The sequence below is a fragment of the Salvelinus sp. IW2-2015 genome, linkage group LG26 (genome assembly GCF_002910315.2).
Source record: "Salvelinus sp. IW2-2015 linkage group LG26, ASM291031v2, whole genome shotgun sequence".
Classification (NCBI taxonomy): Eukaryota; Metazoa; Chordata; class Actinopteri; order Salmoniformes; family Salmonidae; genus Salvelinus; species Salvelinus sp. IW2-2015.
Window position 1 is genome coordinate 31,101,338 of NC_036866.1, and position 136,818 is coordinate 31,238,155.

The 136,818-nt window shown below is 43.0% G+C and overlaps 2 protein-coding genes across 4 annotated transcripts in view; both read right to left on the reverse strand.

The window, feature by feature from the left end:
* Positions 1-12,559, reverse strand: part of LOC111952636 (CD44 antigen) — a 36,954-nt gene extending 24,395 nt beyond the window's left edge. Inside the window, exon 1 of the mRNA XM_023971530.2 lies at positions 12,244-12,559. Within this exon, the coding sequence (XP_023827298.1) occupies positions 12,244-12,310 (67 nt within the window). The 5' untranslated portion in view covers positions 12,311-12,559. The remainder of the gene's footprint in view (positions 1-12,243) is intronic.
* A 39,679-nt stretch (positions 12,560-52,238) lies between these two features.
* On the reverse strand, positions 52,239-119,005 carry LOC111952503 (pyruvate dehydrogenase protein X component, mitochondrial). 3 transcript variants are annotated; one of them, XM_023971233.2, is made up of 11 exons: positions 118,848-119,005; positions 110,145-110,228; positions 99,031-99,131; positions 90,659-90,837; positions 89,349-89,447; positions 76,407-76,578; positions 72,656-72,803; positions 67,734-67,792; positions 61,396-61,554; positions 58,331-58,395; positions 52,239-53,183 (listed from the first exon to the last, which is right to left on the reverse strand). In XM_023971233.2, the coding sequence occupies exons 1-11, from the start codon at positions 118,981-118,983 to the stop codon at positions 53,138-53,140; spliced, it is 1,248 nt and encodes a 415-aa protein (XP_023827001.1). In that variant the 5' UTR covers positions 118,984-119,005; the 3' UTR covers positions 52,239-53,137. The 3 variants fall into 3 exon arrangements, with proteins under 3 accessions (XP_023827001.1, XP_023826999.1, XP_023827000.1); XM_023971231.2 differs by having other exon boundaries at positions 52,239-53,244; XM_023971232.2 differs by lacking the exon at positions 118,848-119,005 and adding an exon at positions 112,761-112,781 and having other exon boundaries at positions 52,239-53,244.
* Positions 119,006-136,818: the final 17,813 nt, after the last annotated feature.

Here is a 136,818-nt window from a genome sequence, read left to right on the forward strand (position 1 = left end):
AAAGAGGGTGGTACGCTCAGCCGAACACACCATTGGGTGCACACTGCCTGCCTTCCAAGACACCTACAACACCCGTTGCTGCAGGAAGGCCAAGAAGATCATCAGTGCTAGCATAATTGCAAAAGGGTTTTGTAATCATAAATTAGCCTTTTAAAATGATAAACTTGGATTAGCTAACACAACGTGCCATTGGAACACAGGAATGATGGTTGCTGATAACTATGTAGATATTCCATAAAAAATTTGCAGTTTCCAGCTACAATAATAATTTCCAACATTAACAATGTCTACACTGTATTTCTGATTACTTTTATGTTATTTTAATGGTCAAAAAAATGTGTTTTTCTTTAAAAAACAAGGAAATGTCTAAGTGACCCCAAACTTTTGAACGGTATTGTATATATATTTTATAGCAGGCTATCATGATAATTTTGTCTGACATGCCCAAAATACAGAGCTGTTGATAAAATGTGACACTTCGCAGTGACCGGAGTTTGACAAGTGACTACAGTTTGCATTGAATTGTGGCTCATACTGTATCTACCCCAGAAGTGATCAAAATTCTTCACTCGTTCCCTCGAGCTAAATCGAGGGCCGAGGGGGCAACGTTTGTGAATTGGACCTCCACTTAAGATGACAATCAAACTGCATCCGGTTTCGACAGGGATTCCCTGGGGAAAGCACGAGGGCTGAGGGGGTTGAAATAACTTGTTTGGATTGCAGCCTTGGCCACTTTAATAGCTGGTTTTGAAATGTAGGCCTGAATTTGTCACAGGTCAGGTTTTCTCCCTTGATGGTACTACCTGAGGTTGTCACTGGAGAACACCCTTGGGTTACATCTAGTATCCAGGTGACCCTGATTGGGCTTATTGGGATCACCTGCTGGATGGCTATTTAGGATCCTCTGTGGACAGGGCCAGTTGCTCAGGTCTCATGTTTTGTTCAGTGTTCTCGTGTGCCCTTGCTTTGTTGTTTTGCTTTGAAGACCTTAAGTAAATATTCTGGATTTACCATTACCTCTGCCTGCTGTGGTTCTCTCACCTGGGTCCGAGTTCGTACTAGCACTAATGTCACAGAATTTGTCCATGAACTCAAGATAACACAGAAAAATAAACATCAGCTGAATTGATGTTGTTAAATTACTGACAAATTACTATACCAGAGAAAAATCGTCTCAGTAACCAGGTTTCCATCCGACCTTTGTATGCAACCAAAGTACATGTAGAATATTTTTTTTTTTACTACAGGCCTGATGGAAACTGTACATTTCTGGTAAACTTTACAAAATACGCTAGATAAGGTGGGATATTTTTGTGTCTGTAAAATTAATTATGTGAGAAATGGTGGTGGAAACACCTTTATAAACAAATGTTGATATAATAGCCTTCATATCGAAGTAAACTTATTTAAGTAAACTTATTATTAACGCGTTTATTTGTTTTGTGGTCCTCCCACTATGACTCGGGAAAGCATGCAGTTTATTAGGAGAAAGTATTGGTGAAAATGCATGGTGATGAGCTTGATGCTTATGTCACGTCTACTACCGCTCCCCCTCTCTGGCGCTAATTGTTGCCAGTTTACTCATTATTACGTACACCTGCCACCATCGTTACGTGCACCTGTGCCTCATGAGACTCACCTGGACTCCATCACCTTCCTGATTACCTCCCCTATATCTGTCACTCTTTGGTTCTTTTCCCAGGTGTTATTGATTCTATTCCTGTGTTATATGTCAGTACGCTACTTGTGGTTCTTGTTTTGTTCCATGTTTAATTTATTATTAAATTCACTCCCTGTGCTTGCTTCCCGACTCCTAGTGTACCCGTTACAGAATAACGCCTCACCAAAGGGAAGCAACAGGGATTTATTTTTACTGGTGACGTCGGGTCCAAGGAAGGCTGCTGAAGCAACCGGGGATGCCTCAGCTAGCTCGTCAGGTTTCCATGCCTCAGCTGTTTCGATAGGTTCTCAAGCCTCGATTGGCTCGTCAGGCTTCCATTGCCGAAGCTACTGGGGATGCCTTAGCTAGCTCGTCAGGCTTCCATGCCTCAGCTCACTAAACAGGTTCTCAAGCCTCGGTTGGCTCATCAGGCTCCCAGGCCTCAGCCGGCTCGTCAGGCTCCCAGGCCTCATCCGGCTCATTAGGCTCTCAGGTCTCAGCCGGCTTGTCAGTCTCCCGCGCCTCATCTGGTTCGACAGGTTCCCCCGCCTCAGCTGGCTCGACAGGTTCCCCCGCCTCAGCTGGCTCGACAGGTTCCCCCGCTTCAGCTGGCTCGACAGGTTCCCCCGCCTCAGCTGGCTCGACAGGTTCCCCCGCCTCAGCTGGCTCGACAGGTTCCCGCGCCTCAGCTGGCTCGACAGGTTCCTGCGACCTTCAGCTGTGGCTTGATCCGCGTGTCAGGGAGGGGGTACTGTCATATCTACTCCCGCTCCCCCTCTCTGGCGCTCGTTGTCACCAGTTTACTTATTATTACCATAACCCCACCGCCACCATGGGGCACTCTTTTCACAACATTGACATCAGCAAACCGCTTGCCCACACGACGTCTGCCATCTGCCCGGTACAGTTGAAACCAGGATTCATCCGTGAAGAGCACACTTCTCCAGCGGCCATCGAAGGTGACCATTTGCCCAATGAAGTCGGTTACGTCGTCGAACTGCAGTCAGGTCAAGGCAAGGGCGACGAGTATGCAGTTGAGAATCCCTGAGACGGTTTCTGACAGCTTGTGCAAACCCACAGTTTTATCAGCTGTCTGGGTGGATGGTCTCAGACAATTCCGCAGGTGAAGAAGCCGGATGTAGAGGTCCTGGGCTAGCATGGTTACACATGGTCTGCGGTTGTGAGGCCGGTTGGAAGTACTGTCAAATTCTCCAAAACGACATTGGAGGAGGCTCATGGTAGGGAATTCCATTCTCTGGCAACAGCTCATTCCTGCAGTCAGGATGCCAATTGCACACTTCCTTTAAAACATCTGTGGCATTGTGTTATGTGACAAAAATTCACATTTTAGAGTGGCCTTTTATTGTCCCCAGAACAAGGTGCACCTGTGTAATGATCATGCTGTTGAATCAGCTTCTTGATATGCCACACCTGTCAATTGGATGGATTATCTTGGCAAAGGAAAAATGCTCACTAACAGGGCTGTAAACAAAATTGTGCACAAAATTTGAGAGAAATAAGCTTCTTGTGCTAATGGAAAAAAGAATTGGGACCAACATTTACATGCGTTTATATTTTGTTCAGTAAATTATGATATCTTACATTTAGTATGGTTACATGAGACAGATGGCTAATTAAGGCAACAAAAAAAAAAGTAGGGTGGTTGGTCGGAGTGGATAGGTGAGCGTATAATAGTTGGCTTAGATCTTCTACCTGTCTGACTGCAGTTTGCTTTGCCACCCACAGCACAGAGTTGTGGAGAGTCAATGCACTCACAGCAGTTCCCTTATCAACCCGGTACGTTCTCAATAGGGGGTGCTGTTTACACTTTGTAGGAATTTCGTTCCCAAATTAAACTGCCTCGTACTCAATTCTTGCTCGTACAATATGCATATTATTATTACTATTGGATAGAAAACACTCTCTAGTTTCTAAAACCGTTTGAATTATATCTGTGAGTTAAACAGAACTCGAGTTGGAGCAATTTTCCTGTGAGAAGTGAGAAGTCTGAAATCGAGGTCTCTGTTCCAGGGTCGTTTATAAATTCCCTTGAAGCTATGGGCTACATGCACTGCATGACGCCTTCCCCTAGATGTCAGTAAGCGGTGAGACTTTTGAATGGAGTGGATAGCACCATCTGGGGAGTATAAATCCTCTTGAACGAAAGACCAACCTTTTCGACGCGGGCCTGACGCAGCAGGACACCAGCATGCGTACTGAAAAGCTTTCGGTTAGCATTCTATATCTCCGGCTCTGATTCAATTAGTTTTTGTCTTAAAAACTTCATAAGGTAGTTAATTTAAACCGACTCTTATAGCAGTTTATATCAGTTTATTGAGATTTTCTGGAGTTTCTTTGTCAGGCGTTATCGCAATTGGCACCTCTCCGTACATCGCTGGGCGTTAGCAGCTAATTCTACAGGAGTAGAGGACATCTTTCAAACCAAAAGACGATTGTTCTGGACAAAGGACCACTTGCCCAAGATTCTGATGGAAGCTCATCAAAAGGTAAGAAGCTATTTATGATGTTAATTCGTATTTCTTGAAGAATGTAAAATTATTAGTCCCCATTAATTTCGGCATGGTCTCGCTGTAACGCACGCTGTATGTCGAGTAACGTTCATTTAAAAATCTAACACACGTTGCAGAACTAATGCATCTTTCATTGCTGTCCAACCTGTATTTTTTATTCAAGTTTACGATTAGTTACGATTAGATTAGGTGCCTCCCAGATGGCGCCGCCAGATTGCCTGAAATGTTGCCTACAATCACATTGTTAAACCACGATTTGTGCCACTAAATATGCACATTTTCGAACAAATCCTATATGCATTGTGTAATATGATGTTACAGGACGTCATCTGATGAAGTATATAAGGTTAGTCAAAAATATAATCTTTTGCTGTTTGTAGGATCGCTAACCTGCTGCTGGTAAACGGCTTGTGTTTCTGGCTATTGTGGTAAGAATATAATGCTATGTAACGGCGTTCCTCCTCTTCATCCGAAGAGGAGGAGCAGGATCGAACCAAAGCAGCGTTTCTTGTAGACATAATATTTATTAAACAAAACGAAAAAAAACACAAAACACTTACACAAACTACAAAACAACAAACGAAGTAGACAAACTAACGTAAGAACTTACATGTAACGGAAACGCTCACGAACAGAAAATGACTACACAAAACGACGAACGAACAAAACAGTCCGTATGGTGCAAACAAAACACAACACAGAGACACACCCACCTAATATACGCGGTAACATCAAAATAAGGGACAGCTCCGGGACAAGGTAGCTCAGGACAGATAGTAGGTCAGGATAGAGAGGTAGCTCAGGATAGAGAGTAGCTCAGCGATAGAGAGGTAGCTCAGGATAGAGAGGTAGCTCAGGGATAGAGGCAACTCCGGACTGAAGGCAGCTCCGGACAGAGAGACAGCTCCGACTGAGGGCAGTTCTGGATACATGCAGCTCTGGGCTGAGGGACAGCTCATGTTGGCTGAGCGCTCTGGACGCTCATGGCTAGCTGACGCTCTGGACGCTCATGGCTAGCTGACGGCTCTGGACGCTCATGGCTGCTGACGCTCTGACGCTCATGCTCGCTGACGGCTCTGGACGCTCATGGCTCGCTGACGGCTCTGGACGCTCATGGCTCCGCTGACGCCTCTGGACGCTCATGCTCGCTGACGGCTCTGGCTGCTCATGCTGGCGACACGGCTCTAGACGCTCATGGCTGGCTGACGGCTCTGGACGCTCATGGCCGCTGACGGCTCTAGACGCTCATTGCTCGCTGACGGCTCTGGACGCTCAGGCTCACTGGCGGCTCTGGCAGATCCAGCTGAGTTGGCGGCTCTGGCAGATCCTGTCTGGTTGGCGGCTCTGGCAGATCCTGTCTGGTTGGCGGCTCTGGCAGATCCTGTCTGGTTGCGGCTCTGGCAGATCCTGTCTGGTTGGCAGATCCTGTCTGTTGGCGCTCTGCATCCTGTCTGGTTGCGGCTCTGGCAGATCCTGTCTGACGAATGCTCTAGCGGCTCCTGACTGACTATCGGCTCTGACGGCTCGGGACAGACGCGCGGTCTAATGGCTCGGACTGACGATGGCTCAGATGGCTGGGGACGATGGCTCAGATGCGCTGGGGAGACGGATGCTCAGATGGCGCTGGGAGACGGATGGCTCAGATGGCGCTGGGAGACGGATGGCTCAGATGGCGCTGGGGAGACGGAATGCTCAGATGGCGCTGGGGAGACGGATGGTCAGATGGCGCTGGGGAGACGGATGGCTCTGGCCGGATAAGGAGCACTGTAGACCTGGTGCGTGGTCCGGAACTGGAGGCACGGGCTAAGGACACGCACCTTCATGCTAGTGCGGGGAGCAGGGACAGGCACACTGGACTCTCAAAGCGTACTATTTGCCTGTGCGTGTACCGGCACGGTGGCACCGGGCTGAGGCACGCACATCAGGACGAGTACGGAGAAGGAACAGTGTGTACAGGGCTCTGGAGACGCACAGGTGGCTTAGTGCGTGGTGCCGGAACTGAGCACTGGGCTGGAGACACCGCACCATAGGAGAGTGCGGGAGGAGGAACAGGGCTCTGAAAACGCACTGGAAGCCTGGTGCGTGGTGTAGGCACTGGTGTACTAGGCTGGGCGAGGAGGTAGCGCCGGAAATACCGGACCGTGCAGGCGTACTGCTCCCTTGAGCATTGACCTGCCCAACCTTACCTGGTTGAATGCTCCCGTCGCCCGCCAGTGGGGAGTGGAATAACCCGCACCGGGCTATGTAGGCGAACGGACACCATGCGTAAGGCTGGTCCATGTATGCCGGCCCGAGAAGACGCACTGGAGACCAGACGCGTTGAGCCGGCCTCATGACACCTGGCTCAATGCCCAATCTAGCCCTACCAGTGCGGGGAGGTGGAATAACCCGCACCGGGCTATGCACACGTACAGGAGACACCGTGCCTCTACTGCGAACACGGTGTCTGCCCGTACTCCCGCTCTCCACGGTTAGCCTTGGAAGTACTACCTAGGATAGGATAAAGTAATCCTTCTGACCCCCCCCCCCCCCTTAAAAATTTAGATGCACTATTGTAAAGTGGCTGTTCCACTGGAGTCATAAGGTGAATGCACCAATTTGTAAGTCGCTCTGGATAAGAGCGTCTGCTAAATGACTTAAATGTAATGTAAATGTAAGTGGCGCAGGTCTCCTACCTCCCTTGGCCCACTACCTCTTAGCCCCCCCAATAAATTTTTGGGTTTCTTCTCTGGCTTCCAGCCACGTCTCCTTGCTGCCTCCTCATACCACCGCTGTTGGGCTCTCGCTGCCTCCATCTCCTCACGAGCGCGGGCATATTCCCCAATGTGCGCCCAGTGTCCTTTTCCCTCCAATACTTCCTCCCAAGTCCACGAGTCCTGTATACTTGGCCACTGCTCGAAATTACGCTGCTTGGTTCTGGTGTGGTGGGTGGTTCTGTAACGGGTGTCTAGATCTTCCTCCTCCTCAGACGAGGAGAGGAGAGAAAGATCGGAGGACCAAAATGCAGCGGGTTGTGAATACATAATGATTTATTAAAGCAAACGACAAACACGAAAACAAACACTTGGAAGGATTACAAAATAACAAAAACGAACGTAGACTGACCTAAACCATGAAACTTACATAACACGAAGAACGTAGGAACAGGTACAGACTATAAACAAACGAACGAACAAACGCTACAGTCCCGTGGTGCGCAGACACAGACACGGAAGACAATCACCCAAAACAAACAGTGTGAACAGCCAACCTATATATGGTTCTCAATCAGAGGAAAACGTCAAACACCTGTCCCTGATTGAGAACCATATAAGGCTAATTACAAGTGACCTAAACATAGAAACACAAAACATAGAATGCCCACCCCAACTCACGCCCTGACCAACTAAACACATACAAAAATAACATAAAACAGGTCAGGAACGTGACAGCTATATTGTGTTTCGCTGTAAAACACTTAAAAAATCTGAAATATTGCTGGATTCACAAGATGTTGGTCTTTCAATTGCTGTACGCTGTGTATTTTCAGAAAAGTTTTATGATGAGTATTTAGGTATTTGACGTTGTCTCTGTAATTATTCTGGCTGCTTCGGCACTATTTCAGATTGCAGCTGCAATGTAGAACTGTGATTTATACCTGAAATATGCACATTTTCTACAAAAACATATGCTATACAATAAATATGTTATCAGACTGTCATCTGATGAAGTTGTTTCTTGGTTAGTGGCTATTTATATCTTTATTTGGTCGAAATTGTGATAGCTACCTATGCAGAAAAAATGGTGGAAAAAAAGTTGTGTCTTTTGCTATCGTGGTTAGCTAATAGATTTACATATTGTGTCTTCCCTGTAAAACATTTTAAAAAATCAAAATGATGCTGGATTCACAAGATGTGTATCTTTCATCTGGTGTCTTGGACTTGTGATTTAATGATATTTAGATGCTAGTATTTACTTGTGACGCTATGCTAGGCTATGCTAGTCAGCTTTTTTACTGATGGGGGTGCTCCCGGATCCGGGATTGGGACCAATTAGAAGTTAACTGATGATGTATCACATTTAGAAAGTAAACACATGTTTAGGGCATCAGTTTAGCTGCCTGGCCCAGCCCTTTGGTGTACACTAGAGTCCTAGCAGAGGCAGGAAGTTGAACAGGAAGTTACTTTACCATTAGTGACGGTTGGGCACAGAGACACATGCACACACTCACAACCACAAACCCCTCCCCAACCACACAAACATACCCACACACACCACAATGTCTCTAAACTTGAGAAAAACAACCCCTGGCATCACAGACCTGCCCAGAGTGGATCAAAGTGAACACAGCGTTTGAACGACTGAAAAGAGAGGGAACCCATGATTCAGAGGTGTTACCATTAGCATGCAGGGAGAGTGGCCATGTGCTGCTTTGTCACTCCAAGATCCTGCTATTCCAAGGCAGTGACTCTAGAAAAGCTGCTATTGTCAGTTAATGGAGTTGAAAGGGCCAGAGACCACAGAGGGTCTGGATATACAGAGGCTGCTAGCTAGGAGAAAAGGGAGCTTTTAGCGCATGCCAGAACCTCCAGGTGCTCTGACTGGAAGAGAAAGGCTCCTCTCTCTCCTACTGCTATACACAGTATATTACACCACACACTCTAGTAAACACTGTACACTGGCAACCACCACCACACACATTAGTCAATTTGCAGTTTGTGCTCTCCTAGCTGTCTTATCAGACTTGAAAGCCAAACAGCTCTTTCCCACCTGTCTGAATTTCTCTGATGCATCTCTCTCTCTCAAATATCAAATATGTCAGTACTGTATATATACATTTTTTAAGGACATACCAAATAAATGCAAAAATATTCCCATATATAGTAGGTACAGTTTAAACCATTCTCACACCTATCTTTTTAAATGGATCAGATTATTCAAACTCCTGATGGTAAAGTTTAAACACTGACTAATGCTCAGGCACTATTTAAAAGAAAGAAAAATATTTACAATAAAGAAGCTTATTCAGATTCAGAAGGGTTCTATGCAGAACCCTTTTTGCCTTCCAAATAATCATTCTGGCCTCCCAAAGAATATCAAAGAACCCAGTCTTACAAAAAAAAACGGTTCTTAGGATGACAAAGATTCTAGGTAGAACCCTTTGCCTTACAAAGAACCCTCGTCTTCCAAAAAGGGTTCTTTCAAAGAAAATGGTTCCTTCCGCAAAGAATCCTGTTGGAACCCTTTTTCTAAGAGTGTACATTTCTCACAAACTCTGGCAACATCAGTGTGACATTGATCTTGTGTACCATGTTCTTTCTGTTAATCTCTCTCTCAGTAGAAGACGGTGCTGTCAGCATGTATGTTGTGGCTAGCCCTCACTCTGCTGGTCACAAGATCCACAGAGCCAATAGACCAGTGGTACAGGAGAAACATGAGATCCCCCTCACACAAAACTCACCAAAGCAAAGTCACCTGAAGGACTCTCTTTTTCTCTCCCTCTCCTCAACCTTTCTCCGACCCTCCCTTATTCCGCCTTTCTTCTTCTCTTACTTTTTTGAAGGCTTGGCATGAAGAGGTTCTGCTTCTCAAATCTCAGTGACCGTTCATTTTCACCATTATGTCTTTCAAAGACTTTCAGCTCCCACCTCTTACATCCAAATTGAGAAAACATTTGAGTTATTACATGATTACCGACTCGCAGTGAAAGCTCACAGAAATGCCATAGAAAAATACACTTAGCTACAGCCGCTGTATTGGTACCAATTACAAAATGTAGTCTGGTTGGAGATTTGGGGGGGTGGGGTTAGAGATGGCTGGGCTTGCCTCATGCATTAAGGATCTGTATACATTACAGAGAGAGGCCTTTGGAGAAGCTTTGCCTGGGCTACAAAGACTGCAGTGTATATGATCAGGGAAGAGAATGTAGGGCCGGGGGTACAGCCTTGCTACCAGCGAGCCTGAGACTCACAGAGAGACTTTACAGCGTAATTAATTGGTTTAACAACGTTCTGGGAGATACAGTAGGGCTGAAATACAGTTCAAATGCAGATCAGCTTCTGACTGAGAGAAGGGGGCCACCAAAAGCACTGGAGAGGGGGATGAGGCTGAAACTCAATGAAAAAGGAAGAGAAGCAATTGCTGAATTTAGTGATGGCCAGGCTGTGACACCTACGGGTGGTTGGTTGGTAGAGAAAGCTAGAGGAGGGTAGTACAAGGGTCAAGCACGTGTCCATGCAGATCAGATGGCAGGTGACAGTACACCCAGCTTGCATGGGCACAAGCCCTCTTTGTGAGGCCCTAGTCCTGGTCCACAGGGGCCTCTCACCGACCCTCAACTTGAAATGTGACACCCACAGGTACGGGAGGGGCAGTTACGCCAGGGGAGCCAATACATGCACACAGACTGGGGGCCGGCTGGCCTCGATGGTGTGTGTGTGCGTGTGTGTCCAGCCTGGACGGACACAGCCTGATCTGGCCCTGTGCATTCCTTTAGCCAGGATCTGATCTTACAGGGCTTGTCTAACATGCTCTGAGGAGCGGAGTAAAGCTGGCCACTAGCCAAGTCACCCTGAGCAAACAACCTAGCGATGAGAACAGCCATCATAATATTTCTATAACATGGACATGCATGGATGTTGCATGAATGTTTTTTTGTGTGTGTTTGCGAGTGAGTGTGTCTAAAGCAGAACATTATTTTAAAAAAGTGGATCCAATAGGAGGCGTCATTAACCAGAATGGGTAGGAGAGCAAAACATTTTCTGAAGGTCACATTTCAAGGTACCTCCTATTGCCTTGGACATTTACAGAACCACATGTGGACTGGATCCAAGTAATGCGAGAGCCATTGTAAAAAGCTTCCATTAATAGGATCTTGGTTTACATGGATGTCTGGACGAAACACATGTCCATGAGTCCTGCTGTTAATGATGTGCTTTAGGAGGAAAGACTGCAGCCCATTTAGGGTTCAAAGACAAGGCCAGGGTAGGACGAGCTGTAACCACCCCAGGACTGCATTCGCCAGACACCCAATTACTGTTAACACACACGCGCGTGCGCGCGCACACACACACACACACACACACACGCACATATAGACACGCACACACAGCTATCAGTTTCTTACAACACCTAAGCTTAAACCATTGGGCAAACAAATATACAGTAGGAACACATGGGGGAAATGTGAGCACACACCCCTTTGTTTCTAAACCTTTAAACACATACAACACACACACACAAACTACCTTATACCTGCTCTCTTGTTTGTCTTTAAACCGTTCATATTAATAGCTGTATAATGGCACAGAGCCAGAGAGGAGGCACAGTGATACCCCTCCCCTCCCCCCACCCAGCCAAGTCAAAGAGAGCGAGACTAASCCAGACCTGTTTGATTCAGCACCAACTTCCCCTCCTCAAAAAGATGCCCCTTTGACATACATCCAATCAAGATCCCTCACTGAAAGCATGAGGGAGCGAAAGCCAAAGAAAATTTAAGAGAAAGAGAGGCAGAGGAATTTATGATTTTTTTCCTTTGAATTAGAAAATTAGCATTAAAGCACATCGACATATCCCTAAGCTGTGGTCAGACAATGAGTAGAGCTCTTTCGTACCCTCACATTGAATGAAGAGCAGATAGATGCTTTCTGAAGGCTACAGTGGCAATACAATACCAAGATAACTGTCTGAAAGCATGAGAAAAGAGCAGCTGCCCGGAATGGGCTCATCGTTTTCCCTAACACACTCTCCGGTAAGTGTGTGTCTGAGTGTGTGTGTGTGAMAGAGCACAAGCACTGTCTCCTTTGTGTCTGTGCTGTCATGAGTCTCAGACTGCCAGACGTAAGCTAGTGTAGCCTAGCGCACATTGCTTTACCAGCGTCTACACATCCATTTGGCACTGCCCCAGCCTATCGTTCTCTCTCCTTACACACAAATATACACACTATACATGCTCATCAACTGTCTAGCCATAAAATCCACCAACAAAGGAGAGTGTTTCCAGGCTGAAACCAGAGGAAAAAAGCCCCAGACAAAGAGGCATCCGCTGAGCAGAGAGAGATCCAGTGCCCTCACCTTGAGCCGGTTCCGACCTGGAGGAGGCCAGTAATCCAAAGGTGACCCCCAAGAGCAAAGTCCACATCCTGGGCTTAGCGTCTGGCGATGGCTGGGTGAGTGACTGGAGGAGGAGGAGGAGGTATGTATGGTCTCTCCAGTGGTCCTGTCTTCTCTGTGCCAGGAGTGAGGGGTGGTGTGTGTGTGTGAGAGAGAGAGCGATAAAAAGAGAGAGAGGTTGTTTTGGGTGTCTGGTAGCTATTGGAGCTGAGACAGACTTTGGCCAACTTTTTTATATTCTGTGTGTGAGAGAGGGTTTCAGAGCTTAGTGACACACAGGCAGAAGGGGGAAGAGGGTGGTGCCGGTGTGTACACACCCTTCTGCTTCTCCCTCTCTTGCTTCCTCCCCCCCTCCTTCCCTACCTTGTGCAGCCTCTCTCTTTTTCTCTCTCACACTCTCTTTTCTCCTTCCTGTCACTGTTTGTTTTTTTATTTTTTATTAGCTCGGAAGGTGCCCCTCTCTTGTGTTTTGCTGACTATCCCCTCTCCTTCTCTCCCTCTTCTAGCTTTCTTAAATTCTGTCTCTGACAGCAACAGTTTCTGAGTGCATCTGGTCTTTTGTTCACTCCTTGCTCTGCTTTCATTTAATCTCATTTTTCTCCAGTAAACCTCTCTCACTCGCTCTCCCCCTCTTTCTCCCCCTTCTCTTCCCAATCTCAACAACTGCCATGATACAGTGACACTATGTCATCCGATGACATAGTGTCACTTACCATGGGCTTTTTCTCAAGACCTTCCCTATCCTAGTCTCTTTTCCATTGTAACTAATAGGTCAAACGACTAGATGGATTTCGGCCATATTCATATTATAGATCAGTGGCCAATGAGAAGTCAAGGTGAGCCTATATGAAACAGAACCATGAACTGACTGGACATACACTGCCTTCAGAAATTATTCATACCCTGTGACTTATTTCACATTTTGTTGTGTTACAGTCTCAATTCAAAATGGATGAAAAAAATAATAATCTTGCCCATCTACACAATACCCCATAATGACAAAGTGAAAACATGTTTTTAGAAAAATGTTCAAATTTATTGAAAATGAAATACAGAAATATCTCATTTAAATAAGTATTCACACCGCTGAGTCAATACTTTGTAAAAACACCTTTGGCAGCGATTACATCTTTGAGTCGTCTTGGGTATGTCTGTATCAGCTTTGCACATCTGGATTTGTGGATTTTCTCCCATATTTTCTCAAGCTCTGTTAAGTTAGATGGGGAGCGACGGTGAACAGCAATATTCCAGTCTTTGCACAGATTTTCAATTTGATTCAAGTCCGGGCTTTGCCTGGGCCACTCAAGGACTTTCACATTGTTGTTCTGAAGCCATTCTTTCATAGCTTTGGCTGTATGCTTGGAGTCATTGTTCTGTTGGTTGTTTGCACTCTGAAGCAGGTTGTCATCAAGGATTTGCCTGTATTTGGTTCCCTTCATTGTTCCTTCTATCCTTACCAGTCTCCCAGGCCTTGCCACTGAAAAGCCTCCCCATAGCATGATCCTGCCAACACCATGCTTCAAGGTATGATGGGTGATGGGTGATTAGACGGGTGATGAGCGTGGCTGGTTTTCTCCAGACATAGCGCTATGCATTCAAGCCAAAGAGTAAAATGTTTGTCTCACAGACCACAGAATYWTTTTGCCTTATGCGCTCAGTCTTTCACATGCTTTTTTTTGCAAACTCCAAACGTGCTGTTACGTGCCTTTTTCTCWGGAGTGGGTTCCGTCTGGCCACTCTCCCAAAAGCTCAGATTGGTGAAGTGCTGTAGAAACTGTTGTCCTTCTGTCAGGTTCTCCAATCTCAGCCAATGAACWCTGTAGTTCTGTCAGAGTGATCATTGGGTTCTTGGTCACCTCCCTGACCAAGATCCTTCTTGCTCGGTTTCTCAGTTTGGTTGGACGGCCAGCTCTAGGCAGAGTCTGGGTAGTTCCATATTTTTTACATTTCCCAATGATGGAGACCACTGCGCTCTTGTAAACATTCAACACTCTAGAAATAGTTTTATAACCTTCACTATTCTATTTCGGAGATCTTCCTCATTGTATAGTTTCTGCTCTGACTTTCACTCTCAACTGTGGGGCCTTATATAGACAGGTGTGTTTCTTTCTAAATCAAGTTTCTCCTTTCTCTTCACTATTATTCTACAATGTACAATAGTAAACATAAAGAAAAACCCTTGAATGAGTCCAAACTTTTCACTGGTACTGTATATATGGAGACTGTTTAGTGCCAAAAATAAGTTAAATACATTTAAACAATTCAAAACAATTCCTGATATTTCTTATATCTCGCTGTCACGATCCTCTTCCTGGAAATGACTGGACCAAAGCGCAGCGTGGTACGTGTTCATGATATTTTATTAAATCAGAACACTTGAACAAAAATAACAAAGAGAAAAACGAACAGTTCTGTAAGGTAACTAAACTATACAGAAAACAACTACCCACAAAACACAGGTGGGAAAAGGATGCCTAAGTATGATTCCCAATCAGAGACAACGATAGACAGCTGCCTCTGATTGAGAACCACACCCGGCCAAACACAAAGAAATAGAAAACATAGAAATAAAGAACCTAGAATGCCCACCCTAGTCACACCCTGGCCTAACCAAAATAGAGAATAAAAGCCTCTCTATGGTCAGGGTGTGACACTCTCAGATATAGGACAGACACTTCAGAACAAGCTTCCTTCCGATTTTTTGAGAGACTATCTGTTGCTCCATGTAGTGAATCAGTTATTCAATGTGTTTGTATGGGCTAATAGCAGTGGCTAAGGCCACCCATGTAATTTTCATCAAATACTTTTATTTTTTTGGATACTTCAAGGTGTCTTAAAATTCCAACTCAAATAGCAAAAGGATCCTTGGTATAACTTTCTTAAAACAATTCCATATAGCTGTTAGACTGTTATGGGAAAACTATATCCTCCTGATTCTTGCTTACAGGAAAAACTCAAACAGGAAGCACCAGCGACACGCTCAAAACGGAAGTGGTCAGATGAAGTGGATGCTAAACTACAGGACTGCAAAATATTCCGGGATTAATCAGATAACATTCAGGAGTTTACCACAACAGTCACCAGCTTTATTAATAAATGCATTGACAACTTCGTCTCCACAGTGACCATACAACATATCAACCAGAAAACATGGATTACAGGCAACATCCGCACTGAGATATAGGCTAGAGTTACCGCTTTCAAGGAGCGGGACACGAATCCAGACGCTTATAAGAAATCCCGCTACAACCTCTGATGAGCCATAAAACACGCAAAGTGTCAATACAAGACCCTCAATACAGTTCTAAAGCTGCACCATTGAGAGTATATTGACTGACTGCACCACCACTTGGTATGGCAACTGCTTGGCACCGGACCGCAAGTTGCTAGAAAGGGTAGTGTTTACGGCCCAGTACACCACTGGGGCCAAGCTCCCTGCCGTCAAGGATCTCTATACCAGGCAGTGTTAGAGGAAAGCCCTAAAAATGGTCAAAAACGCCAGCCATGCAAGTCACAGACTGTTCTCTCTGCTACCGCATGGAAAGCATTACCGATGCACAAAGTCTGGAACCAACAAGACCCTGAACAGCTTCTACCCCCAAGCCGTAAGACCACTAAATAGTTAATCAAATAGCTACCTGGATTATCTGCATTGACCGATGTCATGACTGTCCTGGGAGGATCTCAATGAATCAGCTTGGCAATTGCTGACAATAACCAGACAGCTCACACCCGGTCGTAAATTTAAGCAGGGGAAAACTCTCTCTCTACCGTTTAGTATCAACCAAAGGAATAACTTTGTCTAGAGAGACTTTTTCCCACCCAAACTCTAATGTCCAAAAAGTGATAATGGAACAATATTTCTAACACAACAATGTGGGAAGTGGTCACTAATGTCATATTGTTTTTCATTTTGTGATGTTATTAAAAATTGTATGGACCAAATACTGTAACTTGGAAAGGATACCCCCTTTATCTGTCAAGTTTTCATCCAATATGTTGTGAATACAATATGAACAATTAGGAACATATTTTTATTAAGATATGAATGTGATTTTAGGAGGGATAAGAAAATCTAACTCCTATAAACTGTGCATAAGTAAGTAGCCATGCCCAAAGTGAGGTCGGACAGCGTGTCAGACAGACAGAGACATCCCTTTTGGCCTGAGTGCATAAAAAGCCTTGGTAACGAAAATAACATTAGAACAGAAAGGCATGGAGCGGTAGCTTCATGTTGGAAATGGTTGAAATATTGAACGTCAACACGAGGTGAAGAAATAAACTCACCTTCCTTTAGACCAGAAAGACGACGAGCTGCAGCTCAAGTCCATCGTGGTCCGAATCCTGAATACCAACACGAGGAGGAAGCGGTGTGAGGCTCACCTCAGACAATCACTGGTACAACTGATTAGCTGTCTTAAGTCAGATATRGAGAAAAGTGAATCTAAGTGAGACTATCCTACTACGCTCATCACCAATGGGAACCGTCGACATGGCCGGTTATCTTCCAGAGTGAACAACAGTAGAGGATGGGAAAGGAGAGACCACTTTCAGACAATCAGGACCGAGATGACGAAGGCACATGTAAATACATMCATGATTTTTTATTACAAACGGGCAGCGGTTTGTGTGCAAAGGGAGAATAGTTATAGAAAGTGTCCCTTTTTCTTTCTCTCTCTCTCTACCCCCCCCCCCACTAGAAAACACTCTCTAGTTTCTAAAACCGTTTGAATTATTTCTCTGAGTGAAACAGAACTCATTCTGCAGCTCACTTCCTGTCAAGAAGTGAGATTTCTGAAATTGAGGTCTCTGTTCCAGGGTCGGTTTATAAATTCCCTTATAAGCTATGGGGCTACATGCACTGCATACGCCTTCCCCTAGATGTCAGTAAGCGGTGAGACTTTGAATGGAGCGGATAGCACCATCTGGGGGAGTATAAAACCTCTTGGATCGGAAGTACCGACCTTTTCGACGAGGCGCCTGACGCAGGAGGGAGACCGGCATGGCGTCTTCAAAAGCTTTCGGTTTAGCAGTTCTATATCTCCGGCTCTGATTTAATTTGTTTTTTGTCTTAAAAACTTCATAAGGTAGTTAATTTAAACCGACTTATAGCAYTTTATTGCGATTTTCTGGAGTTTCTTTGTCAGGCGTTATCACGAGTTGYGCACCTCTCCGGTACATCGGCGTTAGCAGCTAATTTCTACAGGAGTAGAGGACATCTTTCAACCGAAAGACGATTGTTCTGGACAAAGGACCACTTGCCCAAGATTCTGATGGAAGATCATCCAAAAGTAAGAGCTATTTATGATGATAATTCGTATATCTGTGGAAAGATGTAAAATGATTAGTCCGCCATTGATTTAGGCATGGTCTCGCTGTAACGCACGCTGAATGTCGAGTAACGTTAATTTWAAAAATCTAACACAGCGGTTGCATTAAGAACTAATGTGTCTTTCATTTGCTGTCCAACCTGTATTTTTTTGTCAAGTTTACGATTAGTTATCGATTAGATTAGGTGCCTCTCCAAGATGGCGCCGGCCAGATTGCCTGAAATGTTGCTACTAATCACATTGTATAACCACGATTTGTGCTGCTAAATATGCACATTTTCGAACAAAACCTATATGCATTGTGTAATATGATGTTACAGGACTGTCATCTGATGAAGTATATCAAGGTTAGTCAAAAATTATATATCTTTTGCTGGATTGTTACGATCGCTAACCTTTGCTGCTGGTAAACGGCTTGTGTTTCCGGCTATTGTGGTAAGCTAATATAATGCTAAATTGTGTTTTCGCTGTAAAACACTTAAAAAATCTGAAATATTGGCTGGATTCACAAGATGTTGGTCTTTCATTTGCTGTACGCTGTGTATTTTTCAGAAATGTTTTATGATGAATATTTCGGTATTTGACGTTGGTCTCTGTAATTATTCTGGCTGCTTCGGCACTATTTCAGATTGCAGCTGCAATGTAGAACTGTGATTTATACCTGAAATATGCACATTTTTCTAACAAAACATATGCTATACAATAAATATGTTATCAGACTGTCATCTGATGAAGTTGTTTCTTGGTTAGTGGCTATTTATATCTTTATTTGGTCGAATTTGTGATAGCTACCTATGCAGGAAAAAAATGGTGGGAAAAAAAAGTTGTGTCTTTTGCTATCGTGGTTAGCTAATAGATTTACATATTGTGTCTTCCCTGTAAAACATTTYAAAAATCAGAAATYATGGCTGGATTCACAAGATGTGTATCTTTCATCTGGTGTCTTGGACTTGTGATTTAATGATATTTAGATGCTAGTATTTACTTGTGACGCTATGCTAGGGTATGCTAGTCAGCTTTTTTACTGTGGGGGGTGCTCCCGGATCCGGGATTGGGACCAATTAGAAGTTAAAACAAACAAAAACAACCTGTTTTTACTTTGTCATTGTGTTTAGACTGCTGAGGATTTTTTWAATTCAATCCATTTTAGAATAAGGTGTAACAAAATGTGGAAAAAGTCATTCATAAACAACAGGCGTAGACTCACAGTGAAATGCTTATTCACATCGACTCGGTACTGGTACCTTGTGTGTATATAGCCAAGTTGTCACGACTCCTACCGAAGGTGGRTCCTCTTCCTGTTCGGGTGGCGCTCGGTGGTCGTTGTCACCGGCCTACTAGCTGCCACCGATCCCTTTTCCCTTTTCTGTTGGTTTTGTCTGATTTGTTTCACCTGTTTCTTGTTTAGATTTTGAGTTGGGCTATTTAAGCCGYTAGGCCCGCCTGCTCTTTGTGCAGGCTTGATTATTTTGTTTAGTTACCTGTTTTGGGCATTTGTTTGATTACGCCCAGTTTCGTGGAGAGTACAACTTTTCCCTGTGCGCAATAAAGCGCTATTCTGAACTTTCTGCCTCCTGCACCTGACTCCGCACCCACTACGCCTAGTGTGTTACACAAGTTATCGTTATTCATTGTTTATTTATTCCTCGTGTTATTCTTTTTTTGAATATATTTTTCTCTCTGCATTGTTGGGAAGGGCCCGTAAATAAGCATTTCACTGTGAGTCTACGCCTGTTGTTTACGAATCATGTGACAAATAACATTTGATTTGAACACACACACACACACACACTTTAAACCCCCTATTATCCTTTGAGACCCTTCTTTAAAAGTCACTGATGTCTCTTCTTCTAGCCATGGTAGCCAAAATAATGGTCAACTAGGCATTTTTATACATGACCCTAAACATGATGGAATGTTTTAATTGCTTAATTCACTTAGGAACCACACCAGTGTGGAAGAACCTGTTTAAAATATATTTAAAGTGTTTTGTATATTTTGGCAGCTACCTTTAGATGGCATCTATGTGAAGATTAGGCAAGCTGTTAATAATGTTATCAACCACACCGTTTCTATTTCCATGAGGGTGATATCATCACTATGACATTCATATTGAGCTTCTAACTTAAAATACACTGGTCCTTTCAGGTCTAAAGGAAAAAACTCAGACAAAATGTTTCTACATTTCCATGTACTTACAACAGGTCAACAATATGAATGCTGTATTATAGTTGTCCTGTTTTCTGCTCCTTTACCAAACATGCATAAAGAATGTTGTAATGGCCCACCGTGAAAACACAATGCTGGCAAGGAGTTAAGGCCAGCACAAAGGCACCCAATTGATTCTATTTGGCCCTTTCACTGGACAATCGATGTCGAATAATGTCGAATAAGATTTCAGAGCGGCCATTTTGGACAGTAATTTTCCAGATACTAATTTCAAGTAACCCATGGCACCTTACTTGCTTGGCTACCCAAACTCCTTGCTCTGGCCAAATGCTATGCCACACCCATGGACATTAGTTTCTTCTCTGCAGTAAGTCTCGATCTGAGTATGAGTCTCGAACTGAGTACCTTCCCGACAATTTCTGCAATGAAAATACGTTCTAGACCTTTTGATTGGTCCCAGAAACTGATGGGTTGAGCCAAAGCCAGAACACGTGGGTAAAGCAACATTTTGAAAATGTGTCATTGGCTTTGATACTCTGATTGGTTGGAGATGATCCAATCGCTGATGACTTTGTTTTGTACAACACCCCTCATTTTGACATTACCACYAACAACTTCAATGATTGCAGTCTCAGACTGAAGTATGTAGTGACAGTATAGAGCAGCGGAAGAATCCAGTTTGTGTTTTCAGGCAAGCACCTTTCAGGATAAACTAAACATGTGTATCTAAAGTAGTCTATGTAAAACACCTTGAATATGTGATTCTACATTAATATGATGTACTGTATATTGTATGCAACAAGCCAATATAATGCACACATCTTGTATCTGTATATAGCTATAAGTAAATCTACAGTATATTATCTATATGAGGTGAGACATAAAGCACCTTTGCGAGAGCAAAGGTGAGACATAAAGCACTGTGTCCAGTTCATTAACCACAGGAGAGATATAGAGAGCATTGTTATAGTTTATCTTTATCACGCCTATGAAAGATGATGGTAAAGATAACCACTGCTGTATAAATCCTACCATCGGCGATGATCTATCATCTCGATGACAGCTCTAGAGATTTGGACTTGTGACTGTGACAGGTGACAGTGTGGGAGTGTTATGAATAGCAAGTTGCCATCTAGGTYTTTGCTGTGTAAAAAGCCACATTTATCTCACACTAACAGGAAAACAGTCAGGTTTGTGTAACACATAAAGCAATGATATTGCAATAAAACACTGTGGATATCAGCTCATGTCCTTTTGATTCATTTGTGTGTCCTATCCTATGTATTGTGACTGAAATAATCTGTATCCCAACAACACAGTAAGGCAAACATACAGTAAACTCCCCTAAAGTATTATGATGCATGGCATAGTCTCCACTCTCCTGTGGCTCTCCCCGAGCCATTCATTAAACAGCTGTTAGACCTGTTGCTAGTGCTGACACTGCTGCTAGCTCCTGAAACACAGCCAGCTGTAAATGAAGGAAACACCTAGTGTGGGGCTAAACAGCCACGTTCATCATCCCTCCCAACCCAGGAGTTTATTAGGAAATACCTAACGCTGTAAATAAACACAATGTGAGTTGAATTGCTGGAATTGGTAACAATGTAGAAAACACTGGGAACAATGAAGTCCCCACAGGTCACTGTCAGAGAACCTGTCCACTTCCTATTCCTCAACCTGCCTTAGCCCCGTTAATGGAACGCAGTAATGTACAGGGATTTATAACCAGATATGAGATGAAGACAGCTGGTTTCACAAGAGGCCAGTGAGTCAAGAGGACCAGAGGATCTGTGGATAAGTGGAAGGCAAAATACTTACTGCTGATAAGACAGAATTAGCTTGAATTGACTTGAGGCATGAATGTGAACTAGACTGCCCTTCAGGCTGTGGATTGTATTTTACAGCAAAATCCTTTTGTAATCTTGTGTATTACACAAGAAGATGAGAGAGTGAATCATGTGTGAATAATGATGGGATCAACCTGAGTGAGGCATACTGGGCTGTAGGAACTAGAGGACAAAGCATTAACCACAGTGACTAAAGGCCTTCCTTCCCACACTGTAAGTCGGATTCAGTCTTTTACGATTATTACATGTCACATTGTGTGATGTTACCAAATTATATTCTTAATATCAACATGGCCAGATGGTATGATTCGCTTCAGTTCTGTCGTCACATTCTGCGATTGTCTTGTGAGGCTACGTCAGCCGATGTAGGGTATGTCAACTGCAGCGGTGTATTTGGTCTGTGCATGTTCCAGCACCAGAAGCGTAAGCCTCCCTCTATGCTTATGCACAAGTGAAGTGAGTTTTGAAAAACTGAAAGTATGCAAATAGTTTTCACATACAAATGTGATATGTCTTAACTCAGAATGAAATAGGCTTCCCAAAAATAACATGGTCGTCGCGGTAGAACGTTTATTTTCAGGTAGCCTGATTTCAGATTTGTCCATGTAAACAAGATTATGGAAATCGTTCTTTTTGCAAAGCATGTAATGTTTTAAATCAAACTACTATATTAATCTGACCATTCACAATGATCTTATTATTATGGGTATACTGTGAGAGAAAAAGTATGTATTTACCTCATTTGTTGAATATTATTAGTTAACAATTATATGCTTAACAATAGTAAATACATTTCCATTCTAACAATGCTGGGCTTCTGAGAAAGGATGGTTCCTCTCTTCGTTTTCTGTATTATTGGGCTCTCAACAATCAGCTACGGGTGGTCCTTGACCAGCTCCATTATTGCAAAAATGTATCGATATTAAAGGTTGATTGTTTGAAGAAATTGAAAGTCTCTTCTCCCTTACTTGATTAGAATTTCCACAACAATACTCAGTGCTGGTTGTGTTCCTATTGGTCAGTCACCGGGATCGACTCGTAACACCAGCCACACTACACGATAAAAGATCAACATTTCTGACACTGGCAAAACTTTTTCCAAGCCTATGACCCCACGTAGTGGTATTTAATCGGCAAACCTAGACCGTCACACTGAACGAGCCAAGATGTCTGACAATGGTTTACGACCTAAGAATTTGTCAACGACATATTGTCTGGGACTATAAGGGCACAAGAGGAGACCCAGATGCAGACACGGGAGGCAGATGGTTCGAGTCTCTGATATTTATTATAATCTAAGGGGCAGGCAAGAGAATGGTCGTGGACAGGCAAAAGATCATAAACAAGGTCAGAGTCCAGGAAGTAAAGAGTGGCAGGCAGGCTCGAGGTCAGGGCAGGCAGTATGGTCAGGCAGGTGGGTTCAGATTCAAGGCAGGCAAGGGTCAAAACCGGGAAGACTAGCAAAAGAGAGATAAGAAAAAGCAGGAGCACAGAAAAACCACACTGGTTGACTTGACAAGACGAACTGGCAACAGACAAAGAGGGAACACTGGAATAAATACCCAGGGATTAATGGGGAAAACGGGTGACACCTGGAGGTGGGCGGAGACAATCAAAGACAGGTGAAACGGATCAGGACGTGACAGGGATGCAAATCGTGGCATGAGAAGGCTAAAATCATACAGTCTGTGCGGCCCTTTAAGAATCCTCCCTGTCTGAATCATACTTTACCTCACACTTCCTCAACGTGTCGCTTACTGTTCAGTCATTGGCATGGCAACATATATTTTTGTTTTCTCCTCTGTGGTGATAACAGGGTACAAAGCAAAGGCGAATACCGAGACTCCCACATAAAACACAAATGTGTGTTCCCATCAAAACAGCTGGAGGTAATGAAAGTGCACTTACACACATTGAATGACTCTTACGTCTGAGGTTAACACATAATTACGAAGATTAAATCTAGAATCTGTATAAACTATCATGTAATGTTGAATATGTCTCAGAGAGAGAGAGAGAAAGAGAGTGTCCTTTTGAGTTTCCCTCCAGAGAACAATGGCTGTCTCGTTTCTSTCTGTGGGAGGCAACAGTGACCCACACTGCAAAGACGGTCCTTAAGGGGGGCGCTGGACCATTTCTGTTGTATTTGCTTTTGTCGACTAATGTCTTTTTAAGCACTTAGGCACACAGCGACTGGTATGGCCAAATGTAGCACAGACCAAAACCAAAATGGTGCAGCTCAATGGAATGTTCCAGTTGCTCAAACACCAAACCATTTCACCTGTGCTTACCTGTTTACCTTAGTCAAACTCAGGAAAAGGACCCAGGGACTTGCTCTAGAGTGAACATGGCCTTTGACTGAGGGTATCATATTTCTCTGAAAGGGGTCAATTTTGGAGTCTGGGATTAAGATATGGATCAAATTTCCTTTCTTGTACGAACCCTTAAGGAAGAATGAGAGACACGTTGACAGACAGCCAGTCAATAGGACTAGTAAGAGAGAGAGGAGAGGAGGGGGAGAGAGAGAGAAACAAAGACAGACAAAGAAGAATGTTCTGAGCAGTTTGAGCATTCTCAAAATTTGTACCAAACGCCCAACAAATCAAACGTGGTTCTGTCCAGGCTCTCCAGATGACATTATTTTTATTTTTAAATAACGTTCCCAAGGTAAACTGACTATTTCTCAGGTCCTACAGATTAGGATAGAAAACACTAAAAAGTTTCCAAAACTGTCAAAATATTGTCTGTGAGTATAACAAAACTGATTCTGCAGGCGAAAACCTGAGAAAATCTAACCCGGAAGTGATTTTTWWWTTTTTTTTWATCTGTGTTCCCTGGCCCGTCTTTCTTCCATTTAAAAGGGTATCAACCAGATTCCTTTCCCAATGGCTTCCTCAGGCTGTGACCAGGCTTTAGACATAGTTTCAGGCTTTTATTTTGAAAAATTAGTGAGATTTTTCAAAAGTAGTCAGGTGTCCTCAGACTAGTTCCTGCGCGTGAGAGGGTAGCTCTCCGTTTTCTTTTTCTCTCTTATTGAGTAGGTTACGGTCCGGTTTAAATATTATCGATTATGTTTGTTAAAAACAACCTGAGGATTGATTATAAAAAATATTTGACATGTTTCTACGACCATTACGGATACTTTTTGGAATTTTCGTCGAACGGAACGAGGCTTTGGTTTTCTGAACATAACGCGCAACCCAGATGGCATTTTTTGTTATAAAAGTAATATTTATCGAACAAAAAGAACATTTGTTGTGTAACTGGGAGTCTCGTGAGTGCAAACATCCGAAGATTATCAAAGGTAGCGATTAATTTTATTGCTTTTCTGACTTCTGTGACCATGCAATTTGGGGCTAGCTGTTCTAGCATTGATTTATACACTCACAAAAGCTTGGATTTCTTTTCTTGTAAAGCATATTTTCAAAATCTGACACGATAGGTGGATTAACAACAAGCTAAGCTGTGTTTTGGTATATTTCACTTGTGATTGCATGATTATAAATATTTTTGTAATATTTTGTGCCCTGCAATTCAGTGGTTGTTTAGGAAAATGATCCCATAAAAGGGATCCGTAGCGCAGAGAAGTTAACTGGTGTGTGGCAGGCAAGCCTAATCCCAAAATTACAGATATACAACCAGTAAGAGTTTCCTCTGCTCTCATGTGTTTACTCAATATGGCACACGTACACAGACACACACACAGCCAGACCCGTGGTCGGTTCTGCTTGTGGTGACGGCCTGGCTGACTAATATCACTTCCTCAGCATTCCTCCACACGACGTGCCTTTTTGCCTGGGAGCAGCCCATTGAGAAGAATGTGGCTAGACGTGATCACAAGATGTCCATATATGTACAGAGTGACGAGAAAGCTGGTTCCACTAATCATTAAAGTATGAGGGCAAAGACTCTAGTGAAGATGAACTGTAAGTTGGTTGGACTAGTGGACTATACCTCTGTCACACTGTCAGTAGTGGATAGGCAGTTGATATTACCCCTAGCGCTGAATAAAACAGGCTGCTCAGTACCAGGATATTCATTAAACATGTATCAGTTAATGAATTGTTGGGAAATGAAGGATGATATAGCAAGCCTCAATGAGCTCAACTCTTGAAGATACCATGAAGAGCTCTGATTCTGTGATGTCTAAAAACTGTGAAAGCTATAGCTGTCAAACATTGTGCTATCCTTATCATCTGATCTGTCTTTTATCTTTCTGGTAAAGACGTGAGCTCTAAGGACGTTAGTGAAGAAATGGAACCATGGTGGTTGCAGTGGTGCAGTTTCCTGTGGGGTTTGGTAACATTTCTCTGCAACCACCAAAACACAGAATGTGTGTGTGTGTGTGTGTGTGTGTGTGTGTGTGGTTGTGTGTGTGTGTGTGTGTGTGTGTGTGTGTGTGTGTGTGTGTGTGTGTGTGTGTGTGTACCTCTGTGTGTGTTAAGAGGATCGGACGGGTCAGCCCTACCTCACCCCTGCTCAGTTGACGCAGCAGCGTCAGAGCCTGAATGAACCAGCCAGTCTCGGCTGGGCCAGGCATCATGGGAGCATGACTGGGCTGCTTCAAAAGGACTGGCTTTGCTCTACAATAACAGAGTGAGCGAGGGGCTTGGTTGGTGTTTGGGTGACGAGATGCTTCAGGCAGCCAGGTGTTTGGATAGTGACGGTGTGAGAGTCTACTGTATGGCCAGCAGGAATTCCCATGTGTCATTCACCTCTGGGTCATACAAGATTTAGTCAGAGGAAAACAAAGAGAACCTCATTCTGTTACACCCCTATTTGATGTATATACAGTACCAGTCAAAAGTTTGGACACACCTACCCATTCCAGGGTTTTTCTTTGTTTTTTACTATTTTCTACATTGTAGAATAATAGTGAAGACATCAAAACTATAAAATAACACATGGAATCATGTAGTAACCAAAAAAGTGGTAAACAAATCAAAATATATTTTATATTTTTCAAAGTAGCCCCCCTTTGCCTTGATGACAGCTTTGCACACTCTTGGCATTCTCTCAACCAGCTTCATGAGGTAGTCACCTGGAATGCTTTTCTAACAGTCTTGAAGGAGTTCCCACATATGCTGAGCACTTGTTGGCTGCTTTTTCTTCACTCTGCGGTCCAACTCATCCCAAACCATCTCAATTGTGTTGAGGTCAGATGGTTGTGGAGGCCAGGTCTTCTGATGCAGCACTCCATCACGCTCCTTCTTGGTCAAATAGCCCGTACACAGCCTGGAGGTGTGTTTTGGATCATTGTCTTGTTGAATGAGTATGTGTGTCCAAACTTTGACTGGTACTGCAGGTGAACCAATCTGATCAATATTTGGGGACAATGTGCGTTCGTCTGTGCCACATGCAGTCATTCTCATAACTAGGGTTAAATAGAATCTACACAGAATTTTTGTAGTTGAAACGGGTTTTCCCTTACAGTAAGTCATGACCTGAAAGCACACAGGTGCAGTAATATTGCGCATAAATGCCACTACGCATCTGGTGCCACCAAGCCAGAACCCCTCTCATCCAGTACCAATGAAACATTGAAATTGTATGCTTGTTCAAAGAAATTACTAAGAAGGTACACACAAATATAGAAAGATCAGAATGAAGTAAAGGGAAAGAGTTGTAATATTTTTTTCCCAGCGTACAGTTTCAGTACATCCCCGTTAGAACGAGTGATTCAATAGAAGGGAGCAGAAGTAGTGAGGGGATAAGGGGAGGGCAGAGGAAATCCTGTCGACAATGGTTAAATAAACTTGAGCGTGAGACATTGTGGATGGGACTGGGCCTTTTACCAAGTCTGGTGATCATTCACAAAGCCTGCTCACCCAGAGAAGAGAGAGAGTGTGTGTGTGTGTGTGTGTGTGTGTGTGGACGTGTGGACGTGTGGACGTGTGGACGTGTGGACGTGTGGACGTGTGGACGTGTGGACGTGTTTAACTATAACAAACAAAAATTTGACCAACTGGGCAAATGTTTGTATCCCCACAAGGTCAAATTCTATTTCTAGGGAGTTTATGGTTAAGGCGAGTCTTAGTTTTAGGATTATGAACTATGGTTAGGGTTAGTGTTAGGTTTTTGGGAAAATAGGATTTTGAATGGGACTGAATTGTGTGTCCCCACAAGGTTAGTACTAGACTGTGTGTGTGTGTGTGACAGAGCAAGCTGGCCACAAGATGTCTAAGCAAACAATATTTACAAAATATAAAGTACCAGTCAAAGGTTAGGACACACCTACTCATTGATGGGTTTTTCTTTATTTTTACTATTTTCTACATTGTTTAATAATAATGAAGACATCAAAACTATGAAATAACACAAATGGAATCATGTAGAAACCAAAACCATGTTAAACAAATCAAAATATATTTTATGTTTGAAATTGTTCAAAGTTGCTATCCTTTGCATTGATGACAGCTTTGCACACTCACTTCAACCCATTCACAGTGTGTTTGCACACACGCTTGGTGTATGGAGCGAATTTGGTGCCAACAAAAACTTGATTTGAATTTTATAATTTTGAAAGGTATTAGGATATTAAATGTAATATTTTTGAATGGTTAATGCACAAATTCAATCATTGAATTAATATATTGAACATTTATGTCATGATTTGAAACTAAATTGAATTGCATTGTTAAATTGAAAATTGCATTGTTTTAAATGTTAATTTCAATGTAATTCAATATTTATAAATTCACTTTGAATATGGTATATATGTTCCTAGTCCGTCATTGAAAATAAATTCAGATGCAAAACCAGAGACAACATCCCGGTACTTTGCCAGGCAGGAAAGATAGAGTAGAACAGATAGAACCGAACGCTCTCTGTGGTAAACAGAAGCTTCTGGCGGTTTCTGAAGCCAATGTGGCATGTTTAATTTATTTTCTTGTCATGATTTTGGCTCTAGTGTTTGTACCACTTGGCTATAAGCTATTATGACCCCATTCCTGAAAGCTAAGACTCTCTGGAGCATGGATGATCACAGGCCGCATTAGAAGGGAGTGTCACAAAAGCCGCAATTTGGCCCCCATGAGAATAGTTGAATAGCCCTTCATAGCCCTTCAAAGGATAGTCTTTCCGATCTCRATTTAATCTTTCTCTTGTGACTGACTGGGTTCGAACCAGGTCTCCTGCATGTCACAAGACTGTGTTAGGCCACTTAGATAAAGCCCATAGAGATTAGTTCAGGAAGCGAACACACGTCTTCAAGTCTCTTGCAAGATTCATCAAACCACCTCGGTTACATTTCACCCCTCTTTGACCTCATACTCAGKGATCACGGCACCAATATAACTGACTGGGTTCAAAATCAGGCCTACTGCACAACAACAACACTTTCTGTGGCAATCAGAAGGACCTGTGCWCCCTATTTAATGAGTACAACAGAGGTGGTTATCCATCCATGTGATAAATAGCCTCGTAATTACCAGACTGATTACCGCGCGTAGCGGTAGACTATGTGATGAGCAACCTTGGCTGAGAGATGAAGACATGTTYGTTTGACTGATGGGGTTCTAACCCAGGTCTCCTGTTCCKCAGACAATGCAACTTTTCAGGTCTCAGACAAGTTACTCATCACACGAGTGTGGTCACTTGACCTCGTCCTTAAAGATACCCACTGAAGTCACAGGACCAATGCCTAGGCTTTACCCTAACTGAATTAAACTAATGGACAGCAATACTTCTACTGCTATTTTGCTCACATCTACGATACCTGTAGTTAAATATTTATACAATACATACATATAACCTCTCAACCTCTCTTTCGTGTWGTCTGAGATTCCCAAAGATTTGAAAGCAGCTGCGGTCATCCCCCTCTTRAAAGGAGGGGACACTCTTGACCCAAACTGCTACAGACCTACAGTGGGGAGAACAAGTATMTGACACACTGCCGATTTTGCAGGTTTTCCTACTTACAAAGCATGTAGAGGTCTGTAATTTTTATCATAGGTACACTTCAACTGTGAGAAACGGAATCTAAAACAAAAATCCAGAAAATCACATTGTATGATTTTTAAGTAATTGGTGAGAATTGTTTTTTTCTAAGGGATGGATCAGCTTAATATTGTGGAAAGAATGTTGCTCATCACTGTAATTGTCTGCATCATTTCCAATCCCCCATATATTTTTTGGGTAAATATATATATCCATACACGCATGCATACATATACACATACCGATATAGACATACATACTTTTTTTAAAGAATATACCTTTATTATTATTCCCCGCAAACCCTACCACCGATCCCCCAATTGGAGTAAACTAATAAACACTTCGGCTTTTACCTTCAATTTATACATCTTATACACATTTTACAGACACAGTCTACTTTCCAATAGTTCTCTCTTGTTTGTTCTTAGTCCTTCCTCTATTTCTGATGTCCATCCAGTTTGATTTCTATTTGTAACTGTGCTATTTCACAAAAGTTCCAACCTATATACATTTTACAGATCCTGTAGTTTTACATTGTTGATCTTGTTATTAGTCCCACCCTTCAGCTCCATTCAACCCCCCCATCTATCTCTCAACATCATCCATTTCGGATTTCTATTTGCCATATATTTTTCAACTGTGCTGTGATGCTCACAAAATAATTGAACCTTTCTATTCTCATAGCTTCTACAGATTGTAAATAAAAAATAAACATATTTGCTAAAATAATTATTATATTATTTATTGATTGACTATGGCTTTTCATATCACCCAGTATTGCTAGCTGTAGCGTTAGTTCTAGGCAAATGTTGCAATTCTTCAGCCATTCCTGGACCTGTGACCAAAAACGAGCTACATATGGACAATACCAAAATAAAATGATCTAATGACCTGCCTCCTCACAGCAGAATCTGCAGAGCTGGGAAGATTGTATCCCCCATAATATAACATTCTATTGGGTTGCAAGAATTTTGTATAATAATTTAAATGAAAAATTCGAAGTTTTTAATCCGGCGTTATATTGCGTATCAATTCATAAACCATGTGCCATGGAATGGGTACATCGATAATCCTCTCCCAACTATTTTGCAATTTATATGCACAGCTGTCAGTTTTTTGGTCCTTAAATGAAATTGGTATATGTTTTTATTTACCACACTTTTCTTTAACCATTTATGTTCTTAAATACAGGGCTGACATACAAGTTCCTTACTTTTTTCCCCTTGTACTTGCCTCTTCCATTTTTGTGGTAATGCTGCAATTAATTGGTTTGTATTTTGGGTAGAGCAGACCTTTCCATATGTCTGTGTTAGCTGCATGTGTGACATAACTCCACCAGTCCTATTTATGATATCATTCACAAAAATTATACTTTTTTAATTTTATTATATATATTTTTTATCAATTAGTATATTTGAATTTAACCACAATATTTGTTTATTATTTGTCTTCTTTTCAGGTGGATTAAACAGAAATGCAAAACAACTTTCTAAGGCTTGTTTAAAAAATAAGATATTTTGGAGATATTTCCTTTTCAAACAACCGAAAGTGAGCAGGTGTAATCTGAATAAAGGGGAAAAGGCCCTTCTTGAACATAGGYTGAGACATTCGTACCAATTTACTAAAGAACCAGTTTGGATTTAAGTATAACTTTTGTATGACTGATYCCTTTAGTGAGAGGTCTAATGCTTTAATTTTTAATAATTTCTGCCCTCCGAATTCATATTCGTTATATAAATAGGTCCTTTTAATTMTATCTGGCTTGCCGTTCCAAATWWAATTTAATATTTTTTGTTCATATAATTTAAAAAGCAGGTCCATGTACCATGATATTTGCATTGCTACTAAGTAAACCTCCAATTGGTCCCTACTATTCCACCCGCTAAAAGTCCTCCTCATCCCTCCTCAATGCCCGGCAGACCACCCCGACCCCCTGTATCCCATAGCCCTGAACCGACTAGGATCCATCCTRTGAAAAGAGCACACAGTGCCATTTACCGAATTGAAGTAGATCAAATGCATTTCCATCACCCTCACCTCGATTTGTATTATATATAGATGTGGATCATCCTCTATTGTCCCTAACATCTTTTACTCCTTCGCAACAGTTGTGGGATACACACATACACCCACACACACTCAACCCTTACCCACCACACAACCATAAGCTCACATTCTCAACAATTGCACCATTCCAGAGCCCAACTCAAGATKGGTCTTGATTTACAAATGCACTTACAGTTGCAGCTGCATGAGAAGGCCTGCAAGACCGCGCAAAAAATGGGCAGAAATTGAGAGATTTTATGAACCATTGTCACATCCTAGATGATGGAGGTCAAATGTACACCTTTTCCCTGAAACACCCACAATACGGTCACCCGTATTGACCATATTCCCAAGCATCTCCATGCAGTCAGACTTTGATTTTGTGCCACCAGGGTCACAATAATATACCCCCTCTCTGAATGTCCGAGTGTGACCCCCTCCCCATGGGTTACTGCAGCTAGTGTTGCCAGCACTGCCACTGCCTGGGTGGGGGCACCCCAACGGAATCCCCACCGGCTAGGTACAAGGTCGTCAAGGTTCTCATTAGCAGCTTTGAGAATTTCCTTGTGTAGTATGCTCTCCCTTTAGGGGGCTTTGGCATTGCAGGACCAACCCTGCCAAGCAGGCTCAGAATCTTGAGGGGACAGTGCTGCTCTTGGTCTCTGACCTAATTTTGGTTGCATACAGACCGCTTACAGCAGGCACATAAAACAGTTAGGGACTTCTCCTTAGTATCTGGGTCATTCAGGTGGGTGCCTAGGGTATAGGGTCATGGACCGTACCATTTAAATAGGATCATAAATAAATAATTAGATATCATTTATTTAAAAAATGTAGTTCCCCATGATAGGACAATAAATAAATTAAATGTATAATTTATTTTAAAACTGTTCCACCATGATAGGACAATAAATAAATAAGACTTAATTCATTATAAAAGTATATCCATCATCTGAACAACATTGAAAACCCTCTCATACCCCAGCTCACAGCAGTACTGTCACGCTCGCTATCCTCAAACTCCCTGTCCTAAAACAACCAAGGCACAGTGTGCATGTCGTTCCACATTTTTTAATCGGAGTGAAAAATMTAACCAACAAAACAAACAGGTAAACAGCAAAGACCGTGACGCAACCGAGGTGCACACAAACACACACYGAAAAATAATAATTACCCACACATTAGGTGGGAAAAAAAGGCTGCCTAAGTTTGATTCTCAATCAGAGACAACGATAGACAGCTGTCCCTGATTGAGAACTATACCAGGCCAAAACATAGAAATACAGAAACCTAGAAAACAAAACATAGAATGCCCACCCAACATCACACCCTGACCTAACCAAATAGAGAAATAAAACGGCTCTCTAAGGTCAGGGCGTGACAAATACATTGGTTCTGGGATATGCAACTATTTCATTACTCACTCACTCAACTTTCCCAAACATAACAAATAAAATAAAAAATAAACACACACTACTGTATTATTGACTGTATGTTTGTTTTACTCCATGTSTAACTKTGTGTTGTTGTATGTGTCYAACTGCTTTGCTTTATCTTGGCCAGGTCGCAATTGTAAATGAGAACTTGTTCTCAYCTTGCCTACCTGGTTAAATAAAGGTGAAATAAAATTAAATAAATAAATATATTCGTAATTTCKTCAAGTGCTGGATTTTCACCTACAGCTGCCAATCCACCATTCACTCTGATCTTAACTCCAACCTTCTGATATCCACAAATTAACCCATCTTTCCCAGTGTAATGCCATGCTATTTCCTTTTGTAATACAACATTTTACTGTGATGTCTTACGAGGATCCAGAACCTCCCAATTTGTAACATTTGAACTTATATTGCCCTAAAAATAAATACTTTATGCAAGAGTATAATGATATTTACCATTGACTGATTGTGTTTCTTCAGATCCCCTAAGAATACAGTTTGCAGGTCCATCTGAACCCTGATTATATGACATAACCATTCCRGGACCTGACTCCAAAAGCAAGCCACCATTGGACCAAACCAGAAAATAAGTTATATTGAATCTACGGAGTCTGCACAAGGCTGACTGTTCAATGCCCCATATATTGAGCATTCTTTTTGTGGCAAATATTTTATATAATAGCTTAAATGGAAACAAACTGATTGATGTGTTAATTGTTGTTTTATATTTCAATTCATATTCAGTTCAGTTCATAGACCAGATTGAGACATCAAAAACTTGTTCCCAGATGACTTGAATTTTATACGATATGGTATTGCTGTCAAACCTTTTTGACTTTAAAGGTGCACTTTGCAGAAAACGCCATTTCCTGGTTGCTAAAATTAGAATAGTTAATAATTTCAGTTTATTTGGGCTCCCGAGTGGCGTCACTGTAAATAAGAATTTTTTCTTAACTGACATGCCTAGTTAAATAAAGTGTTACACCCTGATCTGTTTCACCTGTCCTCGTTATTGTCTCCACCCCCTCCAGGTGTTGCTTGTTTTCCCCAGTGTATTTATCCCCGTGTTTCCTGTGTCTCTGTGCCAGTTCATCTTGTATGTCCAAGCCTACCAGTGGTTTTCCCATTTTCCTGCTTTTCCTTTTCTCCTTTTGCTAGTCCTCCCAGATCTCAACAGAGATCTTCTGTTGAATCTGACAATTAATCTTGATGGTTGTAAAGTCATCTCAAATAAAACTGTGAAGGACCTCGGCGTTACTCTGGAACATGATCTCTCTTTTGACGAACATATCAAGACTGTTGCAAGGACAGCTTTTTTCCATCTACGTAACATTGCAAAAATCTGAAATTTTCTGTCCAAAAATGATGCAGAAAAATTTATCCATGCTTTTGTTACTTCTAGGTTAGACTACTGCAATGCTCTACTTTCCGGCTACCCGGATAAAGCACTAAATAAACTTCAGTTAGTGCTAAATACGGCTGCTAGAATCCTGACTAGAAACAAAACATTTGATTTGATCATATTACTCCAGTGCTAGCCTCCCTACACTGGCTTCCTGTCAACTTATTTGCCCACTCCAGAGCTCTCCCCGAGAGGCACGAGACAAGGGCGGACACCCTCTCCCTTCCCGAGGGAGCCGGGTGAACGGTGGCCAGGTATAGGTCCAGCTCTAATAGGAACCCCTGGCACCGTGCTGCCGTCTCATCATACTCCCTGGGAAGGGCTATACGCATCCCACTGGGACCGGATACAGGAGGGACGGGTAGAGGAAACCCCGGGTGTGCTGGTTGAGGCGCTGGAGAGACTCCCTGTCTRTCCCAGCGGTCCATGGTCAACGCGATCCATCGTGGCGCCGAGATGTTGCAGCATCGCCYAGTGTTCTCGGAAGCGTTCCTCAACCCCTCGGACCGGGGTACCTGCTCCTGCTGACTCCATGGGTGGTGTGGAATTCTGTCAGGTTGTGCGCTACTGGTATAGAAGTCAGGGGTAGGAGAGCAGAGAGTTGTGGTCAGGCGCACACTTTATTTGGCAGAAGCAACAACAGACGGACYCAACTGCGTCAAAAAACCTCCAGCCAATGGCAAAAGTGAAAAGCGCGACAACAGTCACAATAACAACAATTAACAATTAAACATACTTCGGGTTAAACACGGTACCCGGGGAAAAACCAGCCTGGCATGTCACACAAAACACGTACCAAAACAATTCCACACAAAGACATGGGGGGGGAACAGAGGGAATATATATGTAGTGTGATTAGGGAATGTAAACCAGGTGTGCGGGGAAACAAGACAAAACAAATGAACAATGAAAAGTGGAGCGGCGATGGCTAGAAGACCGGTGACGTCGACCGCCGAATGCCGCCCGAACAAGGAGAGGAGCCAACTTCGGCGGAAGTRGTGACAACAACATACCTTGCAAGCTGAAGGTCAGGCAAAATAGAACAATAAGGGGGTATGGAAATACAGATAACCCGCGATGGGCCAAACCAAAATATACAAAACTTTAAAAATCACGTGTATGTACAATATAGACATGAAAAAATGTTTGTACATCAAAAACTAACATTAGCTATGCAGCTGTAATTAAATAAAAAAAACACACTGAATTATTATTATTATTATCAAATTATTAACATCCCCTCTTGACCTGGCCTATTTGAATTGGTCCTTGTGTGCAACTTGGTGCATAATCTAGGGGAACAACATCACACTGCTACACATGGAGAGAGGAATATCTTGCTGAATGCGGCAACAGTGGCTTTATGCCACAGCTGAGCTTTCACAGGTGTGCCCCATAAGCACTGACAACCCTCCCAACTCTGCCCACCTCTCCTACTCCACCCACCAATCTCCTGCAGGAAATAAGCGCAGCAAACCCCAGTAGACAGAGCATGGAGGGGCAGTCACACCCCCACCCATAAAAACAGGGACCTCCCATGTCCCCGAAACAAAACCATAATGTTTTAATACACACAAGCAATAGACAATACAAATATACTTGCACACTCCCTGGACATCCAACTACACTGGTCCACCACTTAACTCAACGCACACCTCCACCTCCAGCTGGATGCAAATTAAGAAAAGGAGAGGAAGAGAGAGACCAAGCAGAGGAGACCAAATTGTCATTGAACATACAGTATTAAACAGGACGGCTAAGGAGAGGGCAGACGGGACAAAGCATCCACCAAAACATTGTCCGCCCCCTTAATGCCGAATCTCGAGGGGAAAAGCTTGAAGGTACAGACACATTTACATTTACATTTAAGTCATTTAGCAGACGCTCTTATCCAGAGCGACTTACAAATTGGTGCATTCACCTTATGATATCCAGTGGAACAACCACTTTACAATAGTGCATCTAACTCTTTTAAGGGGGAGGGGGGGGGTTAGAAGGATTACTTTATCCTATCCTAGGTATTCCTTAAAGAGGTGGGGTTTCAGACACCACCGCATCAACCTCTGTTTCAGACACTGCATAGTAAGGCTTCAACAAGTTCACATGACAGAGCTGTGTAGCCTTTTTCCTTTGTGGATTTGCAACCACATAGTTCAACTCCGAAACCTGACGTACCACTGTATATGGCCCACAAAATTTTGGCTGAAACGGAGAATCAACAATAGGTAACAGAGCGAGGGCTTGGTCACCAGGACTGAACTGGCGGTGCTCAGCTGTCTTGTCAAACAGTCGCTTCATCTTACACTGATAAGATGTTAACTTTTCTTTACCCATCTCCCCAGCTGCATACATGCGTCACCTGAAGTCATTTACAGATGACAGATTCTTAGGGGCCTCTGTAGTACGCCAGCCATCTCGTAAAACAGCTAGTGGACCACGTACAGTGTGTCCAAAAACTAGGTTGTTAGGGCTAAATCCTGTGCTTTCCTGTAAAACCTCTCCAGCTGCAAGCATCAACCAAGGCAACCCCTCCTCCCAGTCTCGGTCCAACTCAGTGCAGTAAGCATGCAACAACAACTTCAAGGTCTGATGGAACTGCTCCAGGGCTCCCTGACTCTGTGCATGATATGCGGTTGCAAGATTGTGTCTAATGCGAAGTTTGCGTAACACCTGTGAAAACATGTGAGAAGTGAAGTTGGAACCTTGATCACTTTGAATAATTGAGTGTATTCCAAAAGTCAATGCCCTAACAACGGACTTGGTTATGGTACGGAGAGGATAAGCAGCGCGATAATGGGTCACATCACCGTCAACAAGTAAATACTACAGGCTTTGGAACGAGGCAATGGGCCAACACAATCAATAATCAGATGCTCAAAGGGTTGACTTACAACTGGTATTGGGWACAAAGGTGCTGGKTTTAAAGTCTGGTTAGGCTTCCCAGTCAACTGGCAAGTATGGCAAAGTTTGATAAATCCTGAGACATATCTTTTCAGCCGAGACCAAAAGAAATTACGCCTAATACGGTCATAGGTCTTCTGAGCACCCAAATGAACAGCAATATCCCCATGAGAGGACTGAAAAACAAAATCACAGAAGGTATATGGTACCACAATTTTAATGACAGGGTCARCCAAAAAATGGTCACCCATGAGGRAGCAATTTCKTCACCAAAATGTGATCCTGTAAGTAGCATCCCTGTACTACACTTGGAACATCATCWGCTGGGAGGACCTGCTCAAACAACCCTTTCAGAGTAGGGTCAGCCCGCTGTTCTGCTAACACTTCACTAGGGGAAACAGACAAAGGAAGGTCAGGCATAAAAGTTACAGAATAGTCRGRCACCTCYCTGGCCTCTACACCAGACTCAGRGTGGCTCATTGCACGAGTCGCAGCACAAGCAGTAAACACTTTGGAGAAACTCTGAGCACTTTCATCTGGCACCTCTGAGATGGGCCAACGGCATGGAAACTATGGGAGGTGGTAATCCATCTCGCCAGACCCACACACTGGCAAGGTCATTTCKTAGAATCACCACCACTCCTTCYACAGGCAATGAGGGACGCACTCRTATGATGTCCTCACCTTGTACCAGATCTGTGGAGTTCACAAGTTTGTGTAAAGGGASAGARGAAATATACAAACCTAWCCTTCGGAGCAAGACACGGTGTCCTGTATCCGTCTCTGGAGAAAAAGGGAGCACTGACTGCAGAATGAAAGACTGAAGGACCAGTGTCTCGCAGGACTTTAACTGGGACCCTCTCTTGGTTACCTATCAGCGATACGTAACCATCTAAAGAATGGTGAATAGATGGATYCACTGTCAATCATACCCAATGGTTCTTTTAACWGGWRCTGAGGTGGAACAATTGAATCCCTTACCTTAAAAGCAGGTGCCYCTAATGCCYTAGGCTTTACGTGCGTATTAACCCCAGAAGGCCTAGCTTTAACTCTAAGGACAGGGTATTCATTTTTCCAATGACCTTTACCATGSCAGTAATTGCAGATTTTGCCATGATCTGATTTCACATCGGAACCACAGTCAACTCCTTGAGARAAGATCAGGCCCAGTAGGAAATAATTTGTCCCAAAACTCTCCCTGCGACCATAATTGCAAAGACAGGGTTCSCCAAAGTAATCTTTATGCGTCAGCACATGCGTCAGCACAACACGGCAGCTGCACAACTGCTCGTAGGTTGTACCATCCAACYAAATGAACCATCGGTTAAACTGGGTGTGCAAATCCCGTGTGAACTCAACATAAGTCTGTCAGCTTTTTTCCAGGTTCTAAACCGCTGGTGAWATGCTTCAGGAACTAACTCATAGGTGTGCAACACAGCAGCTTCAACTTTGCCATAGTTTTGGCTGTCAGCAACGTTAAGAGCCAAATAGGCCTCTTGTGCTTTCCCATTTAGCACACATTGCAACATCAACGTACGGTCGGTGTCAGGCCAATTCCTGGAAACTGCTACCCTTTCAAACAGTAAAAAAAATCTCAGGTTGCTTTTCACTGAATTTCGGCAGGAGCCTCAAGTTTCCAGCTARGTCYAAGGAAAGCTGAGCACGACCTCTGGAGAAATCATCATAACTGTCATTAAGAGACATGTCAGGTAGCTTACCAAATCTAAAACGGACTTGTTGCAGCGTCAGTTTGACACACTCRGTTTCTTGTTTAAGCCTTTCAACCTCCAAGGTGTGTTGCTGTTTCAGCCTATCATGCTCTAGTTGTAGCAAGATTTCCTTTTGCTGTTCAAAAGATAAGACAGGATTACGGGCATTTGCTGTGGACCGAAATGTAGCCAAACCAGGAGAAAACTACACCATTAGAATGCTGGATTCGATCAAGTTGYCCTTTAGTATGGACTTAACCGTCTAGTCAGACGTTTAACATCAATCTCAATGTTTCGCAATTCGTAACAATTGGTCTTTAATATAGCAGTCCAGAAGCTCCTCCCTCGGGACTCAATGTTAGCCATAGTCAAACAGTCAACCAYTTATGGATGAATAACAACCTGCTCTCACCCCAATTGAGTACACCAAACCAGACAAAACAGAAGCACAGTGTCAACCACAAAAGAAAAAAAAAAGAAAAAACTAATGGAGCTTCCCCAATACCTATTACTAGCTCAACCCTTTAGTTCTACACGTGACATGCTGGTAGAAATGAGGTAAGATGGGTTTCAGTTTTCCTGCATTAAAATCACCAGCCACTAGGAGCGCCACCACTGGATGAGAATTTTTCGTTTGCTTATGGGCTTATACAGCTCATTGTGTGCGGTCTTAGTGCRAGCATCGGTTTGTGGAGGTTGACAGCTACGAAAAATATAGACCTCTTCTGAATGCCTGGACCTGTTAAGACATGAATGTATGGTTCACTGCTTTGATGAAGCTCAGTGGGTGGGGGACAGGGAGGGGTAAGGCGGAGGGAGAGAGAGAGATGGTATGAGACAGAGTCTTTGATGGACCCCCTCCACAGCCGCTCCCTTGGTTCTGTCGAATCAGACTTTTGGCCAAATCTAATCTATGGGCCGATGGTTGTCATAGGTGGAATCAAACCTACTGTACATGCATGCAACAGCTGCTGCCTCCCCTGCATCCATATATACTATGCAGTAGCCTGCACACTGGAGGGGATATGAGACCATTAATATGTAATTCATGGATTCAATTTTCAATTGGCAAAGATGAGGAAGGAGATTATCTTGGCTGGTGTGGATATAGGAGGATTTAGGGTAATAGCATATTTCATCCTGTGTAAAAAGCAAAGCTATACCACATAGAACGTCTTGCACATATCCTGTATACATAAAAGATCATATGGMACGGCACTGTCAAAAACAATAGCTGAACACAAAATATTGAGCTGGCTTTTCAGGGTTGTGTGTGAGATGGGGACAATGGGAACAGAATAGCTGGCATTCTGTAACAACAGGATTATTTTCCTTATATTGTAGCGAGGTGGTTATAACTCCAGCTGAAATGTTCAGAGGTGTTTGTCCTTTTCTCTTTCTTTAGCACACCTTCCATCACCGTGGTAACTAGGAGACAGTGGCTGGGTGTGTGTGYAAATGGGTGGAAGAACAGTGGGCACACTGTAGAAAGCAGCTGTGTGGTGCCAATTGCCTGTGTGCTCCCTGCACTCCCGCTTGTCTCTCCCCTCAACACAGAATGCACACATCTTTCCCTGCTACCAAAGCAACGGCTCCAGCCAACCTCAAAGGAAGAACAAAATGTTCTCTCACCACAGTCATTGTAGTGTGGTTGTATGCAGTGTGAGCGATGGAACCAGAKCTGTCACCYGTGAAATAGTGGGAGGGACCCTGGGTTTTGCATTGGTGTTGCCTTTTAGGAGGGGACTCTTAATTGGGTCCTGGTAATTGTAACCAGTATAYTTTTAGTGGATTTCATGTTTCATTTGTGTGTTKTTTTCTCCTTTGAAACACATGGAATACCATAGCCTTTCTGAATATAGCTAGTGTCTGAATTTCCTGTGCCTACAGTAGATAGATATTTACCTCAAATCTGAAAATCCACAGTGGAAGCTAGCCAGGGGCTAATCAGAAGCTAGCCAGAAAGCTAANTGGACCTGTTAAGACATGAATGTATGGTTCACTGCTTTGATGAAGCTCAGTGGGTGGGGGACAGGGAGGGGTAAGGCGGAGGGAGAGAGAGAGATAGAGTTGGAGTGGTAGAGCCGAGGGAGAGAGAGGGGCGTGGGGCGGTGTGGAGTGGTGGAGTTCATCCCTCTGTCTGTCTCCCTCTCTCTCTCCCAATGTTGAATGAAGACCAACCCCCCCCCAACTTCCACTACCTAAGGAAGTTTATTTTTCCCCCACATCACAATGAGCAGCAGGCTGTCTGCCTGGCCTGCATGTTCCCCATTGGGTCTGTAATCAAACATCTCCATTATGTTAGATCCATTTAACTAACCAAAGCTCCAAAACTCTCATTGTTACATGCACGCACGCACATATGTGCACACACCCATCATAAGTCGGATCTGAAGGACATCTGGACACTAGTTTAATAGCCAAACCATCACACCATGACAGTATTGGCCCTCTTCTGTCTCCATGGCAACTGTCCGTGGTATTACTGATGTCACGTGACTCGCCATGCTATGTGTTGGTAAGTCTGACCTCCAGCCCTACACCCCAGACACTACACCATGCTCTCTTTCCTTAAGATTCAGCCCTCATTTCATCAAAACCATATATCTTCTAAAACAGCCAATCGGACGTGCTCCTCTACAGCGAGCGGTGCCTGACTCCAGACGTTCTGGAGTATGCTCCATGTAGCTGTATGCTCCATGTAGCTCAGTTGGTAGAGCATGGTGCTTGCAATGCCAGGGTTGTGGGTTTGATTCCCATGGGGGTACCAGTATGAACATGTATGCACTCACTACTGTAAGTTGCTCTGGATAAGAGCATCTACAACAATGTAATGACAGAGACAGGCAGCCTCTCCTCAGGGAAGGAAATGTCACTGTGGCAGGAGGCTGACAACATGTCAAAATCCTTTGGTCATAACTACCCAGCTAGCACATAATGTTCTAAGAGCCATATGTTTCTTATAGCATGGTTGTCTTATGGTTATTTTGCATCCAACCTTACAACTACTTTCTGGGAATGGGGCAGGATGTTTACTTGGCTTTGGAACATTCTCAGCACATTTAGTAACTTTACAAAAAAGCATTGTTTTCTAGGTTACTTTAACAGAATGTTTCCTACATGTTCAAACGTGGTTACATTTATTTTCAATTTTGGTAATGTTCTAGGAAAATTCTCCAACTGGTTTGGCATTGGGAATGTTATGAAATAGTTCAGAGAATGTAAAGAAACAACGTTATTTTGTGGGAATTTCAATACTCCAGCGTTTTCTACAGGTTTTTTCTATAGGTTTCCTCATGCTTCTATTTAATAGCATGTTCTCAGAACATTCAGAGACATCATTCCTAGTGGGAATTTCAGTACTTCAGCACATAAACCACAAGACGACATTAGTATTTAAAACATATACATCCGTTCTCAACAACAAAACTCTCGAGTTCCTCCATCTCATTTTTGTTTTTACCCTAGCACTACACACCTGATCCAAATTATCAACTCATCATCAGACTTTTATTATTTGAATCAGGTGTGTACTGCGAGGGAAAAAACTAAAATGTGCACCCATTTGGGTCCTAGGACCAGGATTGAGAACCACTGCCCTATGATGTTAAGGTGTGTTGGCTGCGCTCACTAATTGGCCACACCTGATCTTGATGAAGGTTTGTTTCCTTTGAAATGGGGTCTGTTTGAATAGCCGAAAATGAACAGCTTGTATCAGAAAAATATATAAAAATACATAGCATGCTAGCTTTATCTTGGTGGCGTAGTGGACTAATTCCATGGCTAGAGAACAGAAGACGACAGGGTTGAATCTCACTGACGTTGTGCCACAATAAAACATTTATGTGTTAGCATGATTAAAAGTCCCGTGTGGCTCAGTTGGTAGAGCATGGCGCTTGCAACGCCAGGGTTGTGAGTTCAATTTCCATGGGGGACCAGTATAGTAAAAAAAAGTATGAAAATGTATGCAATCACTACAGTAAGTCACTCTGGATAAGAGTGTCTGATACATTTCTGAAATGTAAAATGTAATTAATGCCTAAGCAAATTAATTTCCACGTGTCCTATCAGTGCTTGGCGTTCAAAACAGTTAACCCAAAATAAGCTGGCAATCTGATTTAAGGATGTAACTCAAAATAACCTTAAAACCTCCCAGGAAAACATTCAGTGAACCATAGTAAAACGTTCTCAGAAACGTCTTGCAACCTAAAAATGTATGTTCCCAGAACAAGTGAAATTTTCCCATCCGTCCTGAGAATGTTTAAAACTTTCCATTTTACCGGTTAGGAAACTGATGGGTTCAAACCCAGAACCAATGGGAAACCAAAAATGTACGTTCCCACAACTATCAAGGAACTAAATGTGCTAGCTGGGTAGTTACCACAGCCACAAAGTCATAAACCTTGCCTATTTCTACAATTATCTTCTTAAAATGTGATTTTAAACCTAACCCTAATCTTACCCACACTGCTAACATGATCCCTAACCTTAAATTAAGACCAAAGAGCACATTTTTGTTTTCATTAATTTTTTATATAGACTTTGTGCCTGTGGATGAAATGTCCAACACCATTCCGGAACACTTCCTGATTTCCCAATAAAAGATAGGTCTATTGACAAACAGCGGGGCTATCAAGGTTGTGATTAGTATACTGTTGCTACATTAGTTCCTAATGGCAATGTGAATGTATCCACGTTACCAACACTTCCACCTGTCTAGTGCCAAGGTTCTGTGGTAGGTGCCTTCCTCATATGGCATCCAAACGATGGTTGTGAAAGGATGTATAAACTCATAATTTAGAAGCAATGACCACCCCCTCTCCATCCTGTGAATCTCCCTGGTATGAGACAGAGTCTTTGATGGACCCCCTCCACAGCCGCTCCCTTGGTTCTGTCGAATCAGACTTTTGGCCAAATCTAATCTATGGGCGGGTTGTCATAGGTGGAATCAAACCTACTGTACATGCATGCAACAGCTGCTGCCCCCTGCATCCATATATACTATGCAGAGCCTGCACACTGGAGGGGATATGAGACCATTAATATGTAATTCATGGATTCAATTTTCAATTGGCAAAGATGGGAAGGAGATATCTTGGCTGTGTGGATATAGGAGGATTTAGGGTAATAGCATATTTCATCCTGTGTAAAAAGCAAAGCTATACCACATAGACGTCTTGCACATATCCTGTATACTAAAAGATCATATGGGACGGCACTGTCAAAACAATAGCTGAACACAAAATATTGAGCTGGCTTTTCAGGGTTGTGTGTGAGATGGGGACAATGGGAACAGAATAGCTGGCATTCTGTAACAACAGGATTATTTTCCTTATATTGTAGCGAGGTGGTTTAACTCCAGCTGAAATGTTCAGAGGTGTTTGTCCTTTTCTCTTTCTTTAGCACACCTTCCATCACCGTGGTAACTAGGAGCCAGTGGCTGGGTGTGTGTGGAAATGGGTGGAAGAACAGTGGCACACTGTAAAAGCAGCTGTGTGGTGCCAATTGCCTGTGTGCTCCCTGCACTCCGCTTGTCTCTCCCCTCACCACAGAATGCACACATCTTTCCCTGCTACCAAAGCAACGGCTCAGCCAACTCAAAGGAAGAACAAAATGTTCTTCACCACAGTCATTGTATGTGGTTGTATGCAGTGTGAGCGATGGAACCAGACCTGTCACCGTGAAATGTGGGAGGGACCCTGGTTTTGCATTGGTGTTGCCTTAGGAGGGGACTCTTAATTGGGTCCTGGTAATTGTAACCAGTATAATTTTAGTGGATTTCATGTTTCATTTGTGTGTTCTTTCTCCTTTGAACACATGGAATACCATAGCCTTTCTGAATTAGCTAGTGTCTGAATTTCCTGTGCTACAGTAGATAGATATTTACCTCAAATCTGAAAATCCACAGTGGAAGCTAGCCAGGGGCTAATCAGAAAGCTAGCCAGAAAGCTAACCAGAAGCTCGCCGAAAGCTAATCTGAAGCTGCCCAGAAGTTAGCCGGTTTGCTGGCTAGCGTTGGTGTTTCAGCTGCCCACGTTTTGTGGATCAGCTATCCCTTTAGCTCGATAATCTACCGGATAATCTACCGCACTTTTGTACAACGCGACTCGGACCGGAGCATACCGGGCCTTTTTAATTTACATTTTTTATATATATAATATCTTTTTTTTTATATTATTTTTTTTCTTCTCTCAGTTCCCCGGATTTAGCCGCAGGCTCTGGACATTTGCACCTTGATTTCGCAGCTAGCTAGCCGCAAACCGTGTGACTATTGCTTACGTCGATCCCGGAGCAAACTTAAATTATTCCGGAGCTAGCCAGCTGAGGAGTTCCATCAGCATTCCTGGGCTACAGTCACTATCCGGACCCGTTTTTTTTGTTGTTGCTGCAGATACGGAGCCCACCGGGCCTTCACGACTGACTGCCGACGTTATCTGCCCGAGGGTTTATCAACTGGCACCTCCGTCGCGACGTTACCTGAACGCTCATCTGGGGCCCGCTAATCGTTAGCTGTCTTATCGGCTGCTATCTGAATAAGTATATCGGACAATTATTATTATTATTCTTTTCTTGGGTCACTATATCTATTTTGCCAATTGGATTGATCCCCTCTACCACACGGAACCCCACTAATCTACGACGGAATCGCACGAGGTGTTCTAAAAATAGACCTCCATCCTATGCTATCTTGCTACGATAGCCATCTACCCGGCCAGCTGTCTGGATCGCCGTGACCCAACCAACCTCTACTCACTGGACCCTTATTGATCACTCGATTAAGCATGCCTCTCCTTAATGTAAATATGCCTTGTCCATTGCTGTTCTGGTTAGTGTTTATTGCTTATTTCACTGTAGGGCCTCTAGCCCTGCTCACTATACCATATCCAACCTTTCAGTTCCACCACCACATATGCGATGACATCCTGGTTCAATGATGTTTCTAGAGCAATATTCTCTCATCATCACTCAATACCTAGGTTTACCTCCACTGTATTCAAATCCTACCATACCTTGTCTGTACATTATTCCTTGAAGCTATTTTTCGCCCCCAGAAACGTCCTTTACTCTCTGTTCTAGACGTTCTAGACGACAATTCTCATAGCTTTTAGCCGTACCCTTATCCTACTCCTCCTCTGTTCCTCTGGTGATTGTAGAGGTGAATCCAGGCCCTGCAGTACCTAGCTCCACTCCTATTCCCAGGCGCTCTCTTTTGATGACTTCTGTAACCGTAATAGCCTTGGTTTCATGCATGTTACATTAGAAGCCTCCTCCCTAAGTTTGTTTTGTTCACTGCTTTAGCACACTCTGCCAACCCGGATGTTTTAGCCGTGTCTGAATCCTGGCTTAGAAAGACCACCAAAAATTCTGACATTTTCATCCCCAACTACAAGATTTTCAGACAAGATAGAACAGCAAAGGGGGCGGTGTTGCAATCTACTGCAAAGATTGCTGCAGAGTTCTGTTTTACTATCCAGGTCTGTTCCCAAACATTTGAACTTCTACTTTTAAAAATCCACCTCTCTAAAAACAAGTCTCTCACCGTTGCCGCCTGCTATAGACCACCTCTGCCCCAGCTGTGCTCTGGACACCATATGTGAACTGATTGCCCCCATCTATCTTCAGAGCTCGTGCTGCTAGGCGACCTAAATTTGAACATGCTTAACACCCAGCCATCCTACAATCTAAGCTTGATGCCCTCAATCTCACACAAATTATCAATGAACCTACCAGGTACCCCCCAATTCGTAAACACGGGTCCCTCATAGATATCATCCTAACCAACTTGCCCTCCAAATACACCTCTGCTGTTTTCAACCAAGATCTCAGCATCACTGCCTCATTGCCTGCATCCGTAATGGTCAGCGTCAAACGACCTCCACTCATCACTGTCAAACGCTCCCTGAACACTTCAGCGAGCAGGCCTTTCTAATCGACCTGGCCGAGGTATCCTGGAAGGATATTGATCTCATCCCGTCAGTAGGAATGCCTGGATATTTTTTTTAATGCCTTCCTCACCATCTTGAATAAGCATGCCCCATTCAAGAAATTTAGAACAGGAACAGATATAGCCTTGGTTCTCTCCTGACCTGACTGCCCTTAACCACAGAAAAACATCCTATGCGTTTGCATTAGCATCGAACAGCCCCCGTGATATGCAACTTTTCAGGGAAGCTAGAAACCAATATACACAGGCAGTTAGAAAAGCCAGGCTAGCTTTTTAAGCAGAAATTTGCTTCCTGCAACACAAATTCAAAAAAGTTCTGGGACACTGTAAAGTCCATGGAGAATAAGAGAACCTCCTCCCAGCTTCCAACTGCACTGAAGATAGGAAACACTGTCACCCCGACAAATCCACTATAATTGAGAATTTCAATAAGCATTTTTCTACGGCTGGCCATGCTTTCCACCTGGCTACCCTCACCCGGTCAACAGCACTGCCTCCCCTCTGCTACTCGCCCAAGCCTTCCCCTTTCTCTTTCTCCCAAAACAGTCAGCTGATGTTCTGAAAGAGCTGCAAAATCTGGACCCTTACAAATCAGCCGGGCTAGATAATCTGGACCCTTTCTTTCTAAAACTATCTGCTGAATTGTTGCCACCCCTATTACTAGCCTTTTCAACTCTCTTTCGTGTCGTCTGAGATTCCCAAGATTGGAAGCAGCTGCGGTTATCCCCCTCTTCAAAGGGGGGACACTCTTGACCCTAACAGCTACAGACCTATATCTATCCTCCCCTGCCTTTCTAAGGTCTTCGAAAGCCAAGTCAACAAACAGATTACCGACCATTTCGATCCCACCATACCTTCTCCGCTATGCAATCTGGTTTCAGAGCTGGTCATGGGTGCACCTCAGCCACGCTCAAGGTCATAAACGATATCTTAACCGCAATCGATAGGAAACAATACTGTGGCAGCCGTATTCATTGACCTGGCCAAGCTTTTGACTCTGTCAATCACCACATCCTCATCGGCAGTCGACAGCCTTGTTTTCTCTAATGATTGCCTCGCCTGGTTCACCAACTACTTCTCTGATCGAGTTCAGTGTGTCAAATCGGAGGGTCTGTTGTCCGGGCCTCTGGCAGTCTCTATGGGGGTGCCACAGGTTCAATTCTTGGACCAACTCTCTTCTCTGTATAACATCAATGATGTCGCTCTTGCTGCTGGTGATTCTCTGATCCACCTCTACGCAGACGACACTATTCTGTATACTTCTGGCCTTCTTTTGAACAGTGTTAACAACCCTCCAGGCGAGCTTCAATGCCATACAACTCTCTTCCGTGGCCTCCAATTGCTCTTAAATACAAGTAAAACTAAATGCATGCTTCTCAACCGATCGCTGCCTGCACCTGCCCGCTGTCCAACATCACTACTCTGGACGGCTCTGACTTAGAATATGTGGACAACTACAAATACAGTGGGGAGAACAAGTATTTGATACACTGCCGATTTGAAGGTTTTCCTACTTACAAAGCATGTAGAGGTCTGTAATTTTTATCATAGGTACACTTCAACTGTGAGAGACGGAATCTAAAACAAAAATCCAGAAAATCACATTGTATGATTTTTAAGTAATTAATTTGCATTTTATTGCATGACATAAGTATTTGATACATCAGAAAAGCAGAACTTAATATTTGGTACAGAAACCTTTGTTTGCAATTACAAAGATCATACGTTCCTGTAGTTATTGACCAGGTTTGCACACACTGCAGCAGGGATTTTGGCCCACTCCTCCATACATACCTTCTCCAGATCCTTCAGGTTTCGGGGCTGTCGGGGGCAATACGGACGTTCAGCTCCCTCCAAAGATTTTCTATTGGTTTCAGGTCTGGAGACTGGCTAGGCACTTCCAGGACCTTGAGATGCTTCTTACGGAGCCACTCCTTAGTTGCCCTGGCTGTGTGTTTCGGGTCGTTGTCATGCTGGAAGATCCAGCCACGACCATCTTCAATGCTCTTACTGAGGGAAGGAGGTTTTTGGCCAAGATCTCGCGATACATGGCCCATCCATCCTCCCCTAATACGGTGCAGTCGTCCTGTCCCCTTTGCAGAAAAGCATCCCCAAAGAATTATGTTTCCACCTCCATGCTTCACGGTTGGGAGGTGTTCTTGGGGTTGTACTCAACCTTCTTTTCCTCCAAACACGGCGAGTGGAGTTTAGACAAAAAGCTCTATTTTTGTCTCATCAGACCACATGACCTTCTCCCATTCCTCCTCTGGATCATCCAGATGGTCATTGGCAAACTTCAGACGGGCCTGGACATGCGCTGGCTTGAGCAGGGGGACCTTGCGTGCGCTGCAGGATTTCAATCCATGACAGCGTAGTGTGTTACTAATGGTTTTCTTTGAGACTGTGGTCCCAGCTCTCTTCAGGTCATTGACCAGGTCTGCCGTGTAGTTCTGGGCTGATCCCTCACCTTCCTTATGATCATTGTGCCCCACGAGGTGAGATCTTGCATGGAGCCCAGACCGAGGGTGATTGACCGTCATCTTGAACATCTTCCATTTTCTAATAATTGCGCCAACAGTTGTTGCCTTCTCACCAAGCTGCTTGCCTATTTCCTGTAGCCCATCCCAGCCTTGTGCAGGTCTACAATTTTATCCCTGATGTCCTTACACAGCTCTCTGGTCTTGGCCATTGTGGAGAGATTGGAGTCTGTTTGATTGAGTGTGTGTACAGGTGTCTTTTATACAGGTAACAAGTTCAAACAGGTGCAGTTAATACAGGTAATGAGTGGAGAACAGGAGGGCTTCTAAAAAGAAAAACTAACCGGAGATTCTTACTGGTTGGTAGGTGATCAAATACTTATGTCACGCAATAAAATGCAATTTAATTACTTAAAAATCTACAATGTGATTTTCTGGATTTTTTTTTTGATTCCGTCTCTCACAGTTGAAGTGTACCTTATGAAAATTACAGACGTCTACATGCTTTGGAAGTAGGAAAACCTTCAAAATCGGCAGTGTATCAAATACTTGTTCTCCCCACTGTACCTAGGTGTCTGGTTAGACTGTAAACTCTCCTTCCAGACTCACATCAAACATCTCCAATCAAAAGTTAAATCTAGATTGGCTTCCTATTCCGCAACAAAGCATCCTTCACTCATGCTGCCAAACATACCCTGTAAAACTGACCATCCTACCAATCCTCGACTTCGGTGATGTCATTTACAAAATAGCCTCCAAACCCTACTCAATAAATTGGATGCAGTCTATCACAGTACCATCCGTTTTGTCACCAAAGCCCCATATAACCCACCACTGCGACCTGTCACATCTCGTTGGCTGGCCCTCGCTTCATACTCGTTGCCAAACCCACTGGCTCCAGGTCATCTACAAGACCCTGCTAGGTAAAGTCCCCCTTATCTCAGCTCGCTGGTCACCATAGCAGCACCTACCTGTAGCACGCGCTCCAGCAGGTATATCTCTCTGGTCACCCCAAAACCAATTCTTCCTTTGGCCGCCTCTCCTTCCAGTTCTCTGCTGCCAATGACTGGAACGAACTACAAAAATCTCTGAAACTGGAAACACTTATCTCCCTCACTAGCTTTAAGCACCAGCTGTCAGAGCAGCTCATAGATTACTGCACCTGTACATAGCCCATCTATAATTTAGCCCAAACAACTACCTCTTTACTACTGTATTTATTTATTTTGCTCCTTTGCACCCATTATTTCTATCTCTACTTTACACTTTTTCCTTGCAAACAAACCATTCCAGTGTTTTTTTTTGTTTTTTTACTTGCTATTTTGTATTTACTTCGCCACCATGGCCTTTTTATATTTTTATTTATTTATATATATATTTTGTTTGCCTTCACCTCCCTTATCTCACCTCACTTGCTCACATTGTATATAGACTTATTTTTCACTGTATTATTGACTGTATGTTTGTTTTAGTCAATGTGTAACTATGTGTTGTTGTATGTGTCGACCTGCTTTGCTTTATCTTGGCCAGGTCGCAATTGTAAATGAGAACGTGTTCTCATTTTGCCTACCTGGTTAAATAAAGGTGAAATAAAAAATAAAAAATAGAATCAGCAATTTCCTGAAAGACAATGCCGTATACACTGAGTACACAAAACATTACGAACCTGCTCTTTCCATGACATGGGTGAATCCAGGTGAAAAGTATGATCCCATACTGATGTCACTTGTTAAATCCACATCAAACCAGTGTAGATGAAGGGGAGGAGACAGGTTAAATGATTTTTAAGCCATGAGAAATGGATTATYTAAGTGTGCCATTCAGAGAGGGTTAATGGGCAAGACAAAATATTTAAGTACCTTTGAACAGGTTATGGTAGTAGGTGCCAGGCACACGATTTGAGTGCATTTGTCACGCTCAACAGTTTCCCGTGTGTATCAAGAATGGTCCACCACCCAATGGACATCCAGCCAACTTGACAACTGTGGGAAGCATTGGAGTCAACACGGGCCAGCATCCCTGTGGACCGCTTCKGACAACTTGTAGTCCATTCCCCAATGCATTGAGGCTGTTCAGAGGGCAAAATATAATGTACATTACATATGCTATGTAAAAAAGCCTTTATAAATCAATTTCATTGATAGGTAGCGTGTTTAGGGATAGWTAACATGTAAAGGAATGTTTGATAGTATGGGTGCTGTAATGAAAAGTGTTCTCATTGGACAAGTGCACGTATGTATGACCTGTTTCAAAGCGTTTCTCACAACGGAGCAGGTCCCAGGGCCATCCCCCAGGCCATGTGATCTCTCACAASGGGGGATAAGATGAATCCGGGAACACCTCAGATCTCCAAATCAAAATGATATTGAGCATCTCTGATTTAACAAAGGTGAGCTCTGTTAGGGCCACAGGGCTCTGTTGGGGTAAAGGGAGTGGGATATCGATGTCATGAGAACATTTCCAGTGTGTCCAYAGTGTCTGTGTGTTTATGGAGGATACAGTACCCCACCAGTGCTGACACACACGTAAACAGCTGTTCTAAACATACTTASAGCGCAAACCCATCTTCCGCCGGAGGCTTAACACCCCTCTCTAGCCAGCAAATTATCCTAATTGGTTTCTATGCKATAGCCATGATGCAAATCTCTGGCTTCAGATTCCAATTAAGCACACAGACACATCTGTATTTACACTGGAGAGGATTATATAAGACAAGATGGAGGAGACATTGGTAAATAAAACACAGAACAGCCTTTTGTGAGTTGAACAGAAAATATGCAATTTATTGGTTTGCTTTGTCAATATATATCTGTTTTGGGGGTGGTTATGATAGACTAAATTTGTATTTAAATAAGTTAAAACCTTTCATTTTCACAATCGTGAGAGATATCAGTGGACTTGTTTGCTTTCCTCAACCTATCAGGAGACCCAAAAATCWCAACAGTCAGAATGTTGAGAGGAATTTCTAAGTGCCGCTCACTCTGTCAGGGGTAGAATGAGTTACACAGAAGAAATGCAGTGCTTTTGATGGCCCATAATAAACACAAAATAAATTTACAAAAACATGTTAGAATTATCCAGGTGAAAGAATGAGAACTAATTATGACATGGGTCATTGCATTGGGACTTGATATATGGGACTGGAATAGCCACTTTAGATACCAACTTGGTGTGTTAGAATAGCTCCCATGCAGCTCCCACCTCCCACAGGTTAACTGTTATGGTAACATTTGTCCGGGGCTCCACTACAGAACATAGACCTCTCCAGCAATAGTACACTTACACACCTCCATCCCAAAGCCTTATGAGTGATGATCAGGACATAGCATAGGTCATAAACAGTCAAAACGACTATATACAGGCCAATAGCACACCTAACATTGAAATGTGCATTGACAATGATCATTTAATTAAATTAACTGTCTGACCACTTCTCTCACAAGCATGAAATAGGCTTCATGATGGAAGTGCTCGCTCTCCTTCACTCCCTCTTCATCCCCCTCTCAGTTCAGTGTCATGCGCTGTGGCCGCTCCAGGTTGGCACGGAACTTGTCCAGGAAGCGTGATGCCAGCTCGTCGTCCACAAGGCGCCCATCGCTGGACAGGGTGACGGTCATCAGCTGCTGGGTGCTCAGGGCACCGGTCTCCTCGGTCAGATGCAGCACAGCCCTTGATGTTCCCACAGCCAGGATACATGCCTGGGGAGGGTTGATCACCGCACTGAACTCACTGATGCCAAACATTCCCAGGTTAGAAATACTGTCAGAGAGAGCGAGAGAGAGAGATTTAATCTTTCATGCCAATAAAGCTCATTTGATTTGTGAGGAATCGGGAGGAATAAATAGGGGGAGGAGAGATAGGAGAATGAGGGGGAGGTATGAGAGAGTGCGAGAGAGAAAGAAGGGTGGTGAGTGAAGGGAGGGAAATGAGAGAGATAGGAGGCAATGGATATCCCATTATAAGTATGGCTCAGCCAGGGAAAACATGCAGACAATTAACCAAGGGGAGATCACAGTCAGAGATAACGGGGCCTTATTACTACCGATTCCCTGTTACTAATAAATTCAATACAACATATACTCACATCGTAAAGAAGGGTGAGAGGTGAATAAAACTGAATACAACAGAGCAGTGGAATATATAGGCGAATAKAACGGAATACAAGAGGACACCAGAGGGAACATTTCCTCAACAGACAAAGACAATGTGACACTTCTAACAACAGAGGTGAACACAGAGAGAGACCATCCTAGCTCTGTGTCTGGTGAGCAATAACATCCATAGGCAATTTGCTGTGTGACTTAATGACATACAGGCCTTGGGGATGGATGGACGAATGGATAAAGTGAGGGATGGAACGAGGGAGGTAGTAAGCATATAAACTCAAAYAAACTGCGTTTATTTTCAGCAGACGTAATATGTGTAAATATTTGTATGAACACAACAAGATTCAACAACTGAGACAAACTGAACAAGTTCCACAGACATGTGACTAACAGAAATGGAATAATGTGTCTCGGAACAAAGGGGGGGTTCAAAATCAAAAGTAACAGTCAGTATCTGGTGTGGCCACCAACTGCACTAAGTACTACAGTACATCTCCTCCTCATGGACTGCATCAGATTTGCCAGTTCTTGCTGTGAGATGTTACCCCACTCTTCCACCAAGGCACCTGCAAGCTCCAGGACATTTCTGGGGGGAATGGCCCTAGCCTTCACCCTCCGATCCAACAGGACCCAGACGTGCTCAATGGGATTGAGATCCGGGCTCTTCGCTGGCCATGGCAGAACATGGACATTCTGGTCTTGCGGGAAATCACGCACAGAACGAGCAGTATGGCTGGTGGCATTGTCATGCTGGAGGGTCAGGTCAGGATGACCCTGCAGGATGTGTACCACATGAGGGAGGAGGATGTCTTCCCTGTAACGCACAGCGTTGAGATTGCCTGCATAACAACAAGCTCAGTCTGATGATGCTGTGACACACCGCCCCAGACCATGACGGACCCTCCACCTCCAAATCGATCCCGTTCCAGAGTACAGMKCTTGGTGTAACGCTCATTCCTTCGACGATAAACGCGACTCCGAACTTCACCCKTGGTGAGACAAAACCGCGACTCGTCAGTGAAGAGCACTTTTTGCCAGTCCTGTCTGGTCCAGCGACGGTGGCTTTGTGCTCATAGGCGACGTTGTTGCCGGTGATGTCTGGTGAGTACCTGCCTTACAACAGGCCTACAAGCCCTCAGTCCAGCATCTCTCAACCTGAGCACTGATGGAGGGATTGTGCATTCCTGGTGTAACTCGGGCAGGTGTGATGTTCGGATGTACCGATCCTGTGCAGGTGTTGTTACACGTGGTCTGCCACTGRGAGGACGATCAGCTGTCTGTCCTGTCTCCCCGTAGCGCTGTCTTAGGCGTCTCACAGTACGGACATTGCAATTTATTGCCCTGGCCACATCTGCAGTCCTCATGCCTCAGGCACGTTCACGCAGATGAGTAGGGACATTGGGCATCGTTCTTTTTGTTTTTCAGAGTCAGAAGAAAGGCCTCTTTAGTGTCCTAAGTTTTCATAACTGTGACCTTAACTGCCTACTACCATCTGTAAGCTGTTGGTGTCTTAACGACCGTTCCACAGGTGCATGTTAATTAATTGTTTATGGTTCATTGAACAAGCATGGGAAACAGTGTTTAACCCCTTCACAATAAAGATCTGTGAAGTTACTTGGATTTTTACGAATTATCTTTGAAAGACAGGGTACTGAAAAAGGGACGTTTCTTTATTTGCTGAGTTTATCTTCAAGGAGAGATAGAGAGCTCACATCCTCTATAGGAATTAATTATCCTCCTCTCCGAGACAAAAACCCCATTTATGTCTAAAAGACCCCATTAATWTGAATGCATTAAAACAGCCCGCCCTCCCTCCACTGGAATGGATGGCCACGTAATTGATGGCTCTTGTCGTCTGGCCACATATTCTCTTCATGCCTGCATGTGATAATGTAGACTATGCATAATATATGGACTAGCTATTATATGGGGCTGGGTTATAACTAATAGCAGGACATTTAGGACTGCTTCCCTATCAGCAGACCACTGAACTATACAGGAATTATTACCTCATGCCTGGTGCCAGGTACAAATCTTCCCCCGTGAAATAGTTCCCAATCGTTCTAAGATTGTGACGTCATGCTGTAAAATTTCTCCCTGCGTGAAAATGTTCCCAGTTCAATAATTGCASGTGCATCTCTTTATGTGGATGGCGGATGTCTCTCCCTCTACCTCAAAAAACTGTTCCGTGGGAACGCACATTTACTTCACACATCTGCCAATCAATGCTGGCCAGGAGTATTMACCAATAACAAGATGCTTGTTGAGGTCAGCATATAAATACCCAGACTGTGCAAAGTGCTGAGGGTTGATGTGAGGAGAGATTTTTTGCGTTTGCCAATTTTGATTGACAATGCATATTTGTTAATTTAACTAGCTATACACCTCTGAGAACAAGGTCACTCGACCAGTTTAGAGCTAATTACGCTAGTTAGCTAGCTAAGTCAAGGGCGAGGGGGTGTGAGAAACATCTGCAGGAGCTCAGCCATCCACACAGACGATTGTGCAATTAATGACTGGGAACATTTTCAAACTGTGAACATTTTTACAACATGACGTCAAAATCAGAACAATTGGGAACTAATTCATGCTGGGAAGATTTTTACATGACACTTGGCACAAACACGGCAGATAGTAATAATAGTGAAGTCGACGGTGATACAGACACAGCTATTGAGCACCTTGCTACCACACATGGTCTCCCACGCCGTAGACCTGTACGTCTGTATACTTAAATGTTGAAGAACATGTGAAGTGCTGAGTAGAACCTGAGTCAAAGATCAGTTCACCCAAAAATCGATAATTACATAGAGATCTGTTTTTGACAATATATCGTATAGTTTTGACATTATCGCAATATTATATTTGTGCTAGTTGGCTGTACCTGCACCAAAACTTCCTTCATAGCTTGTTCTCCATCTTTTGAAATATGGTGCCAACACTTATATTTCCATGACTGCTCAGAACTGTTTTTGTCATGGCTCTCTTGTTCCTCTGCAGCAGACGTAGTGCCTTCAGAAAGAATTCACACCCCCTGACTTTTTCCACATTTTGTTATGTAACCGCCTGACTTAAAAATTTATTAAATTCAGATGTGTCACTGGCCTAGACACTATACCCTATAATGTCAAAGTGGAATTCTGTTTTTAAAATTAACAAAATATGAAAAGATGTCTTCAGTCAATAAATATTCTACCCCTTTGTTATGGCAAGTGTAAATAAGTTCAGGAGAAAAAAAAAGTGCTTATAAAGTGCATTCGGAAGGTGTTCAGACCCCTTGACTTGTTCTACATTTTGTTAAAGCCTTATTCTAAAATGGATTAAATACACAAATCTTAATATATATTTTTTTTTTTTATCAATCTACACCCCATAATGACAAAGTGAGAAGAATACCCTGAAATATCACATTTACATAAGTATTCAGACCCTTTACTCAGTACTTTGTTGAAGCACCTTTGGCAGCGATTACAGTCTCAAGTCTTCTTGGGTATGACGCTACAAGCTTGGCACACCTGTATTTGGGGAGTTTCTCCCATTCTTCTCTGCAGATTTTCTCAAGCTATGTCAGGTTGGATGGGGAGCATCACCGCACAGCTATTTTCAGGTAACTCCATAGATGTTCAATCGGGTTCAAGTCCGGGCTCTGGCTGGGCCACTCAAGGACATTCAGAGACCTGTCCGGAAGACACTCCTGACTTGCCTTGGCTGTTTGCTTAGGGTTGTCCTGTTGGAAGGTGAAGCTTTGCCCCAGTCTGAGGTCCTGAGCGCTCTGGAGCAGGTTTCCATCAAGTATATCTCTGTACTTTGCTCCGCTCATCTTTCCCTATATCCTGACAAGTGTGCTAAGGAAGTATTTACAAAAAAAAACTGAAGTAAAAAAATAAATAAAACATGTGAACCCAGGTCTGGAGGGTTGTATTAGTGGCCTATGGCAGCTGAGGCCTCACCCAGTCCCTGCCGCTGGATAACATCCCCACAGCATGATGCTGCCACCACCATGCTTCACCGTAGGGATGGTGCCAGGTTTCCTCCAGACATGACGCAAGGCAATCAGGCCAAAGAGTTCAATTGTGGTTTCATCAGGACAGAGAATTTTGTTTCTCATGGTCTGAGTCCTTTAGGTGACTTTTTGCAACTCTAAGCGGGCTGTCATGTGCCTTTTACTGAAGAGTGGCTTCCGTCTGGCCCCTCTACCATAACGGCCTGATTGGTGGAGTGCTGCAGAGATGGTTGTCCTTCTGGAAGGTTCTCCCATCTCCYCAGAGGAACTCTGGAGCTCTGTCAGAGTGACCATTGGGTTCTTGGTCATCTCCCTGACGAAGGCCCTTCTCCCCCGTTTGCTCAGTTTGGCCGGGCGGCCAGCTCTAGGAAGAGTCTTGGTGGTAAATTAMATATCTGTATTTCACTTTCAATACATTTGCAAACATGTCTATAAACATGTTTTCATTATGGGGCATTGTGTGTAAATGGTTGAAGAAAAATAATTACTTAATCCATTTTGAATTAAGGCTGCAACAACAAAATGTGGACTAAGCAAGGGGTATGAATACTTTATGAAGGKAATGTATTGTGAGCAATATGTTTTGAATGTAAAGTCACTATAAAAATCAGTATCCAATCGCAATACATATAGAATCGCAATACATTTCGTATCGGCACCTAAATATTACGATAATATCGTATCGTGATGTCCCRGGCAATTCCCAGCCCTAATAGCAAGGGCGTGTTGTGTTTACCTGAAGGAGCCTCCCTGGTACTCATGAGGAAGCAGCTTCCCATTTCGAGCCTTCTGGGCCAGAGCCTGGAGAGAAGAGATAAGCATTTAGTCAGTCATCTAATGTAGTCAGATGATCTTCTGGACTTACTCTGAAATGAGATTGTCAGGGATAAACTGGTTTACATTCTGGCCTAACTCAAATCAATGATCTACTGTCTAGAGGTGATGCTGGTTCAATCATATCTATCAAATCAGGTTTCTAGTAGTTCCAGTGATATCGTTGAACCATGAAGTCCACACTGTAATGTTGAAATGCTGACAACCTCCAACATGGCATGGTTAACATTCTAAAGGCAAACCTCACTCAGAGTTCATACTGTCAACACCCCAACTGCTTTACTAAAAGGGCTTCACACCAGAGCTTCTGTTAGCATCACTTAAATAAACCTAGGCATCAACACACACAGAGCTAGAGCAGAGTGCAGTTCAATACCACTCTGTTGAACCCCTTCGAAGGCAACACATTGCTTTTTCATTAACACAATGAGAGCTAAATTGGCTGAGCGGGAGGGAACACTGCAGGCTATTGCTTTTAATGAAGAATCCCACTAATTTAGAGTTAAAGGCTCTGCAAGGTCAATCTGTCATTTGCAGTGGCCATARAGCATTTACTGCGATARGGCCTCTGTAGAAGTCAAGTCATTCATACTACTTACGCTCTGCATTGTTAAAAAAATTAGGAGGCGCATGGCATCGCCATATGGAGCTCGATTTGGCCTCCGCAGGAGCCGCCATTGCGTCACACCCTCCATACGGAGCCTCGGGACAGCATTGCAGGATCGAGCATAAATCAGCTATTAGTCTTTAGAAGGATCCTAAGCAGGCCATCTGGGGTGAAATGTGACTGCACTAGACTAATGACAACAATATTCTGTTAAATGAACATTGTGTGTAAACAATCGACTCATCTTGATTTACAGCTCTGAATGCATGTCCTGTAGCCTATCATCTAAGTTTAACCCAGTTGACARCATTGTTGATTACAAGTCCAGGGTAAACTTCAAACACAGTAGTACTTTTGTATACTATACATTTTCCCTTTACTGGCTACAGTGGAGTGAGAGCCCAAGTTGCTGCTTCACCAAATGTATTAAGTGTGTCATCCTCCCTATTGACCTGAATCGACTAGACTGAGTAAGGGAGTTGACATGACTCAGTGAGCAGAGAAGACAGGAGAGCAGTTCTCTCATGTAATGGTGCTTTACAAACAATAACATAAACACACATTCCCTTCTTCAATCAAAAGTCAAAATAATCAATATGACGTATCATAATCCTACATACAACACTCATGTACGTCATGCTCATTCAAATTGAAATATGCTTTATAGATATTGCAGCGAAGCTGCTTTTATCTAAAACACTATGTCAAAAGACCCAGAGACGCAATAGAACACATGGGGAGCCATTTGCAATAAAAGCACTGAAAGGAGAAGCAATCATGTTTTCAGTGGATTCAGGCATGGTAGCCAGTGAGCGCTCTGTGTATTTRCCAGACCACATGTTGTATTCAATTAGCTGCTGATAAGGGGTTTACATTCTGCCCTAACTCAAACCAGGCTTCTGACTCATATTTAATGTGTAGTAAATGTGCATGAGAAAGAGAACAGTCTGAGTGTATATACATGGTTGTGTGRGTGTGTCTTGTTAGCGATTGTGTGCACTCTGGGGAGAGTCAATATTAGAGAACAGTAATGAGTTGTGGCGGGCCACAAAATGGGGAGCACATGTCCACCGCATCATTTGAGGGGATTTACATTGTCACTGCTGGTGACACAGCCTAATCACTAGCCTCTTGAGACAGAAGTCTATTTCTTAAGCTGGCACACCGGTGTGTTGTGTGCGTGAGAGCGAGCAAGAATGAATGTGCATGTACAAGTGTGTTTGAGCTCTCCCTCCCTCCCGCTCTCCCCAGCTGCAGGCAGTCACCTGAGGGTAAGGACTGACTAGTGGTTCTGTAGACTCCATTAGTGGCCTATGGCAGCTGAGGCCTCTGTACCCACCCCCACTATAAACCTCTTTATATACCTTCTACTGATCTACCATGGTGATATTTTCTCATCATATCCGTATGWATATTTATGTATAATTATGGCACAGTTGATAGCTGGATGCTGAAATGGAGATGGAGGGAACTTGAGTCTTAAATGTCCAATAACTCAGACAAATGCAGTGAAGAAAAATAAGTGTTYAGGAAGTATTTTCTAAAATAAACTGAAGTAAAAAATAAATAAAACAGGTGAACCCAGGTCTGGAGGGTTGTACTTCAGGCCTCTACCAAAGCATTATCTGCATTATTCTTTGCAGTTATTAAATCTTGCACAAATTATGTTGGTGTTGCTAGTGGATTGATAGAAGAAACCAAGTCTTAATGAATTGATGATACAGTACATGACCATCATGCAAACTGTGTCAAACAAGTACATTTTCTTCACATTGTGCTATTGTGTGTGTTTTTTCGCGTTTTGTCATTTATTTTGTACATAATGTTTCTGACCGAAAAGAGCTTCTGGATATCAGAACCGCGATTGCTCACCTTGTACAGGACAAAGATTTTTTCTTTGATGAGTCGGACGCAAAGGTTTTATTTCAGACACTGGACAAGGCCCTAATCCCTGTAATTCGCATGAAGAAGAGAGGGAGATATAGGCCGTAGGTTAAGGGTGCCTTGTAAGAATCTGACAGCGAGTGTGTAACCTGCCTCCACACTACAAGTCATTACCCAGCCTGACCTTTCTAAAGAAAGCTCCTGAGGAATGCAGTCTAAGTCAGTTTCAGAGCAAAGGGGTGCTGGTGATAGTACAGTCCTACACTAATTTTAGTGGAACTTTAATTTGAGTGTTTTGTAACTACTATTAAATAATGGAGACAGCTAATTCCATTTCAGATACTGTAACATTAACGATTGTAATCCCCTCCGGCCGGGATAGTTAGCAGCTCACTGGCATGTATTTCTCCAACAGTACATAAGGCCACCATTCTGAACTGTGAGCTCAACAGTGCCRGGGTATCGAACAACCCTACCTTGGCATTAGCTGAGATCTCCTGCACCCCCTTGTCAGCAGCGTTCYTGATGATGGGGGTGATGAGGCCCTGTGGGGTCGCCACAGCGATGGAGATGCTAATGGAGTCCAGTGCCTGAGGCCCCTCCCCCGACCAGGTCACGTTGACCTCCGGCAGCTCCTGAAGGCAAAGGTCAGGTCAGATTTTGTCAGAGGAGATTAGACACTGAGGACGAGAAGAGGACTGAGGGGGAGAGAGTGGAAGGGTGGAAGAGAAGGGGATAAAGGAAGACAGACTCAATGACTCTCAGAATCACCTACATTTACACATACCCAGAACTTGCCTTAGTGAGAAGGTGCTGCCAGCAATGGACAATATACAAACAAAATGCAGACAGTCCACAGACATCATACAGACTATACAATATCAGAACAGTAAACATAAAACTCTGGAGTATAGGCTGATTACAGTGGGAATATACAGGTACCTGACAAAATAAAGGAAACGCCAACAATAGGGCGTTGGGCCACCACCGCTTCAATGCACCTTGGCATAGACGCTACAAGTGTCTGGAACTCTATTGGAGGGATGCGACACCATTCRAACATGAGAAATTCCATAATTTGGTGCTTTGTTGGTGGTAGAAAACACTGTCTCATTCGCCGCTCTAGAATCTCCCATAAGTGTTTATTGGTGTTGAGATTTGGTGACTGAGACAGSCATGGCATATGGTTTACATCTTTTTCATGCTCATCAACCCATTCAGTGACCACTTGTGCCCTGTGGATGGAGGCAAAGCCATGGTAGCCAAAAGGATGGCCTTCCCAGCATTTTTAGACATGACCCTAAGCATGACGGAATGTTAATTGCTTAATTKACACAAGAACCACACCTTTTTGGAAGCACCTATTTTCAATATAGAGTCCATTGTAGTGCTCATTTTCTCAAATGTTTCCATTATTTTGGATGTTACCTGTACAATTTACAGCGGGATATATCAATATAAGCAGATATACACACACATAACCCCATAATGACAAAGCAAAGACAGGCATAGGATAAGATATCTGGGGTGAGATTTCCTGTGTGTGTTCATGATGTTCATGCTTTTGCAGTCTATAGACATATTGATGTAATATTTCTATACATTTTATTCTGACTAACTTTACAAACTTCCTCAGAAGGTGAATATATGTACTATTCCCAAGTACTCTGAAGGCCCTTTTCTGGAGGTGAAATCACAACCGCACRGTGAAATAACTCTTGCACTTGACTTTTTTTGCTAGCACTGACTTTACTGAAGAAAAATAATAAGATRGTCTTCTAAATGACWAAAATGTAAATGTAAAAGCCTCCATATACGTAATTGACATCTGATAACAGCCAGGTTGTATGTCACCTTGCCAATGAAGATATTTCCCCCTTACCCAAAGGGTTTCCCACTGCTTGTCTACATACAGTGCATTCGGAGAGTATTCAGACCACTTGACTTTTTCCACATTTTGATACGTTACAACTTTATTCTAAAATGGATTATATATATATATTTAAAAAAATCCTCAATCTACACACATTACCCCACAATGACAAAGCGAAAAAAAAAAATGAAATACCTTACTTACATAACAGTTGAAGTCAGAAGTTTACATACACTAAGGTTGTAGTCATTAAAACTCGTTTTTCAACCACGCCACAAATTTCTTGTTAACAGACTATAGTTTTGGCAAGTCGGTTAGGATTTTCCAACAATTGTTTACAGACAGATTAATTCACTGTATCACAATTCCAGTGGGTCAGAAGTTAAAATAAACTAAGTTGACGGTGCCTTTAAAGAGTTTGGAAAATTCCAGAAAATGATGTCATGGCTTTAGAAGCTTCTGATAGGCTAATTGACAAAATTTGAGTCAATTGGAGGTGTACCAGTGGATGTATTTCAAGGCCTACCTTCAAACTCGCTTGACATCATGGGAAAATGAAAAGAAATCAGCCAAGACCGCCACAAGTCTGATTGTAGACCGCCACAAGTCTGGTTCATCCTTGGGAGCAATTTCCAAACGCCTGAAAGTACCATGTTCATCTGTACAAACAATAGTACGCCAGCATAAACGCCATTGGACCACGCAGCCGTCATACCGCTCAGGAAGGAGATGCGTTCTTCCTCCTAGAGATGAACATACTTTGGTGCAAATCAATCCCAGAACAACAGCAAAGGACCTTGTGAAGATGCTGGAGGAAACAGGTACAAAACTATCTATATCCACAGTTTTAAACGCGAGTCTATATCGACATAACCTGAAGGGCCGCTCAGCAAGGAAGAAGCCACTGCTCCAAAACCAGCATAAAAAAGCCAGACTACAGTTTGCAACTGCAGATGGGGACAAAGATACATACTTTTTGGAGAAATTCTCCTGGTCTGATGAAACAAAAATAGAACTGTTGGGCCATAATGACCATCATTATGTTAGGAGGAAAAAGGGGAGGCTTGCAAGCCAAGAACACATCCCAACGTGAAGCACGGGGGTGGCAGCATCATGTTTGGGGTGCTTTGCTGCAGGAGGGACTGGTGCACTTCACAAAATAGATAGTATCATGAGGGAGGAACATTAGTGGATGTATTGAAGCAACATCTCAAGACATCAGTCAGGAAGTTAAAGCTTGGTCGCAAATGGGTCTTACAAATGGACAAGCTTCTTCCAAAGTTGTGGCAAAATGGCTTAAGGACAACAAAGTCAAAGGTATTGGAGTGGCCATCACAAAGCCCTGACCTCAATCCTATAGAAAATGTGTGGGCAGAACTGAAAAAGCGTGTGCGAGCAAGGAGGCCTACAAACCTGACTCAGTTACACCAGCTCTGTCAGGAGGAATGGGCCAAAATTCACCCAACTTATTGTGGGAAGCTTGTGGAAAGCAAACCGAAATGTTTGACCCAAGTTAAAGTTAAAGGCAATCCTACCAAATACTAATTGAGTGTACGTAAACTTCTGACCCATGGGAATGTGATGAAAGAAATGAAAGCTGAAATAAATCATTCTCTCTACATTACTCTGAATTTCACATCTCTAAAATAAAGTGGTGATCCTAACTGACCTAAGACAGGGATTTTTACTAGGATTAAATGTCAGGAATTGTGAAAAACTGAGTTTCAATGCATTTGGCTAAGGTGTATGTAACTTCTGACTGACTGTAGTAAATGTGATTGTTTTTTATTTGTAATACATTTGCAGAAATTCAAAAAAACTGTTTTGCTTTGTCATTAAGGCTGTAACGTAACAAAATGTTGAAAAAGATCTGGTCCTGGAGGCCATCAAGGTCCTGGAGTGGCCTAGCCAGTCTCCAGACCTGAACCCAATAGAAAATCTTTGGAGGGAGCTGAAAGTCCGTATTGCCCAGCGACAGCCTGAAACCTAAAGGATCTGGAGAAGGTCTGTATGGAGGAGTGGGCCAAAATCCCTGCTGCAGTGTGTGCAAACCTGGTCAAGAACGACAGGAAACGTATGATCTCTGTAATTGCAAACAAAGGTTTCTGTACCAAATATTAAGTTCTGCTTTATCAAATACTTATGTCATGTAATAAAATGCAAATTAATTACTTAAAAATCATACAATATGATTTTCTGTATTTTTGTTTTAGATTCCGTCTCTCACAGTTGAAGTGTACCTATGATAAAAATTACAGATCTCTACATGCTTTGTAAGTAGGAAAACCTGCAAAATCGGCAGTGTATCAAATACTTGTTCACCCCACTTTAACTGCATTCTCGTGTTTCTTTTATTTATTTATTTTTGTATTTCACCTTTTCTGCTTATCTATACTATTACCTTTATTCTGCATTGTTGGGAAAGAGCTCGCAAGTTAACCCAATGAGTCCCACCAGCGAGATTTAGGARTTCTAACCCCTTTTAAAACATGTGTGTTTGAGCTACAGACTTTTGGGTTGTACCATTGGATTCATATTTTTCTTCTACCAACCATTAGTCTGTGTGATTAARGGGGACTGAGCTAGAGCAGAGGGGCCCGGGGCAGACTTTTTTTTAAACCAAACTCTGTGGAGTTGGAATGGTTTAAGCTACAAACTATTAAATACAATCTATGAAAAGCTGAGACTAACAAGCTACACAAGCGTCGTTAGAAGGGGTGTTTCTACATAGATCATAGGAATACCAAGGACATTGTGTTTATAATACCGTAATAAGCTTACAATGCTGCTTTCACAAACTCCAAAACAGTTGTCACTGACTAGTTGGATATTAATTTCGCACTGAGCTAACAATTTCTATACTTACAGCACTCACATAAATTAGTTTGTGTCAGGTTTTTTTTTATTGACATTTGCCAATAAAACGCATGAATGCAACTGTTCGTCAATTTTGTCTCGTTGTCATGAATAGAACAATTTGAACACACTCAATTGTGGGGTGAAAATACACTGAAATATTAACAGCTCTTGGCATGATTTATTATTATTATTTTTTAACTCTTATTTTACCAAGTAATTTAACTGAGACTGCATTCTTATTTACAGCAATGACCTGGAGAATAGTTACATGGGAGAAGGTGGGGGGGGGTGAATGAGTCAATTGGAAGTTGGGGATGATTAGGTGGCCATGATGGTATAAGGGCCAGATTGGAAATGTAGACAGGACACCAGGTTTAAGACCTCTACTCTTTCAATAAGTACCATGGGATCTTTAGTGACCATAGATAGTTAGGACAGCTGTTTAACATCCCATCTGAAAGATGTCACCCTACACAGGGCAATGGCCCCAATCAATGCCCTGGGGCATTAAGATCTTTTTTGGGGACCAGAGGAAAGGGGGCCTTCTACTGGCCCTCCAACACAACTTCCAGCAGCATCTGGTCTCCCATCCAGGGACCGACTAGGACCAACCCTGCTTAGTTTAGCTTCAGAGGCAAGTCAGCAGTGGGATACAGGGTGGTATGCTGCTTGCAAAGACTGACCAGGTGAATCCAGGTGAAAGCTATGATCCCTTACTGATGTTAAATCAACTTCAAATCAGTGTAGATGAAGGGGAGGAGACAGTTTAAAGAAGGATGTTTAKGCTTTATGACAATTGAGACATGGATTGTGTATGAGTGCCWTTCAGAGGGTGAATGGGAAAGAAAAMATTTAAGTGACTTTGAACAGGGTATGGTAGTAGCTGCCAGGCGCACCGGTTTGTGTCAAGAACTGCAACGCTGCTGGGTTTTCCATTCTCAACAGTTTACTGGGTGTATTAAGAATGGTCCACCACCCAAAGGACATCCAGTCAACCTGACACAACTGTGGGAAGCATTCGAGTCAACATGGGCCAGCATCCCTGTGGAACGCTTTCAACACCTTGTAGAGCCCATGCCCCAACAAATTGAGTGTGGAACGTTTTCTTAATGTTTTGTACACTCTGTGTATAAGGACTGGACATGCAGATAAATGATAGGTTAACCATTTCACTGTACTGTTCTACACCTGCCATATCCTTTGCATGTGACAGTAAAACTTGAAACTATACCCTGTCCTATCACCARGATTGATAAGGTACGATTACATATTAAGATGTTTCCACAGAAGTAAGGATGGGCCAGGGTGAAAGGGCCAGTGTTATAGTAGATTCACTGCTCTGACAAAAGGCACGGCCGCAGGTCCTAACAAAGCGGTGAGCCACGTTCTCATCTTTTATTCACCTCCTTCCCTGTCTCCATGGATACAGTCAGTCACACAAAGGAGCTATATTCATATTCAAAATGCACATTATGAAAATCAAAGCTTTTTCTCTCCCCAAATTGTACTAGCTAAGGCACCCAGCTGAATCCTACAGATTTTGTTTGGCGATTACATGCCCAGTCTTCAGACAGAGCGCAGGAAATTGAAAATCTAGACATTTTCCCTACTACAGAAATGTTTTCCTTGTCGCTTTCCTTGCCATGAATTTAGAAAACCTTTCTGATTAGGGAGATTAATACTCCCTAACCAGAAAGGAGTATTCATCTCTCAGAATTCCCATCAACTGGCCGAAAGACGTGCTAGAATTAACTGGGAATTGGTGTCTATTTATAAGTCTGCCCATCAGCCAGACGATAGTAAGCTCTGTGCCTGCCTTAGCCTACCACCAGTCAGTTGATACATAMAAATGGGGTTGTTTGAACTAGGGACAGTTGGGGAGGATTGGCTTCAGGGGATCTGCAATGGTGAAGGTGACGTGGCTTTGTTGCTCAGGAAACTAAAACCGAATAAATTCCAGGCTGTGAGGCAACACACATTTTGCAAAGGGCTGTGCACTTTCTATGGGCACTGTAGATCTATCAAAAACATTCCTATGGAAATGAACATTGACAGAATGACTGAAACAGGCATGGTACTTACTCTAAGCGTAGCAGCAGCAGCCTTGATGATAAAATCATTGACGGACACTTTGATTTCCGCTGAAAAAAAAAAACGACAACAGTTGTCAAACACTCCAGATTTATAATTCAAGAGCTGCTAGTCAGTTAAGTTAATTATCRAAATACCAACTGCTCCAAAGACCATGGCAGGTGACATCTGGTATGTAAGCTATAGGATGATGTGAATTGTAAAGAAGAATCAGACTTACTAACCATGTGTGTTTAGGACAAATAGAGGCCTCCCAGCAAACCAAAATTGGTTCAGCTAAAGTTACCAGAACATTCGTTAGGTCGCGGCAAATGTTCTCATAACAKAAAATGTCCAGTCGTGATGATGATTATAGAGTGTTTGTACATTATAAAACATTTTCCAGATGTTGAARGTTCCTAGAACAAAATTAAACCATTCTTTAAAAAGGTTCCAAGAATGTTTGATTAGGTTGTGGGAACAGTCTGGTGAGAACATTGTGGGGACGTCCCAAAATATATGATRCCAAAACACAAAAACTGTCCAGTTGGGCGAWTGATTCTACGATGTTTATTTTAGGGTGAAAAAAACATTCCCCTGATGTAATAAGAACATTCCTAGAACACATTGTCTGTTCTTTAAAAGGTTCCCAGAATGAAAWATGTTAAAACTAAAACAAATACGCTATGAACGTCATAAAAACACCGTTTTTAGGAAATAATGGAACATTGTGGGAATGTTCTGTGTAACCTATGTGAATATCACAAGAATAMTCTTGCAACATCCCAGACAACTCTTAAAACTTAATTCAATGTTCTGGGAACCTTTAAAAAAAAAAACTTAGACCAGGTGTTCTGTCAACATTCTTGCAACATTAAAAGGATGTCCTGTGCTACCTAACTTAAACATTGCATAAATGTTATCACAATTGAGCATATTTTGTGTTCTGGGAACTCAAAGGCTGTTATGTCAAAAGTCTTGCAACATCAAAGGAATGTTTTGTGCACCCTAATACATACATTATCTGAATGTCAGCACAACTGGACAGCTTTAGTGTTTTGGGAACCTCTCTCGTCATAGCCCCACAATGTTACCACAACCTAAATAAATGTGTTTAGGGGGCCTCCTGAGTGGGGCAGTGGTCTAAGGCACTGCATCACAGCGCTAGCTATGCCACACGAGATTKTGGGTTCGAGTCCAGGCTRTGTCGCAGCCGGCCACGACCGGGACACCCATGGGGCAGTGCACAATTGGCCCAGCGTCGTCCGGGTTAGGGGAGGGTTTGGCCGGCAGGGATGTCCTTGTCCCATRGCGCACTAGCGACTCCTGTGGCGGGCCGGGCGCAGTGCACGCTGACACGGTCGCCAGGTGTGCGGTGTTTCCTCCGACACATTGGTGCGGCTGGCTTCCGGGTTAAGTGGGCATTGTGTCAAGAAGCAGTGCGGATTGGTTGGGTTGTGATTCGGAGGAKGSACAGCTCTCGACCTTCACCTCGCCCGTACGGGAGTTACAGCGATGAGAKAAGACTAACTACCAATTGGATACCATGACATTTTTTTTTGTTATTGAAAAAAGAAACATGTTAGGAACTTTTAAAGAACATAAAAAAAMATGTTCTTGTAACATCAGATGAATGAGTTTTGCACCCTAAAATAAACATTGTATTYTTATTATACAKTGTTTATTTTAGGGTGCAAAACTCATATAATWATCCGCACAACTGGACAGCTTGTGTTTTGCGAACATATCTATTGTGATGTCCCCACAATGTTTGCACTAGACTATTCCCACAACTTATTTAAACATTCTGGGAACCTTTAAAAAGGTGTTCTGGGAACGTTCTAAAAACAACAGGCAAATGTTTTATACATTCCCTGACCTTCTGTCCTGCCTCTTCCATCTGTCTCATTCTCTGTCCTCCAGGTTTCCTCTGTCTCGCTTTCTTTCTCGCCCCTATATARCTCACCATCTCTCCTGTCCTTAATACAGTGCCCGTGGTGGAGTGGGCAGGGCCTGGCATGGCGTTAGCGCTGGGCTGTTTAAGAGTGCCCATTAGCGGCAGACGGTTATGAATGCTGTTAGCAGTATCACTAATGAGCTAACCGTGAAATTCGCTGTGCTCCTGAACAAAGAAAACAAGGGAAAACAACCGGACGGATAGAGGATAGAGAATACCTCAACACACACAACACTGAAGCTAATAGGACTGGAATGGCCACTCACGCCACGTTTCCTCTGCAGCACAGACACACAAGACTAAAACAGTGCTGAAGAGCAAAATTATAGGAATCATTCTTCCATCCTTGGAAATGGAAATGTATTACATGTATTGTCACGGTCATCTTGAAGAGCATATAAATAAAGTTGGGTTTAACTGTCAGGTTTAGATTTAATAAGGCCGCTTTGCATTGCATTCATCTATTATCTCTTAAAAGGAATAATGAGCTGAACCAGGAGTTTGTCCTGACCATGTAAACTGAGAAGGAACAACTCTGGGCCCTGGTGCCACCACATCAAAACACTATGGAGTTTCTGGACTGGCTCGGGTCCAAGTATATAAAAAAAAACACCATCGGGTGGTAGTTATGACACGTGCAAACAATGTTCTTTATCTTTCTCGCTCTTCTTGTAGAGTAGCCTACCTGTACCTCCCTTCACTGAGAAGCCATTAAGCAGAAGAAACATGGAACATATATTGTGCACAATGCCTTGGCTAATTTGATTGGTGGGATAGAAATGGGATGAGAGAAGAGGTGAGGGAGTGAAAGGAGAACATGCAAGGAATCCCCTGCAGGACAGAATGGGTTAGACACTGCCAGCCCTGCATAATCACTTCATGTCATATCATTAAAGAAACACCAGCCCTCCTCTCTCTCCATATCCCTTCAGTTTCTCTCTCTCCCTCCCCCTTTCCTTCACCCTCCTCCTTTCCTCCATCTCTCTCCCCATCACTCCCTTTCTTAGGCGTTTAGCAGATACCTTTTCCCTGCTGCGATGATATAATCACAGGACACATCAATGTGACATGCTTTGAACCCGGAATACATGATTATCCTGGCTGACTGGAGACGTTTGAGTTCTGAGTGTCCTGCAAATAAAATAGTCTCTCCTTTGCCTGTGGAACACTTCAAATGAAGACACCCAACAATATATGTATCTTACCCTAATTTAAAAAGGAAATCGCCACAGAATACCCCCCCCCCCCATGGGACTTTGCGTAAATGACATGACAATGCCATGCAGGGTACACAGTACATACAGTGCATTCGGAAAGAGTTTAGACCCATTCACTTTTTCCACATTTTGTTACATTATAGCCATATTCTAAAATTGATTAAATTGTTTTTTCCTAATCAATCTACACACAACACCCCATAATGACAAAGCACAATGACAAAGGTTTTTAGACATTTGTCTCATGGTCTGACAAACACCGTTCTAGCTGGCACCTTTCACCGCAGATGCGGAAGTGCGACATTGGCGGCATCCAATGCAAAAAAAGAAGGTTTTTAAGCAGATTTTTTTATTATGCTAATTACATTTCCGCAGGGGCGTGGACATCAACTCTAGGAGGTTTTAAAGTAGTCAAAAGTGTAGTTTTTGGTCCCATATTCCTTGCACGCAAAGACTACATCAAGCTTGTGACTACAAACTCGGGATGCATTTGCTGTTTGTTTTGGGTTATGTTTTGCAGAATGGTGAATGATGGAGTAATTTTCTTTCTAAGTGAGTAGATAAGATGTTTCTGAGCACTTCWAAATTAATCCTGATAATGCCAATAATAAGAAAAATCATGAATGAATCGTGAATAATGATGATTGAGATGCCGTTGAGAGGCTACAAAAAACATGCTTACTCATTGCTCATTAATACCATAACGGGAGGTTAGCATTTTTTMGGGGGGTATGGTATTTGTGCCTCTGTAACCTTCTCACTCATCACAATTCAACACACGTTTCTTTCTAAACGGTAAAACAGATATGTATGAAAACACCCTCAAATAAAAGCTGACATTCTGTACTGTCGTCTAATATGGAACATATCTCAAATCTAAAATGCTGGGAGTATAGAGCCAAATAAAACAAATGTAGCTTCACTGTCCAAATACATATGGAGGTGTTGAAWTCTGGGTGAAACTTTGAACATTGTTATACTCAGAAGTATAGGAACAGTTACAAAAGAGACATGAGGGGCGCCATAATGAAGCTTTGGAGGGGCTGAGTGCAGGGAACACGATGTGGCAGTGTTGTGGCAGTACTGATAAAGGGAGAAACCGTTGAAGGCTCACGTCTCCCTGCTTAGGAATAATGCTGCAATGTTTAGCGATAAGGAGGAGACTACACCGCTAGGCTACCTACATTCGCTAGGCTACCTATATCCCTCAGTGTTCAGCTGGGTTGTGTGATGTAGTGCTAATGTTTACTTGCTGTGGCCATGTTCATGTTGTGTTCTGATGTGATATGTGTGTTCTATGGTGATGTGTTTGTGCCCTGTTATGTTCTAATGTGATGTGTTGTGATGTGTTGTGCCCTGTTATGTTTTGAATGTGATGTGTTGTGCCTGTTATGTTCTGATGTGTGTGTTTATGTTCATGTGAATGTGTTGGCCTGATGTGTTGTGCCTGTTATGTTGTGTTCTAATGTGATGTGTTGGTCCTGTTATGTTGTTCTGATGTGATGTGTTGTGTTCTGATGTGATGTGTTGTGCCCTGTTTAATGGTTCTTTTGGATGTGATGTCTGTTTATGTTGTGTTCTGAATGTGATGTGCTATGCCCTGTTATGTTGTGTTCTAATGTGATGTGTTGTGTTCTGATGTGCTGTGCCCTGTTATGTTGTGTTCTAATGTGATGTGATGTGCCCTGTTATGTTGTGTTCTAATGTGATGTGATGTGCCCTGTTATGTTGTGTTCTGACGCGATGTGCTGTGGCCTCACCTTTGGCCATCTCCTTGCGGAGCTGCATGACAGCGCCCAGGTCACAGTCGACGGTGGCGTAGGCGTGAGGGATGGTGTTCTTGGACTGCGTCAGCCTCTGGGCGATAACACGCCGCACATTAGAGGCCGGGACCTCTGTGAAAGTGCCCTGAGACAGGAGAGGAGGAAAGAGAGGACAGAACAAAGAACGGTCAGTCAGTCACTGTGCAGATTTATATTTCTGGACGACTTTATAACTCTGCTCCCATCAATAACGCCATTGCAGACGTAATCACTTTCACCTAAAGTTAGAGGCTTTGATGAGGCTATATGGCAATGCTTTTGACAAGCTCGTTACAAAAGATTGATTGGGATCGATTTTGTTCAACTAAAAATAGGACCAACTCTAAGGTGGTATATTGGGTCATMTATTGCGCCCAAGCGACGTAATCGTCTTGAAAATACAATTAGCACTTAAGTTATTGACATGCTAGACACTATACTAGGTAGTACAAACCCAATAAACTCCAATATGGCAAACAAGATGAGGAAATACCTGTGCAATTTTTGCCATTACAACTAAATCCACCATGCCTAAACACATATATATATATATATTGTCACGGCTCCTCCTCTGCATTGCAGGGGCGGTTCCTCCTGCAGGCAGAGGAGGGTCGTTAGTGATTGGAGCCACCTGGGCTCAGTGTATTTAAACTGCTTCAATAATCACTTTTCTCTCTCTCTCTCTGCTCCTCCAGGTATGATCCTGTTTTGTTTGTTCCTTTATAGTTTTGCATAGTTTTCACTCAGTCATATTCACACACACAGATTCACGCATCCATGCACTTTACATACACCTTACATTATGATACTTCCACACCTCATTCCTTTTTCTTAGTTTAAAGTTAATAGTTTGGTTTATAATAAAGAACATTTTTAATTGGCCTATACCTGTTGTTCGTGTCCCCTCATTTTTGTCACAGGCTATGAGCCGGCCTGTGACAATATATATAAGAATACTAACCTCTTGTGTAGATCTTAATTGCTGTAAACACTTKTGCAGTAATGCTACAATTAGTATTCAACAGTCAAAACTAAACAGCTTCTCTTTACATCCCCATTACAGTGAAAAAGAGGCAGGGATGGAAAGCAGACTACCCCAACCAGTCTGGGTCGTCTTTACGAGGCTGCTGTTTGGAATGTTTGGACGGGCCTGGCTCTAAAGCTTGACCAGGGTGTGGGCTCTGTCTCAGGACAGGAGGAGCCTTCTATTCACCTCAGAGTATAGAGTTTTCCAATAAACACAATACTCTTTACAAGGGCATCAAGTCAAGCTTAAAAAAAACAAAGCTATCAAATAAAAAGTACAAAATACGTAAAATAACAGCAATGACTGATCATATAAAACTTAAGCAAAAGTCAAGGTGCTGTTTTTTGGTCGTTACAGACTGAAAAGCCAGAGAAGTGTGTGTGTCATCATACCACAGAATGCTATTCCCTCATATCAGAATACAGCAAACAAATTACCTCATCACCTCACTACTAAGAAATAGGATAGTGTTGTCACTGGAGGTGGCCTTTTGTTCCTCTGAGCGATGCTCGGCGCCCTGACACAATTACCGTGACTCCTCAAGAGACCCAGGAGCCTTCCTGCCTCCCCACCAGTCGTCTGTCAGGGGAAACAGAGGTGATACTGATGTCTCATTTGGAGTCCCAGTAGTCACTGATCAGCAGGGGTGCTATCAGAGAGAGAAAGTGGCTATGTCTACACTTACGTGCCACTTTGCTGTGAGAATACGAAGATCACATTGAAAAGACAAAAGTCACATTGTGGTCAGATTGTGTTCGGATCTGGCTGACCACATCAGGAGGTGGTCAGGGATGCACTGTGTGCTAATTTCTCCTCAGCCTGGACACAATCAGGCTACCAAAAGTAAATACAGTGGGCAAAGTCATGAGCACTCCACCCACAAGTCTCCAAAAAACATGTGTTTCGGAAGCGAGAGCCACCTTTTCATTATAACTTTGGAGGAAATACATTCCTAGCATGTGAGGAAATGCTTGCTGGCCTCAAACGKTAGCCAGCTAGCTAATATTTAGTTATGGTAGCCCGTTTGCAAGCCCTTTAGCTTTGCTTGCTAGCTTGCTAGTTAGCTACAGAAGATAACACAACAACAACAACTTGGTGGTAGTGCCTATCACATTTMGWCTATTTTACCYTTTGTAGAATGCATACTGGCATTTGAATATAGCGCAGAAGAGGGGAATCTGAACACATTGAAATGTAAGTGTACACGCATGARGTGCTCGGAATTCCATGATCAGAACTCCATGATCATAATACAAAAACTGCATTAACTGTCAAGTCTAGACACGGCCAGAGAGAGAAACCTCAGGAGACCAAAGCCTATTGTCTCTCTGCCTCTCCTCCATGTTTTTAACAGGCAAGTTGAGACAGTCGCCTGTGTTGGAGGCTGCTGGTGCCATCTTCCGCATACCACAACTCTCTGGGGTGTAACGACTCGCTAAGCCGAGAGGAAGGGAAGGAGAGCTGGATGGATGGCTACCTGTTACTTTAGCGGACTRTGCTTATGTCCAATGTTATGCACGGCTTAGAGACACCATACAGACATCTAAAATCAATGGCCTTTGTCAATCTGTCCATTAACTTCTACATGGTGTCTTGTTAACTCTGTGTCCTTGGTGCCAGAACATAGGAAACGCTGTCATCAACAGCACACATTCCCAAATCACAGGGAGGTTAGCGGAGTTGTTCAGGAAACGGTCAGAGACCCATGTCCTCAGCTCTCTACAGGGTTTCCACTGACCAGATGATCATGTCTGGWTACCCCCTGCACAACCCCAGGCCTCTGTCTGTTTGATGGCTCAATCTGTGCGYGAGAGGGAGTAAGACGATATGTCGTCATGCTCATTTTGCATGGGAGCACAGGGGCTGTGTGCAAACTCTCCGTTGTGCAAACGATAGGGATCTGTTCCATAGCATGGGGGCCTCCAGAGCCTATTAAGATGCTGCTAAGGTCTGCTAAGACACTTTTCATACGCTTTGGAGCAGAGTGTTCTCAGAAGTTCTTCCAAACCCTGCTGGAATACAAGCTAACTGTGTCCAATCACCGATCTCACAGACTTGCACAACAGGAACAAACAGGAGGAAATTAGGAACATGAAAGTCACACCATTCAACTACCGACAGTAGTATATATTAGCATAAACTTGGCTTTCTGAATGAGGGAATTATCTACTGGAAAATGCTGTTCCTCCGCTTTATAATGTTATAAGATGTTACATAAGGCTAGAACGAGGCTACAATACTTACAGGCAAATTATTAATGTGAAGTCATGAGAAAATTAAATCCGTGAAAACGTGCCCTCAACTCCACTAATCAGATCTTGATAAATTGTGTGTTGTGCCGATCACCTTTAGTGAATAGCAGCACTGAGAGACGGCGAGGTAAAGCGAGAGAGAGTGTGTGTCCGTATAGAAAGTGGGGGAGGGTCAAGGTGGTCCCTGCCTCCCTCCATTTCTTCACACACACCAGTGAGCCTTGAAGAGTTAAATATATACTTCCCTAACCATGACTTGCTTTTACTACATCCTTATGATATAATCCACTGTGTCGAGGTGCATGAGTCATTAAGCCATACACTTTCTGAAAATGCTTCAAGCCCCTTGAGCACTTGGTGTTGATCTCGATTTGGACATTTTAATGTGTTTACTGATAGAGTGTGTGTGTGTGTGTGTGTGTGTACTCACCGGAGCTCCAGGCTTGCCAGGTATGGATTGAGGGGGGTACATGGGCCTGCTGCCTGGGGGAAGTGGGGCAGCTGCTGGGGTGGCAACTGGTCTGGGGGCTGCTGCCACTGGAGCTGCTGTAACTGGAGCTGCCTTGGAATCAGGGAACTTTTTCAGGAGATTAAGGGCATCTCTGTGGAGGAAAAGAATGGCACAAGGTGGTTGAGAATAGKTTAAGCAAAAAAGCGGGAGGCAAAAAAGACAATCCCCACCACTATTACACAGATCAATACAAACAAGTAGCCAACCATTATAACAAGACCAAGCAAATGTACACTATGCCTACAGTATGACTCAGGGTGGGTGGATCTGAGACCAGGGCTTTAAACCGTKTGAAAAGACTTAACACTGGGCCACTCCTCTGACACCCTGACCGTCCCAACATGAATGCGGACAAACAAACTAATAATGCAAATAAAAACTGCTTTCACACACACCTGTACGGAGTATTGCAGCAGATACGGAAACACCAGTGTGTAGGTAGGTAGCCAGGCACTAGGAAGCCATTTATCGGTGTCATGTTATTGAGAGCCTGAGTAAAGCATACATGATGTACTTTCTATCCAAGCGTAAACATCCAAGTTCTGGCCTTCTGTCAGTGAATGGGCCTATTGATATTGACCCTGCTTGGCTTGGAGAGGAAAAACACTCATCTCTAAATGTATCTCAACCGGAGTCGACACATACTCCAACGTTGCCCAATATGATKAAAAATAAACATTTGAGAAAAAACGGCCCCAACACCTGGGGAATGTAAATATTTCCCAGGGATAAGCAACATGCTTTCAAAACCCAGGTTAGGTAGTGGCTGGACTAGTACTCACTACTCGCATAAACATTTATGCAAGCAAATMAATCCTCTCACCATCTTCAGAGGAGAGCGTTTGTTTAGCTGAAAGCTTTTCAATGGAAATTCCCAGGCAGGCAGGAATAGAATGTCTATCTAGCTGTGTAACGGAGGTCATTGGAGAAGTTTGCCCCAACCAGGAGAGGGCTTGGTGTAGTCAGGTCAAGCACTACGACTATCACCACGGTTTCCACTGTGTGACCCAAGGCTGGAGGAGACTGACTGAAAGTGACTCCATTGTTCATTTCGTGTGTAATGTCACAGGCAGAGAGACCGAGAGTGTAAGAGAACAAAAAGTGGAGGGCCAGGTATAGAAAGAGGAGGAGAAAGAGGGAAAGAGGAGAAAGACAGTGATCAAGCGAGCAAGAGAGAGAGAGAGAGAGGAGAGCTAACTCTTATTAAATCCTTCCAGGGCTAGCACAGGGACGGTGATGTGAGAAGAGAAGCGCTCACCATTCACAAACAAATACCTCGCCACAATGGAAGCCAGGATCAGGTGTCAGATGCATTCACTCTCTCATCGGACAAACGGAGCATGCATATCGCATGGGCACACTGGGCAGGCTGAACAAGTCAGGAGACGCAGGGAACTAAAATGCCAACAAAACTACTATGAGCAATAAATCACATCAACTACACGTCGCTCTCCAAAACATTATCTATATCATAACCGCCTAGGAAAACAAAAAAACAAAACCTGACTGATTATCATTAGTTTCATCAAGTGTCCCTGAAGCGTAATTAATGTGGTTTGTCAGGCAGGCACCTGGATCYGAGGCTCAAAGGTGGCAGCCATCTTTGATGTGGGCTGAATTCTCTGCTTATCAAACAGAACAGAGCAGTAAAGTGCGTTCAGGTAACAGCCTCGCCCTTCCTCCAGCCCAGAGCACAGGCAGATATGATGATCAGAAATGTTCTTTCGGTATAAATATTAACACCTGCATGGCTTTGTCGTTAGTCATGACACATTGTTGTACGTTGCTTCCGCTTCACACTTTAGACACCTTTCCCACGGCTTACATTATCGGCAGCTGCAATCTACAGTAAATGTTAATACATTGAGTTAAAATAATTTAAGGGGACTGGTATTACCTTTTTGGGTATCTGCTCAGAGCTCTCTGGTTCCACACCAGTGCACTGAGGCCTTCCTACCCCAGATTTRTGTCTGAACCAGCTACACCTGCTGCCCTCGTCCATACAGCAGGGACAAGGCTGGGTCCCCTGACTCTCGTCTTCCATTTCCATGCAGTCTCTCTCGTAATCCCTCACTTCCTCCCTCTCATTGTTCTTAGATGTTGTTTGTGGGGACCTTGGCATGTTGGAATTCCCCCACCCACACTTAAAGACACACAAACCAATTTGCAGACACACACATATATAATTGAAGAGAAATGTAGGTAGGCAGGCAGAAGAGGCTGGTTCCTCCAGGTTAGGCTAGCGACAGGAAGCTACATGCCCTCTGAAAGACCTGAGCCACTTTGCATGGGTGGCCCAATCACTACCTGCTACTCCACTCTTCCTACCCGTTCTGCTGATACAGTTGAAGTCTGAAGTTTACATACACAGGTTGGAGTCATTAAAACTKGTTTTTCAACCACTCCACAAATGTCTTGTTACCAAACTATAGTTTTGGCAAGTCAGTTAGGACATCTACTTAGAGCATGACACAAGTAATTTTTCCAACAATTGTTTACAGACAGATKATTTCACTTATAATTCACTGTATCACAATTCCAGGGGGTCAGAAGTTCACATACACTAAGTTGACTGTGTCTTTAAAGAGCATGAGAAATTKCAGAAAATGATGTCATGGCTTTAGAAGCTTCTGATAGGCTAATTGACAACATATTGAGTCAATTGGAGGTGTACCTGTGGTAGTATTTCAAGGCCTACCTTCAAACTCAGTGCCTCTTTGCTCGACATCATGGGAAAATCTAAATAATCAGCCAAGACCTCCACAAGTCTGGTTTCATCCTTGGAGCAGCATTTCCAAACACCTGAAGGTACCACGTTCATCTGTACAAACAGTAGTACGCAAGTATAAACACCATGGAACCATGCAGCTGTCATACCGCTCAGGAAGGAGATGCGTTCTGTCTCCTAGAGATTTACTTTGGTACGAAAAGTGCAAATCATCCCAGAACAACAGCAATTGGTCCTTGTGAAGATGCTGGAGGAAACATGCACAAAAGTATCTATATCCACAGTAAAACGAGTCCTATATCATCATGACCTGAAAGGCCTCAGCAAGGAAGAAGCCACTGCTCCAAAACCGCCATAAAAAAGCCAGACTAGGTTTGCAACTGCACATGGGACAAAATCGTACTTTTTGGAGAAATGTCCTCGGTCTGATGAAACAAAAATAGAACTGTTTGGCCATAATGACCAACGTTATGTTAGGAGGAAAAAGGGGGAGATGTGCAAGCTGAAGAACACCATCCCAGCCGTGAAGCACGGGGGTGGCAGCATCATGTTGTGGGGGTGCTTTGCTGCAGGAGGGACTGGTGCACTTCACAAAATAGATGGCATCATGAGGGAGGAACATTATGTGGAAATATTGAAGACACATCTCAAGACATAAATCAGGAAGTTAAAGCTTGGTTGCAAATGGMTCTTCCAAATGGAAAATGACCCCAAGCATACTTCCAAATTGGTGGCAAAATGCCTTTAGGACAACAAAGTCAAGGTATTGGAGWGGCCATCACAAAGCCCTGACCTCAATCCTATAGAAAATTTATGGGCAGAACTGAAAAAGCGTGTGCGAGCAAGGAGGCCTACAAACCTGACTCAGTTACACCAGCTCTGTCAGGAGGAATGGGCCAAAATTAATCCAACTTGTGGAAGGCTACCCAAAACGTTTAACCCAAGTTAAACATTTTAAAAGCAATGTTCCCAAATACTAATTGAGTGTATGTAAACTTCTAACCCACTGGGAATGTGATGAAAGAAATAAAAGCTGAAAGAAATCTCTACACTATTATTCTGACATTTCACATTCTTAAAATAAAGTGGTGATCCTAACTGACCTAAAACCGGGAATTTTTACTAGGAATAAATGTCAGGAGTTGTGAAAAACTGAGTTTAAATGTATTTGTCTAAAGTGTATGCAAACTTCCGACTTCAACTGTACATGTGCATCTGAATTTGCATGACTGCTCCTACTCCAGCTAAGAGAACAAAGAGAGTCCAGCCAGTGAACAAGAAGAGGATGTGAGATTTAGATTAAACATTGACTATGTCATTACCTCCCTGTCAGTTTCTTTCAAAAGGAATGGGGGCTGCATGTAGAGAGCTTCACATTACAACTTGAAAAATAACCCCTCAATATATGTACCATGTACAAAATTCATCCWATTTCTTTGTATGATGGAGTGTGTTCCACATTATCCATGAATCCCAATGCAACATGAAGAGTGTCCTTTCTATACGATGAAGAGCACATTKATTTAGCTCATACATCGTCAGCCCAGAGCCCCCAGTGTGTGTCGATGACATCACTCACTAATAGGCTACTGCGTGTGCTGCTAGCTGGCTCACTGGCTGCCTGGCTGGCTGATCCTTCCTCACACAAGACATCTGCTTTTCACACAGACCATTTACAGCCACTGACAGACAGACAAGGCCAAAGAGCCTCAAAGCCTGTGAAGAGGTGACTGGAATATGAAAGATGCATGCACACACACGCGCACACCACAGACACAGACACACACACACACACACCTCCCCCTGACTGTCTGAGTGAAACCCAGACTCTACACTGCCATCTGGGACACGACAGAGGGAATGATGGTCATGAAAACCCCTTTACTCCAGTGGAGAAAAGCCTTATATTGCCACAGAGGGAAAGATCTGAGTCTCTCAACACAATATCTACAACAGTCCAGAAACCTGGTGCAGCTGGGTTAGATTTTTGGTCTGAACTCTTGCAGATTCTAGCTATTAAAGAATACTGTGAAGGTATACCGTAAACCAGTGTTACCCAACCAGAGGTAGTAGGACCCCTGGAGGTACTTGAGAAAACTCATGAGCSCATAAACCTACTGTAAAATGCAGATGATGGGTTACTTCCAATGATAATTTGGGCAGAGAAAAATATACTTGGTGGTACAGTAACCAATAAAGGTTGGGAACCACTGCTGTATAAAGTAATGATACGATATAATGATACTGTAATTCTACTATTATCAGTAATGATGATAAGGATAATATCTAAAATCACTGGGTCAAACTGAGGAAGGCTTTTCAGATCGCTTATCAGAGGGCGATAAGAAATCTAGAAAATTAATGCTGCAGACAGGTTTTGCATTACCCTAACGTCCACCGAAAATAAACGCAGTGTACCTTGAAATAAGTCACGACCACACACTTCCTTGGACAACAGACAAATGGACACATTTCTGAACCAACCCTTCCCATAAAAACACCATCAGCCCGAAGTACAAAAAAACTCTACTCCATTCCTCTCTCCTCCGGCAGACAAACATGCAGCACACTGAAATGGTGTAAGTGCCTTTAAACTGGTATTGATGTTAACAACAGGGGACGTACTTGACGATAATAGCCCTTCGCATGGAGACAATATGGCCGGCTTAGACACACGTCTCTCTGAGGCAGACAATGTAAATGTTAGTTAATTTTAAGCCAAAGCCCATTTCATGCTTATTAGGGTTGCAAAAGGAAGGTTTATCACTGGAAACTTAAGGATTTTATGAACTTTATCACAAGACTTCTAGTGGCTCTTTTCAGATTATCACAGGAGACTAATAATCTCTGACCCTCTGCGTGGCCTTACCACATGTACAACACATGAAATCATTTAATACGATCATTTAAAAATACATTTAATGACAAAGCTGTAAAACATCCTAAATATAAACCAACTTAGTGAATACATACCATTGGTGTTTAATATGAGGGTTTCAACATTAAAAACAAACATTTTTTACAAACACATTTATTTTACTATGTCAATATGCATTTGTTGAAAATGTTTTGGCGTCAAACTGGTGGTAGTTGTGAAAAAAGTCAATAGTTGGAAGAGTTGCAGAGTTAATTGAAAATAATGCCATTGTTGATTAGATGCTTTTTTTCATGAATGATACTATTTTCCTCTTGAACCATATGGTCTGAGCAAGGCAGTTAACTCCCAACAACAACGGCTCCCCAGGCGATGTTGATTAAGGCAGCCCTGCTCTGATTCAGAGGGTTTGGGTTAATTGCAGAAGACACATTTTGGTTGATTGCATTCAATTGTGCAACTGAGTAGGTATCCCTTTTCCCTCTACTAGAAACTCGTGGACACAGATATAATAAATTAAGACTATACATGAATATACTATAAGTTATTCAAGTATAAATTACCAGAGTTACGATAGATTGCCATTGATTAAGTTCATTACRAAAATTACTGAAGATTCCTGTAACTTTGTTAAATTACCAGAAGCTTATACAAGACATGCCCTGACATAAGAGAGGGTAAATGCCCAATAGTCTAATTCACAGACTTTGGGAAATAGGCATTACCACAGATATTATAAAAATTATGTATGATCTTAATTAGCCAGATTTTTTCATTCCCCTTCCTCCTGTCTGTGTTTCTTTGTAAACTTAATGATGGTGTTGGAGTCGTGCCTGGCCATGCAGTCATGGGTGAACAGGGAGTACAGGAGGGGACTGAGCAGGCACCCCTGAGGGGCCCCCGTGTTGAGGATCAGCGTGGCAGATGTGTTGTTACCTACCCTTACCACCTGGGGGCGGCCCGTCAGGAAGTCCAGGATCCAGTTGCAGAGGGAGGTGTTTAGTCCCAGGGTCCTTAGTGATGAGATTTGAGGGCACTATGSTGTTAAACGCTGAGCTGTAGTCAATGAACAGCACTCTCACGTAAGTGTTCCRTTTGTCCAAGTGGGAAAGGGCAGTGTGGAGCGCAATAGAGATTGCATCATCTGGGGATCTGTTGGGGGCGCTATGCAAATTGGAGTGGGCCTAGGGTTTCCGGGATAATGGCGTTGATGTGAGCCATTACCAGCCTTTCAAAGCAGTTCATGGCTACAGACGTGAGTGCTACAGGTCAGTAYTCATTTAGGTAGGTTACTTTAGTGTTCTTGGGCACAGGGACTATGGTGGTCTGGTCAGAGCATGCTCAGAGTACATGTGCTGATAATCCGTCTGGCACTGCGGCCTTGTGAATGTTGACCTYTTTAAAAGGTCTTACTCACGTCGGCTACGGCGAGCGTGAWCACACAGTCGTCCAGAAAAGCTGATGCTTGGGTGGGTTACAGTCACTGTTGGYACGACATCATCGATGCACTTATTGTRGAAGCCAGTGACTGATGTGTACTCCTCAATGCCATCAGAAGAATRSCGGAACATATTCCAATCTGTGCTAGCAAAACAGTCCTGTAGCTTAGCATCMGCGTCATCTGACCACTTCTTTATTGACCSAGTCACTGGTGCTTCCTGCTTTAGTTTTTGCTTGTAAGCGGGAATCAGGAGGATAGAATTATGGTCAGATTTGCCAAATGAAGGGCGAGGGAGAGCTTTGTACACGTCTGTGTGTGGGGTAAAGGTGGTCATTTAACATGCTGGTAGAAATTAGGTAAAATGGATTTAAGTTTCCCTGCATTAAAGTKCCCGGCCACTAGGAGCGCTGCCTCTGGATGAGCTTTTTCCTGTTTGCTTATGACTTACAGCTCATTGAGTGCGGTCTTGGTAAATAGACCGCTACGAACAATCTAGATAAACTCTTGGTAAATAGCGTACTCTACCTCAGGCGAGCAAAACCTTGAGACTTCCTTAATATTAGATTTCGTGCACCAGCAATTGTTTACAAATGTACACAGACCGCCAGCCCTTGTCTTACCGGAGGCAGCTGGTCTATCTTGTCGATGCAGCGTGAACCCCGCCAGCTGTATGTTATCTGTGTCGTCGTTCAGCCACGACTRGGTGAAACATAAGATATTACAGTTTTTAATGTCCCGTTGGTAGGATATTCGTGATCGTAGCTCATCTATTTTGTTTTCCAATGATTATACGTTGACTGATGGTAGAGACAGATTACCCACTCGCCGTCATATCCTTACAAGGCATGCATGATAATTGTATAAATCAATTCCATTAACCATATATTTTGTTGGAACACATCCAGCAAATGAGAAAGTGTTTTCTAAGCCATTGAGGTMAAGTGAAGCATGGTAGAGATAGGTAGTGGTGCTTTATCTATCTGTAGCTAGCCATTCATGTGTGTTCTCTGTACATGCTGTAGCTGTAGGCCTTAGAAACAGAGAAGGAAAGAGGACAGCCACATACCTGCCATTGTTATTTGACACTGTGTTGAATCCCCCATCTCCCCCCTCCTCTGTGGAGTTAACAGTACACAATGTTCTCCAGAAACACAGGCCCTCCTTTTCACCATCAACAGACAATGAATAGAGGAAAAGAGAGAGTGAGAAAAACAGATGGGGAGAGAGAGATAAAGACTAATGATTTGAGAGACAGTTGAGTTTGTTTTGATGTCAGAGCTGTCATATCACCGCACCACATAACATCTGTTTACTTTAGTTAGGAAACTCACTGATGCACCAGAAAATAGATGAGCAGTTGGCTACACTAAAGAGTGGGAGTGGCCTCAATTTTTTTTCTACTTCCCTACTCCATTGTGTATGAGGGCTATTGGTATGATAAATCAAGCACTGAATAACCAGTGATACAAATACCCAACATCCTCATCCCCTTCCACTCCTAAATGAACCCTTCCTGTGGATTTGAGTTACCACTATGATCTCATTAATGGGCTATATGTTTTGTTCTGTGTTGTTGTTCTATAGTGGACCCACACAAGAGGCCACTCCTCTTGGCCGCAGAGACAAAATGTTGCTGTTTTAAAATACATTTTCTGCAATTCTACTCATTTTGCCCCAGGGCAGAGAGAAAATGTTAGTTTTAAAGCTAGTTTCCTGCAATTCTACACATTTTTACATAGCTTAAGCCTTGTTCTTATGCTATCTGAGTGCGCTGCAGTTAAACGCATATAGGGGAAACATTGCTGGCTATCTACCCTCACCAAAGAAGTGTACATACTTTTCTGCAATGTCTGCCGTAAGGCCCTCACAGACTGTACAATTTTAGCCGTCTTATGCCACAATTTTGTCATCCCAGACAAAATGTACACCTCATGGCCATGGGCAAATCTTCAGGTCGTAAACAATTGCCGGACGCCTTSCCTCGTTCAGGTCTAAGTCTGCCGATTATGTACCACTTTGTGCYATCGTAGGCTCCAACAAAGTTCTYGCAGTGATCTGGAGCCTTTATTGTGTAGTGTGGCTGGTGTTACGAGCGGATCCCGATGACTATAGGGTAGGGTAAAAGTATTATTGTGAATAGTCAGATTAATATAATAGTTCAATTTAAACATGTTCATGCTTTGGAAGAAGAACGACTTACCTAATAATCGTGTTTACATGACATCTGAAATCAGGCTACCTGATGGGATTTTGAAAAATGCTTAAAATCGTCTACCACTTTCTGTGCATTGTTTTACCACACAGRCATGCAATCTCAATATACCAAAAACAACGCRGCGGCAGMAGAGGTAGACAGAGCGGCCTCCTGGACAGACGTTGAAGGCGTCCACACCACCCACCACTTCCGAGCATATTACTCGCAAATGTCCAGTCTCTAGACAACAAGGTGGACGAAATTAGGGCAAGGGTTGCCTTCCAGAAAGACATAAGGGTTTCTTCATGCATCACGCCGACAGAAACAAACATCTCTCTGGTAAGAAGGGCGGGGGTGTATGCTTCATGATTAACAACTCATGGTGTAATCATAACAACATACAGGAACTCAAGTCCTTTTGTTCACCTGACCTAGAATTCCTTACAATCAAATGCCGACCACATTATCTKCCAAGAGAATTCTCTTCTATTATAGTCACAGCCCCCCCAAGCAGATATCTCGACGGCCCTCAAGGAACTTCACTGGACTCTATGTAAACTGGAAACAATATATCCTGAGGCTGCATTTACTGTAGCTGGGGATTTTAACAAAGCTAATTTGAGAACAAGGCTACCAAAATTCTACTAGCACATTGACTGTAGCACATGCACGAGCAATACACTGGATCATTGCTACTCCAAATTCCACGATGCATACAAGGTCCTCCCCCGCCCTCCCTTCGGCAAATTCGACCARGACTCCATCTTGCTCCTACCATTCTATAGGCAGACACTTAAACAGGATGTACCCGTGACTAGAACCATTCAARGCTGGTGTGACCAATCGTAATCCACGCTTCAAGATTGTTTTGATCACGAGGACTGGGAAATGTTCCGGGAAGCCTCAGAAAATAACATTTATTTATACTCTAACTCTGTGAGTGAGTTTATAAGGAAGTGCATTGGAGATGTCGTACCAAATGTGAGTATTAAAACCTACCCTAACCAGAAACCGTGGACAGATGGCGGCATTCGCGCAAAACTGAAGGCGCGAACCACCACATTCAACCATGGAAAGATGTTGGGGAATATGGCTAAATACAGCAACTGCACCGCCATCAACCAAAAGGCTTGCCAGAGGGTGGTGCAGGCTGCACAACGCATCACCAGGGGAAAKCTACCTGCCCTCCAGGACCCYATGTCACAGGAAGGCCAAAAAGATAATCAASGACAATAACCACCCGAGCCACTGCCTGTTCACCCCGCTATCATCCAGAAGGCGAGGTCAGTACAGGTGCATCAAAGCTGGGACCGAGAGACTGAAAAACAGCTTCTATCTCAAGGCCATCAGACTGTTAAACAGCCATCACTAACACAAAGAGGCTGCTGCCTACATACAGTCTCAATCATTGGCCACTTTAATAAATGGATCACTAGTCACTTTAAATAATTTAACTTTTAATAATGTTTACATTAATCATATACTGTTTTATACCATCTATTGCATCTTACCATTGCCACTCGGCCATCGCTCATCCATATATTTATGTACATATTCGTATTCCATCCCTTTACATTGTGTGTATAAGGTAGTAGTTGTGGAATTGTTAGATTACTTGTTAGATATTACTGCACTGTCGAAACTAGAAGCATTTCGCTACACTCGCATGAACATCTGCTAACCATGTGTATGTAACCAATAAAATTTGATTTGATTCAATAGACAAACATTGTCAGTAGAATGGCCTTACTGAAGAGCTCAGTGAATTTCAACATGGCACAGTCAGATACCACCTTTCCAACAAGTCAGTTCATCAAATTTCTGCCCTGCTAGAGCTTCCTCTGTCAACTGTAAGTGCTGTTATTGTGAAATGGAAACGTTTAGGAGCAACAATGGATCAGCCGTGACGTGGTAGGCCACACTAGGTCACAGAACGGGACCGCAGTGTGACAAAGCGCGGAGTGCGTAAGAATCATCTGTCCTCGGTCGCAACACTCACTACTGAGTTCCAAACTGCCCCTGTGATGAATCACGCTTCCACATGTGACAGTCCGACAGATAAATCTGGGTTTGGCGGATGCCAGGAGAACGATACCTGCCCCAAAGCATAGTGCCAACTGTAGAGCTTGGTGGAGGAGGAATAATGGTCTGGGGCTGTTTTTCATGGTTCGGGCTAGGCCCCTTAGCGTTAAGATTTCCATTCACTGGAACTACAGCATACAATGACATTCTAGACGATACTGTGCTTTCAACTGTGGCAACAGTTTGGGGAAGGCCCTTTCCAGTTTCAGAATYACAATGCCCCCGTGCACAAAGCGAGGTCCATACAGAAATGGTTTGTCAAGATCAGTGTGGAAGAAAMTGCTTGGCCTGCACAGAGCCCTGACCTCAATTCCATCTAACAGCTTTGGGATGAATTGGAACACCGACTGCGATCAAGGTCTAAATCGCCCAACCTCACGAATGCTCGTTGCTGAGGGGACTTCCATTCAGCCATGTTCCAACATCAAGTGGAAAGCCTTCCCAGAAGAGTAAAGGCTGTGATAGCAGCAAAGGGGGGGGGGGGTCAAACTCCATATTAATGCCCATAATTTTCGATGAGCAGGTGTCCACATACAACTTTGTACACTACATGACTAAAAGCATGTGAAAACAATTTCGAAGATGCATACTTTCAGTTCTTTCAAACTCTCTTTACTCGCYCATAAGCATAGAGGAAGGCTTGCGCTGCTGGCACATTCACAGACCAAATACACCGCTGCAGTTGACATACCCTACATCGGCTGACGTAGCCTCACAAGACAATTCCAGAATGTGACGACAAAACAAGTAAATTGTACAATCTGGCCAGGTTGATATAAAGATTTTAATGATAAAATAGCAGAGTTTGACATGTAATAACCGTAAAAGACTGAATCCAACGTACAGTGTGGGAAGGCCTTAAGGTGATCTTCCTGTGTCGAGTGTGGTTCCTTACGTCCTCTTACACTCGCTCTTTAACAGACACACACGTGCACAAACTCGTGTGAAAAACAAACAGACACACGGGAACATAGACAGATATGTCTCCCAAAACATACGGCCTGTGTTTCTATGGCCACCAGTCGGCCCTGGAGACTGGGTTGCCATGGAGACAGCTGTGTCTTAATGAGATTCCCCAGTAGGGTGCGAGTTGGGTAACTAGAACGTTCCATCAGACCCTGCGTGACAGCAGGTGGCCATTAAAGTTGTGTGTGTGTGTGTGTGTGTGTGTGTTGTTTGCGCTTACAGTTTCCTCTGGTGTGAGCACACCCACATAACAGGGTTAAAGCACCTGGCAACTTGATAACTTTTTCACTCAGTGAATTTCTGTCACTTCACACCGTACTCTCCTCTCTCCCCTTTCATTCACAACATCTCTCGCACTTGTTTTTGTCAGTTAGATTGTTATTTCTTCCTCAGAGAGATCTGCACTATTTTAACTTGCTCAGTAGTGTATAACACACATAAACCACCCAGTACCCACACTAAAGTCTAAAGTCACAAAACATTTGACAGTCTGTAGCTAGATTAGAAGAGGGGAACCATGTCCGCCCTATTCATTAKACTTCCCCACGCTGAACACATCTCGTATGTGAACTCACTCCTTGGTGATGATGCCCCTGTGTCCAGTGGGGGTGGCCAGCTGGGGGTCCAGACCGTGTGTGTCCAGGATGTGTCTGGCTGCCGGGCTCAACCGCAACCTGGGGGGAGAGGAAAAGACAGGACACAGAGAAACAGGGACAGGGAGACACACAGACACACAATTAATCTGACCATAAGCATGTCCTGATTGGTCAGAGAACATGAATAGTCAACAAATATTTTTTCAGAATGTGTTATTTTTCAGCTTATGTAGACCATATAGGCTTCAGCCCATTAAGCTGCCAATGCACTCAGTTTGTGTACATTCTAGACAGTTCGAAACATGCACCTGCATTACCATTCACTACCGTAAGTAAGCATTTCACTGTTAGTTTACACTAGTTGTTTTACGAAGTATGTGACAAATACAATWTCATTTGATTAGATTCAATTTCACCTAAAAAYGCTAAAAGAAAAGCAGCTATGAGCATAAATGCTTCGCCCTGTGACATTTTAATAGAMGAGCAATTAAACTGTTCTAAAGGACAGATTTAATGTCTCTGCCTTTGGGCCTTAACACCCACTTCAATCCTAAAAACCTTGACATGACACTGCTCTCACGCCTTCTCAATTTAGACTGAGGATACCGACAGTGGTACTGCTCAAATTAGCAAACACTTATTGAAGTCAAGTGCCTTTTAGAGTCCATTTCCAGTCTCATTCCGAACTAACACCAATTTAACAGGACGCCTGTTCTTTCACAAATGCAGATCACTTAACCCTGCTTCATTTGAGAAAGCTTTGGGTGAAAATGGGAACATAAGTGGACAGTGGYAACACACACCAATTCAGCAAAAAAAAATCAAATAGGCCCCGATTTGATGTTTAGTACCAGCTCCTGTCCTATGTGTGTCAATAAGGCAGGAGAGTATCTCTTGCGTTTTAACATGGATGTGGAAAGGGACAGTAGTCTTACACAGCACGTTGTGTGATGGTGGAGACCCTAAGAATGGGAAAAGGAGTTGCATGTATTCTGAAAGTTTATCTGGTCAGGCAAAAGAATATGGGCTTCAGCTGTAGTCTAGTTCCTCTCAAGGTTTCTTCCTACCTTGGGGGTTTCTTCCTTACCACTGAAGCATCTATTTGCTCTTTACAGGGTCATGCCAAGGTTGCTATCAAGCACTTTTGACAAATGTTTGTATATTTGTGAAAAGCACTACACAAATACCAATTGATTTACTGATTAATTTAATGATTCGTTGATTAGAATGGCCGAGTAGAGTGATGTAATAGTGGGAGAGAGGAAGAWGAGGAGAGAGGTGAGACTCACGGTCCTGTGGAGGCTGCTCTGGGGGGATGTGGTGGGGGTGCAGCGGGGGCTGCCGGAGGGGGAGGAGCAGGGGTGGCTGCCACGGGGGGCGGGATCTCCACCGTCTTCCAGTCCTCCCCTTCCTCCACCATGAGGGCAATGAGAGTCCCCAGACGCACGGCACGACTGCCCTCCTCCATCTGAGGACACGCAGAGACACATGACCTTTTAGAATAATAATCACTAMCACGCTGCATTTGTATTTGACTCAGAATGCGCAAGAAGACTGAGGAGAGGTGGAGAAACAGAGAGGGGAAGAAAGCACATAAGAACGAGAAAGAAAGAGCATTAGGGGGAAGAAGAAGTGAGGAACTAGAAAGGGAGAGAACAAATTATAGGAAGAATGGAAAGAACCACCAGGAGGAGGGTTTTCAAAAGATCATTACCTCTTGACATAATATGTTACTGCTACCAGAGGGACCATAGGCAGACCTTTCCATCCACTGTGTGTCTGTCCACACTGCCTCCTCAATTCACTTCATTTCCCCTCACCTCTGTTCTGACAAAACACACAAGGCCAAGTACTCTAATGGAGGGGGGAAATGAATGCTTACTGTTCCTTCACCCCCCACCCCACCCCCCACCCCACATCGATTCGATCTCAATATCCATCTTTCTCTTCATCTTGGTCTCTAAAAGTGTCATTAAGGCACAGCATGGATGTCTCCACCCCCTCATAGTCAGCAAGGTGTTTTCCCCGGTCAATATTGATTAGTTCTAAATGAGAGGCCAGGCACAATGGATGAGGCAGGGCTGTAACACTCCATCTATTTCCAAATGGGATCCACTTACGGAGCTGTCATTCCTGCTAAAGGGCGTAGCTCCGCTCGCCAGAAAAGAAGAGAAAAACAACACAAATAACAACCGCTGTTGCCGACAGGGAAAGCGGTCCCTTTCAATCATGGCGACACTGAAATTGATCAGGCCATTGGTTTCTGCATTAGATCAGAACACAAGCCCTTGTAACTGGCTGAATGTCAGATAGCTTTGAATCACAGCAGTTCACCCAGTCACCACCTCCCCAGTGGCATCTAAACAATAGATGTGCTCCAATAAGACCACGGACTCCAGCTAACCAGAAACAACAGCAGGATAAGACCACCTGCYCTCCCAGCCAGCCAGCCAGCCAGCCAGCCAGGCACACCAGGATACTCCCCTCAGTACAACAGTCAAAAACGCTTTCATACCATGTCTCACTGAGTCAAGGCAAGGGATTCCTAAAAGCAAAAAGGTAGGCTAATGTCTGTTGTCCATTGGATAGTAGGTAACTAGGGAAGATGTGAGACTGCTTTGGCAGTGAGGGAAAAAAACTGTTTTGTTTACTACAAAATAGCTGGTGGCACAACATCCCTGACGCATGAAACTACCAAGACTACCCGGTCTGGCATGTTTGTTGTGTGACTATATATGTGGCTTCCTGTCCATATGCAAGGTGCTACAGGTAGTGTGTGTGTGTGTGTGTGTGTGTGTGTGTGTGTGTGTGTGTGTGTGTGTGTGTGTCCATGGCACCTCTGGCCCAGTGTAAGGTGATCAATAAATGGCAGGGCCTCATGGCTTTAGAAATGCCATTACCACATACAGTAGGACTATGTGGCTATGTTGGTTACATTCACCACAATGAGAAATGACAGGATTACCAGGACAGTTGGATGTGACATGACACTGAACTTTAGCCCTGGCTGTGACCCCTGACCCTAGCCTGGCTGGGTCATACAGCTGTCTGAAGGGCATGACAGATTAGTATATCCCCATCATAATCCACATATCTTCATTTGARTGAATGGTGGCAAACACCGCAGTATTTCAAACTGCCTCTGACAACCACCATCCCAATAGGCACACAACTCTATTGTGCTACAAAACAAACCCATTCAATTCCAATGTGACTGTGGGGCTGCAAATACAAGAACACATACTAAGCAATGAACAAGAAAACATACAACCACAGTCTTGCACAATACTGTGCCACACAATGCATGTAACTGGTGTGTGTGWGAGAGTGAGTGAGAGACCAGCGATGCTCTCTCCCTACCATTAGGCTCTCTATAAACACCAGTTAGACAAGCAGGTATTTATAGACGTTTAACACAGCTCTCGAAGAAGCTGCAGCTGGGGGCTGTGTCATTCACAGCCTTTACACACGCACACACACACACCTTGTCATCGTCCCTTTCTTTCCACGTATTCACAGATGGGGTGCCGTCTTATGTGGATGTCTCCATCAAAGACGCAAGAGCACATAGGCACACAGAGAGAGAAACGGGAGAAGAGTGTAACACACTGCTAGTGTGGGGCTCAACACTGCCATCTGGTTGTAAAAGGACAGTGCCGGTCCTGAACCATTCCGTCACATCATWGCAAACACAGGCACTTAGCCAAATACCTGAGCAGCACCTCCGACSTCAGCAGACAGTGAAATGGCACAGGTTCAACCTGACTGACAAACATTAGAAGACCTGCCTGGTTTCAGTGAAGAACAATAAGTCAAGAGGTGGATGAGGAGGACACCATTTTTWGCGGGCTATGCACGGATTTCAGAAAATTACCATTGATTAGATACACTATGCTCTTGTGATCTCTGATACAATTCAAGACTCTCACACCCAGACTTCCACCCTCAACAAGGATAGGCTTGAGACCCGTGACTTGTAAACAGTAGACAATTAGTCCCTCGCCTCCAGATCAAAGAGAAAGGAAAAGGTGGGGAAGAGGTTGGCTTATTTGGAGACTCTTGGAATAAAAATATACTGTATTGATTTGTTGTGTGTGTGTGTGTCCGCCTCTGTGTGAGTGTATTGATCTGCCAGGAGAGCGAGACAGAGGGATTTGAGGCGATATGATTGAATCCTATATCCTGCAACTTGTTACTGGGCAGACTAGTCTAATTAGAGTCCAGAGGAGGGCTTTTCCCCAGCAGCCCTCTCTCTCCCAGGGCTTTTGATTCGTCTGCATTCTCAATCTGATAAATTAAAGCATACGAGGGAGATCAGTGAGTATAGTGTTCCTACGGGGTCTATCCTGAATATATCAACTAGTTCATAAATTATATAACGAAACACCATTRATGAGGTTAACCTATGCATTTTGTATAATTTCAAAGACCAGACGAAGATCTGTGTTGGATTGAAACGTTGCCTATAAAAGGTGGTAAATTGGGAGAATGTTCAACATCATAAGGCTTCAGCCCAGGGGAGAACAACTGACCCTTCTCATTAATGCCACAGAAGTTCAAGGCCCACCGCTACTGCAGGTATTATTGGCAGAAAGCATGATCCTCCATTATAGTGAAAAGGGAAATGGCAATCTTTGTGGTCAATCTTCGTGTAAATAAACACTTTCGAAGACAAAACATGGTACCAATAATTGCTTCTAATACAACAGATGTATGTCCTTGAACCAATTATTTTAAAATCGTACAGAGAAGTTGAGTTGCTAATTGAGTTGCTAATGGCAGCATGCAGTATCCCGGTCGGCCATCAACTTGAGTTATGCTGCGRTTAGACGAGGGATGCAAAAACCGGCATACCAGTCGACATTGCGGGACAAGAAAGCAAGAATGACGGWGATGGCAAAAGCAAGCCAGCACGACGGYATGCGTTGCTATGGTGATTTCAGAGCAAATCAACATCCGGTAGAAAACAATGCTACGGCAGACYGCAAAAGTTCAAATATTTGAARTCTGGCGGCAAGTCCCATCTACCGTGGCGGCTGATMGCATTCACTGCCAGCTTCAACAGCKTTTACCGTTGTGCTCTCATTGAAAACAATGACATCCGGATTGAAGTCTACCTCATACCAGGTAAACGCAGCATTACTCAATTTGAGGGGGCAGCACAGAGCTAGCCTGCAACATCTCTTCCTCGAGTAGCTCTAACTCCACGTTATGTCTCCATGAGACGCCATCTTAACTCACTTCATTTGACTTCAATGATCTATTGAGTCTTCACATKGAAATGAATGATGTCACGTGATGGATGGCTTTGTCCATTCTTTTTACAGTCATGGTTTGGCCAGTTGTAGTGCAGGGAAGATGTCAGTTAAGCTGAGACACAGCCAACAAACTCCCCCCTGGAAGATTCATCTATCCTAAAATGACAGCATCCTGATGAGAAAGTATGTAGGAATGGAGGGAAGCAGAGTGATAAATTACATGATAAATGCTGTCAGGTTAGCACTGTGGACCATGTCAGACCATCTTCATCTAGCCTTTCCTTCTTCCATCCATCTAAACATCCATCCATCTTGCCACTAGTTATCTCGACCGTTAAATGTTGACATACAGTGAGGGAAAAAATAATTTGATCCCCTGCTGATTTTGTACGTTTACCCACTGACAAAGAAATMATCAGTCTATAATTTTAATGGTAGGTTTATTTGAACAGTGAGAGAGWGAATAACAAAAAAATCCAGAAAAACGCATGTCAAAAATTTTATAAATTGATTTGCATTTTAATGAGGGAAATAAGTATTTGACCCCTCTGCAAAACATGACTTAGTACTTGGTGGCAAAACCCTTGTTGGCAATCACAGGAGGTCAGACGTTTCTTGTAGTTGGCCACCAGGTTTGCACACATCTCAGGAGGGATTTTGTCCCACTCCTCTTTGCAGATCTTCTCCAAGGCATTAAGGTTGAGGTGACGTTTGGCAACTCGGACCTTCAGCTCCCTCCACAGATTTTCTATGGGATTAAGGTCTGGAGACTGGCGAGGCCACTCCAGGACCTTAATGTGCTTCTTCTTGAGCCACTCCTTTGTTGCCTTGGCCGTGTGTTTTGGGTCATTGTCATGCTGGAATACCCATCCACGACCCATTTTCAATGCCCTGGCTGAGGGAAGGAGGTTCTCACCCAAGATTTGACGGTACATGGCCCRGTCCATCGTCCCTTTGATGCGGTGAAGTTGTCCTGTCCCCTTAGCAGAAAAACACCCCCAAAGCATAATGTTTCCACCTCCATGTTTGAAGGCGAGGATGGTGTTCTTGGGGTCATAGGCAGCATTCCTCCTCCTCCAAACACAGCGAGTTGAGTTGATGCCAAAGAGCAAAATTTTGGTCTCATCTGACCACAACACTTTCACCCAGTTGTCCTCTGAATCATTCAGATGTTCATTGGCAAACTGCTGCCTTGAGATCATTGACAATATTCTCCCGTGTAGTTCTGGACTGATTCCTCACCGTTCTCATGATCATTGCAACTCCACGAGGTGAGATCTTGCATGGAGCCCCAGGCCGAGGGAGATTGACAGTTCTTTTGTGTTTCTTCCATTTGCGAATAATCGCACCAACTGTTGTCACCTTCTCACCAAGCTGCTTGGCGATGGTCTTGTAGCCCATTCCAGCCTTGTGTAGGTCTACAATCTTGTCCCTGACATCCTTGGAGAGCTCTTTGGTCTTGGCCATGGTGGAGAGTTTGGAATCTGATTGATTGATTGCTTCTGTGGACAGGTATCTTTTATACAGGTAACAAGCTGAGATTAGTAGCACTCCCTTTAAGAGTGTGCTCCTAATCTCAGCTCGTTACCTGTATAAAAGAWACCTGGGAGCCAGAAATCTCTGAGAGGGGGTCATACTTATTTCCCTTATTAAAATGAAAATCAATATATAACATTTTTGACATGCGTTTTCTGGATTTTTTTGTTGTTATTCTGTCTCTCACTGTTCAAATAAACCTACCATTAAAATTATAGACGGATCATTTCTTTGTCAGTGGGCAAACGTACGAAATCAGCAGCGYATCAAATACRTTTCCCCCCTCAATGTACATTCTGTCCACATTCTGAAAATCCCTGCACACCCACCAATCCATCAATGTGTGGGGGATCTCTACATGTGCCATATCAGCCTTTTGTGTGTTCACGGATGTTACACTGGCTGCTAATCTAGAATCCTAGTGGGTACATGCTTAGACAGCACCACTACTACACCACTGTGGGCTAATCTGTGCTGTGATCTACAAAGAGCAGAGGCCATCATGCCCCTTCCACACACAGCCAGGAAACACGTCGCTCATACTAGTAACACCACACACACACACGATACACACCAGGACGCAGACACACATCCACAGAGAGACTGGCACGCTTCCTCTCTAATACCCCCAGTAGAGACTGGGTCTGGGGTATTCAGGGGTGGGGGTGTTGGTCTGGATGCTGGCTGAACCTGGGGGGATTATCGCTCTCCCTCTTTCTGCCAGCTCCTAGCCTTCCTAAGCCCCTTCCTCCAACTCCTGGGCAGTTGCCATGGAAACTACCMTATCCCCATGGCAGCCGAGACATGGATCGGAAGGAGGGAGAGGGAAGAGAAAGAGGAAGAGAAAGAAAACATGAAGAGAATGAGAATAGAGCAAGGGCTAAAAAAGGCAGAGAAATTATAATAATTGAAAATATATAACAATGAGAGAGACACTTCGCCTGCTGATAGTGATCTCAGAGAAACGTTACATTTCCAGATCAACACTCTTGTTTATGCACACGTGTTGCTATCTGTCTAAGTAATTACGCCATATCAGCTCTTTATTCAGGGTACACTCAGACATCACCTGAACCACAGCACTAGAACAACATGGGTATGCTTCGCTGAACTATGCTATGTGGCCTGGTTTACACGGCTAATTGCCACTAGGACACTATTCTGAACGATGTGACACTCACTGATCGGATGACTGACTGGAGGGGACCATGYCATCAGCTGTGGGACTGGCAAGGGTCTGTGTGTGTGTGTGTGTGTCACCTAGCTAGTTGATGAATGTTGGGTTGAAAATAAATACAAAAAACACATTACATGACCAAAAGTACGTGGACACAATCCAGACTCATGGGCATTAATATAGAGTTGGTCCCACCTTTMTTGCTATAACAGCCTCTACTCTTCTGGGAAGGCTTTCCACTAGATGTTGGACCATTGCTGCGGGGACTTGCTTCCATTCAGCCACGAGAGCATTAGCGAGGTCGGGCACTTTTKATTCACCCCAAAGATGTTCGATGGGGTTGAGCTCAGGGCTCGGAGCAGGCTAGTCAAGTTCTTCCACACCGATCTCGACAAACCATTTCTGTATGGACCTCACTTTGTGCTGTCATGTCATGCTGAAACAGGAAAAGGGTTTTCCCCAAACTGTTGTCACAAAGTTGGAAGCACAGAATAGTCTAGAATGTCATTGTATGCTGTAGCGTTAAGATTTCCCTTCACTGGAACTAAGGGGCCTAGCCCAAACCATGAAAAAAACAGCCCCAGACCATTATTCCTCCTCCACCAAACTTTACAGTTGGCACTACGCATTCGGAAAGATAGTGTTCTCCTGGCATCCGCCAAAACCAGATTCGTCCGTCGGACTGCCAGATGGTGAAGCGTGATTCATCACTCCAGAGAACACGTTTCTAGAGTTCAATGGCGGCGAGCTTTACACCATTCCAGCCAACGCTTGGCAATGCGCATGGTGATCTTAGGCTTGTGTGTGGCTGCTCGGCCATGGAAACCCATTTCATGAAGCTCCCAACGAACAGTTATTGTGCTGACGTTGCTTCCAGAGGCAGTTTTGAACTCGYTAGTGAGTATTGCAACTGAGGACAGAATATTTTTACACGCTACGCGCTTCAGTGGTCCCGTTCTGTGAGCTTGTGTGGCCTAGGCTGCCACTTCACAGCTGAGCCGTTGTTGCTCCTAGACGTTTCCACTTCACAATAACAGCACTTACAGTTGACCGAGGAAGCTCTAGCAMGGCAGAAATTTGATGAACTGACTTGTTGGGAAGGTGGCATCCTAGGACAGTGCCACATTGAAAGTCACTGAGCTCTTCAGTAAGGCCATTCTATTGCCAATGTTAGCCTATGGAGATAGCATGGCTCTGTGCTCAATTTTATACACCTGCCAGCAACGGGTGTGGCTGAAATAGCCAAATCCACTCATTTGAAGGGGTGTCCACYTAGACAATATATACAAAAGTATGTCATTATGACTGCTGGATCATTTAACTCTGATAAGAGGATGGAGGAAAAGAGTGGTTTACAGGCAAAGCTGTACCACAGAGTTTTCATCAATATCCTCTCACTCTCTCTCGTTAGGACGTAATTGAAGGCTTTCTACCATTGCCAGATCGATCTGACAGAGGAGGATACACTGCTTTCATCCCTCTGTTCTGAGGGACAAACATGAGGCGCAGTGTTTATGAAAGACAAGTGATCGGTCTGTCTTTGGCAGAGTCATTAATATTCACACAACGCGCACACACACACACACACACACACACACAGAGACAGAGGTCACGCAGCACATCAGTGATGTTCCGCCAATTAAGGAAAAGAGGGAAGCCCTAAGAACTGACACAAACACAGTTCACTCACCAGTATCTTGGCCAGGACGCCGTCATCATTGGACTCCAGGGTAACCACGGCCTTGTCCGTCTCGATCTCACAGAGCGCATCGCCAGCCGCCACCGCATCACCTGCAGGACACCAGCAACAGTCAGACCGCTTACAATGACAAAGACCAATAATTGGGGAAAGGAAAAAGTTACATGAAAAAAAATTGGTGAGAGACAGTGTAGAAAGTCAATTTCTAAGGGATGATGAAACCATAGATATAGAACTGATATATTGCTATGGTGGTAACACTGATCATTAGGCCAAACAGTGGGGTACATAAAGTCACCCTTGATAAAGATGAGCAAAAAAATACAGTGTAAAATAATACAACTGAGCTACTGTATATTGTATGCAAAAAAATTGGGACAATTTATTATACAGTATATACTAATACAATTGCTCAGAGAAAATAGATTTAGTTTAACAAGTAATAAAAACAAAATCTCAAYAAGATATGGGTSAAAATMATTGMCCCCCCGTTTTCAGTACTCCAGCACCCTGCCCTTGCAAGGATAACGYCACAGGCTTTTCTCAAATGTTTTATGAGATTGGAGAAGACCATTCCTRCATACAGAATCCTGCCAGATCCTTGATATCCTTCATCTGCGCTAATGGACTGCCCTTCAATTCAAACAGTAGCAGTACTGGGTGTAAAGTAAGGGGTTCTGGTGGATGTATATGTTCTTCATAATATTTCTCATGCATCTACATTTCCCTATGGGGCTAAAGAAGCAAGTCTAAAACCGGAGAGGGGAGGGGTGATTCAATATYTTTTATTAAAAAGAGGCCATTTGTTATTGAGTGAAGACAAGGCAGAAGAGGAAGATGGATGTTGGGGRCTATTGGGCAGGGGTCACATTGAGTCAGTCTTTATTTTCAATAGGTGATCCTAGGGTGGGAAGGTCACTTCAGGTCAGCACAATAACACAAGGAGAGAGAAGGTACACATCCATACAGGGAAACACCATCCTCAGCTCCAATATCCTGCCTAGTAAAAGATCACCTCAACTTRTAGGAAGAGAGAAAGGGAGAGTTGTGGGAGAGAGGGTAGTGGGAGGATCATAGAGGATGTGAGGGAAGAAGTGGGCAGGGGTGGGAGTGAGTATTGACCTCAGAAGCTCCAGAAAGCTGGGAGAAGGGAGGACTAGATTGGATGTGTGTGTGGTTTTAACACCAGATGACCCAAGGGGTTAGCCAGTGATGAGCGATATTGAAAGTTAACTTCTTATGGCTGAAGGGGCAGTATTGACTAGTTTGGATGAAAGGTCCACAGAGGTGCCCAGAGTAAACGGCCTGCTCCTATGTCATAGTTGCTAATATGTGCATATTATTGGATAGAAAACACTCTGAAGTTTCTAAAACTGTTTGAATTATGTCTGTGAGTATAACAGAACTCATATGGCAGGCAAAAACCTGAGAATGCCACTTCCTGTTTTGGATATATTCTGGGGGTGCCAGATTTTCAACCAAGCTCTCATTGAAAATAACAGAGAGATAGTGATGGGTTTTCATCCTACGGCTTCCACTAGTGACGCACAACAGCGTCAATAGAACTTAGTCTGATGACTCTAATTGTGAAGGGAGCCGGAAGGAGATCAGGTATGTAAATCTGGAAGTGAATCACTTCCATGAGGTGGCGACGCACTCATGCATTGAACTGGCGCGCAATTCACGTGAGAGTGAAGCTCCGTTCCCATCGGTCAATTGAAAGTCGATGTAATTCTCCGGTTGGAACGTTATTCAAGATGTATGTTAACAACATTCTAAGATTGATTCAGTACATCGTTGACATGTTTCTACTTGACTGTAACGGAACTTTTGGAATTTCGTCACGTTATAGTGGACGCGCTGAGACTTTGGTTAGGGCGTTTGGTAAACAATTCGAAAGTAGCTAATGGAAATAAATACGGACATTATCGAACAAATCAAGCATTTATTGTGGACCTGGGATTCCTAGGACTGCATTCTGATGAAGTTCATCAAAGGTAGGAACATTTATCAGGTATTTTCTGGTTTCTGTAGAGTCCAACAGGGCGGCTAATTTGGCTATTGTTCTGAGCTCCGTCTCAGATTATTGCATGGTTTATTTTTCCGTAAAGTTTTTTAAATCTGACACAGCGGTTGATTAAGGAGAGGTATCTATATCTATATATTCCATGTGTATAACTGTTATTATCATCTACATTTATGATGAGTATTTCTGTTGAAACGATGTGGCTATGCAAAATCACTTGATGTTTTTGCAACTATTTTTGATATAAATATGAACTTTATCAAACAACACTGCATGTATTGTGTAACATGAAGTCCTATCAGTGGCATCTGATGAAGATAATCAAAGGTTAGTGCATTCATTTGTGATTCTATTTCTGTTTTTTGTGAAAGCTATCTTTAGCTGAAAAAAATGGCTGTGCTTATTGTGGTTTTGTGGTGACCTAACATAATCGTTTGTAGTGCTTTCGCTGAAAAGCCTATTTGAAATTGGACACTTTGGTGGGATTAACAACAAGATTACCTTTAAAATGATATAAGACACATGAATGTCTGAGGAATTTGAATTATGAGATTTCTGTTTTTTGAATTTGGCGCCCTGCACTTTRTTTTGTTTRTTGTCATATCGATCCCGTTACCYGGATTGCAGCCATAAGAAGTTTTAAACAGTCAACCACCTGCCCCTTTCAACTCTCCTCCACTGGAATGGCAATAGGATTAAGCTACACGGTGACACAAACGTACACTACAAGGGGATGGGCAGGGATGTAGTGCTGCTGTTCCGCAGGTGAGCGGGCTCCCTCAAAACACAGAGCTGGCAAAAATATTTCTGGAAAAGTTGTTCTAAATAAATTTGATTTAAATGACCACTAACATTCCATGAAAACGTTAGAACGAAAAACTAAACAAGCTTATAGGTAGGTAAGGTAAATTATGGTTTCTTCCCGGTCTTCTCTCTTTCTGGCAGTGGTGCGAATTATGAATAACTGTTGGCGTGTGTGCAGAGGCCCGTCGGCCGGAGGCTTGACCACTTCGACCGGGCCAAATCTGACGTGACATGAACAGGCACAGACATAAAACTTTACCAGGGGTTACTAAAAACATCTGTCCTCCAGTTTGTTACGGACTAAGTGCTCATGTACGACGCACCTGAACTCGACCTACTGTCCGAGTGCTTAGCTTACAGAAACGTACCACCTCGATTGCGTATGCAGACAAACTGATACACCACATGAACCTTATCACACCAATGAGAGCTAGGATCCAAATTCACCACGTCTGCCTTGGACTAGAGGTCGACCGATTAATCGAAATGGCCCATTAATTAGGGCCGATTTCAAGTTTTCATAACAAAATGTTACACTTTTATTTAGCTAGGCAAGTCAGAACACATTCTTATTTTCAATGACGGCCTAGGAACGGTGGGTTAACTGCCTTGTTCAGGGACAGAATGACAGATTTTTACCTTGTCAGCTCGGGGATTCAATCTTGCAACCTTACAGTTAACTAGTCCAACGCTCTAACCATCTGCTTTACATTGCACTCCACGAGGAGCCTGCCTGTTACGCGAATGCAGTAAGAAGCCAAGGTAAGTTGCTAGCTAGCATTAAACGTATCTTATAAAAAACAATCAATCAATCATAATCACTYGTTAACTACACATGGTTGATGATATTACTAGTTTATCTAGCGTGTCCTGCGTTGCATATAATCGATGCGGTGCGCATTCTCGAAAAAGGACTGTCGTTGCTCCAACGTGTACCTAACCATAAACATCAATGCCTTTCTTAAAATCAATACACAAGTATATATTTTTAAACCTACATATTTAGTTAATATTGCCTGCTAACATGAATTTCTTTTAACTAGGGAAATGCTGCATGCTTGTGCGAACTGCGTGAAGACAGCCAACTTCGCCAAACGGGAATGATTAACAAAAGCGTATTTGGTAAAAAGCACACATCGTTGCAGACTGTACCTAACCATTAAACATCAATGCCTTTCTTAAAATTAATACACAGAAGTATATATTTTAAACCGCATATTTAGCTAAAAGAAATCCAGGTTAGCAGACAATATTAACCAGGTGAAAATTGTGTCACATCTCTGCGTTCATTGCACCAGAGTCAGGAGTATATGCACAGTTGGGCCGCCTGGCTCGTTGCGAACTAATTTGCCAGAATTTTACGTTAGGACATAACATTTGAAGGTTGTTGCAATGTAACAGGAATATTAGACTTATGGATGCCACCCGTTAGATAAAATACGGAACGGTTCCGTATTTCACTGAAAGAATAAACGTTTGTTTGAGATGATAGTTTCCGGATTCGAACATATTAATTGACCTAAGCTCGTATTTCTGTGTGTTATTATGTTATAATTAAGTCTATGATTTGATAGGAAGCAGTCTGACAGTGATGGTAGGCACCAGCAGGCTTGAAGCATTCATTCAAACAGCCACTTTCTGCGTTTTGCCAGCAGTCTTCGAAATGCTTCAAGTATTGCACGTTTATTGACTTCAGCCATCACACTCCGAGATTAGCTGATTGTAACCGATTTGAAACTGGCGAGCTAGTTAGCCGGCGTGCGCGCTTAATAGCGTGTTCAAACGTTCACTCGCTCTGAGACTTGGGAGTAGTTATTCCCCTTGCTCTGCAGGTAACGCCGCTTCGAGGGTGGCTGTTGCGAAGGTTCCTGGTTCGAGCCCAGGTAGGAGCGAGGGAGGGACGGAACTATACTGTTACACTGCATACTTAAAAGTGCTATAAGAACATCATAGTCAAAGGTATATGAAAATTCAAATCGTTAAGAGAGAAAGAAAATAGCCCGTATAATCTCTATTAAAATAACTACAACCTTTTTTTGCATTATTTAAACCAAATTGAACATGTTTCATTATTTATTTGAGGCTAAATTGATTTTATTGATGTATTATATTAAGTTAACAACTAAGTGTTAATTCAGTATTGTTGTAATTGTCATTATTACAAATAAATAAATAAATACATTTATAATTTATTTTTTTAAAATAAATCGGCATTGGCTTTTTTTTGGTCTCCAATAATCGGTATCGGCGTTGAAAAATCATAATCGGTCGACCTCTACCTTGGACCCCTTTTGCGCAGTGGAACACAGAACGATGTGTGACCACTTACGTTTATAGTGCTTCCTTTCAGCATCACGATTCGAAGGCCTTCAAATCGCTTAAAAATAACCTCATCAGATATGTTGCCTAATCAGTACTTATTACAAATAGAAGATAATCCACTTCTCACCATGGAGCTCATTTAGTAAAGTTAGATCAAAGCTTAATCAATGTCTTGCAAGATCACTTAAACATTGATTGGAATTTAATAGCATATACTATAGCATATTAGGCCTATAATATGTCACACCAAAAACACCTTAGTCATTTCATATTCGAAGCTGAATAGGAAAARAGTGCCATCGAAAAGTATTCAGCAGCCTTGACTTTTTCCAAATTTTGTTACGTTACAGCCTTATTCCACAATGGATAAAAAAAAAAAAATCCTAGGCAATCTACGCACAACACCCCATAATGACAAAGCGAAAAACAGGTTATTATTTTTGCTAATTTATTACAAATAGAAAACAAATACSTTATTTACATAAGTATTCAGACCTTTTGCTATGAGACTTGAAATTGAGCTGAGATGCATCCTGTATCCATTGGTCATCCTTGAGATATTTCAACAACTTGGAGTCCACCTGTGGTAAATTAAATTGATTGAACATGATTTGGAAAGGCACACACCTTTCTATATAAAAAGGTCCCACAGTTGACAGTGCAAAAAATCAAGCCATGCGGTGTAAGGAATTGTCCGTAGAGCTCAGAGACAGGATTGTGTCGAGGCACAGATCTGGGGAAGGGTGCCAAAAAATTTCGGCAGCATTGAAGGTTCTCAAGAATCATTCTCAAATGGAAAAAGTTTGGAACCACCAAGACTCTTCCTAGAGCTGGCCAAACTGAGCAATCGGGGAAGYAGGGCCATGGTCAGGGAGGTGACCAAGAAACCGATGGTTTCGAAAGAGAGTGATGCCAGGAGAACGCTACCTTCCCRAATGCATAGTGACAACTGTAAAGTTTGGTGTAAGAGGAAAAATGGTCTGGGCATGCAATGACATTGTAGACGATTCTGTGCTTCCTGAGGGGGAAGAGACACTATCGTGCCCTCTTCACGACTGTGACTGGGTTGGTGTGTTTGGACCACAATAGATTTTGACGTCGAGGAAGTTGAAGTTCTCGACCAGCTCCACTACAGCCCCGTTGATGTGAATGTGGGCGTGCTCGGCTTTCCGTTTCCGCTACTTTGTTTAACTGAGGGAAAGGTTGTTGTCCTGGCACCACTGCCAGGTCTGTGAAGCTCCTCCCTATAGGCTGTCTCATCGTAATCTGTGATCAGGCCGCCTACTTTTGTTTTTTCGTCAGCAAACTTAATGATGGTATTGGAGTCGTGTGCGGCCACGCAGTMGTGGGTGAAAAAGGGAGTACAGGAGGGGACTAAGCAGGCACATAGTGATATATGCCTTAGAGCGAMTCATTTCAAGATGTTACCTTTGGTTCTTGTGCAAAGGGACTGTGGTGGTCTGCTCGAAACAAGTACAGTGCATTCAGAAAGTATCCAGACCACTTGACTTACTCCATCCACAGTGTTYCATTACAGCCTTATTCTAAAATGTATTAAATACATGTTCATCTTCAATCTACACAAAATACCCCATAATGACAAAGCAAAAAACTGATTTAAAATTTTTGCAAATTTACAAAAAATTTTAAGCAGAAATACCTTGACATTTGCTATGAGACTCAAAATTAAGCTCAGGTACATCCTGTTTCCATTGATCATCCTTTAGATGTTTCTACAACTTGATTGGAATCCACCTGTGGTAAATTAAATTGATTGGACAACAATCTAAAAACGTGTTTTTGCTTTGTCCATTAGCTGGTGCTCTCATGCATGGTTCATTGTTGCGTCCCTTGAAGCGAACGTAGAAGGCATTCAGCTCGTCTAGTAGGATCATGTCATTTTGAAGCTTGTGGTTGGGTTTCCCTTTGTAATCCGTGATAGTTTGCAAGCCCTGCCACATCCGACGAGCATCCGAGGCGGTGTAGTAGGATTCAATCTTAGTCCTGTATTGACGCTTTGCCTATTGCATGGTTCCCATGTAAGGTGCATGTTGTACAAAAACTTTTCTTTCAAAAAATCTTTATGCGTGGTACAATGCGCACCCCCAGCTGTACAAGACTGAAGAACACACAAAGAAAACTCAAAACACTTTAAATTTAGTCTGTATTGCTTCCTTTTAACATCTCATCTTCATTACTAACACTGGCAGACAGCTGTGAGTGGAAAAACAAGCTCTATGAGCCTTTTCTAAAAGCCATGAAATATGATTGGCTGAAATGCCTTAGAGAGACTTGGTCACCTACGATCAGAATTCATACAGTTTCCTCCAAAATATAGACCTTCAGAATAATAAGAAACATGGTTTCCATTGGAAATTATTAATTTAATTTGGGATGCTCAGGATGACCTTCGTGTGGAATCACCCACATATTGTTTGGAAGAATATACTATTCAAACATCACATWTCCAGAGTYGAAATTGACATTATAGGTCTTTAACCAATCATAGCACTTCTGTAGGATTGCATATTTATCAAATCACCAGCAGAGAGTTCCCATTGAATTAACGATGTCAAAGCTGACGTGCATACCTATATAACGTAGGTAGATGACATAATAATGCAACGAAAAATATAGTGCTACACGTGCAACACAGCATTCCTAACCTAGCCCACAATGTCTGCTGTGTGGATCGAGCAAACAACAAGTCGAGCAGTCATTTGTAAGAGTAAGAGCATTTCAGCAAGACAACGTAACGGCGGAATCCATTAACACCAAGATAAAGGAATTCATTGCCATTGAAAATCAACCCTTCTCTGTCGTGGGTGATGTTGGCTTTCGCGACTGGTCGAGCACCGGTACACACTACCAAGTAGGTGCTATTTTTCCGATGTTTCCCTACCGGAGTTACACAGTATTGTTGAAACTCACAGATACTTGCTATGGGCGTCACTGCTATTAGCTTCACGACTGACATTTGGACCAGCGATGTCAGCCCCATGAGCATTATGAGCGTGACAGCAGTGGGTCGATGAGGATTTCGTACTGAGGAAAGCCGTATTGCATGCTCAAGAATGTGCTGTTTCTCATACCGCTGCTTCCATTTCAATGGCATTTGAGAACATGTTCGAAACATGAACACTCCTAGCTCCATTCGAACAACTGACTCGAGAAATAATCTCAACTGCGTCTGCAGCAGACGTGATATGTCATTGCATTGAAACACCTTCCCAACAAAAAATTCCACTAGAGGTTGTGAAGAAGCGATTCGGTGGCATTCTCTCTGAGCTTCTACTGTGTCGCCACCATGCTRGATGCTAGGTACAAGGACCGCTACTTCGATGCAGACAAGAAACAGGGTTTAAGTGCATTTTACCTACACAGCTGGACAAGACGGAAACGGACACAGTGACAGTGCACACCGAGGAAGAGAGGAACCGAGGAAGAGAGGCACCGGCAGACAGAGCTGAAACTTCACTGCTTGACATGCATGATGAAATCCTGGTTGAGACTGAACAACTGAACAATGAAACAGCACAGCAAGTATGTGAAAGAAAAGGGTTTTGATTATGTTTTACTGGTAATGGGGACATACGTAAATGACAACAAAATAACTTTTTGGTCAGTGTAGTGTAGTGTAGTGTAGTGTAGTGTAGTGTAGTGTAGTGTAGTGTAGTGTAGTGTGTGTGTGTGTGTGTGTGTAACCTGGTGGTTCAATATTCCCAGTTAAACCTGTTTGGGATAGGGGGCAGCATTGGGAAGTTTGGATGAAACGCGTGCCCAGAGTAAACTGCCTGTACCTCAGGCCCAGAAGCTACGATYTGCATARAATTGGTAGATTTGGATAGAAAACACTCTAARGTTTCCAAAACTGTTAAAATAATGTATYTGAGTATAACAGAACTCATATGGCAGGTGGAAACCTGAGAAYAATCCAACCAGGAAGTGGGAATTCTGAGGTTTGTAGTTTTCAAGTGAATGCCTATCCAATATCCAGTGTCTGTGGGGGCAGATTGCACTTCCTAAGGCTTCCAGTAGATGTCAACAGTCTTTAGAAGTTGTTTCAGGCTTCTATTGTGAAAGGGGAGAGAATAATACCACTCAGAGTAAGTGGCTCAGCTGAAAGCCATGAGTTGTTAATRGCGCGTGACCGTGAGCGCGTCGTTGGTTATCTTTCTTTTGTCAACGCTGTTGTCCGGTTGAAATAATATTGAAAATGTATGATAAAAAGATCCTAAGGATTGATTATAGACATCGTTTGACATGTTTCTACGAACTTTAATGGAACTTTGACTTTTCGTATGGATGTTGTTCCCGCGCTTTGTGCATATGGATTACTTAACTAAACGTGCGAACAAAAAGGAGGTTTTTGGACATAAAGATGAACTTTATCGAACAAAACAAACATTTATTGTGTAACATGGAGTCCTGCGAGTGCCACCAGATGAAGATCATCAAAGGTTAGTGATTAATTTTAACGCCATTTCTGACTTTTGTGACACCTCTCCTTGGCTGGAAAATGTCTGTTTGGTTTTTGTGGCTAGGCGCTGTCCTAACATAAACGCATGGTGTGRTTTCGCRYTAAAGCCTTTTTGAAATCYMACACTGTGGTTGGATTAACAAGAKGTTTATCTTTAAAATGGTGTATAATACTTGTATGTTTGAGGAATTTTAATTATGAGATTTCTGTTGTTTGAATTTGGCYCCCTGCAATTRCACWGGCTGTAGGCCAGGTGTTCCGCTAGCAGAACTCCCTTCCCAGAAAGGTTAAGAAGTTTTAGGTTGTAGTTATTATAGGAATTATGACACGTCGACTATTTCTCTCTATACCATTTGTATTTCATATAGCTTTGACTATAAACAGCGCTGTGCTTCAAACATTGCTAAGAGCTGCTGGCAAACAAGTTAAAGTTTGAATGAATGCTTACGAGCCCGSTGCTGCCTACCACTGCTTAGTCAGACTCCTCTATCAAATATCAAATCATAGACTTATAATATAATAAACAGAAATACGAGCCTTTGGTCATTAATATGGTCAAATCCGGAAACTATCAGTTCGAAAATAAAATGTTTATTCCTTCAGTGAAATACGGAACCGTTCCGTATTTTTCCGAACGGTTGGCAACCCTAAGTCTAAATATTGCTGTTACATTGCACAACCTTCAATGTTATGTCATAATTATGTGAAATTCGGGAAAATTTGTTTGGAATGAGCCAGGCGGCCCAAACTGTTGCAAATACTCTGACTCTGCGTGCAATGAACGCAAGAGATGTGACAATTTCCCTAGTTAATATTGCCTAACATAAATGTTTTTACTTTTAACTAAATATGCAGGTCAAGCTAGTTAAKCTAGTAATATCGTCAACCATGTGTAGTTAATTCGTGATTATGTGAAGATAGTTTTTTATAAGATATATTTAATGCTAGCTAGCAACATACCATGGCTCCTTGCTGCACTTGCGTAACAGGTGGTCAGCCTGCCACGCAGTTTCCTCGTGGAATGCAATGTAATCGGCCAAAATCGGTGTCCAAAAATGCCAATTACAGAGGTCGGGGCGAGGGGACGTACTAAAGTTATACTGTTACATGTAGAAGGATGTGATGTCACACGGTCAAAAATTAACAATGGCTCCCTATCACTCTGGGATGGAGAAAGGGAGAAACATGGCACTGCTTTTCTCCTCCTTAATAAATTAGGAGGGCTGGCTAATCTGCCAAACACTAAACTGCACCGTGGAATATCCAGTCATTATTAACATCTCAAAATGTAGAATGTGTTTAGGGTGATGAGTGTGTCTTTATGAAGGTATATGGATGGAGATGTAAAATTAAAATCAACCATATTGGATTTGTTTCGTAGGCTCGATTATATTATGTAGCATTGTAGTCTGCATGCAACAGAAAAGCTGAGTATGTTGTGAACATTGGCAAATGGAGGCACGGCTCTCTTACCTTCTTTCTTCAACCATTTGACGATGTTTCCCTCCTCCATGGTGGGAGAGAGAGCAGGCATCTCCACTTTGACTGGTGCAGCACCTAGAGGAAAGAGAGAACACATCAACACCAGTCAGATCACAAGTAGCAATACATGCTCATCTATAAACAGCAGGGAAATGTTCACCCTAGTCTACATAACTAGAAGTCTATTGAACATAAATGCATTAATAGGCCTATGCTACACTGTAAATACACAAAAGTATMTGGACACCCCTTCAAATTAGTGGATTTGGCTATTTCAGCCACACCTGTTGCTGACAGATATATAAAAATTGAGCAAACAGCCATGCAATCTCCAAAGACAAACATTTGCAGTAGAATGGCCTAATTGAAGAGCTTAGTGACCTTCAATGAGGCACCGTTATAGGATGCCACCTTTCCAACAAGTCAGTACGTCAAATTTCTGCCCTGCTAGAGCTGCCCCYGTCAACTGTAAGTGCTGTTATTGTGAAGTGGAAACGTCTAGGTGCAACAACGGCTCAGCTGCGAAGTGGCAGGCCACACAAGCTCACAGAACGGGACCCCTGAGACGATAAAATCGTCTGTCCTTGGTCGCAACACACACAATACCGAGTTCCAAACTGCCTCTGGAAACAACGTCAGCACAAGAACTGTCTCCATGACGGAGCAGCCCTACACACAAGCCTAAGATCACCATGCGCAATGCCAAGCGTCGGTTGGAGTGGTGTAAAGCTCGCCGCTATCGAACTCTGGAAACACGTTCTCTGGAGTGATGAATCAGGCTTCACCATCTGGCAGTCCGACAGACGAATCTGGATTTGGCGGATGCCAGGAGAACACTACCTGCCCCAATGCATCGTGCCAACTGTAAAGTTTGGTGGAGGAGGAATATTGGTCTGGGGCTGTTTTTCCATGGTTCCGACTTGGCCCCTTAGTTCCACTGAAGGGAAATCTTAACGCTACAGCATACAATGACATTCTAGACGATTCTGTGCTTCCAACTGTMTGGCAACAGTTTGGGGAAGGCCCTTTCCTGTTTCAGCATGACAATGCCCTGTGAACAAAGCAAGGTCCATGCGGAGATCATGCGGAGATGGTTTGTCAAGATCGGTGTGGAAGAACTTGACTGGCCTGCACGGAGCCCTGACCTCAACCCCATCGAACACCTTTGAGATGAATTGGAATGCCGACTGCAACGCCATATTAATGCCCATTATTTTGGAATGAGATGTTCTAAGAGCAGGTGTCCACATAATGTTGGTCATGTAGTGTATATCCTATTCTGATTGGGTCTGTGTGACATCAAATAAGTCCATTAAAAAGGCAAYCTAGGCTATATTCAGTCAGTCTTTRGAGATGGAAGAGGAGCAGAAAGTTCAGAGCCTAGAAATGCATAGGCGCTTACGAAGAAGAAAGAAGTGGTACAGTAAGAGGCAATAGGAGAGGGGGTGAGAGCTGTGGGGCTCGTGCCTCAGCACTCATCCACTGACAGGGAGAGATCAAAGCCACCAGGCCACAGGATGCAGACAGCACACTGGAGACAGAAGAGAGAGCAGTGCAGGCAGATCAACAGTCGGCTGCGATGGCYGCTGACATATTTGCCTCGGGCTGGTAGCACTGTCACCCACTGGGCCACCACAGCCTGGGACCTAGCCGTTCACAGCTGTTGGAGCCACTCAGAAGACAACAGTTCAGCTGGCTCAGGGTCATGTAGGCATTGGGCTGGCCATGCTAGTGCCCAATTGTAATACTGAGTATTACAATGGTATGCTGCCTGAGAATGACAAATGCTAGAATACATTTACATTACATTTTAGTCATTTAGTAGACGCTCTTATCCAGAGCGACTTACAGTAGAGTGCATACATTTTATTACATGTTTTTTTACATACTGAGACAAGGATATCCCTACCGGCTAAACCCTCCCTACCGGCCAAACCCTCCCTACCGGCCAAACCCTCCCTACCGGCCAAACCCTCCCTACCGGCCAAACCCTCCCTAACCCGGACGACGCTATGCCAATTGTGCGTCGCCCCACGGATACAGACCTTTAGATAGAACTAGTGGATTAGAAAAGGCTTGCAAGGCCCGAAAGATACTTGGTGATGAGCCATGGCTGTGGGTGAACAGAGGGAACCTCATGTACTGGTGCTCGTGTTGTTGTTCATGTGTTGTTTTTGCCGTTCATGTACGAAGGTCTCCTTCTGCTCTGCATGTCATGTGTGAAGAACTCAGGCCTGGATGAGCACATATCTGCACAACAATGCCCTGAAAGCACACCCGCTGAAACKTCCCATTCATAACCCTAGCTCTCTTAATCCGAACAGGCAGGGGAAGCCAATGTGCAATTGAGTGTGTGCGTTTGTTGAGACACACACAGACAAGAGAGAGAGGCAGAGAGCTAGAGAATGTAAGGGCCATGACCGCCATGACAGGAGCTTGCAGACCAATTCCTGTCTGTAAAACATTGCCCTGCCCCGCCTGTCGTCGTCAACTGAAATAATTTTTCATCCCAGCCTTACAAAAAACCTYTTATCATAGTCAGATCCAAAGAAGGTCTTTACAATCCATTAACGGCACACAGCAGAAAGATCASTAGTTCAAATTAACCTTAATTATAAGCCAATTTGTCTGTCTTCTTTTTTCATTTTGGCTAGGCTTAGGCCAGGGCTCTCCAACCTTGTTCCTGYAGAGCTACCATCCTGTAGGTTCACTCCAACACTAATCTAGCACACCTGATTCTAATAATTAGCTGGTTGATAAGCGGAACCATGTTAGTTCCAGGCTGTATCACATCCGGCCTTGATTGGGAGTCCCATAGGGCAGCGCACAATTGGCCCAGCGTCATCCGTGTTTGGCCGTTATTGTAAATAAGAATTTGTTCTTAAAAACGGACTTTCCTAGTTAAATAAAGGTTCCATTTATTTAAAAATAATTACAACTGGGGTTGTTCAACCTGTCAGAACTATAGTACACTCAGATTCCCTGTCTGTATTGAATAGTTTGCCATTTGGCAAATCTAAAAATGGTAGTGACCTACTATGGGAGGCATAAATATTCCTATGGAGAATTGAGACTGAATAGTAGTGAGATAATCCCAGCCTATTCAGGTGTGGAAGGGAATGAAATTGTAGACCAGAGCCAAAAGAGCTTTAAAACAAGATATAATTAAATATTATTGTCCCACTGGGTACAAGTGAGGCCAAATGTAAGATAAGAGCCATTTTGATAGATGTGTGGCAGAGGAGATGGGACTGAGCCCTTTGGCAGCGATTACATTTATATGCCCTCCAAAGAAAAAGGTCAGTGGACCAAGATTCAAAGATCAGATTAGGAAGGCAGGGTGGTGTTTGCGCAATTGCGCTACTTGTCACTACATCTGGTTGGCAAGCATGTGAATCGTTTGTGTCTGGAGGGTATGGTGAATGAACTGGTGGAGAATGTGTTATACATGTTGAAGAGCATGTTGAAGAGAGGGGAATATTGAAGTGTAGGGTCGTTGAGGTTAGACGGGGGTTGGGAAGGAGTTTGAGGGATGGGGGAGGGTATATTAGAAGTTAGAAGGGTTKTTTTTTTCTTCTCAGAAGTACTGAATTAGGTAGGAGGATTTAGAAATGTGGAGCTAATGTTGTAAACCGCGATTGACCACACTCCATCCAGCACAGTAGGTGGRGGCATCCACCTTTAAKATMTGTTTGCAGAGCTCCATTACATCATAGAAGAACAACTTGGGTTGGAGCGAAAAACCTACAGGAGGGTAAGCGCTCAAAGAACAGGGATGGAGTCCCCTGGCATAGCCTGTTTGTTTCTTATTTGGGGGAGATTTTCTTCTTTGTCAGGGTAATTTTAGCGGGGGTATTGGATCAGAGGTGARAGAGGACGCATGTCCAGAAGGGCCCATCAAGACCCACAAGTCACATCATCCTCATTTCGGGGGCATCTTTCTCGAGACCATTTTTGGTCATCCTCTCCGTATTCTGACCCCYATTTAAACTGTCAAAGACCTGAGGAGGAGAGGTAATGAACTACATGCAATACTTTCTCACATCAAGGATTTTCAGGGCAGCATGCACGACTGAAGCCCAAGGCCCCATCATGCTCACCATTACATTCCAGAATGCTTTGGGTCATGCATCTGACTCACCACTGACCTGAGGACTGCTAACAATCTGCTCTCTTAATTCATTGAGAAAACTGAGGCATGCAGAGCCTAGCAGCCAGTAGGCCTCCGCAACATGTTTCCCATTCAGTGGGCTAGGTGTAGGCTATGTAAGTCTCATTTTCATAAAAAATCACATGAAATAGGCCCCAAACATAGAAAAACATCACTGAACTACTCATTAGATGAGAGCAAAGATGATGGTATCTTCAAATTGACCCRGGAAACAAACCAGCTGATTAGGCAGTTCCAATTAAGGTCTGCAAATAGGTCTACACTGATTCAATATTAGCAGGTCAAATCATACAGAAAGGCAGGAACAGTGGCTCTTTATTCATTCCATTCCTCACTTTCTCGTTCTCAAAACGCATTGAATCACATGGATCTTCTCATCAATGCGCTTTGTAAAGGAGGTGAATAGAGATAAGATTGAGTAAATGAAAAAAACTTGACAGTGACTTGATTTCCTCACAYTATATACAAACACATATATAAGTGCATTCGGAAAGTATTCAGACCCCTTGAATTTTTCTACATTTTGTAGTTACAGCCTTATTCTAAAATGTATAGTTTCCCCCCCCTCAATCTATACACAATACCACAAATTGATAAAGCAAAAACAGGTTTAGACATTTTAGCAAATGTATAAAAAAAAATGAAATACTACATTTACATAAGTATTCAGACCCTTTACTCAGTACTTTGTTGAAGCACCTTTGGCAGCGATTACAGCCTCGAGAATTCTTGAGTATGATGCTACAAGCTTGGCAAACCTGTTATTTAGGGAGTTTCTCCCATTCTTCTCTGCAGATCCTCTCAAACTCAGTCAGGTTGGATGGGGAGCATCGCTGCACAGCTATTTTCAGGTCTCTCCAGGGCTTTAGCTGGGCCACTCWAYGACATTCAGACTTGTCCCGAAGCCATTCCTGCYTTGTCTTGGCTGTGCTTAGGGTCATTGTCCTGTTGGTAGGTGAACCTTTGCCACAGTCTGAAGTCATYATAGCTCTGGAGCAGGTTTTCATCAAGGATCTCTGTTCKTTTTTCCCKTCGATCCTGARAAGTCTCCCAGTCCCTTGTTTCTCATGGTCAGAGTCCTTTACGTGCCTTTTGGCAAACTCCAAGCGCAATGTCATGTGCCTTTTATGAGATGGTTGTCCTTCTGGAATGTTACCCAATCTCTACAGAGGAACTCTGGGACACTCTTACAGAGCTCATCGGGTTCTTGGTCCACTCCCTGACCAGGGACCTTCTCCCCCGATGGCGCAGTTTGGCAAGATCTAGGAAGAATCTTGGTGGTTCCAAACTTCTTCCATTTAAGAATGATGGAGGCCACTGTGATCTTGGGAATCTTCAATACTTCCGAAATGTTTTCGTAATCAGGAGAGAAGGGCCTTGGTCAGGGAGGTGACCAAGAACCTGATGGCTAGTCTTACAGAGCTCCAGAGATTGTCTGTAAAGGTGGGATAACTTCCAGAAGGACAACCATCTCTGCAGCACTCCACCAATCAGGCCTTTACAGTAGAGTGGTCAGACAGAAGTAAAAGGCACATGAGAGCCGGCTTGGAATTTGCAAAAAGGCACCTAAAGACTCTCAGACGATGAGAAACAAGATTCTCTGGTCTGATGAAAACAAGATTGAACTCATTGGCCTGAATGCCAAGCGTCACGTCTGGAGGAAACCTGGCACCAGCCCTACTGTAAAGCATTGCTTTGCTGGTGACACTGATTTATTTACAATTCAAGGCACACTTAACCAGTATGGCTACTACAGTATTCTGCAGCGATACACATCCCTTGTTTGCGCTTAGTGGGACTATAATTTGTTTTTCAGCAGGACAATGACCTAACACACGTCCAGGCTGTGTAAGGGCTATTTGACCAAGAAGGAGAGTGATGGAGTTCTCCATCAGATGACCTGGCCTCCACAATCACCTGACCTCAACCCCATTGAAATGGTTTGGGATGAGTTGGACCACAGAGTGAAGGAAACTCAGCATATGTGGGAACTCCTTGAAGACGATTGGGAAAGCATGCCAGGTGAAGCTGGGAACTCCTTGAAGACGATTGGGAAAGCATTCCAGGTGAAGCTGGTTGAGAGAATGTCAAGAGTGTGCAAAGCTGTCATCAAGGCAAAGGTTGGCTACTTTGAAGAATCTCAAATATATTTGGATGTTTAACACTTTTTTGGTTACTATTTTAATTAAGAACAAATTCTCATTTACAATGACAGCCTACCCCAGCCAAAACCTAACCAGGACGATGCTGGGCCAATTGTGCGCCACCCTATGGGACTCCCAATCACGGCTGGTTGTGATACAGCCTGGAATCGAACCAGGGTCTGTAGCGACACCTCTAGCACTGAGATGCAGTTCCATAGACCACTGCACCACTCGGGAGCCCCACTACATGATTCCAAATGTGTTATTTCATAGTTGATGTCATCACTCTTATTCTACAATGTAGAAAATAATAAAAAATAAAGAAACCATGGAATGAGTAGGTGTGTCCAAACCTGACTGGTACTGTACAAATATATATATATACACATACACACATACATATGAATGGTACAATACTGCCCTCAGCTGGATACCTTTGTGAATTGCCAAATCATTGGGCCAGGGTGCATTTTTATGAGCAGTGATGGCAATGATCCAGCAAGAGGCAGCATCACCAGGGGCCAGTTTTCAGAAAATGTTATCTTAAGTGTAATCTTAGAATACTGCCCCCCAAAATATCATGTTTTCTGTGCACTTTAAGTAAACTGAAAAGCAATATGCCTATTTCCCTCAATTGTTGTTATGGGATCTCATAAAGTCTGAGAGACTGAAAAACAGCTTTTATCTCAAGGCCATCAGACTGTTAAATTGCCATCACCAGGCGGCTTCCACCTGGTTACGTAACCCTGCACCTTAAAGGCTTCTGACCCATATACAGAGACTTGAAATCACTGGCCACTTTAATAATGGAACACTAGTCACTAATAATGTTTACATATTTTTGCTTTACTCATCTCATATGTATATACTGTATTCTATTCACCTGCATTTTATTTTCTACTGTATTTTAGTCTGTGTCACTCTGACATTGCTCATCCTAATATTTATATTTGTTTCCATTATTTTACTTTTAGGTTGTGTATATTGTTGTGAATTGTTAGATATTACTTTCACTGTTGGTGCTAGAAGCACAAGCATTTCGCTAGAGCCGCATTAACATCTACTAAACATGTGTATGTGACAAATAAYATGTGATCTTATTAACATGTTTTAAATGCAGCATATCATTTGATATCAATATCATAGGCCTAGATATTTTGTTTCGTCRGTTTTAAAAAGTTACACCCAAAAGTAAGGAGGGCCACAATCTGAAGTGGGGAGCAGAATTTAACACAAATGATTTTAAATCTAATTACCCCACATTTGTAAAAGCTGGCCCCATGTCCATGACTCAACTGACCTAGCACAAGGTCCAGGTAGGATGAGTGAATTGGTTAAAATAGAGTAAACGTGATCAACCTTACATCAGTATATTACTGACTTAGTTACAACATACCTACAATGTTTTGTCAGCTTTAGCAGGAACACTGAGCAGCATACAGAAAAACCAACAGGATTTTCAGGTTGGTCAAATCAGGTCCTAGTTAAATTCTCTCTCATCAATAATGTATTTTTAATGACTATTTATTTTATTAATCACATTCCACCCACCCTGTTAGTTTGTTGTAATTGTTTCAGAAAACAACCCCTTCCTACAATGACAACACATTCAGGAAGTGTAATGTCTTCGGTGAGAAAACAACGGTACAAAGCTAAATAAATAAACAAACACTCAGTTGAATCTATTTTACCTTGTTAGTCTATGTCCCACCCATAAATGTCCACCCTATTAGGCAAAATTCTAGAGAAAATTAAGCACATTTCTAAATGTTAAATATGTTTGATCGAGAAGATAAAATCCTGTTCAAGTCTTCACCATTATGCCTGCTCAATTTTGCTCACCCACAGAGCTATGACTAATTTAGGCTCCACATTTCCAACCTGCAACTAACAGGTTGAAGAAAGAAAAAGAAAAAGTGCCTGAGGTTAACAAATGTTTTCCTGAAAGTCAAACGTCCTTTTCTGACAAAATACAAAACAATATTTAATAAAAACATTTCTAAATGTATGAGGTCCAAAACTATGGCAAATCGTAGGAATGACCCAACTGGCTAGCTAGCAAAATAAAAACCAAGATTTGTTATGACTAGCGTTAGCTAACTGGCTAGRTACCTAATCTGCGCAACCTTGACAGCTCGGCTGTAACATCTACYAGAAGAGCTAACGGATAGCGAGCGTCTGATAATGTTCAGCAAAGCCAAGGAAACARAAGACCCATATTACTTCAATAAGACCCATAGATGCAGTGACATCTGGATGAAACGTATTTTTTTTTAGAAGTGGGTGATGTAAAAATAAATAAGCGGTTAGCTTGCAAGTTTGCTAGCGGCTGTCATCCGCAACGAACGTTAGTACAATAAATGAAGTATCAACGCTTACCAAATAAATATGGCGATTGAAAGAACTGCCTGACATTGTCCTGAAACGAATATGAAGTCCAGGATTTTTTTTTAAGCTTTGCAAATCTCAGGCCAAATAGAATTCCTTGACGACCCAAACGCAAGGAGGCCGCCATGTTTTCGTCCTCAGTCGATAAGAGCTGCCCAAGTTTAWGCCTGCCAGGTGATAAGAGTAAAAAAAAAATCAACCGTAAAGTGGTACAACACAAAGACATTACGTGGAATAGTTTATATACGATTTAAAATGAGCCAGGTGACTAGACAGATATACATTAATCAAGATTACTATTTGACTGCAACTCTCCTATAAAAACAAAATGCCAAAGACGTCCTTTTTGGATCTTTGAGGTCCTTCTTTGTAGTCTTCCTCTGTAATGAACTTGTAGTTCAACTGCAACCTGATGAAAATGTCATGTCCAGTATTTTTTTTACAGAAAAAGGGCTAGCACAGCAGAATTGAAATATATATTTTTTTCTTTTTTTAAACTTCTTTGATATTTATTAACTATGTATTATATACTCAACAAAAATATAAATGCAACATGCAACAATTTAAAAGATTTTTCTGAGTTGCAGTTTATATAAGAAAATCTGTCATTTGAAATAATATAATTTGGCCCTAATCTACAGACTTCACATGACTGGGAATARAGATATGTATCTGTTGGTCACAATATGGTGGTCAGGATACTAGGAAAGGTCGGGGCGTGACCACCATTTGTCTCATGCAGCGCAAAACACATCTCCTTTGCATAGATTWAAAAAMATCAGCTTTAATTTGCAATGTAAATCTTTGCATCATTTCCAATCCGCCATAAATATACATTTTGGAAATATATATAWATTCATATATATACAGTACCAGTCAAAAGTTTGGACACACCTACTCATTCAAGGGTTTTTCATATTTTTACTATTTTCTACATTGTAGAATAATTGTACAGACATCAAAACTATGAAATAACATATATGGAATCATGTAGTAACCAAAAAAGTGTTAAACAAARCAAGATATATATTTTATATTTCAGATTCTTCAAAGTCGCCACCCTTTGCCTTGATGACAGCTTTGCACAKGCTTGGCARTCTCTCAACCAGCTTCACCTGGAATGCTTTTCCAACTGTCTTGAAGGAGTTCCCACAAATGCTGAGCACTTGTTGACTGCTTTTCCTTCACTCTGTGGTCCAGCTCATCCCTTACCTTCAATTGGGTTGCACGTCGGGGTGATTGTGGTGGACCAGGTTATTTACATTTAGTTGTATCATCTCCTTAGTTATTCTTAGCAGCCGCTCTTTCCAGGCGACTTACAAATGTGGTTATCTGTCCTTCTTGGTCAAAATAGCCCTTTACCCACCAGGTGTGTTAGGTCATTGTCCTGTTGAAAAAAAAATAGTCCCACTAAGTGCAAACCAGATGGGATGGCGTATCGCTGCAGAATGCTGTGGAGTCATACTGGTTAAGTGTGCTTTGAATTCTAAATAAATCACTGACGTGTCACCAGCAAGCACCATCACACCTCCTCCTCCATGCTTCATGGTGGAACCACAACATGCAGAGACCCTCCATTCACCTACTCTGCATCTCAAAGACATAGCGGTTGGAACCAAAAATCTCAAATTTGGACTCATTAGACCAAAGGACAGATTTCAGTCTAATGTCCATTGCTTGTGTTTCTTGGCCCAAGCAAGTCTCTTTATTATTTTTGTCCTTTAGTAGTTGTTTCTTTGCAGCATTTGGACCATGAAGCCTGATTCACGAGTCTCCTCTGAACAGTTGATGTTGAGATGTGTCTGTTACTTTAACTCTGTGTAGTATTTATTTGGGCTGCAATTTCTGAGGCTGGTAACTCTAATGAACTTATCCTTTGAAGCAGAGGTAACTCTGGGTCTTTCTTTCCTGTGGTGGTCCTCATGAGAGCCAGTTTCATAGCTCTTGATGGTTTTTGCAACTGCACTTGAAAAAACTTCAGTTTTGAGCATTTCCGAATTGACTGACTGTCGTTTCTCTTGCTTTTTTGAACTATTCTTGCCATAATATGGACTTGGTTTTTTACCTAATAGGGCTATATGATGTATAACACTCATACCTTGTAGCATTAACGCATTCAGAAGGAAAGAAATTCCACAAATAACTTTTAACAAGGCACACCTGTTAATTGAAATGCATTCCAGGTGACTATCTCATGAAGCTGGTTGAAGGAATGCCAAGATTGTGCAAAGCTGTCATCAAGGCAAAGGGTAGCTACTTTGAAGAATCTCAAATATAAAATATATTTAGATTTGTTTAACACTTTTTTGGTTGCTACATGATTCCATATGTGTTATTTCATAGTTTTGAATGACTTCGCTATTATATTCAATGTAGAAAATTGTAAAAATAAAGAATAACCTTTGAATGAGTAGGTGTGTCCAAACTTTTGACTGGTACTGCTATATTACAGTGCCTTTGGAAAGTAAAATTCAGACCACTTGACTTTTTCTACATTTTGTTACATTACAGCATTATTCTAAAATTGATTAAATACATACATCAATCTACACAATATCCCATAATGACGAAGTGAAAACAGTTTTTTTTTTAAATGAGCAAATTTATTAAAAACAAAAAACATAAATATCATATCTACATAAGTATTCAGACTCGTTGGTATGAGACAGATCTGAGCTCTGATGCATCCTGTTTCCATTGATAATCCTTGAGAAATTTTTACAACTTGACTGGAGGCCATCTGTGGTAAATTCAATTGATTGGCCATGATTTGGAAAGGCKCAWTGTTGACAGTGCATGTCAGAGCAAAAACCAACACATGAGTTCGAAGGAATTTTCCGTAGAGCTCRGAGACAGGATTGTGTCGAGACACAGGGTACCAAAAGATTTCTGCAACACAATGGCCTCCATCATTCTTAAATGTYAGAAGTTTTGAACCACCAAGATTCTTCCTACAGCTGGCCGCCCGGCTAAACTGAACAATCGGGGTAGAATTGGGAGGTGARCAAGAGGTGACCAAGAAAGAGGTGAGATGACCAAGAGGWGACCAAGAAAGAACCTGATGGTCACTGTGACAGAGTTCTAGAGTTCCTTTGCGGAGATGTCAGAACCTTCCAGAAGGACAAACATCTCTGCAGCACCCCACCAATTAGGCCTTCATGGTAGAGTGGCCAGACGGAAGCCACTCCTCAGTAAAAGGCACATGACAGCCCGCTTGGAATTTGCCAAAAGGCACCTAAAAACTCTCAGACCATGAGAAACAAGTTTCTTTGGTCTGATGAAATCAAGATTGACGTCTTTGGCCTGAATGCTAAGCCTCACGTCTGGAGGAAACCTAYCACCATCCCTACGATGAAGCATGGAGGTGGCAGCATCATGCTTTGGGGATGTTTTTCAGCAGCACGGACTGTGAGACTAGTCAAGATCAAGGAAAATATGAATGCAGCAAAGTACAGAGGGATCCTTGATGAAAACCTGCTCCAGAAAGATCAGGACATCAAACTGGGGCTATAGTTCACCTTCCAACAGTACAACAACCCTAAGCACACAGCCAAGACAACGCAGTGGTGGCTTCGGGACAAGTCTCTAAATGTTCTTGAGTGGCCAAGCCAGAGCCCGGACTTGAACCCGATCGAACATCTCTCGAGAGACCTGAAAATAGCTGTGCAGCAWCGCTCCCCATCTAACCTGACAGAGCTTGACAGGATCTGCAGAGAAGAATGTGAGAAACTCCCCAAATACAAGGGTGCCAAGCTTGAAGTGTAATACCCAAGAAGACTCGAGGCTGTAATCACTGCCAAAGGTGCTTCAACAATTTACTGAGGAAAGGGTCTCAAAACTTATTAAATGTGATATTTCCTTWATTTTTTTTATACATTTGCAAAAATTTCTAAAACCTGTTTTTGATTTGTTATATAATTGTAAATTATAACAAGTTTAACGTCGGAAGTTTACATACACCTTAGCCAAATACATTTAAACTCAGTTTTTCCTAATTCCTGACTTTTTATCCTAGTAAAAATTCCCTGTCTTAGGTCAATTAGGATCACACTTTATTTTAAGATGTGAAATGTCAGAATAATAGTAGAGAGAATTGTTTATTTCAGCTTTTATTTCTTTCATCACATTCCCAGTGGGTCGGAAGTTTACATACACTGAACTAGCATTTGGTAGCATTGCTTTAAATTGTTTAACTTGGGTCAAATGTTTCAGGTAGCCTTCCACAAGCTTCCACAGCAAGTTGGGTGAATTTTGGCCCATCTCCTCCTGACAGAGCTGGTGTAACTGAGTCAGGTTTGTAGGCCTCCGTGCTCCACACACGCTTTTTCAGTTCTTTCCAAACATTTTCTATTGGATTGAGGTCAGGCCTTTGTGATGGCCAACTCCAAAACCTTGACTTGTTGTCCTTAAGCCATTTTGCCACAACTTTGGAAGTATGCTTGGGGTCATTGTCATATTGAAGATCCATTTGCAACCAACTCTAACTTCGGACTAATGTCTTGAGATGTTGCTTCAATATATCCACATAATTTTTCTTCCTCATTATGCCATCTATTTTGTGAAGTGCACCAGTCCCTCCTGCAGCAAAGCACATCCACAACATGATGCTGCACCGCCCGTGCTTCACGGTTGGGATGGTGTTCTTTGGCTTGCAAGCTCCCCTTTTTCCTCCAAAATAACGATGATCATTATGGCCAAACAGTTCTTTTTTGTTTCATCAGACCAGAGGAACTTTCTCAAAAAGGGATCTTTGTCCCAGTTTGAAGTTGCAAACCGTAGTCTGTTTTTTTTATTGCGGTTGGTTGAGCCAAGTGGCTTCTTCCTTGCTGAGCGGCCTTTCAGGTTATGTTGATATAGGACTCGTTTTACTGTCGATATAGATACTTTTGTACCTGTTTCCTCCAGCATCTTCACAAGGTCCTTTGCTGTTGTTCTCAGATTGATTTGCACTTTTCGCACCAAAGTACGTTCATCTCTAGGAGACAGAATGCGTTTCCTTCCTGAGCGGTATGACGGCTACGTGGTCCCATGGTGTTTACACTTGCATGCTATTGTTTGTACAGATGAACGTGGTACCTTCATGCTTTTGGAAATTGCTCCCAAAGATGAACCAGACTTGTGGAGGTCTACAATTCTTTTTCTGAGGTCTTGGCTGATTTATTTAGATTTTCCCATTGATGTCAAGCAAAGAGACACTGAGTTTGAAGGTAGGCCTTGAAATACATCCACAGGTACACATCCAATTGACTCAAATGATGTCAATTAGCCTATCAGAAGCTAAAGCCATGACATCGTTTTCTGGAATTTTCCAAGCTGTTTAAAGGTACAGTCAACTTAGTGTATGTAAACTTCTGACCCACTGGAATTGTGATACAGTGAATTCTAAGTGAAATAATCTGTCTGTAAACAATTGTTTGAAGAAGTACTTGTGTCATGCACAAAGTAGATGTCCTAACCGACTTGCCAAAAGTATAGTTTGTTAACAAGAAGTTTGTGGAGTGGTTGAAAKWMTTTAATGACTCCAACCTAAGTGTATGTAAACTTCCGACTTCAARTGTACACTGTATACAGTGCATTCGGAAGTATTCAAACCTTTTGACTTTTTCAATTTTTTGTTGTGTTACAGTCTTATTCTYAAATAGATTAAATGAAACATTTTKCTCATCAATCTACCGACAATACCCCATAATTACAGGGTTTTAGAAATTGTTGAAAATGTATTAACAATCAAAAACAGATAGCGTATTTATGTAGGTATTCAGACCTTTTGCTTTGAGACTCGAAATTGAGCTCAGGTGCATCCTGTTTCCATTGATCTTCCTTGAGATGTTTCTACAACTTGATTGTGGTAAAGTCAAGTGATTGGACAGGCACACACCTGTCTATTTAAGATCCCACAGTTGACAGTGCATGTCAGAGCAAAAACCAAGCAATGAGTTCCAAGCAAGGAATTGTCCGTAGAGATCTGAGACAGGATTGTGTCGAGACATGGATCTGGGGAAGGGTGCCAAAAAATGTCTGCAGCGTTGAAGGTCCCCAAGAACACAGTGGCCTCCATCATTCTTAAATGTAAGATGTTTTGAACCACAAGACTCTTCTTAGAGCTGGCCYCCCTGCCACACTGAGCAATCAGTGGAGAAGGGCCTAGGTCAGGGATGTTACCAAGAACCCGATGGTCACTCTGACAGAGCTCCAGAGTTCATCTGTGGAGATGGMAGAACCTTCCAGAAGGACAACTATCTCTGCAGCACTCCACCAATCAMGCCTTTATGGTAGACTGGCCAGACAGAAGCTAGTAAGAGGCACATGACAGCCTGCACCTAAAGGACTCTGAAGTGGAAAATGTGGAAAAGTCAAGGGGTCTGAATACTTTCCGAAGGCACTGTATGTATATATTTTTGTACATGTTGGTCATTTAGCAAACACTCTTATCCAGAGCAACTTACAATTAGTCAATTCAGGAGCGACCTGCCAGGTTGGATGCAATCAAGAAGTATGCAGAGCCTGAGATGCCCAACCCTGAGAGGGTGGAGAGGAGGATCTGATGGTTCACAGTGTTGAAGGCAGTGGATAGACCTAGGAGGATGAGGACAGAAGAGAGAGAGTCAGCTTTGGCAGAGCGGAGAGCCTCTGTGACACAGAGGAGAGCAATCTCAGTTGAGTGAGCCGCCTTGAATCTTGACTGGTTAGGGTCAAGAAGATAATTTTGYGAGAGATAACGAGAGAGTTGGTCAGAGACAGCTGCTCAAGTGTTTTGAAAAGGAAAGAAAGAAAGGATGTAGTTGACATCATAGGAGTCGAGGGTTGGGTTCTCTTGAAGTCAGCCAGTGGTCAGGGATGAGTTGACGAGGAATGGGAGAAGGTCTCCAGAGATGGTCTTGATAAGGGAGGAGGGGATGGMGTCAAGTGGGCAGGTTGTTGGGCAGCTGGACATCACTAGTCGTAGGATTTCATCTGAACAGAGAGGGGAGAAAGAGGTCAAGGCGTAAGGTAGCTCTGTGTAAGTGGGATCAGTGGGCTGGAATATTCTCCTAACCCTCAGAAAACTGGACACAGGAATGTTTTTGCAACATTCCTATGAAATGTGTCTTGAACATTAATATTTTATATTCTGAGAACATGGCAACCATGTTCTGTGTAAGTTTGGTGGGAAATTGATGGAATTTTCTCCTATGTTCCGTTTGACATTAAGGGAATGGTATCTTGGAAACAGACCTAGCACGTCACTGGAACATTCCTAAGAAAACGTTAGGAAATTACCTAATGAGACTCTTAAGTGAATGTTCTCTAAAGTTGTGAGAATGTTTGTTGTTAGCTGGGTGAGGTTTGATTGGGTGGGGTTTGATTTCAAGTAATGCCCACTAACACGGGGTGTTAGCTTATAGATTATTTCTCAAACCACTCTGAGCGGACACCGGCTGTCCAGCTAACTTATCTGATCTCACAATAAGAAAGTTTAATTAAGTATACTGGGCTGAACAGGGAAACATGAATGAGCAAAAGCGATGAGGATGAAAGCCTTTCTCAAATCAAACAGTAATCTGTGCCGCTCGATCATGTTGTCCACAAGGCAGCAAGATGCATCGTTTGGAAACACACAACATCTCTTTTCAATATATTTTAAGGCAGATAAAGCCTTTTTATAGATATACTTTTTAAAGCAATTACTTTTGCATGTGAAATAATCCTACTCATTACTCCGCGTGCTTAACCTACGTCACTTTTGTTTTGAGCCGACTTCTCCATCGGCCAAAACAGGACACCAGGCCCAAACCCGGGAGACAGCCTGATTCCAAAATGAATAAAATCAACGCTAACCTGATTCGCCCGGGGTATTAATCAAATCCCTTACTGGCAGTCAAACACCTAAGCTAACTGGCTGAAGTTGTCAAGCTTGCTAGCTACATTTCGTTTTTCTCTCTCTGGATGGTGTGTTGTGAAGATAGGCAGACATGTTAAAAGTTGTTTACATATTCTATCACTTTGGCTATCCAAAGGAACCTCTCACTTGTTTCTGTGGTAACAAAAAGTTCAAGTGTATCTTCCGGTAGAGGAGACAATGCTTCCAAACACACATTGCTCCTTTCCAGATGGAGTCATAGGCTACTTAATATCAGTGCGTTTTTTGGATAGGATGATATATCCACTAAGGATATAATATACAAGTGTCAGTTTACTGTTCTGCCTGCATTATAACTCCAGCTGAATATGTCTTACTCACGACTTGGACCGTATGCCTTAAAGGGCCCTGTGAGTGTGGACTAAGAGTGATAAGTGGCTCTGATAAACTGTGATTGGGTATTTGTTGTGAGAACACAATACCTCCAGTGAGCYGGGACTGGGACAGAGACAGAGAGCCTGCTGGGTTTGTCTTTATGCCTGTGGTTATCTGTCATCKCTTCCTTATTCTTCCTCCACCGTCTATCTGATTGCATAAATGTCTTCTCTTTGAAATACAAACAAATATCTAGCACGGCTCATTCAAATTGGGATCTAATCTTTCCAATGTGACAAAGGATACGAGGAGCCAGAGAAGTGATTGCATGGGTTATAGCGTATGCATACTGTCCCCTTTTGTCAGAGATTCCTGGCCTCCAATGAAATAATGTTGATAGGGTATCCATCTAGTCAATCTAACCAGATATGCTAAAAGTTATTCAACATTGAATTAAAACAAAGTATCCCTGTAACAGTTTCATCAATAAAAATGTGTTTGTTTGAATTCCAGATCCTGAACACCATCACATGAGAAGGTGTTTCAACATACCYTTCATGAGACAGTGAAAATGATCTCTTTAAGTGCACAAACACAAAATAGCAGGAACCAGACACTTTCTGAGTAAGACATGGGTCTTAGTAAAAATGGTTTGAATTACTACTTAACGCTAGAAGTGCAGAGGAAGTCAGTTTGACACACGCACGTTGTTAGAATTTCAAACAGAATTTGTGTTAAAAGACGTTTTAAGAGGACCAAATCCCTGGAGTGCCAAAAAGTGACTTTTTCAAGTACTCCTACAGTCACATGCAGGTAAGACATTTAGATTAAAAATATATATATTTTACCCACTTTTTCTCCCCAATTTCGTGATATCCAATTACGATCTTGTCTCATCGCTGCAACTCCCCAACGGGCTCTGGAGAGGCGAAGGTCGAGTCATGCATCATACGAAACATGACCCGTCAAGCCGCGCTTCTTAACACCCGCTCACTTAACCCAGAAGTTACCCGCACAAATGTGTCGGAGGAAACACAGTTCAACTGACCACCGATGTCAGCCTTCAGGCACCCAGCCCGGCACAAGGAGTTGCTGGATCGCAATGAGCCAAGTAAAGCCCTCCCAGCCTAACCCTCCCCTAACCCGGACGACGCTGGGCCAGCTGTGTACCGCCCTATGGGACTCCCGGTCATGGCCGGTTGTGACACAGCCTGGGTTCGAACCCCAAGCTGTGGTGACACCGTAACACTGCAATGCAGTGCGTTAGACCGCTGCGCGACATTTCTATATTGTATCAGAAAGAGGTGAGGTTTCCAAAACACCCACCTTTGCCAAATATCTACTTTTTGAAGAGATAAGCTTTAGTTAAAAATATCACATTTTTCCACAAATAAGCATTGTTCCTTTGTGTTCTACACGTGCACGCGGCAACATAAATTAAGGGGGGTATTATTTACCTTTATTCATTTAACTAGGCAAGTCAGTTAAAAACAAATTCTTATTTTCAATGACGGCCTAGGAACCGTGGGTTAACTGCCTTGTTCAGGTGCAGAACGACAGATTTTGACCTGGTCAGCTTGGGTATTCAATCTTGCAACATTTCAGTTACTAGTCCAACGCTCTAACCGCTAGACTACCTGCCAGGTAGCGTGGCCTGGCAGTTTATATTTTTGTTCAGTATAGTTGATTTAACCCTTGGTATGGTGGAGTGGTGTTCGGATCTGTTGGACCCATTTTCAATGTTTACTAAAATAAAAATTATATAATGAATTTTTTATTTATTCAACCTGAGACTCATTGGCCTTGGCTCATTTTCTGTGAAGAACATGTAAAATAACACATTTTCATTGAGTGCACACTGTGCACCCCCCTACACATCATTTATATTAAATATGTGGTGTTCGGGTTCACTGGACCCGAGGGTAATAAAAGTGTGGAAGAGTGTGAGTGTAAGTGAAAACAAGTGAAAATTTAACAAAAATGTATGCGGAATGCCTTCAKTCTGTCTTCCTCCTCCCTGGGTCTGCTGTTTCAACATAGCACCAAGAACCTGTCTGTCTCCCTGCCTGTCTGCCTGWGTCCTGCTTTTCTCGTACTCTCTTTACCCTTTGTAGTGTGTGAAACTACACAATGTCTTGCGGGAACCTGCACAATGTTATTTAAATACATTATTTCGATCAATTATTTCGATGCTTTGCTAAAAATTCTGTATTTTCCCCAACTCTACCCCAGCCAGGTGCAAATTGGTGGAGGAAGAAAACAAATAAATTGCTTTGTATGTGTGGCTCCTTACCAAAATCAATCAGTATGGCAAAAAATAATCTCTGCTCAAATAATRTTTGCAGAGAGAGAAGCTAGTGTGGAAGGAGCGTCTTCCACTTTGGAAGATGAAGAATTTTCCATATATGAGGATCATGTCTCTGTCAATTTGGAGTCTGAGAGTGAGTTGGAAGAAGAGGATGAGATTGACCCTCAGCCAGCCCCAGGACCAGCCCGTCAGCAGCCAACCCCAGGACCAGCCTGTCAGCAACCAGCTCATCAGCAGCCTACAGGAAGAGAAATATGGATGTAAAAAAATTGTGAAATTGAATGGTCTTCTTGCCCAAGGAATGAGCCACCCGGCATGGCGGCCAATGTGATAAGGATGCAACCAGGGCCGGCACGGATTGCGATTACTCATATGCAGGACATAAAGTATTCTTTTGAACTGTTCATCCCAGACACCATTCAGAAAATAATTGTGGACTGTACTAATTAGGAGGGAAGGCATGTTTTTGGAGAGAGATGGAAGGAGATGGACCAAACTCATTTACATGCATACTTTGGGGTTCTTATCCTTGCTGGTGTTTTCAGATCAAATGGGGAATCCACAGAATCCCTGTGGGATGCAGAAGCTGTCAGATAACTTTTCTGTGCAACAATGTCTCTGTAAAACTGTCACATTATTTCCAGGATTATCCCCTTCAATAACCAAGACACCAGACCAGCTCGGCGCACAGAGAGACAAGCTAGGTGCAATCAGGTCAGTGTGGGACAWGTGGGTGGACCACGTTCCCCTGTTTTACAACCCTGGGCCCAACGTTTCTGTTGATTAGCAGCTTATGCCATTTAGGGGCCGCTGCCACTTCAGACAGTACATACCGTCTATACCCGCAAAATGTGAAATCAAGACCTGGGCTGCCTGTGATGCTGTTTCATCATATGCGTGGAACTTGCAAGTGTATAAGGGGAAGCCAGATGGAGGAGCCCCTGAGAAGAATCAAGGGATGTYATTTGTCCTGGACATGACACAGGTACTCTGTGGCCACAGCATCACATGCAATGACTTTTTTACTTCACACAAGCTGGGACAGGAGCTCCTWAAGAGGAAGTTGACGATGGTAGGAACAGTACGAAAAAACAAGCCAGAGCTCCCACCTCAGCTGTTGAATACATGGAACAGGCCTATTATGTCCTCTAAGTTTGTGTTCATGGCTGACACGTCCCTAGTGTCCTATGTGCCAAAGAAAGGCAAAAATGTGCTACGCTGCATAGGGATGGGAGAATCTGTGGCCAGGAACATSAAAAACCAGAAATCATAATGGATTACAATGAAACAAAATGMGAGGGTTGGACAATTCAGACAAAATGGTGACTGGCTACAGCTGCAAAAGAAGAACCCTTCGCTGGCCACTTGTGATATTCTTCAACATCTTGGACATCTCGGCGTACAACGCTTTTGTCATCTGGATGGCATTGAACCCAGATGGGAACAGAGGGAGGCTCCAGAGGAGACAGCTCTTTCACTAGGAGCTGGGCAAGGCATTGGTAAGACCTCAAATGCAGAGGAGGCAACATATCCCAAGGATCCCAGCTTCTGCGCCCGGCCCACATAACCAACAACTCCTAATCAAATCAAATCAAATGTCATTTGTCACATACACATGYTTAGCAGATGTTWAATGCGAGAGTAGCGAAATGCTTGTGCTTCTAGTTCCGACAGTGCAGTAATATCTAACAAGTAATCTAARAATTCCCCAACAACTACCTAATACACACAWATCTAAAGGGGTGAATGAGAATATGTACATGTAAGTACAGTATATGGACGAGTGATGGCCGAGTGGCATAGGCAAGGTGCAATAGATGGTATAAATACAGTAGGTGCAATAGATGGTATAAATACAGTATATACATGTGACATGAGTAATGTAAGATATGTAAACATTATTAAAGTGGTATTATTTAGAGCGCATTGTTTAAATGACTAATGATCCATTTATTAAAGTGGCCAGTGATTGGGTCTCAATGTAGGCAGCAGCCTCTCTGAGTTAGTGATTGCTGTTTAGCAGTCTGATGATCTTCAGATAGTCTCTCGGTTCCAGCTTTGATGCACCTGTACTGACCTCCCCTTCTGGATGGTAGCGGGGTGAATAGGCAGTGGTTCGGGTGGTTGATGTTCTTGATGATCTTTTTGMCCTTCCTGTGACATCGGGTGCTGTAGGTGTTATGGAGGGCTGGTAGTTTGCTCCCGGGGATGCGTTGCGCTGTTGCGCCTTCTTCACCACACTGTCTGTGTGGGTGGACCATTTCAGTTTGTCTGTGATGTGTATGCTGAGGAATTTAAAACGTTCTACCTTCTCCACTGCTATCCCTTCAATATGAATAAGAGGGTGCTCCCTCTGCTGTTTCCTGAAGTCCACAATCATCTTCCTAGTTTTGTTGATGTTGAGTGAGAGTTTTTTTTCCTGACAGCACACTCCGAGTGCCCTCACCTCCCTGTAGYCTGTCTCGTCGTTGTAGGTACCTATACCGGAAGTAAGTGTGAGTGACGTTGTTGCATGTGATTGTGTCTGACTCTCCTACCTTGGCTTGCTGTAACTATATATGTGACCCGTGTCAGGAAACTAGGCGTATGTACGACTTCACAGGAGAGCCGTTTGAACGCAAACTTTTTTTTCCAAAATGTGTTTTTTGGCCTTCTCGAACATGTGCACTTTGCATTAATAACAAACTTGTCAATACTTAAATACGAATAACTTGTAAAAATCTGTAAATACGAATAAAATTGTTAAATTACAAGCCTAGATGGTTTAGCCAAAGAAACAGACAGCAACCATGATTGGCTGAGATAATGAGTGTACTGGTCATGCCAAGAGATGAGTTTGGATTGGTCTGCCACAAAGCATGCTTCTGTCTATTTGTGCTGGTCAGTATGTCTAGGTAATCCTGTCTAACGCAGCTTGAAATTTTTTTTTTGTGTATTAAAACTGTGTTGCTCTCCACTTTCTGGAGGACTGAGAATTGAAATCAGTGGAATTCGAGTCTGATAGCTAAGGAGATGGAGAAAACTCCTTTCTCRGGATTACACCTTCAAACTAAGGGCAACCATGGCATCCGACAGGAGATGTGTCTAACCATGAATCATGTATACGTGTAAGATAGTCTAGCTAGCTAKATTTTKATATTTGACACGTTTCACATTGACAGAAAGAGCCATTTGCTTGGCTAGCTATAGGCTAATGTTAGCTAGCTAACATTGCACCTGGTTGGTTAGGTACCTGCAGATTCATGCAGGGTAGTAACGTCAAGATTTGTGATTATGGTTCATTGTTTACCTAGCTAGCTAGCTAACGTTAGCTGGCTAGCTCACTAGCTAACGCTACGTGTATGACTTATTATTCGTATCTCAGAGCAATTTGCTTTGCTGGCTATAGCCTAATGTTAGCTAACATTGACTTGGTGGTTAGCTACCTGCAGATTCATGCATGATAGTAAAGTCATGAGTTGGGATTATGATTCATTGTTTACATAACTAGCTAGCTACATGTCTTAACAAAAGACTCCACTATGTAAGTAACCATTGCTAAATTCACTATGTAAGTGCATTGCTAAATTCAGTCTGGCCATCTATTCCGATTTCAGAGCACTCTCGTCTAAGTGTGTCAGAGAGCGCAGAATAACTGATGAATTTACAAACGCTCAACACCCGTTGAATTTGGCTGGTGTCAGTAAACATCGGCAAAAAAGCTAAATGAAATTGCTACCAGCAGCACCTCAGATTTCCCACTTGCTGGTTGAATTTTGTTCAGGTTTTCGCCTGCCATATGAGTGCTGTTATAATCAGACATCATTCAAACAGTTTTAGAAACTCCAGAGTGTTTTCTATCAAAATCTACTAATATGCATATATTAGCAACTGGGACTGAGTAGCAGGCAGTTTACTCTGGGTACGCTTTTCATCCAAACGTGCCTGGGGTCCCATTGGCCATGCAAACCGCAGAMGCTCTTTTTACACACGTCTTCCGGCACTACTGGATCACGGGAGCCTGGTTCCTCTAGGTTTCTTCCTAAGTTCTGGCCTTTCTAGGGAGTTTTTCCTAGCTACACCTGCATTGCTTGCTGTTTGGGGTTTTAGGCTGGGTTTCTGRACAGCACTTTGAGATATCAGCTGATGTAAGAGCTTTATAAATATATTTGATCCCGGAGTACCACCCTCAAGCTAATGGGCAGGTGGAGAGGGTCAATCAGGAAGTGGGCAGGTTCCTGAGGTGTTACTGTCAGGACTGGCCAAGGGAGTGGGTGGATTTTCTACCTTGGGCTGAGTACGCGCAGAATTCCCTCCACTCCTCCACTAACCTCACTCCTTTCCAGTGCGTGTTGGGATATCAGCTGGCCCTGGCACCTTGGCATCCGAGCCAGACCGAGGCCCCTGCGGTGGATGATTGGTTTCGMCACACTGAGGAGACCGCGGTGCTGAGTTCCTGCGGTGGACAACCTGGACGCTTCGCTGAAAAGGGATTTTCACTCTRGGTGCCCTGACTGACCCGCACCTCATCCCTGTAGTCTTCACCAAGGCCGGTTTTGTCCCACCTTCAGCGCGTTGGTTACTGTCTTGGATCCCAACGGTKCTGCTGCTCATTCCCTTCACCAGCTCCGGAGGTCTACGTCACCGGCCTTCTAGGTGTCACTGAACTGGATTCATTACCACCAATCCCYGACTGTCTTGTCTTATTACGRACACCTGATTCCCATTCCCCCTGATTAGTATGTGTATGTGCCCTCTGTTCTCCCTTGTCTGTTATTGTTACCATGTCCGTGTGAGTACCTGTGCTATTGTATCGGCTTCCATGCTACGTGTTATTGTGCACTTGTTTTACGGGTCTRGTCCCATGTATTATTTAGAGGTTTACACCTCGCTCTTTTYTTTGGGTGGAGAAAATAAAAAACCCTATTACGTATTCCTGCACCTGTCTCCAATCATTATACAATGTGACTTGTACTTAAGTACATTTAAAKCCAGATACTTTTAGACTTTTACTCAAGTAGTATTTTACTGGATGCCAATATGTTTTCATTAAGTCATTTTCTTAAAAGCTATCTTTGACAATAGAGTACTTTTTTCCACCACTGCTACAGTGTCACTGCTTGCAGTACAACTTACTAGCATGCATTGTGCATGCCAGACATGGTGACAGTGCCAGTCAGTGGAGACTCCTCAGAGGAAGAAGGGAAGGACCATCCTCCTCGGTGGATTTCAGAAAAATGGAAATAGTGAAACATAAAAAAAGTTATTTTTTAGATAAAACTATACTAAATATATGGCACCACATGTCGTGGAAATTCAGTACTGAGAGAGACTTAGTCATTTCTTCAAACAATCATCTTTATTTAATATCTATTCATTATTGCAATAATGAGACCGTCAGCCCAACAGTCTTGACTGACTGTTAGGCTGAGTCTGAATCAGACAATGCACAGTTCATGAAGCTAATACACAGAATGCTTGGTTCCACCCATCCCATATAGATTGGGGCACACCATAAGCCACTTTGGGTTCATCCTATGGTCATCTGKRTCTGGTGCRGTCTCCCAGATGCCAGAATGTCTAAGAACCATTGAGGCTCTCTCTATCTCATCTATAGCATGCAGGACCAGTTAGACCGGAGACATACAGTATGTCTCACATACACCACTAATGATAGACTGGAATGTGGCWGTTTTTTTATCACCGAGATATCAATCGTCAGCTTCAAGCTATCTCTAGTAATACCCATGTTCCCCACACCCAGACTAGCTGCAGGGTGCTAGAGTGGACACCATAAAAACTCAGCATTAGCAGGCCAGTCTCACTCTTAGTTAAATATATAACCGTTTACTATTAATATCAAACAAATCAGGTAAGTATGTAATTTTTCCCTGACATTCCCCTCTCAAGAAGCTAAGCTTCTTCATCAAAAAAATGTAAGGATACAAGCATTACATGATTATTGTTAAACAAATTCAAACAAACAAAGTACATATTTCTGGTGCCTGACATTTCATCCATAGTAAACAACCTTTCTTTTGGTGGCTGAGTTTTAGACTTATCTAAACACAGTCAATCTGTGTCAAGTTGTCTAGGTGTTATAATTATTTCAGCTCTGCCCAAACCTGAAAACGGCTTGCTCAACACGTGAAGGATGCAAAGGGACAACTCAATTCCTTTCCAGTGTTTTATTATGGTTTTGATGCCATTTGTTGAATATGTTGAAACAGTTGATTTGTTGAATAGAGTAGTTGAATCAGAGGAATAAGGAATAGGTTGATAACCTTAAACAGAGAATAAACATGCATTATTTTACTCTAAACAATGCATGACACAGCAACAAAGCATGGCTTTGAATAAAGTAAACGTTTAAACAATTTAATCTAGCACTTCTAGCAATTACTTCTGCAGTCAGAAAATATCCACAACAAAAGAAGTCACCACTCCTACCAGAGTTAAACATGTAAATTGTGCTAAGCACTGGATGCAACATAATAAATAATTCCAAATTCATACCAGTTGCGTCTTTAGGGTTGAACAATGAGCTGTGTGTATGTTGAGGACCCAAGCAAAGCTAAGCCCAAACATTTTATACCCATGCTTATTTGCCAGGTGCGCATGTAAAAGTAGTCCCTCCAGAAATCCTGGCTAAATTTTTTAGTTCCACCCGTGTTTTTGGGTTATCTGCCCTCTTGAGGCCTGGAGTTCTTTAAAGGAAGAGCTGCCATTGTGCTCATGTTTTGAGTGTTCTGTTTTTTTGACGCAACAATCTGGAATAGAAAATGAAATGTAATCACACACAAGATTCATTACAGGAATAGGACAGTCATCACACTGGCACTATGCACAAAGACAGGGGTCAGCGTGACAGACACCCCTCTCTGGGCACCTTGTACACTCAGTGTGGGCTCCACATCTGGGTCCTTATGGTCAGGATTGGGGTCCTCATCAGAGATGTAGTCAGGAATAGGGAATACGTCAGGGAAATCATTCAGTTTCCAAATCCTAATTTAAACCCAATTAATTATCCAACCAAAATTTTGAATGACATTTCTCGGTGATTCACATTGGTTTTATAATCCAAAATCAAAAACACTCAATTTAACACTGGCAGGATGTACATTTATATTACCCTACAATAAATTAATCTCATAATTCTAGTATTAAGTTCCTAATCAGGGTTATAATTACAGATCAGTAACTCAATGCATTCTTAGCCTAAATCACTATAATTTTAGCAGTGTAGACCTCCAAGTCTAAAATAATTACGGGTAAAGTTGACCCCCCCTCCTTTCCCCGGCACTTAATCTTCTGGCATTTTTCTTCATTTTCTTCTTTAGATAGCTTCAGAGTTCAAGGTGGATGGCCCATGATAATGTCCCAATTTCAATGTCTCACCTGAACCCCACCACAACTCATTAAGTCTTGTCCATTTGCCGACCAGTATACCAGCAATATGA